The following is a 144179-nucleotide window of genomic DNA, read 5'->3' as shown; positions in this document are numbered from 1 at the left end:
AATAACATCCGCGTCCTGGGCCTTGCGGAAACAACAAACACTGGAAAACTGGAGATCTTCATGGAAAAACTGCTGGTGGAACTGTTCGGGAAGGAATCCTTCTCCCCACATCTAATAGTGGAAAGGGCACATAGATCACTTGCTGCGCCTCCTCCTCTCGGGCTGCCCCCGCGCCCTATCATCGGCCGCTTCCTGAACTACAGGGACAGAGATGCAGTTCTTCGTCGCGCAAGAGAGCTGGGCACAGTAACCTATGGCAACGCAACGTTGTCCTTCTTTCCTGATTTTACCCCCTCAGTACAGGATGCAAGACGCAAATTCGCCGCCGTAAAAAAGAAACTACAAACCCACGAAATCCCATATGCCATGCTTTATCCTGCGAAGTTAAAGATCACACACCGTGGCACTCACCACTTCTTTAACAACCCACAACAGGTGGAAGATTTTCTAAAGCAGCAAAGGAAGGAAAGGCTCTGAGAAGAGAGGGAGGAACGACGGTCCAGGTCACAATCTCCGTTATCCCAACAAGACTAATCAAGACAGTCCTGTATTCATCATGGTACCGCTGCCGGTAACAGCCCTCCTCTGGACTAGATGCAACACTTTCTGGTGAGGTAACGCTTCAGATTTTATTTCACACCGATCTACAACATTGACAAGTGCCGGATCACCCGCCTCCGTCCCACGGCCGAAGTCTGGGCCTTGTCCCGGATGCCAGTGGGTGCAAGTAAGGAGGCGGAGGGCAGGTCTGGCGCCCCTTAGACTACGCCTCCAATGGGCGATCCCCATAACACCTCTCCCCCTTCTGGGGTCAGGGTGACTGTAGTTCTTGTATTGATTTTGGTTCTTTTTGGGTTGTGGGAGGGGGGGTGGGCTCTGAATGCCCGGCAAGTTGGGGAAGCCGGAGTGGGTGGGCGGAACACATGCACTGCCTCAGCGATTATCAGTAAACTTGATACACTAGTGGGAGGCGGGCATTTCAGGGTTGCGGGGTGGGTGTTGATCCGGTCAGTTGGGGATGCCGGAGGGAGGATGGGAGTGGGAGGTCGGCTAGTTACTTACACTGTTTTTGACCTATTGGAGGTGTGTCCCGGGGGGGTGGCCCCAGGGTGGAGGGCTGGGTAATGTCCTAATTTGTCATTCTGCTGATGCTTATTCGTTGCTCGTTGCTACACCTACATGTTCAGTTTATTTGTCATTGCGGGGATGGGAGACGTAACGAATTCACCACCAGGGCTCCAACTCCAGGTGTTGTCATGGAATGCGCGTGGGCTTAATAACCCTAGAAAGAAAAGACAAATTTTGGGATACCTGGACAGACATGGAGTGGCTATAGCTCTTCTACAGGAGACTCATCTACTGCCAAATGGGTCCCCTCTTTTCGCATCCAAATGGGCCTCGTGCAAGGTCTTTTCATCTTACTCCAGTTATGCTAGAGGGGTCACGATCCTCGTGCGTAGAGGGGTGGGTTTTACCCCAGCGGGCACGGACATGGACAGTGGGGGGAGATACTGCATGGTCTGGGGGAAATTGTACTCTCACACAGTGCTTATTGCATGCTACTACGGCCCGAACACGGATGACCCATCTGCACTTCTCACGATGTGGGGCAAAATTCAGACGCTGGGCATAGGTCATGTAATACTTGGGGGAGACTTCAATACAGCCGTACAAGCTGTTCTTGACAGATCGCACCCGCAATCGACACATTACACAAACACCCAACGCTCCCTACTGGGCATTATGGAAGACCACCATTTAGTTGACGCCTGGAGACATTCGCACCCCACCATGCGCCAAGGTACTCACTATTCAGCAGTTCACTCTACCTGGGCTCGCATAGACTACATCTTCCTCACGGCAGGCCTCACACCCTGGGTAGTTAACACCATTCACCTGGCTCGTACTTTTTCGGACCACTCACCTGTCCTCCTTACTCTGCGCGTCCCCCATGAAGTCTCCCCTTATTTAAGCTGGCGCCTCAACCCCGCGCATCTTGCAGATTCAGCCTTTAAGTCGGAACTGGAGCTGGACATACATGACTTCTTTGATCGTAATATTAACTCTGTTGGCAGCCTTACTACTGTTTGGGAGGCTTTCAAAGTCACCGTTAGGGGCTGGTGTATTTCCAAGGGAGGAGGAGTACTCAAATCCCTGCGGGGGGAGCTACGCAAGTTAGAGTCCGAGATACGCACACTTGAGAGGGATGTAGCTCGCGGCACGGTGGAATATGAGAAACGTGCTCAGCTCAGGGAGAAGATCAATGAGTATTCGGAAGCGGCGGAAAAAGAAGGTCAATTCCTAGGTAAACCCTACATGGCGCGCATATATGGCGAGGGAGACAGGCCGGGAAGAGCCCTGGCCACGGCTGTAAAACCCCCTAGACATTGCAATTACGTAACTTCTCTGTGCGATGACCAACAGGTGCCTCAGAGAGACCTACCGGGACAGCTCCGTGTACTCACGAACTACTACAAGGCGCTGTACTCCTCACAGAGATGAGTGCCGCTGGAGCTTAATACATACCTTGATGACACGGCTATTGCATGGTTGGGCCCGACGCAACAGAATTTCTTACACCTCGAACTTGAACTAGATGAAATAAAGGACGCCATTATGTCTATGAAATCTGGCAAATCTCCAGGATCGGATGGGCTGCCGATAGATTTCTATAAAACCTACATCCACCTACTTGCCCCCATCCTGAAGCAGGTGTATTACTCAGCTCTCGAGGAAGGAGCATTGCCTGACAGTATGAGAGAGGCACTGATAGCGTCACTGCTTAAGCCAGGTAAACCTCCGGAGCTTTGTGACTCCTACCGACCCCTGTCACTATTAAATACTGACGTTAAAATACTGGCAAAAGTACTCGCGACGCACCTGAATCTTCTTATGGAGAGGCTGGTCCTCCCAGATCAGGCGGGGTTTGTCCCGAATCGTGCGACTTCGCACAGTCTTCGCACCCTGCAGGCGGTCATGCAAGATATAGATCCCAAATGTGAAGCAGCTGCAATATTTCTAGATGCTACCAAAGCATTCGATTCCCTGGAATGGGACTACCTCTTGGAGTTACTGGAACGGATGGGTACTCCATTCAGCTTTTTGGATTGGATCAAACTTTTGTACACCAAACCACGGGCTTCGGTACTCCTAAACGGGTCCCGATCCGCACCCTTCGAGATACATAGAGGAACCCGACAGGATTGCCCATTATCCCCAGTATTATTTGCGATAGCAATCGAACCCCTGGCAGCCAAGCTTCGCCAACATCATAACCATAGGTCCCTGATTTACCCGGAACGTCAGCTGCTCATCTCCTTATACGCGGATGATATGACTTTATACGTCCATAAACCGCGAGATAATCTCAATCCCCTACTGCGCGAGATTACCAAATTTGGAGCGATAGCGGGGGTACAAATCAACTGGTCCAAATCAGCCTTGTTCCCCCTCACTGACAACACTCCCCAGTTCCCCCTTGACTACCCGCTAGTATGGGCACAAGACGAGATAAAGTACTTAGGAGTCATCGTGACCAGGAACCGAGAAGCTCTGATCAGGGCGAACTACGGTACGGTCCTGGACAAATTAACGGACAGCATAACGAAATGGATTCATCTTCCGTTGTCCATGGCGGGGCGCGTATCCATGATCAAAATGGTCATTCTCCCTAAACTGCTGTACCTTTTCACCAATATTCCCTATAGTCCAGGCCCGCATTTCTTTAAGGCGCTGGAGTCCCAGCTCTCCCGACTTATATGGGGGGGGGAACAGGCTCGGCTAAAACTGGCGACGCTCATGTTACCTTACCAGCAAGGCGGGTTTGATGTACCGAACTTACGACTGCGCACAGGGCCACTTTGCTTCCTACTGGCTTCACCCCCCGCCCTTCATCGCGCACCTTGCTGTGGAAGATGGATATATGAGACCAGAAAAACTGTTGGGGTACCTTTACAAGGAGGTTAGTGTAACGGATCGGGACCCATCCACGGTAGATTGTACAGTACGAGCTTGGCATAGAATTACGGAATGTATGGGGGTGACCCTTATGTATTCCCCAAGCATGATTCTGGCTAATGACCCTAGAGTGAGTATTGCCCGAGAGGAAATAGGCCGTAAACTACTCTCCAAACTGGCCCTTTACAAATGGGGAGATTTATATGTGAATGGCCAGTTTCGTACAAAGGCTCATTTTTTGGGGGAACAAACGCCTTCTATTATGGACACATTTCTATACACGCGGCTCCGACAGAATATCAAATCTGTAACACTGGAGTTCCCGGATGAGCCGGAGACCTTTGCGCCCCTACATGCACTGCTTCAACAGGACACCCCGAAACACGTTGTTTCCATGCTCTACAACCACACGTATGCGTCCTCCGCTCACCCAGAACTGCGTGCCAGACGTGACTGGGCCGCGGACCTAGATCCTCCCCTTTCAGACGAACAATGGGAGGACAGCTGCTCCCATACAGTATCGGTGACGGGAAATGCTCGCCTTAGACTGATCCACTATAAATTCCTACACCGCCTCTATTACACTCCCGCCAAGCTATGCCGTTTTGGTCTTCGAGAGGATGACCGTTGCGCCAGATGCAGACAAGCAGGAGCTGACTTTATGCACTTGGCGTGGTCATGCCCAGCAGTCGCACTGTACTGGACGCAGGTGACCGAGGCCATGTCCACAATGATAGGGATGGAATTGGAAGCCTGTCCCAAGGTTGCATTATTGGGGCTCCCCACCGCAGCAAATAACAGATTCCGGAAATTCACCGCAATGGGCTTCCTACTTGCAAAACGCCATGTGGCGTGCAGATGGGGCCGGGGCCGTGCCCCCAAATTCAAATTATGGCTGGCATCAATGTCAACCTGGCAAGACCAACTACACAATTATGCCGACTCGCTACCACGTAAATCGCGACCCAAAGATCTATGGGGACCGCTCTCCGCCTATCTGCTCCGCGCCCAATCTACTGCTGAAGCTGGTACTGAAGACCAGGAGGAAGCGGGGCTGGTTGAGCAACCCTGTGGACTGCACGGCGCCTCCTCTCAGTTGTGAGGACGAGACAAGGCACGCCTACCACCCGCCTGCTAGAGGGCACCTAGCTGGGATTTATTGCCTGCAATGCTCCTCCACGCGCGATTCCTAGAGCCAACGTGGGGGTGTATGGGGATGCCCTCAGATCATTCCTGGTGCGCACGAGAGACGGAGCTATGAACCACTAACGGTGTGGTTTGGCCCAGCTAATCTCCTCCCCGCCCCCCCACCTTCCTTCCTCTTCCCCCATTTCCCCCCCCCTACCTTCACTCGCGCATTGTACATGTCTTGGCATTTCAGGGTGGAACATCGCCCCCATACCCGGAGACAGGCATAGACTATACACATAGCCCCTCCCACGCCCCCCTCCCCCAGTGAGAAGTACATGACTGACCGTACACCAAGGTATGCAACCACACGCACACTCAATCTACTGCTCAGAGTCACACCTCGCCGGACTTGGAATCCGGAGACCCTGACTACCACACCCCCCGCCGGGGAACTCACATGGGAATTGGACTGACCTCCTTGGTTCTGTAACGTGTTGTTGTTAATGTTTAGAGTGCGACAAAAAGTAAAAAATTAGACCTCAAGGGTGTACGAATTGCTATTGACTGATAGGTTGCTTGCGGTAATACGCTTCATTCTACAGCTTTAAATAACAGTTATCGCGGCCGGCCCACATGGGTTGTAGGCGACATGCTGTGTACGTAATTGGCGCTGTGCCCAAGGTCGGGGAATATGCTCGATCTATGTACTATCGCTGCCGGCCTGACACATTGGGTTGTAGGCACAAAGCAGTGGTTTACCTCTGTAACAACAATAAAGGTCTTCAAAAATAAAAAATAAATAAAAATAAAAACATTTGACTCCAAAAAAGTCATGATCCACCAAAATTGCAGTAGCCCCCCACCTGTATCAGGCAGGAAACAACAATAGAATGGGATCTTTTAAAAATAGAGTGTTACAACAAATGAGGTAAGCATATTGGTTTCAAAATGTGCACCATATTAAAGAGTACACAGACTACATGTTAAACATCATCAATCTTTCACTGAGTAATTAATTGTCTGTAAATACAAACCTTAATGTCAATAAAACATTGTCAACAGCATGTTTTTAAATTGATCAAAATCATTGTGGGCAGAACCGGTTAATAAAAAAGTGAAAAGATTTCTGTGTCTTTTTTATATCCCTTCAGACCACAGCTGCACTCCCAGCTGAAGAGCAAAAGCTCCCACCTTGTGAGTGCTTGAAATATTGAAGAAAAATTCTGGAGGTCATAAATTTCAGGCTTCCACAAACATAGGGTTAGTCTCCTAATTTGCCTTAGGGGGCTGCTGCAACTCCTACAGCCCACAACACTACTTTCCCTCATTGGTGGTCCCCCTGCTGTACTGGGGCCACCAGAAGACAAAATGACTATCAAAATTACAGCCCGCAGGTCATTATAGGAAGCTCCTCCTGCCAGGGCATGGCTATTTGATGAGTCTTTTTCTTGCTGTTCGGAAGACCCACTTCTGAGCAGCTTCTTTTTCTCTGTTTTTCTTTAAGGTGGGGGTACCAAGGCATAACCAGAACCCCCCCATTCTCTGCTTTGTTGGGACTGCATTGGGAACCAACCCCTGCATGGCCTGGCTGGCTCCCAGTGAAACTGGCTCTGTCCATGCTGGTGTGGGTGCCTGCCTTCTCAATCTCCCTACCTGCTTTATGTGGGCTGGGTTACTGGATTTCAGAGGTGGACCGCACTCCCACACACAGGGTGCAGGAGTGTGCCCACTGCCACTGGTGGGGCGCAGTGGTGCTCCCTCTCACCAGTTGTCAGTTGGGGCCCGGAGTTTTGGTCCCAGGCCCCTTCTCCTTGTTTCTGGGGAGATGCAGCGGTGCTCCTCCTGTGCCTTCCTTCACTGGGCCCTGGCTAGATGGGAATCCCCCAGAGGCAACTTAACATGTGTGGAGGCGGTCTCATGTACACCCCCTTCCCAGGATACATTTCAAACAATCTTTTGCCTACCCCTGAGTCCTGGTACACCCAGGTGTAAATTTTCGAAGATGTACTGGAGTCCCACGCACACAATACTCATTAGGGTCAACGGTCACCAACCTCAAAATGGCTATAACTCAGTCCCATTGTGCAGATTTGTTTGATTTGGGCTCATTTTATTCCTGATAGGGAAGAGATGAAATAGCCATCAGGAGCTGTTTCAGCATGCCTCCTGGTCTCAAATGCAATATCATTTGGAGGGAGCTTGTTTTACTGTCTCCCTGTGGCAACTGTTCTCCTTTCTTCTGTCTCTTGTTCACCTTTCCTCCTTCTGGGGTGCTGGCATCCATACCTTCCCCGACTGGTCTTCAGGGAGTGTAAGGGGGCCAACCGCACTGGCCCATGGAGAGACCCACAGGTCCAAGGGTCAGTTGTGGGCAGAAGCCTCTGGGCCAGATGTACTAACATTAGGAATACCGATTTCCTAATTGTGAACCTCTTTGAATTGCAACTTAGAAATCGGTATTCCCAATGTATGAAGCTCTTTTGAGTTTCATTACTGATTCCTAGTGGGCCACAAATAGACCTCCCTCATGCATATTAATGAGATAGGTCACAATTTGTGAACCGTTAGTAATTGCAGCCATCACATTGTCCTACCCCAGGTTAATATCCAACCCTGCAGAGTCCCCTCTGCGCCGAGAAGTTGCTCACTGGTAGCCCGGCTACCAGTGCGCAATTTCTCAGCTGTACGCGATGTTAATTTTACCCGCACAACCCACACATGTGTGCACGTGTAACCAGCCAAGTGTCCCTTATACTTGGTACATCACAGTGGTGTTATTTTAAAAGGTGGACACTAGTGGGAAACATATTCATTCCAGTTACTATGTGATTACCGTGGGTGAGACACATGTAGTGAGATTCACCCACAGTAAAAAGTCCAAAACCAGGTGATCAAAAAAAGCTAAGAATATTTGCGTACTAATAGGGCAGAACTCAATTGCAACATAAGCTATTCTCAAACTTTCAGTGCTAACCACCAATAGGGTCCCATTTCCCTCCCCTTAAGTAGAATTTACTCCTAAGGACTTTCTGTACATGTGCAAGAAATTCTGCAGTAGTAATCCATGTACATATGCCAGTAATGCTTTTGAGAATTTCAAGAAAGTATCAAAAATAATTAATTATAGTTGTGAACATAAATTAGGATCCAATTTGCCTTGGGGAATAGGGACCTATGAATTACTGATATGACTTCATTCTTTTCAGGATTTGTACACAGTTGGACTTTACAACACGAATCACGAAAACTGTAGTAGCATTTAGTATAGTATGAAAAACATTGGTATGATGAATTAAGATATGTAATCCCTGCTAAAGCATGATTGCATTTGCAAATATTTCAATGTTCAAAAGTCAGAAATATTAAAAAATCTGTTTACAGTAGCAGAGCAAACAAAAAGAGGGACACGGTTCAAGTAAAGTTCTTGTAAATGCAGCAAACAGCCAGGGATCTACAGCAATTTCCTACCAAGCTTTAAGGTGCTCAGCAAAGTGCTGGTGTATATAAGAGGGTCACATGGATAACTTGGTCTTTTCTAATTCTTCATTAAAATGCGATCTTTGATGTGTCTTTGGCTTTTCTTATCCTGATGCCCTGGCCCAAGCAGGGCACTAGAAAAGATGCTTGTGTGTGCCAGTGCGAGAGTGGACTCTCCTCACTATCCTGCCTGCCTCTTTGTGGACAGAGATTGTGATGCAGTGTGTTCCCTCTTTTCTCAGCCATATGGAGCCAGTTGGCAAAACTCAATGTGCCTTATTTATGAGAAGTGACGCATCGCTGCGTGAAAGCAGCGATGCATCACTTGATGCGTCATCTTTACTGTATGAAGCATCATGGCGCAAGGAGTTACAGATACGTCAAATTTTCGGACGTATCTGTATGGCACAAAAGTGATGCATTGCTGGAGTGTGTCACAAAAGTGACGCAACACCAAGAATGTGTCCTTTTGAAAGGGCCTGCATCAGTCTTACGCCTGCTGTGAGGCAGGCATAAGATATTGACGCATTTGTGTCCTAGAAGTGGTGCAGTGAAATCCTATAGATTTCACTGCGTCACTTCTATGACCCCTTCTTGCGTCAGAACGCCCCCCTGCATACATTACACCTGGTGCAGGTGTAATGTGGTGGAGGTATTTAAAAAGTGACGCATCTACCTAGATGTGTCACTTTGTAAATATGGTGCAACAAGGCACATTTTGTACGCTGCTGGTATGTAACAACAAAAGTGATGCACCGGGGGCGTAAAAGTAACGCACTGCCTCATAAATAAGGCCCCGTGTCTCTACGGCTCCAGCCTAATTACAGGGGGCCTCATTTATGAGAAGTTCTTCTCAGTGCGCCCTCCTTGTGACATGATTGATGCATCATATTTACTGTATGACACATCTTGTCGCAAGGAGTTACAGATACATCAGTATTTCTGACGTATCTGTATGACGCATTGTTGTAGTGTGTCACAAAAGTGATGAAACTCCAGCAATGTGTCCTTTCACATGGGGCAAGCCCCCCCCGCACACATTATACCTGGCGTAGGTATAATGTGGTGCAGGGATTTACAAAGTGCCGCACCGGTGACGTAAAAGTGACGCACAGCCTCATAAATAAGGCCCAGGGAGCGCAGTGTTGCAACATGGTATTGTCAGGTCCCCAGACCGGATCACTGAAATATTATCGACGGTCACATTATCGACTAGCAATAATATCGTTGAATAATTATCGACTACTAAAATATTGACTTTGTATACTTATTACACAAAATACAAAAATATCGACTACAAAATATTGAGTACTTTTAATATCGAGTACATAAATATCGTCTTATTAAATATCGACTACTAATATATCGTTGTTCATGAAATTACACCTAACAATACCAAAATATCGACTACTAAAATATAGAGTACAAAAATATTGTTTCTAAACAAATATCGAGTTATTTTTTGTACCCTTATATGTCTAAAATAACATATTACTCGTCTATAAAAGTCATTGCTCTATACAAAAAACATTTTACATATAATACCTGTTACTTTTATAACATTACTATTTATCATCATTTCCTATACATTATATTAAAATCGTTATATCATTAGAAAAAGAATCTTTACATGTAACTAAAATTTTCATAATATTTTTATACTTACACATCTATTTTATTTAACAACTAACCTGCTTTAATGCGGAAACCACTACATACCACCATTCTCACATCAACAAACACACCAATTAACTTAAAAAAATTCAAACTAGCCTATACAATTCTTCCTTTCATCCTACAGCCAATCAAATCAAAGCACACAAAATACACATACTATAAAAGGGATAAATCCATTCTACCATTTGCTGCTGCTAACTCTATGGAAAGAAGATGCCAACAGTATGAAGATTTTGTTCCTGAACAAACATCTTTAAAGATCCAGCTCACTAGCTAATCATTCAAGTAAGTTACATTGCATTATTTAAAAATCTAAATTAGTAGTCTACTTTTTTACTTATATCTCCTAACTCTTCCACTTATTTAATTTGTATCTCCTCCTACTTTTCTGATAGAAACTACTACAAACAAAATCCTAATACCTGCTCCTATTTCTTCCCCTGCAAAATAAGATAGTAAGTATATATTAATGCTCTGTTCTACAACAACAGCTGTTTTAAACACTATTTCACTAGATTCATACTTTACTTAAAATATTTTATTCACAGATATTCATCGAATTTCCGATTTCAACACTACAAATTTATAGAACTACACTAATTAAACATGTAAGTATATATGTTTTTGTTATTAAACAACCAAAATTTAAAATGCTAGTTTCTAAACAACATACCTTGCATATTACATCTTCCCTACAGATCCAATATAAACATCCAACATCAACTATACCAAAAGACAAGACTACCCTTGTAAAAAATGTAAGTATACATCAATTAGTCTAAAACTTCAAAAAAAACAAGAACTATGTTCTTAACACCATGTTATGTATTTTATATTTCCTCTACAGATATTGTGAATACATCATACATCTATTCTACCTACAGCAAAGAAAAGTACATATTTAGAAGTTAGTATACTTTTAAATATTTCCAATTTCCCAACGGTTAAAAATAAATGTTATAATATGTGACATGTATTTATTCTATCTTCTCTACAGATCTAAACTTGACTACCTTGATGTACTCCACCAAATACTACAGCTCAACTATTTAAACAAGTAAGTATATGTAATGTTCACATCAAATGTAGTACTAAGCAATTTAAAAACTGCTTTCTCCTAGTAAAAACGTGTGTTATGTATAAACATTAACTTAGCATTTCTATATTTTCATACCAACAGTAAATAAAGAAATACATACAAGAAAGTCCTTCAAAATACAGTTCTGCATTTGTGATTACTACTTTTATTAAACGTAAGTATAAATTCAACATTAATTATGTTTGCGCCACTAAGTGAAATATATGTTATTTGATTTTGTTTCTTTCTACTCTTTCCTAGAACAAGTAAAACAAAATGACAGAAGGTGCAGAATTTGTAATGTCACAGAAAAATAAATTACTGTTATGTTATATGGGTTATGTTTATAGTCAGGAAAGACAAAGTGGTAGAAAAGTTTTCTGGAAATGTACAAAATATTACTCTAACAAATGTTATGGAAGGGCTACTACAGAGGAAACTAATGTGCTATTTACCAGGGAACACAATCATCCCCCCAATGTCACAGAAATTGAAATAAGAGATGCTTTAGAAAGTATAAAGACTGCTAGCACACAAAGTGATAGACCAACAACACAAATCCTTAAAGAGGAGCTGTTAAAAGTCCCAGCCCATGCTTCAGGTCAACTACCCTCTATTGACTCACTAAAACGCACAATTGCATACACTAAAAGACGCACTTCCACAACCCCACCCAACCCTACTACTTTTGAGGAAATTATTATTTCACCAGAAATGTCCATCACACACAATAAAGACACATTTATCCTTTTTGACAATGAAAGCAGTACAAGCAGAATCATAATGTTTGCAACTGCAAGTAATTTAAGAAAAATCCAACAGTGTCCCCAATGGATGATGGATGGCACATTTAAACCATGCCCAAAACCTTTTTATCAACTATATTCCATCCACGGGTTATACCATAACTATAACATCCCTTTCATTTACTGTTTGCTACCAAACAAACAGCAAAACACTTACACAGAAATATTAAATGTTCTCAAAAATGAAATCAATAATAATTTTCCAGAAAAAATAATTATTGATTTCGAATTAGCTATGATTAATAGCATTTTGAAAATATTTCCCCACACAGCAATACAGGGTTGTAACTATCATTTCAATCAGAGCATATGGAGACATCTCCAAAAATCTACTTTAAGTATTTTGTACTCAACAGATAGCACCTTTGCCTATCAAATTAAAAAATTGATAGCACTGGCCTACGTTCCTGTTACCGATGTAGCAGAACACTATAATTTATTAATTGACAGCACATATTACAAGAGAAATGAAGAGAAACTAACCCCATTACTGGATTATTTCGAAGATACTTGGGTGGGAAGATTGCACAGATCTGGACATCGACGCCAACCCAAATTCCAAATCCCTTGGTGGAATGTCTATCTTAGTACTTTAAACCAAGAGGCAAAAACCAACAACAGTGTAGAAGGGTGGCATAATGCTTTCCAAGCTACCACAAGCAGAACCAGACCCACATTCCATAACCTACTACAAGCTTTGATAAAAGAACAAAGCTATCAAGAACTAAGAATGGAACAATCATTGACCCAAATTGGTCCAAAACTAAGTAAACAAACTAAATAAATGTTCCGACTACTGCAAAGTCAAGTCACACTATACCCTACAACTAGAGGATTAGAATATCTGTCAATAATAGCTAAAACCCTACTATAAAAATGTCTACAAAATATACTAATATCTTCTTACAATAATGGTACATATAACAATCATAAACATTTCTAAACAATTATAAATAATACATATTTGTTTTACAAACTTATCAAAAAATTGAACATTATTTCAGAACAAATATGCAATATTTATAATTACATCACACATACACATTACATAAAGATGGACATTTCCCACCCAATAAATAGAAATATAAAATTACTTACAATTGTTGTAGATGACAGAGACGTAATGAAGCAAAATACAATCCATACAATCCATTACAAAGTAAGAGAAATCCAATATGGGAAACCATCAAAAACCCGAAAATAATGTTAAAATAAAATAAACGCGCCAGGAAATCCCGAAAACAGTAGTGTGGACACTTTATGATTTAAAGTGATATACACACAACTTTAAAAAAAACGTTGACGCATACCAATGTAACAATCCAATACGAAACCCTCAAAAAACCCGAAAAAAGGTAAAAATGATTAAAATCCGCTCCTGGCAAACACGAAAAATAGGAGATACACGTAAAAATATAACCATAATAAGTCATACACTAGTATCTCAGAAAAAAAACACGCTTCCTTCCATGTAGTTTTCATGCGAGGAACCGGAACCTGTAAGAAAACATACATAACGAAACCCACCTACAAATAGCACATAAAATTTGTAAATACACTCACAATTAACATTAACCATTTAAGAAGACATTTCCTAACAATTCAAATAACACTAGAACTAAAACATACACGACGCATCTATAACGACGACATTACACCTAAACGCTACATAAACAATTCATACATACACTCAAAAACACAACAGAGTTCGAATATACCCTCAAACATTACCACTCAGTCATAAATAGTATATAAAATTTACCTTACCTCCACGCGAAGCAACACCCAACCGCGAGCTTCTCCAGTCCTGAATGAAGCTCAATAACCGTACGCGGTAAAAAAGTAGTCCTCTTAAACCAATTTTGAGAAGGTATCATTGAAAATACAATGTTATAGTCAAAAAATATAATACATACACATTGTTATTGAAACAAAATAATACAGTAGACTCATTATAATTTAAACAGTTAAAAAAATATATATTTAATATTAATTAATATATAGTAATTAATATATATTAATAATATTAAATAAGTATGTAACACTTGAAATAATATATGTAAAAAAATTATTTTTGTGTACATTTATATGAAAAAATGTGTGTTTCTTTATAACTAAACATGATTAATTGTTTTGTTAATTATTATTAATAATAAATAATATAACCTATTTATTATTATTAATATAAAATTTATAACCATTTACTATATAAATAATTGCCTTAAATAAAATATTTTTATTTCTCTGAATGTATGTATTTCTGAAAAGAAAAGATAAATGTTTAAGTGGACTAATTAATAATAATAATAATAATAAATATATTTGTTATTATTTTTATTAATTAATTATAAATTTGTAATAATAATGTCAAAGTATTATAAAAGTATATAATTGCATAAATAATCTTTTACCAATACCAGATATTAGTATTATACATATTATTCCCCTTTACAGTTATAAAGTTGACAACATAATATATTTATATGTATAATTTAAAAACAACATTGTCAGAAATATGTGTAAAAAAAATCATTCTTAATTAGTATTTCCATATCTTGAGCAAATATAATAATTGTCATGTTACTTTATACAAATGTAAATATTAAACTTAAATATTTAATAATATTAATATATAATATTAACATTATTAAATATAAATGGAAGAAACAGAAAAATAACTGGTATTTTATTTATTTCAATATAAATACTTGTAACAGAAAGTGATTGATAAGAAGGTTTTGTTTTGACATAAAAAATGTTGTGAAAAAGTTTTGTGTCACAAATTAAAACATTTACATAAATGATAATGTGTTATTCTACAAATACAACATTTCCAAAAATGTTAATGTTATATTTAATAGTGATTGTATTGTATTACACATGGAAAAAAAAAATTTAATAAAGTTTTGTGAAAACATCCATTTTGCATTGTCTTGTAATATAATAACACACTAAACAAATTTATATGCAAATGTGCTGGACACTGACCAATTAATAATTGCTATTCCTACTCCAGTCAAAGTATTATCAGAGAAGTTGCTGGACACTGACCAATTATTATTTCATATTCCTACTCAAGTAAAAATAATATTTGGAAAGGTGCTGAAGACTGACCATGTATAAATTAGAATAGCTACTTTAGTATAATGTTAATGTGTAAAAATTGTCAAATATTTATATATATTGTATAAATATTATAAACATTATTTGTTAGTATATTTTTTGCTGAGTAGTACAAAAAAGTTATTATTAGCATAAAAAATAGCAACTAATTGTCACTCAAAAATTTCAAATATTTGTAATATTTAGAAAAAATTTCCTCACACTTCATATGCCCAAACAGACCCTGAACCCTAAAAATACCCCTTTACCCTAAAACTAAAAAGTGTCCATGAACTCAAAAATATACTCCTATACCCAAGAACTGGAAACTGACCCTGAACCCTAAAAATACCCCTTTACCCAAAAACTAAAAACTGACCCTGAACCCAAAAAATTCTCCTTTAGCCAAAAACTGAAAACTGACCCTGAACCCTAAATAATACACCTTTACCCAAAAACTTAAAACTGACCCTGAACCAAAAAAATTCTCCTTAACCCAAAAACAGAAAACTGACCCAGAACCCTAAAAAATACCCCTTTATCCAAAAACCCAAAACTGACCCTGAACCCTAAAAATTCCCCTTTAGCCAAAAACTAAAAACTGACCCTGAACCCAAAAAAGACCCCTTTACCCAAGAACTAAAAACTGACCCTGAACCCAAAAAATACCCCTTTACCCAAGAACTGAAAACTGACCCTGAACCCAAAAATATAGCCCTTTACCCAAAAACTGAAAACTGACCCTGAACCCTAAAAATAAACTTTTACCCACAAACTGAAAACTGACCCTGAACCTTAAATATACCCCTTTGCCCACAAACTGAAAACTGACCCTAAACTCTTAAAATACCCCTTTACCCAAAAACTGAAAACTGACCCTGAACCTAAAAATATAGCCCTTTACCCAAAAACTGAAAACTGACCCTGAAGCGTAAATAAACCCCTTTCCCCAAAAACTGAAAACTAACCCTAAACCTTAAATATACCCCTTTACCCACAAACTGAAAACTGACTCTGAACCCTAAAAATACCCCTTTACCCAAAAACTGCAAACTGACCCATAACCTTAAATATACCCCTTTACCCACAAACTGAAAACTTACCCTGAACACTAAAAATACCCCTTTACCCAAAAACTGAAAACTGACACTGAACATTAATTATACCCCTTTCCCCAAAAACTGAAAACTGACCCTGAACCTTACATATACCCCTTTACCCACAAACTGAAAACTGACCCTGAACCCTAAAAATACCCCATTACCCAAAAACTGCAAACTGACCCAGAACCTTAAATATACCCCTTTACCCACAAACTGAAAACTTACCCTGAACACTAAAAATACCCCTTTACCCAAAAACTGAAAACTGACCCTGAACATTAATTATACCCCTTTCCCCAAAAACTGAAAACTGACCCTGAACCTTACATATACCCCTTTACCCACAAACTGAAAACTGACCCTGAACTCTTAAAATCCCCCTTTACCCTAAAACTGAAAACTGAGCCTGAAACAAAAAAATACCCCTTTACCTAAAGAGAGAAAACTGACCCTGAACACAAAAATTTCCTCCTGTACCCAAATGTAATTGATATCATTTAATTAACTATTAATGAATTATTAACTATAAATAATAAGTTAATATATTAGCAAAGTAGCTGTAATTAATTGAATGTAATTATTTATAATATTTATTCCCAAACTAATATTTAATAATAACAAATTATTAAATAAAACAGTTGTATAAATAATAATTGAATTAACTAATTAATATTAATTAATTACTAATTATTTACTAATGATAAATATGTACAAAATTATATGAATTATTTTAAAAAAGTAATATTTAATCGTTACCAATTAATTGATAATATAAATTTATAAGAAACATATCATAATTATTTATTTATTTTAAATTACTCCCCAACCTTATCCCCTATTAACCCAACATCCCGCTCCTAAACATTAAGTACAATTTATACCAATAACAACGATGAAAATATTTTAGCACATTAACTGTAATTATTTTCATTTAATTATGAATGAATTTTTCCCCAATTATATAACAAACTATAACAACTTTAATATATATAACAATTACTCTAAATAATGTAATTAACTAATTAATATTAATTATTTACCAATTAATTAGTAATACAAAATTAAAACAAATGTATACTTATTAATTAACTAATTAAGAATATTTATTTTCCAATTAACTAATTAATAATAATTATTTACCAATTAATTACTACTTAAAATGTTATTACCAATTATATTAATAAAATAACTAATTAATATTATTCAATTTCCAATTAACTAATTAATAATACTTAATTACCAATTAATGACTACTTAAAATTTTATTACCAATTATATTAATTAATTAACTAATTAATAATATTCTATTTCCAATTAACTAATTAATATTAATTAATTACCAATTAATTACTACTTAAAATTATATTTCCAATTATATTAATTAATTAACTAATTAATATTATTTATTTGCCAATTAACTAATTAATATTATTTAATTACCAATTAATTACTAATTAAAATTTTATAGAAATTTATATAAATTAATTAAGTAATTATTATTAATTATTTCCCAATTAATTAAATAATAAAAATATTTACAAACATATATAAATTAATTATTTATTTTAAATTACTCCCCACCCTTATCCCCTATTAACCCAACATCCCGCTCCTAAACATTAACTACAATTTATATTACTATTAAAAATTATTTATATTTTTTACCTTTTTTCAACATAATATCGATATTTTTTCCTTTCACTCTTAATCGATATTTTGTCATGTCGATATTTTTGAGTCGATATTTTTGTACTCGATATTTTATTATCATTATTGTAATCGATATTTTAAACAACGATATTTTTGTTTTCGATATTTTATCATATTCGATATTTTTAACTCGATATTTTGTCCATTCGATATTGTGGAGTCGATATTATGTCTGTGCACCCCCCAGACCTCCTCCAAAGGATATTGAAGGGTTGATAATTGTGGTCATGAGAAATGCAGTGGTGGGTTGACACATTGATCTCTGGCCCCCAGAGGGATATTATGATTTGGGAAGTGGACACTATGTGCTCAACTTCCCTAGTTGGTTCTGTGGCATGCTGGCCTGCCCCATGGGCTAAGAAAAAACCACAACATGTGGTAGATGAATTTTCAGCCCAGCTGCCTTGGGGATCCACCAGACTAGCTGCACTCAAGCAAGCAGAACTATTCAAGGTCCCATCAGTAACATGCTACCTGTGTGCTGATACCAGGCTGTTAGAAAGTTTTCTTGCTCCCTCAATTCTCTAAATGTGCACATGCATGTGCATGTTTGCAGTCAGTCTGAGCCTCCCACAGCAGCAGATCTTATTTACAAAAGCAGGCACTGAAAATCACCATTTAAAGCCAGTTTGCTACAGCTTACAGTGAGTGAGACTCAGTTAATTTGACTCACTCAAAGTTGAGATTACAAAAATGGGAGTCCAAAACAAATAAAAGGGGTCGAAATGAGTCAAACCCCCATTAATCAGACAATTCATCAGTACAGCCGGAAGGGTGCATGATATTGGTAGAGTGGCATACCGTGACAACTTTAGCTACAACTACCATTGATGAAGGGGGATACAAACCAAACTAACCCCAATGCCATCTGTGGATCTCAAACCAGGAGATCAGGTACTTTGAAGAGACAACACAATCCACTTATCTTAGGCAACCAGCTAGGGCTATCACAAGATCGCATCATCTGTTTTAATCTTCTCCTATCCCGTTACGAATCAGCAAATCCAATTTGCCATGAGGTTTTAAAAAACACTTAACATTTGTAGTACTTAAAGAGACCTCTTACCTCTTGACAATGTCACCAGGTGGCTTTATAGAGATAAAAATGTCACTTCAACTGCCCAGCACAATCATGTCATGCAGAAAATTTAAGAGTACTATGATAAAGGCACCACAGTTGGAAACGCTAAGTGAATCTACATAGCAAAAATTGCACATGGAATTTTGGAGTGGAGGCTTTGTGCATGTTGATGTATAAAATATATCTTCTATAGGTGAAGAGAGTCTGCTGGCAATAGAACACGATTGTAAGTATTGTATTTCACTCTACAATCCAAAGGTGGTTTTAGAAGGAAGTGTCAATATGTTTTAACAAACAGAGTGATCCTGAACATGATGTTTTAAGTACAATTAGAGACTATTGTGATGTTGTAAGAGATACCCAATGCCGCGTGTCATCAGCATGTCAGGTTTTCACAACTACCCTAGATTAGAGAACCTCAAGATTGCATTCTAACATACAGTGGCAGCTGGTGATCCACAAAAATTGTGGGTCGACATAAATACATCTAAAAAAACATACAAATAAACATAAACATTAAAAAATGAGAACAATTGTTGACTTACACCAAACCAGTAGCATGCCCTTAGTGTTCTTCAGTCTCTGGCTCCAAACTCCTCTGAGCACCAGGTCCCACAGCTGCCACAGATCCTTATCCATTCCAGACACTGCTCTCATGCAGCATGGGTAAAGCGTCTGAATTGGCTGGAGCAGGCTGCCTCAGTGCTCCAAAGACGATACAGAAAAGGGGGTGGTGATGAACAGAGTGTCTGAATTAAGCAGACCACTCTTACCCAGTCCAAAGATCAGGGCTTGATCCATCACCGTTATTTATCTCACTGCCCCATCCCAGCTCAGAACCTGGCTATATGCAAATTAGTCTGTCCCTGGCCCAGTGCATCATGGGAACAGGGCAGACCAAACTACCAAGCCAATTCTTCACCAGAAAGGAGACAAGCTACCGGGGACCGGTTTCTGGCATTTCAGCCTCTTCGGCCCGGCTTGCTTGAATCCTGATGGAGCAGTGAGAAAGGGACTCATGTCTGAGTATACCCTGCCACACCTATAGTGGCCAAAAACGATACAGAAAAGGGGGTGGTGATGAACAGAGTGTCTGAATTAAGCAGACCACTCTTACCCAGTCCAAAGATCAGGGCTTGATCCATCACCGTTATTTATCTCACTGCCCCATCCCAGCTCAGAACCTGGCTATATGCAAATTAGTCTGTCCCTGGCCCAGTGCATCATGGGAACAGGGCAGACCAAACTACCAAGCCAATTCTTCACCAGAAAGGAGACAAGCTACCGGGGACCGGTTTCTGGCATTTCAGCCTCTTCGGCCCGGCTTGCTTGAATCCTGATGGAGCAGTGAGAAAGGGACTCATGTCTGAGTATACCCTGCCACACCTATAGTGGCCAAAAACGATACAGAAAAGGGGGTGGTGATGAACAGAGTGTCTGAATTAAGCAGACCACTCTTACCCAGTCCAAAGATCAGGGCTTGATCCATCACCGTTATTTATCTCACTGCCCCATCCCAGCTCAGAACCTGGCTATATGCAAATTAGTCTGTCCCTGGCCCAGTGCATCATGGGAACAGGGCAGACCAAACTACCAAGCCAATTCTTCACCAGAAAGGAGACAAGCTACCGGGGACCGGTTTCTGGCATTTCAGCCTCTTCGGCCCGGCTTGCTTGAATCCTGATGGAGCAGTGAGAAAGGGACTCATGTCTGAGTATACCCTGCCACACCTATAGTGGCCAAAAACGATACAGAAAAGGGGGTGGTGATGAACAGAGTGTCTGAATTAAGCAGACCACTCTTACCCAGTCCAAAGATCAGGGCTTGATCCATCACCGTTATTTATCTCACTGCCCCATCCCAGCTCAGAACCTGGCTATATGCAAATTAGTCTGTCCCTGGCCCAGTGCATCATGGGAACAGGGCAGACCAAACTACCAAGCCAATTCTTCACCAGAAAGGAGACAAGCTACCGGGGACCGGTTTCTGGCATTTCAGCCTCTTCGGCCCGGCTTGCTTGAATCCTGATGGAGCAGTGAGAAAGGGACTCATGTCTGAGTATACCCTGCCACACCTATAGTGGCCAAAAACGATACAGAAAAGGGGGTGGTGATGAACAGAGTGTCTGAATTAAGCAGACCACTCTTACCCAGTCCAAAGATCAGGGCTTGATCCATCACCGTTATTTATCTCACTGCCCCATCCCAGCTCAGAACCTGGCTATATGCAAATTAGTCTGTCCCTGGCCCAGTGCATCATGGGAACAGGGCAGACCAAACTACCAAGCCAATTCTTCACCAGAAAGGAGACAAGCTACCGGGGACCGGTTTCTGGCATTTCAGCCTCTTCGGCCCGGCTTGCTTGAATCCTGATGGAGCAGTGAGAAAGGGACTCATGTCTGAGTATACCCTGCCACACCTATAGTGGCCAAAAACGATACAGAAAAGGGGGTGGTGATGAACAGAGTGTCTGAATTAAGCAGACCACTCTTACCCAGTCCAAAGATCAGGGCTTGATCCATCACCGTTATTTATCTCACTGCCCCATCCCAGCTCAGAACCTGGCTATATGCAAATTAGTCTGTCCCTGGCCCAGTGCATCATGGGAACAGGGCAGACCAAACTACCAAGCCAATTCTTCACCAGAAAGGAGACAAGCTACCGGGGACCGGTTTCTGGCATTTCAGCCTCTTCGGCCCGGCTTGCTTGAATCCTGATGGAGCAGTGAGAAAGGGACTCATGTCTGAGTATACCCTGCCACACCTATAGTGGCCAAAAACGATACAGAAAAGGGGGTGGTGATGAACAGAGTGTCTGAATTAAGCAGACCACTCTTACCCAGTCCAAAGATCAGGGCTTGATCCATCACCGTTATTTATCTCACTGCCCCATCCCAGCTCAGAACCTGGCTATATGCAAATTAGTCTGTCCCTGGCCCAGTGCATCATGGGAACAGGGCAGACCAAACTACCAAGCCAATTCTTCACCAGAAAGGAGACAAGCTACCGGGGACCGGTTTCTGGCATTTCAGCCTCTTCGGCCCGGCTTGCTTGAATCCTGATGGAGCAGTGAGAAAGGGACTCATGTCTGAGTATACCCTGCCACACCTATAGTGGCCAAAAACGATACAGAAAAGGGGGTGGTGATGAGCAGAGTGTCTGAATTAAGCAGACCACTCTTACCCAGTCCAAAGATCAGGGCTTGATCCATCACCGTTATTTATCTCACTGCCCCATCCCAGCTCAGAACCTGGCTATATTCAAATTAGTCTGTCCCTGGCCCAGTGCATCATGGGAACAGGGCAGACCAAACTACCAAGCCAATTCTTCACCAGAAAGGAGACAAGCTACCGGGGACCGGTTTCTGGCATTTCAGCCTCTTCGGCCCGGCTTGCTTGAATCCTGATGGAGCAGTGAGAAAGGGACTCATGTCTGAGTATACCCTGCCACACCTATAGTGGCCAAAAACGATACAGAAAAGGGGGTGGTGATGAACAGAGTGTCTGAATTAAGCAGACCACTCTTACCCAGTCCAAAGATCAGGGCTTGATCCATCACCGTTATTTATCTCACTGCCCCATCCCCGGAAGCTTGTTTCCTTCCCAGTGTAAGAATTGGCTTTTGTAGTCTGGTCTGCCCTGTTCCCATGATGCACTGGGCCAGGGACAGACTAATTTGCATACAGCCAGGTTCTGAAACTGGGATGGTGCAATGAGCTAAAAAACGGTGTTGGATCTAGCCCTGATCTCTTGACTGGGTGAGAGTACTCTGCTTAATTCAGAGACTCTGTCCATCACCACCCCTTGTTGTAAATAATTTCACAAGATCGCATCATCTGTTTTAATCTTCTCCTATCCCGTTACGAATCAGCAAATCCAATTTGCCATGAGGTTTTAAAAAACACTTAACATTTGTAGTACTTAAAGAGACCTCTTACCTCTTGACAATGTCACCAGGTGGCTTTATAGAGATAAAAATGTCACTTCAACTGCCCAGCACAATCATGTCATGCAGAAAATTTAAGAGTACTATGATAAAGGCACCACAGTTGGAAACGCTAAGTGAATCTACATAGCAAAAATTGCACATGGAATTTTGGAGTGGAGGCTTTGTGCATGTTGATGTATAAAATATATCTTCTATAGGTGAAGAGAGTCTGCTGGCAATAGAACACGATTGTAAGTATTGTATTTCACTCTACAATCCAAAGGTGGTTTTAGAAGGAAGTGTCAATATGTTTTAACAAACAGAGTGATCCTGAACATGATGTTTTAAGTACAATTAGAGACTATTGTGATGTTGTAAGAGATACCCAATGCCGCGTGTCATCAGCATGTCAGGTTTTCACAACTACCCTAGATTAGAGAACCTCAAGATTGCATTCTAACATACAGTGGCAGCTGGTGATCCACAAAAATTGTGGGTCGACATAAATACATCTAAAAAAACATACAAATAAACATAAACATTAAAAAATGAGAACAATTGTTGACTTACACCAAACCAGTAGCATGCCCTTAGTGTTCTTCAGTCTCTGGCTCCAAACTCCTCTGAGCACCAGGTCCCACAGCTGCCACAGATCCTTATCCATTCCAGACACTGCTCTCATGCAGCATGGGTAAAGCGTCTGAATTGGCTGGAGCAGGCTGCCTCAGTGCTCCAAAGAGCACTGAAGGCCTGTGCCTGCTCTCCAACTCTGCTGGCTAGGACAGCCGGGTTAGAGAGTTCGAAATATGCATATTGGTTTGACCATAGCAAGGTAGCCGGTCAAACTGACATGCGTAATTCATACTGAAGGGGCCACTCATCATTGCTGCAAATCAGCAGCAATGACGAATTGGCCTGCCCTGCCCTCTCCATTTGGCCAAAAGCTGGCAAAATAAAATGGGATTAAAATCTTTTTATTACCACTTTATGTTTCCAGCTTTCTGCGCAGCAGTGTGGAGGGGCAGCGCCCCTCCGTTCCCATGGAGGAACCGCCACTGCTAACAACCCAATGACAATTGCGGTATCAAAATAGTCCACCAGTTTCAAAGGAACTTCAATTCCTTAATCTGTATCCCCCTTAAGGATTCAAACTCTGCTGAGTACTAACTGACTCATGGAATTGCCTTATGCAGCTCTTGTTCTGATGAGATTCATATACTTCTTTGAATGTAAGATTCAATTACTCTGTTAAACAAGATTTTCCCTGGACACTGACTTGCACTGTAATATACACTCACTTACGCAGGGTTTTTTGTGCACTATGCTGTCAGCTTTACACCATTTAGAAAAGAATTGCCCATGGACTATGGATGCATATATTTAAGTGGAATCTGATGCCATATTTTCCAATGAGTTATGTTTGATGCACCTTAATATAAATAGTAACCCTGTGCAAAAAAAATATTGGTTATCGCTACATGTAGCATGCCTATAAAATGTGAGTTATTTCCTTAGCATAACTATAATGCCTGTAGCCATGTTTTCTAACTCATGCAAACCATGGCTAAAGGGAGTGGAATTGCTCACCTCTGATGTTTAGAACCTCTTTTTCACATCTTTGCTCTCACGTTGAGAAAGTATTCATTAGCTTGCTAAGCTGAACAAAATGTATATTCTTGTTACAACTGTTGGTCTCCTTCTTCCTTTCTTATGTCCCCCAAACTCAGACACGTGTATATTTCCTTTGTTTAAAAAGTCATATGGTCTCTACTGAGTCTTTATGCAAACTCTTCTAAACTTGTGTTTGTCTTTGCTTACTTAGATTGCTCCAACACAGCAAGAATTGCTCCACCTGGCCGACTGAATCTGTGATTCAAGTATGACTGCTTTATCTTTTGAGAGAAAACCTCAAATTTGTTTTCTTTAACAGAAATAAATGACTCACTATCAGTACCTTTCATGGAATCAGAATTCAGATTTAAACTGTCGATCAATACATGTTGGATATGACACTGCAATACCTATATTGGATGTGTGAAATAATGATTCCCTAGGAACCACTGTCATCAACCTGCCAGCATTTCTAAAATAAATGACCACCCAGATCCCATCTATTTCTAAGTTACAGTCTCTGCAGGAATGCATGTGCTTCCAAGAGGGCTATTACTTTAAAGAATCCCTTCTGATATGTCCACGCTTGCTTTCACGACCATGGTTGTGAACTTGATGGGCTAAGATTTCGAATAGAATGCTGTTATCATTTTATCTAAAAAAAAAAGTTCACCCGTGGAAATAGTGTGTGCCTTTGGGCAATATTGTGTATCTGTTGGAGGAATAGAAATCATAATGCACAATCTTTAATGAGTGTTGCCAAGCGGCCAGGGGTAACAATTACGTGCTTTCCCACCATAAGAAGCGCTGTATTCTCTTTTGGATTAATTTTAGTGTGAGATTTCCTTCATCCGATGGTTTTTTGGCAAGGCATCCTATTATGTTTACGTCGTACCTTTGCATTACACAGCATCTTTGAAGTTTCTCCTTCCTCATTTGGTTCACATTAGCCTTTACCCAATTTTGTTTTCAGGGCGCAATATACATAGTCACTCAATCACAAGAAATATTGCCCCTTAAAAAAAAAAAGAGAGAAATATATTAAGAGGGATCTGGAAGCAGAAGATGAGAAGCAAAGTATAAAAGCGGGTAACTGCCACTCCCTTTTTAAAGTGGCCCAAAAAACGGCAAAGCTACTTGAGCAGCAATTAGTGACTCTCAAGACATTACTAAAAATAACTACTAGTTCGTCTTTACTTGTATGATTAATTTGTTCTGAATTGGTTAGCCCTCCATCCAAAAGGCCTAAAGATAACCGAAAAGTGAGCTATAAGTCGAATGACAATTATACTCCTATTCGGCCGAGTAATATTGGGCTGAGCACGTAGCTGAATAGATGCAAACTCAATTTCAATTCAAGACCTAAGAACACCACGCATTTCGAAAGGTCCTTCCTTAATCTGGGGGAACGTGAGCTAAGAAGTTATAGCATGTTGTTTTAGAACGAAATCGAGTAAAGTTTCTGTAAAAAAAAAACATTGCCAGAAACTAACATGGTTAGTAACGTGCATCGTGGAATGCTACCATAGGCATCTGTAAATCTAAAGCCAGTCTCAATTAAACCACGCACATTAATGCAAAAATGAATCGTGCTCTCATTTCAGTAACGCAGACTGAAGCAACCCTTAGACTGATGGTAAAGGAGTACATGCATGCTTAAAAAATAAGAGCTATATTTATCACGGGTTATGTCGCTTTTGCACCACGCAAGAGGGTGCAAAAGCGATGCACCCCTTGAGATGCGATTTATCAAGCCACGCAGCGTACATCACTGTGTAGCGTTTCTCTGCCTCAGGGAGGCATTCCATGGGTGGTGTGTGGGTGTTCCCACGTAAAACCCATGGATTTTCATGCATTCCCAGATTTACCATAAGAGGTAGGCCTGGGGATGCATCAAAACTGCAGCACCTCCCCAGATGAGGTGTAACGCGGAGAAATATGTTTCTTTCTCCTCGTTTTTCCCTCTTTCATATAGGAGGAGCACAATTCCTCACAGGTTTGGTTTTGTGTAGGAAGGTGACGCTTCCTACACAAAAACAACCCTGAAAAAATGCAGGCACTCTTACACAATGTTGGAGGAATGCATCCATTAGCACTAGGCAGCACATTGTTCTCCAGCGCTGGAAAAAGGTAGGAATGCGCGTACAATGTTAAGTTTGGTGCATTCCTGCCCTTTCTCTATCACAAAGTGCAACAAGCTGACTTGCTGCACTGCAATGCATGATAAAAGGATAAATATGCCCCTCAATAACTGGAGGGTGGGGGGGCGTATCGGGATCTGTAAGCAAAATCAAAAGTGCAAATGTTAAAAATCCAGTTATCACCCAAAATCTATAACGTGTGTGAACCGAGTATTTCATAAGATAGAACACTTACCCAGTGTACTGGACTTTTACAGAAAACTGAGCAACATCTGCGTGTAATAAACAGCTAGTGTGTTGTACTTTGGTGCATCTACTAAGCGTTAATAGCCAACACGTGGAGAGTCACGCGGCTCAGCTGGAAAACACAGCCGCTGTCTTAGGCCTTATACCAAAATCAAAACATGCTTACCCAAAATGACCCTAGAACTCAATGGGAAAATATGGGACACACAAAATGAGGTATCATGTGAAACCTGAGATTAGTATCTGTTAGTGAGGGTCACTAAGAAACACAAATTAGAAATCATTAGTGCTTGACCTTACCAAATAACTTCAAATAAATCAAAATTGAAGTACCTCAAATTGACAAAAGTCTAGTGAACAATTCAAATCTGAGGAATCCTTTAATGACAATAAAGAATGAAAAATATAACTCATGCATCTTAACCATCCAAAAACAGGACATTTCAATCCGGTCATCCCACCCTTTTGGTTGCATTGTATCAAGTCTTTGGATCCAATATAGTTCCCTCTGTCACAATATTTAGTTATTTTCTAGATTACTTCCAATTTTTCATAAGCATCTGAAACTTCAGTGGTGAAATGTCGTGTTAAATAGAAATTAAATGTGTGGCAACTGTGTATTCATCACATTTGTTGTGAATATTTTTTCATGTTCAGAAACTCTTAGTTTAACAAAAATGGCAAAAATGGCGATTGCAATCTGGAATTGAATACGCTTGCAGGTGTATGTTAGATGAAGGAAAAGAGCTGGCTCTGCATAGGGATATTCCTTGAAAGGTGATACCTTGAAATTTTTTTAACAAGTTGCCACATGCACATTCTATGTTGAATTTACAAACATCCAGTGTAGTCATTATCAACACAAATTGCTTGAGTACTAAACAGGCTTTGACACCTGCATCTTATCTCTACAGAAATGTTGTGCTTGGAATTGTTATGAGTGATGTGGCAGGTGCAGATTCCAACACAGCTCTCATGCTTTTGGCATTCCAAGGCATGTGGCAGGCACAAATAACCATGCACCCTAATTCTGAGAGAGATGGGCCTGTCACTCTTCCGCTTCCCTTATTGGCTATCCTGACCTATCATGACTGCTACAATGGAAAGCTCTTTGATGTAAGGAAACAGGCTTTTTGCAAGTTTACCCTCCACTTTTCTCCCTCATTTGGACTACTAGCTGCTGTTATTTTACTTTGAAAATGCGCTATGGCCTGATAACCAGACCTCAGTGCCAGTGTTCTAACCCATTACAAAGTATATGTCGAATTGGCTATGACCAATTGGCAAGGACTGACTTACTTATAGGTCTCTAGTATATGGTACCCAGCGTACCTATGGCATGTGATGCATAGTATGTATGACAAAGAGAGAGGTAGGGAGAGTACTCTGACACTCTTGTTCCCCGGTCAATATTCAATAAACAAAAGAAGAGTGTCCATGGAGAAAGGACTAAGCCGTTCACGGGAGCACCAGAACAACCACACTGGGATGTTAAGGAAGGCCCTCACTCACCACCTAGTGATGACATGCTTCATCATCGGGCCCCACCAAAGAGACCGAGTGTCTCTTTGGTGTGCTGCAACGCCAGAATTACTGCGGAGCGGGATGGTGAGTAGAGGGCGTGTTGCGCGCAAATGAAAATTAGTGAGTGATGGAGGTTTAAAAAAAGTCAGTAGTGTATCTGAGATAATACTTTATTAAATGATCACTAAAGACAATGGATTTAAAAAATGTGAGGGACCAGTCCACTTTAATTGAGTGGTGGGTTCCTACAGAGTGGTCGACATGTTTCTTGCCATTGAAACGGTGTTAATTTACCCGGCAATTCATCAGGACTGGGTGTAAAAAAACCCCGGCGGTATGGGCACGCTAAGGCCCACCCTTACCTAGGGACGTGAGTGTGAAAAATTTAAAAAGGTGAAAAAGTGCAAAAAAATTAGGAATAGAAACTTATTCCTAATTACTCCTGGTTTAGGAGGCTTCTACTGATCGTTTCTGCACCTGGAAGGAAGGGGACAGAGACATACAAGTAGAACAAGACAAACATTTAGAATTATTATTGGTTGTCAAAGGTTCTGTAGTAACTAACGTGCTCCAAAGGTGAAAGGCATTCTAGCTGTGGCAGAATAGCGCTATGGTTAACACCACCTGATAGCCCCGGGTTCGCATGAGCTAGGAGAGGTGTAGTGTACTATTCGTGGTACAAACTAGAAGTGACTAAGGGATAAAAACAGTGAAAATCTTCATAGAAGATCGTCAGCCTTGCGATCAATTTCAAAATATGTCAAGATCGCCATCAAGTTAAAATTGTCTCACTTTTTGGGTGTTGTGAATAAACGCCATGGGTCTCAGGAGGGGGGTGGAAGCGTATTCGGCACACCCTGTAATATGGCAGAGCAAAGGAAAACAAAAACGATATTATAATAGTGTATAGCCCCTTGGAAAACGGAGCGCGATCTGCAAAACAAGGAAGAAAGCGAAGTAACAGGGGCAATCGTAACAATCGTGGCCAACAGGGCTATTATAGCCAACCGCCTAGATGGCCAGGGCCACCACAAATACCAGCGATGGGCCCCCAATTCCCCTTTCACCAACCACCATATCCCATGTTGGGCTGGAACCCAGGATTTTTTCCCCCTCCCAACTACCAACCCAATTACCGCCAGCCTTTTTTAGGCCAGGGCAGGAGAGGAAGGGGAAAGAGAAGAGGCACGGGCCAGCCAATGAACCATGTATCATGGGAAACCGATGATGCAGTGAGCAACCACACCCGCAACAGGGAACAACAACAACCAGGCACGAGCGGAATATGAGTCTCATAAACAATTTATCTGATAAGGTGTTAACCCCAACTGAAACCTCAGTTCTAGAGAGAGGTCTGGGCTTTGTTCCGACTGCCCGCCCAGACAAATTTAAACTCCACTGTGAGCTCGCAGCATTTTTTAGGAAATTAAAACTCAAAGCGTTTTTTGAAGGAAAAGAAGACCCAAATGAAGCACAAGGAAAAGGTGATACCGGTTTGAGATTGAACTCTACTTTCAACCCTCCTATTCAGACAGTGCCTGCAGCTATCCCGGCTTTTGAGCAAGCAGTATTTATGGACCTTGAGACCTACCAAGCCAGCCTACTGCAATTTCAGCACAGAGGAATACCAAGCACTGAGATCTCTACAAAATGACCCCAAGATCACTATAAAACCAGCAATCAAGGGGGGTGGACTGGTCATTCAAAACACAACAAATTATGAGAAAGCATGTGAAGTTCTCCTGGCAGACAGGAGGAACTACACCCCCTTATTACAAGACCCCACACACGAACTGAGTGCTCGTATCACCAACTTGGTCAATAGGGCTGAAGAAAACGGAGAGATTTCCAAGAATGAGGCGGATTTCCTGAGTACGAGTGAGGGCAGAACACCTTACTTCTACACTCTCCCGAAGACACACAAAAACCAGTTACCACCTCCGGGGAGACCGATTGTCTCAGGTATCGGCTCCCTGTTAGAACCACTCTCGCGGTTTTGTGACTACTATCTCAAACCCTTAGTACAAAATACACCATCCTACTTGAAGGATACCAAAAGTCTACTTCAATTGCTTCAAAATATTGATCTCCCAGAGAACACAGTCACACTCGTGACGTTAGACATTGAGAGTCTGTACACCAGCATTCCCCAGGACGACACCATCAGGGTCCTGGGGACGGCCTTAGACTCCATCAACTGGGATTACCAGGCTTCGAAAACCTTCATCCTAGACTGCGCCACCATAGCTCTAAAGGAGAACTTCTTTGCCTACAAGGACAACCTCTATCTACAAACTACTGGGACCTCGATGGGTAGTACCTTTGCTCCCAGCGTGGCTGGGCTGTACGTCGCGAATTTTGAAGCAAGACATATCACGCAACCCAATAGCCCCTATACGTCATCCATAAAGATATGGAGACGTTACATTGACGATGTCCTGATTATATGGACAGGCGATGATGAACAACTACAGGCTTTTCTAGGTTGGATTAACACACTAGACGTAAACCTGAAGTTCACTTCTGAAATGAGCAAGACAGAAATCACATTTCTGGATGTAAGGATCCAGATCTGTGGCACTAAGCTGATGACCAAGACCTACCAAAAGCCAACAGCTCGCAATAACCTACTACAATTCACAAGCTTTCACCCCAGACCCTTAAAAGAAAACCTTCCTTACGGGCAGTATTTGCGAATCAGACGCAATTGCTCTGAGCTCCATGATTTCAAGATCCAATCCGCTGATCTAACAGAGAAACTGAAGTCTCGAGGCTACCCCAGCCAAATACTGAACAAGGGTTACAAGAGGGCTCGCAATCAACCACGTGAGTCTCTCCTCGAAGACAGGTCTACCAACAATCAAACCATACCACTGACCTGTGTAACTACATATAATACAATGTCCAACTACCTGAAAAAATCCATCAACAAAAATTGGCGCATTGTGTCCAGTATCAAAACAGACTGGGAAAAACCTTTGTTCTCCTTTAAGAAAGGGCGCATCCTCAAAGATACCCTTGTCCACACTCGACCCAAAACTGAGGCAACAACCGCAGAAAGATCAATCACGGAAATGTGGGGTCTACCACAAATCACTGGACACTTCCCCTGTGCTAACTGTAGTGTTTGTCATTTGACGACACACACAAAAACTCTGGAACTTGAACCGGGGAAGGTATGGACACAGAAATGCCACACCAATTGCAACACGCAAAATGTTGTCTACCTGATCACCTGTGCCTGCGACCTACGATACGTGGGAATGACGACCCGCAAAGTGAAGCAAAGGATAGGGGAACACCGTTCCAATATCAGGTGCAAGAAACTGACCACCAAAATGAGCCGCCACTTCTTGGAGCACAATCACACTCCCAACGACCTGCGTTGGACTGTCATTGAGCATGTGACTGGCACCCTGAACCTTCCCAATCTCCTTTTCGAAAAGGAACAAAGGTGGGTGTACAGATTGGGTACCCCCCTTGTAGGGCTTAATGACGATATTCCGTGGAATTCTGTAATCAAGTGAACCGATTTAGAGTCAGTAGAGTCAAGACAATATAGCACTACCAACGGGCTCTTTAAAGTATAACCTTAACCCCCTTTCATTGAATATGACGGGAGCTGGTTGCAATATTCACGACCTTTTTACTAAGTTTACCTGTGTGTCGAACTGTTTACCAATAGCTGTCTGCATATATCAAACACTCACGGGTTAGCTTTGATTAAAATGGTATCTATCTTACTACCGACAGTCAGAGCCAGCACGGCGTACATCCGCCAATCAGAGACAGACTCCTTTCTGTTCAACCAGGTCACCAGGTAACGCATAAACATGTGACCGATTACGCTCCCTGCACAATCCCTTCCGTGTTTACACGGGGCAGCTAGCAACGAGTAACCTTGTGACCGCTATTTTGAACCAATCGGACGCTCTGTCCGGCAACACGTCATTTGGCCACGCCCACCCGGAAGCAATTGCCACTTTGCCGTTTTGCTTTTAAGCACGGAACCGATCCCGCGCTAACATCGTCGGGGTCCAGTTCGAGGGTGACGTAGGTGGACTACGGGTGCCGAGCGTCAAGGGCGTAAGTGGGAGTCCTCTGCTGAAAACAGAGCTAAGTACCGACCGCGCTCCGTTTTCCAAGGGGCTTACACTATTATAATATCGTTTTTGTTTTCCTTTGCTCTGCCATATTACAGGGTGTGCCGAATACGCTTCCACCCCCCTCCTGAGACCCATGGTGTTTATTCACAACACCCAAAAAGTGAGACAATTTTAACTTGATGGCGATCTTGACATATTTTGAAATTGATCGCAAGGCTGACGATCTTCTATGAAGATTTTCACTGTTTTTATCCCTTAGTCACTTCTAGTTTGTACCACGAATAGTACACTACACCTCTCCTAGCTCATGCGAACCCGGGGCTATCAGGTGGTGTTAACCATAGCGCTATTCTGACACAGCTAGAATGCCTGTTACTACAGAACCTTTGACAACCAATAATAATTCTAAATGTTTGTCTTGTTCTACTTGTATGTCTCTGTCCCCTTCCTTCCAGGTGCAGAAACGATCAGTAGAAGCCTCCTAAACCAGGAGTAATTAGGAATAAGTTTCTATTCCTAATTTTTTTGCACTTTTTCACCTTTTTAAATTTTTCACACTCACGTCCCTAGGTAAGGGTGGGCCTTAGCGTGCCCATACCGCCGGGGTTTTTTCACACCCAGTCCTGATGAATTGCCGGGTAAATTAACACCGTTTCAATGGCAAGAAACATGTCGACCACTCTGTAGGAACCCACCACTCAATTAAAGTGGACTGGTCCCTCACATTTTTTAAATCCATTGTCTTTAGTGATCATTTAATAAAGTATTATCTCAGATACACTACTGACTTTTTTTAAACCTCCATCACTCACTAATTTTCATTTACACGTTACACGCCCTGTACTCACCATCCCGCTCCGCAGTAATTCTGGCGTTGCAGCACACCAAAGAGACACTCGGTCTCTTTGGTGGGGCCCGATGATGAAGCATGTCATCACTAGGTGGTGAGTGAGGGCCTTCCTTAACATCCCAGTGTGGTTGTTCTGGTGCTCCCGTGAACGGCTTAGTCCTTTCTCCATGTGATGCATAGTGCCTACCCAGGGCCGCAGCACTGTTTATGCCACCCTGTGTGTGACAATGTACAAAATGGCTCCCAGCCTGCCGCTGCAGACTGGAAGGGCAGCGCTAACACTGCTACTTTGACTTTACCATTTCCATTAATGTCAAAGCCCCCACTTCTCTCAGCAAAATATGTACATCTTGCCTAAGGAAAGCCTATTTAGCTCTAAGGCAAGGTGCTGTATATTAAAAAGTAGAACATATATTTTATATATGTCTTAATAGCAACACTTCTAAATTGTCGTATTGCTGTGGAAATTCTAACAACCAAATTGGCTAACACAGGGTTGCTGGCTGACCCCTCACCCTGGATAACTTATGAATGGGCCTACCTAGCAGGGTACTGTAAGGTATCACATTAATCGTGGCATTGAACCTGGCCTGATGCCCAGGTCGAATGCAAAGTCAGCAATACACAAATGCACTTTTTAGATAGTTGACACTCTTTGACCCAGTTGCCCAATAGCCTCACACTGGGCATAAAGACAGCATTCTGCCCATGAATGACTCCAGGCTTAGCAACAAAAGCAGCTTTGCTACTGGGCCAGATGTTACCTTCCTTTCACAGGAATCCACACACAGACAAATAGGGCACCCCTGGCCCCCTCCACCTCAGATCATTTTGGAACTTGAACAAGGACCCATGATGGACTGTCTGGCTGCCCTCGGGGCCGTATTACAATAAGTTCCTTGGGGCGCAATGGGCGTTTGCTCCTGCTTTGCACGACCCCGGGGCTTTTTGGTATTATAGAAGGGGGCGCAGATGCTTGTACGTCTCCTTCTATAATAGCACTGGCTATGGGGCATGCCCTATGCAAATGAGGGAATTCCTTCAACTCTGCGCCCTTGCCATATTACAGACACAGGCGCAGAGGCAAAGAAGCCCTCAGGAGACGCACTTCCTGACAGCAGCCCTCTACAGGTGGTAAAGGGAGTCCCATGGACCCCCAGACAACCCCTTGCAGAACAGTGCAGTCACTGACTGCACCTGCCTGCAAGAGGATCTCTATTACCCTGTAAAAGTGCAGGCGGATGCCGCCTGCACTGTGAAAACATGGAGCAGTTGCTCTGTGCTTTCACATGAATGCGCTGCCCTGGGTGCCGCACAAGCTTATGGCTGCCCTCGGGCAGCACATACATCATAATAGGGTGTGCCCAGCGCGCCTTTTAAAAGGTGTGCCGGGCGCCGGGGCACAATACGGCCTCTGGACTGCAGAAAGAGATGCTGCACTGTCTGCTGGACTGCACCTTCTTCACCTTGGGCTAATGAAGATAGGACTGTATTTGTGGCTCCTAGCTCGGAGAAATGTTCTGCCTCAGCCACAGACCAAAGAAGTGACTCAAAGTTACCGTGGAATGACCCTCTGTAACCTACACCAGAGTAATCACAGCTCAAGTATCCCACTCTGGCAAGCTGCTAGCCACCGTAGAATATTTGCTGCCAGCTGCTACTGGCAGCCCCAAGAGACAGATCTTCAAAATCCATATGTTGCACCTGAGTCAGCTGGATCCAGGAGTGCCGTCTGAGTTCATATTGGTCACCGAAAAGGGACACCATCCCTCTCCAAAGGATTGCACTGAGACTGCTGTACTCAAAGACCGGTGGCCCAGCCTCATTTGGACTTCTACAGTCTCAAAGAAGACTTTAAGGGACTCCTAAATCCCCCCATCTGACCTGTGGACTGAGGCATAACCACTAAGACAATCTTGCCGAACGCGTAGCTCCTGAAGCATCCTTGTGCATCTTTATCTGCTGTGTCCTCAGCATCAGGACCACTTCATTGATGTCTATGGCAGTTGTGCTATAAAGTTTGGAGCTGGAGTAGAAAATGCTCTGAGCCTATTGGCCCATTGGCCCCTCAGATCTTCTTCCTGTCAAATGTGGTCACCCAAGCTGGGCTGGAGTAGTCAAAATAACTTGTTAAAGTTTCCAAACTTTACCGTCGCCAAGACTTCATTTTGCTTGGATTAAATTAGATTTGTTTAAAAAGCTGTATTCACGTAACCCTTCAGTGGATTTTGCTCATCTAGCACTATAGTATTTTTTTTTATTTGGTGTTGTATTTCTTTCATGTTGCTTGGCTCTCTTATGTCATTGTTTGGTACCTTTAAATGCTTCACACTAGTTCCTTTGTTCAAGCCTTGCTGCTAGAAGCCATAGCTACCCAGGTTTGAGCTTAAGGTTATACAAATGAATCTAACTGGACCTAAGACAGTTTTTGCAAGTGTTTTCCAAGGTAAAACCCCACAGCCGTATTATATAATACACCCAAATCCTAAAAATTGACCACAAGTTTATGAGGGCATAAACCTTCTTTAGTCAGTAAACTATTGTAAATGTGCCTGCCTATCTCATGGAATCTAGTGTGTAACAGTACTGTGACTGCTTCTTTGTTACACATACATGGCTATGCTTGCAAGAACCTGTGTACATTGCTCAACACTCCTGTTTTTCCCACAGTTAAGGTTCTTGTTTATGGATCTAAAACAGTAGACGCACATTTGAGAAATGCATAAATCCCTTTGGGAAGTGTGGATCAGGGTATCCCCCATTATACTCTGCTCACATTAGGCAGGTCAAAACCAGAAGGTCAGGCCGATGTCCCATTCTGGAGTTTTACCTTCTTTGGGCCTAATCACAAAGATAAACTGCACTTTTTTGTATGTTAAGGGACTACTAGCCAAATATGTTTGTGAATAGCAAACAGTAATAAACTTACACAAAAGTGTAACTTCATCTTTGTAAATCAGGCCCACTAATACCAAGTCAACTAGGGGAGCTGCAAGTGAGCTTTGCATTGATGAATGGCGCCAGAAGACGGTAGTTGGCATGAAGAGCAGATCGGGTGTCTCGAGACGGTCACTGTTTGGAAGGAAGAGCTGGTACTCGCTGGAGCTTTGCGCGTGCAGTTGGTGAAGACTGTTGCTGTTCAAGATGCTTCTCAAAGTGGATGAGAAGAGCAGATAACTGATGGAAATTCCTGCCAATGGGCATCATGGATGATCGTCAAGCGATGCAAGGAGTCTGTTTATGTGGTTGCGTAGGACCCAAAAAACTCTTATCTCCACCTGGATCTCAGGACCTTTAGATTTTGGGCAGGAGGAGTATACTCTGATGTCTGCTCTGGGTCCAATACCAGGAGGGGCATGTCTTGAGGATCAGGACTCACTCCAGCAGAGGCCAGCAGCACGGCTCTAACTGGTCCCATTGGTTCTGGTCAGCTGGGCAGTTGCAGGAGAGGCCTCTGAAAACTTGTTGTGTCCCAGCAGCTTAAACAGGAGGCGGTCAACTGACCCTTGGAGTCACTTCTCAAGAGCCTAGGATCAAGGCAAGTAGGTCCAGTCTTTCTTCTTCAGAGAGCAGGGCAGTTCTTCTTCTGAATCTTCAACAGATCTAGGAGGTTTCCAAAGGGAGGGTCTGAAGATTCTATTTGTAAATTCAGTGCCAGCTTGTGGGTAGGGCATACCAAGATTGCCTAACCATCCCTCTTTCTTTGGTTTGCCTCCAAACTGTCCATGGTAATAAAGGACCGCCAGGCTTAGGCTTAAGCTTTTTTTGTCAGTGGCAGGGCAGGCATCCCTTCAAGTCAGGAAGTGGGTGGGCATAGCCCTTAGGCTACCGCTTGAAGCTCAACCAAGCTGAGTACAGCCCCCAAGACATCCTGCTCAGAAGGGGAACAACCTGCCCCGCAATAAAGGCCATTTTGTCCCCATGTCTGGAAAGAATGCACAACACATCACAGGAGAGACACTCACAATCCAGTGACCCTGGACAGTGGCAAAAAGGCACATTTGGTTTAGACAGAAAATGCCAACTTTCTAAACATGGCATTTGAAGAAAAGTAACTTAAATCCTCCTTTACTATTACCAATGATTTTAATTACACTTGAATTTAGTAGAAGTTTTTTTCTATCTGTTCCCAAACTGCAGTTATCACTTTTTAAGTTTAATAAGGTAAACCAGTGATAATATTTCGGCGAGATAGCCATTCCACAGTGAAAAAGAGCTGTATGAGTTTTTTCACCGTCGGGACACATACAACTTAATAAATTATATCCTTCTTTTAAATATAATGCACACTGTCCTATGAGTCATAAGGGCCTACGATAGGGATGACTTATAAGTATTAAAAGCACTGTATCGGCCTGGTAAAGGGTTTATTTTGCCACATTGAAATGGCAGTATAAAAATGCTCTACAGGCAACAGCGGTAGGCCTGACAAGTGTTTTGCAATGCCACTTTTTATGGTGTTACAATGAGTGCTGTAGCCCGCTCCCAGCATTTAGTTTACTGGCCCTGGGTGCATGTAGGAATTTTGACTAGGGATGTGTGTAGATATGTATGTCATTTGGGATGTCATCAGTGATGTCATGAGTGATGTCACTGACCATGTCATGAGTGATGTAATATGTGACGTCTTCAGCAGTGCATTGCGGGCGCGCATGTTATAGTTAGCTGAACTAACTATAACGGGGAAATTTCAATGGTTTTGTATGAGTGAAATATCAAGCTAACTATAACATGTGTGAAACCTATGTATTTTTCAGTGAATTTCTAAGGTTTTTTAAATGCTAATTCCTAACAATAACATGTGTGACACCTATGGTTTTTCCAGTAAATTTCAAAGGTTTGGTAAATGATAATTTTTAAATGTATTAATTATTATATTTCCCTCTTTTTATACGAATTTCCTACATTTTTATTATAAATGCTTATATTTATTTTATTTTTTAAGTTATATTTCATATTCTTAATGTAAAATAATAACAAAACTAAATAAAAAAATATTTTGTTTATTAATTACATTATTTTGTCAATATATTCAAATTAAATTCTATATAATTCCTTTTTCGTTGTTCTTTTTTTGGGGATAATCGTACCGTACGCGTACGGCGACCGCACTGTCCTTTTTACTGCTAATCGTACTCTGGGCATACCCACGCACACGTCATGAATACGCTTAAGCCCCCCCCCCCCCCGAAATTTTGGATGAAAAGAGTTCTGCAAGCAGTGTCAAGCTGAATGTGTAACTGCTTCACTTTTAGAACATTGTATAGATAAGCACATACTGCGGTATGGTTCACTACAATACTGAAACAGTAGTGTGAGAGTGTTTGGTGAAAGTGTAACAGTATAGACAGGGACATTGAAGGTATATAAGGTAAGTTTGCAGGTACATAGAAGACTACAAGCATAGTATATAGGGGTTTAAAGAAGTCCATGGCCTAAGGCCCACTTTGCTCCATGAGTATTTAGGTACTGTCTAAATGATTACAATTCACCAAGAAGAGTGTCTGGCTGAATGTATAGCAGCTTCACTTTTAGAACAGTGTACAGATAAACACATACTGCTGTATGGCTCACTACAATACTAAAATAGCATTAGCAGAATGTTTGGAGGAAGTGTAAAGATACAGACTGGGCAATTGAAAGTTTAAAAGCCAAGTTTGCTGGTGCATAGAAAAGGGCATTTATTATTTATGAATCTTCCCAACACCCCAAGCGCCAGCACACCTTTCCGAGGTTAGGTTTACGATTTCCAAATACTAGCATTTTTTTTTAATTAAGAAGCATAATATTAACAAATATGAATCCTTTTTTTTTCTTCTAATTATAACGATATTTCTTTTTTATGTCTTCTATTTAGATGTTTTTAATCATGAAAATGCAAAGAACACAGTTTACCGAGTAACACTTTTTAAACTCTCGAACGTATGTAGATAATAATACCTTATACGTGTTACGATCGAAATTGAAACCTTTACAGCTTCACAGTTTGTAACTTTTCTGAACACGTGCAGAAGAAAAACTGTTAAAATGTGAGCACGTGTAAACTGAAAAACGTGCCATCTAAATAGGCGGACCCACAGCTTCCTTCCGTAGACTATTAAACAACCAAAAACAATATAAACATCACCTACTGTGAAATTAGTTTAGTTTTCGCAAATTATTTCTGAGTCGCCAATCTATGTTGCAGGTTCCGTTTTCTAGCATCAGATTCTCTTTTTTGCGTCAACAAACATATTCCGGAGTTGTAAGTTGTTTCAATATGGCATAGGCATAGCACTTAGTTATAATTTGTGGCTATTTGTCAATATTGAAACATTTCTATCTAGAAATAAATGTTATTGCATGTTTTTCACTTTTTCTCTGTAACGTCAGCAGCTTGTTTTTAGAAACAGATGGATTATAACAAACATTGCTCCTTTTCTGGCTCCTTTCACCTTATATATAGTGACTTTTTATATTATAATATTGACACTGTACTTGGCTTGAGAGGTGGTGGTGACCAGTCGCGCAAACCCTAAACATTTACAATCAATGTCACCATCTTCCACTTATTATTGTGTTTTCCCCTAGAGATCACATACTTTTAATATGTATATTATAACATTAACAGTCTTGGTGATCTTAGTGGAGTTCACGATCCGTCGTCACAAGAGTAACGATAAGTAGGCAACGATACCGGCTTGCGTTTTTCAGTCTATTTTCCCCTTGGCATCATGTGCTGTGAAAATATATAAATATTATTATTCTCACCATCATGTTCTCAGAGGAGTATATGACCCGTCACCACAAAAATCAAACTTTTTCACCTCCTTGAGAACAGAAGTTCAGTAAATAATTACTGCTCGAAAGTATTTCATTATGGATGTTCTGTTAAATACATAACTTTATTTTCCTTTTATTTTTACTGTAACAATGGTATCAATTGTTATATTATAATTCATTGTCCTATTGCTACAGAAGAGGAATGAGAGATTTTTCAGTGCCATTTATAATATAACTTTCAAATATTAAAATGTACTTGATCACATAATTTTCTCAAGAAACATATTTTACGATTAGCAGAACAAAAAAATATAGCTATCATGCATACTTTGTTACTTTAAATATTTAATAAACCCTACATTTCTGAATGTTATTTTATAATTTCTATTCTTATTTGTGGTTCCTATTCACCTTCTCCCTAAAGAATATATAGGACCTGTACTTTATATTATAAGAGTACCATCCTATATATTCTTTAGAGAGTATGTGATTTATTACCGGAACAGTCTGCAACCTCTAAGCACTATGACAGCACGTTCCTGAACTGTACAGAATAAAAATTTGAAAAATAATAATGCATGCATTTCTATGTAAGATGAAATCATTTGTATTTAACAGTTTTTTTTACTTGTTCTCTTGATCTGAGATAATGTAGTGCCGGAGTGTTTGTTGTAGCACTTCTATTCTACTTTATCTAAAAGCAACTGATGCCCTCTTACATCATCAAGAATGTGGGGCAACACTTTAACAAACTGTAGCACAAAAAAGAAGTATACAGCCACGCTTAACTGATATTTTATGAAATTCCATTTTTAATTGTCACCCCTTTCATATATACAGCGACAGTTTCTGAAGAAAGTTCATTTGTATTTGCTTAATAAAAACTGTTACAAACCTAGACTGAATTTTTTTCTGCGCAACCACACCTCCCCATCAGGAAAGTAAACACCACATTATAAGTAAATAGTACTCCTAAGAAATATGTCATCTACAAACTTGATTAAAAAAAAGCGCAAGACTGTCATTTTTTTCGCCGTGATTTATACACCACACGTCAATTATATAAATGGCCCTTGAAACATATAACAAACATTGTTTCCCTCATAATCCCTCTCCACCACCTTATGGGCACTGTACAGATTTAATAGTGTTCCTAACCTGCCCTCTACTACTTTCTTTCCCCATACTCCTTTGGAAAATGCATCACAATATCACTGAAAACAGTGAACCGTTCCCACCCAATAAGGAGCAAACTTGTGCTCGGAACACTTTAGCCAATAAAATGTCCATGTTGTTCCACAGACAAGCAAGGAATGACTGCCAAACCTTCTACTTTTAATACTTCACAGCCAATGAACATTAAACTTCGTAAAGTCCCGCTTGGAGCACGTTACCCTAATACTCCCCGAACAGGAAGGAATCCCTAACAAAACTTTTCCACTGACTTCTTGTATGACTAACGGTTCCTACGAAAAAAATATAAATCTCCAGCACAGTTACTATTTCAATTAGCAACATATTGTGGTGAACTTCTAACCTCTGTGCTCACGCAAGTCTTCCGTGAACTGTTACTATGGTAACAGGCAGAAAGCTACTGGCTGTACAAAAACCGTTATATTTACCCTGGATCCTATACCAGGCAGAAAGGAAAGCAAAGGAAAACAAAACACTGTACCACATTTACAACCCCCTTGCGCCACTTGCACATCCATGGCCCCCCACCCTAAAAAATTAAAAGTGTGTGAACCTCAAACCCCGGGAACAACCACCCCCCGGAGATTTCTGGATTGTGTCACACGGGCTCGGTGGCCCTCCGCCTGGTGCCCTCGAGAGCCCTGGAGACCGCCACACCCAGAACCGGTTCCTGCAGTGTCCCGGGGTGCCTACCTCTGGGATACTGCTGTTTGCTATGAGAAGGCGAAAGTCTTGTGGCTCCCGCCCTCCCACAGCAAACTGAGGGCCAGATTACGATTGTGGTGAATCTGCATCCTCCGGGCCGGCGGAAGCCACCGCCGGCCCGGAGGATGTGGAGTCACCGCTGCGGTGAGAGGAATGACCCCCCGCCAGATTAGGATGGTGGGTGGGTCATCTGCGGACAGCAAGACCGTCCGCCGCTTTTCCACCGCGAGACCGCGGCGGAAAAGCTCTAATATGGTGGCGGTGTCTATCAGACACCGCCAGCCATATTAGGATGCATGGGGAAACATGCTTTTCCACGGCGGGTTTTCCGTCGTGGAAAAGCATGTGGACTTTGGCATTTTGGGGGCCCGTTGCGGGCCCCCAGGGTGTTGGGGGGTGTGGGTGCACATGGGGGGTACCTATGGTACCCCCCAGCATTTACATGCACAAAGCGGCAGGCACCACGCGGCTTTGTGCGCGTACCGGGCGCTCCCCCCCCGTGAAAATCGAAAAAAATATATATATTTTTTGCCCCGCGGGGCCCTTTTATGGCCCCCACATCAAACCTAGGGGGCCAAGGGGGGTCTACCCTGCCCCCTTTTGGTCATTTCCCCCTTTGTTTTTGCCACCTCTTGTGTCTCGATCCTACCGAGACACAAGATGGTGGCCGCTCCGGACTGTTTGGAATGTTGACAGACACCCGAGAGCCAATCAGCTTTCCGCTCGCGAACTCGCGTAGTGCACTGGTGCGCGCCCCTGTGCGCGTACCGGGGCGCGCTTATAGATATATATATATTTTTGAACCTACATTACTCAAAATCCACTGGAGCACATATCTTGAGACTTAGCAAAGGCACATCGGGCTACCAGTCCCTACAATTTTGCCAAGTTTGGTGGAAATCCATTCAGCCGTTCGGGCAAAAAGTGAGTCCAACCGCCCTATGGAAATTAACATGGGGAAAACACGTTTTGGGACCCCCTTTTGTCTCGGCCCCCGCTTGACGAATCCCCCCCAAACTTTTAGGGAAGGAGCAGAGCGGAGCTGGCCATTTTCTTGGAGAAATTCAGCCAATTCCGTCCATCAACGCCAAAGTTATTCCCAATGGAATGTTGCGGATTTCCTATGGAAACTAGGTCCTAACTATAACTACCTACTGGCGACCGCCAGTAGGTTGTTAGTCATATATATAGGTAGGTAGTCATATATATATATGACAGCAACTCCTCTTTCATTCTGATATGTCGCAGACAAAAGGAGCTCAGACCACAACAGATTTCAAGCCCATAGGCCCTTGATCACATGATGCGAGACACAATTAGTGTTGGGCTTTTGAACTATTTTTTGGTGTCATTCTTTTTCTCTTTTTAAAGTGACCCGTGCAAAACAGTGTAAATGCAAACAACCTAGGAATGGACATGGTATAAAGACTATTGTCGACTGGGCAAATATTTCAAACTACATTCACAAATCGATGTTAGTTGAAGTATGTTATAAATACACTGTAGATAAAAACACAATCAATTTAAATATGATAAATACATAAATAAATGCATAAAATGCTATATCAGAATAAAATCATTGAGTTAATAACATGTAAAAAAGCCATATATAAAATTAATCGCTAATAGAGTATAAGCACATATCCGCTCTTAAATGTTTGGATAGTGTATGTGGTTGTATAGACTATACCATTTCATCTGTTAATTAGGTTTATATTAACCAGTGGTTGTAATAACGTTGACACCCCAGTCTCAAACTCCTATTTCTAATGTTTGCAGTAATTTATAAGTGCATGTGCCCTTTGATTCTAACTGTTTTCCAATGTGCAAATGTGTTAGTATAAAATCCATAAAACCCAACTGTGATAAAAGAAAGGGGAAGGTTGTTTCTAGCGACAACAATATTACTGTAAATTACTTATATGCTGATAGTTATATATATTTATAGTTTGTTACTCCTGTGTTTAAAGGCATGTGTAGAGGTCCCATTAAGACCTGTTGGATGTTTGCTATCCAGTTCCAAGATATAACTGGTTTCTAGTTTTCTAAGGGCTTTTTCTCTATTACCACATCTTTTGTTTTGTGGCACGCAATCGATTAAAAGTATTTGAGATCTTCTGAGTCTCCATTGTGAGAGTCCTCAAAATGACGGATAGGTCTGATCCTTGTTTTTTATGGCTCTTATGTGCTGGAGTATCCTTTTGTGACTTTGGGGAACAGTACTCTCAACATACCATAGGCCACATTGACACTCCAGCACGTATATTACATAATCTGTTTTGCATGTCAAATTTCTGTATATGGGTTTTTCTTTATTACTGAAAGATATTTTGTAAAAAGATCCATTTACCCCATGTTGACACGCTTTACATGATGTACATTTGTAAAAGCCCTTTCTTTGATTTAACCAGGTAGTTTTTACGCAATCCCATGGATCATTGTGGACAGGTTCATCTCTCATAGCAGGGGCTTTACTATATGTAATTGCTGGTCTGCTTGGTAATAAGTGGCCTATAGCGGTATCGCTTAATACAAGGGGCCAGTTTTTCCTTATGATGATATTAATAGTTTTAGCTTTTTTGATGTAGCCAATTATAAACCTAAATGTTTCAAGGTTTTGTGTAGGTTCTTGTGGGTTGTTTATTGTATTTGTTGTGTTAGCCCTCATCTGTGTATTACGAAGGCTATCTCTGCTAATTGCATCACTTCTTTTTATGTCATTCGCAATTGTGTTTTTGAAACCTTTTGAAACCCTTTTTGACTGGCTATTTGCGCCATCTGTAAATCATCAGTGTTGCTAGTTATACGTTTTATCCTGAGCATCTCCCCATACGGTATACTACGTATAAGATGTTGAGGGGAAGCGCTCGTAGCATGTAGGACAGCATTTCCAGCAGTTTTTTTGTGATGTAATCTAGGCACGATTTGTCCCTCCCTAATGTAGACCTGTGCATCTAGAAATTGAACCACTTGATCACTTATATTTGCCATAAACTCTAGATTAAGGTTGTTGGTGTTTAGGTCTTTGATGAATCTTAATGCATGTGGCCAGGTCGCCTGCCAGATAAATAAATGCCAGCATTTGTAAAGCACACAGCTACCTCTAACAGAGGTGTCCCAGCGCTGGGGGCCGTTAGGAAGATTAAGCATGCTATTGCCCAGAGTCACATGGTGCTGGGCTAACCTGCTGCTGGAGCCAGGGATCGAACCGTGAACCCTGTGTTCCAGAGTCAGGCAGCCTGGCCTCTGCACCACACTTCCTCCAGATGATGAACAGAACATCAATATATCTAACCAAACTTTGATGTTATTGTTGACTACGTTGGCCAACTTCTCACACCAACCCATATGGAGACATGTGTAGCTAGGAAAGATGCTGGCCCCCATAGCTACACCTCATAATTGTTGCTACAACATATTCCGGCACATAAAGATATTATTGTTCAAACAGAATTCAGTCATATCCCTAAGCATTTTGCTGTGGTGTATAAACTCCGGTGATCACTGACCGAGATAGTGTTTTAGTACCCTCATACCATCATTGTGATTGATTGAAGTATATAATGAGGAGACATCCAATGTGACCAGGAGGTAATCTTTGTTCCATTTACAGTTGTTGATTTGGGACAGAAAGTCTCCTGTGTCACATATGTATGTTGGTAGATGCTGCACAAAGTCTTGAAGGAAATAGTCTACATATCTTGATATTTGTTCAAAGAGACTGTGCTCTAAATTCTGGTTCCTGGCACATTTTGTCTTTTAGAATTGTTGCTTAGAAATTTAATAATAAGAACAGGAAGCCTATACATACGATATTTGTTTTTCTCCCATTTTGCATACAATGTATTTTGTCTCTTTCTCTCCGAATTTCCTTTTCGAACAGAAACACTTATATGTACTGTTCTATGCCACAATTCTGATCCTGGTACATTAGGCTTTCTAGAATTGTTATTTGAGATGACTAATTATCAGATCAAGATACCTATGCTCACAATATATGTACATTTCTCCTTTGCACGCTTATACCAAAACATTTACAAATGGTCTTGCCTCTGTCTGATATCACACGACAAAGTCTGCCTTCTTGACCTACATATTCAAACCGCTCTTGAGCCACTTTTCCGTGTTATTTCTTCAGAATGATTCTGTCACCATGTTTGTTCAAACCTTACACTATGATCTTCCCATCGTATATGCGTATATTTGTCCACTTTTAGGAGTGGCCGCAGCCAATACCACAGATTTCGGTCAATCCATTATTTACTTAAGAATGACTCTGTCACCATGTTTGTTCAACCCTTACACTATGATCGCTCCATCGTGCATGCATATATTTGTCTTCTCTTAGGAACGGCGCAGCCAACACCACAGATTTCTGTCAATCTGTATATTACTTTAACTTCGCCATGTATTTCATTTTTCAATGCACTATGTCACCACACGTTTTTGGTCTGTGAGTACTCATTAAAGTGTCACATCATCATGTTTTTCTTTCACACTGTAGGGTTTCCACCACCTAGGGGTGCTTTCAAATTCTCGAGAATCATCAACGTTAGGTTTTAATTTCCGATCATTCGGCCTACTCCCAATTTCTTTTATATGCCATGTATTTTTTCATTTGATTTGCCCATTATTGCTTATTGTTTTTCAAACGTTATGTCCTTCTCAGCCCTGAAGAATCACATCCTTCACACGATGTGAAGAAACACGTGTTGGGTAGTTTTACTTTCACATGTACTGATCAAGACTGAATTATAAATCACTCTTCATGCATCGCTGTATCTTGACTTTTTATTTGGCTCTTCCAATGAACTGCACCTACATTTTTGGTTCTTACATAAGAACATACCACTCTGATACGTGTGCACAGGACCTATATTAATATGTTTTAGATGAGCATACTAATATATAAGCTGTACACCTTCAGCGAAGGAGAGTTAGTACTTCTGACAAATTGCAAGTGTACAACAAGAAAAGGAGACATTTTGGAGCATAAGTTTAGTGGACCATACCGCATTGCCGATATGCAAAAAAAGCTTGTAAAATTAGTCAATAATGCTAGCCAGATGCCTTTACGTACAACTTATAATCTCGACATTTTGAGGCCTTATAATTCGAGAGTCATAGGTAATCTATTAAAGGGTACCTTTTTTTAAGTAAGGGTACATAATTTGTATGTGTGTTGTAATGACGTTTCATCGGCTAGTGTAAATGTCTCCTTGATAGGTGAGAAGTAATTAGGTTTTTTGAAAGTTATTATTGTTTTTGTTGAAAAATATGAGTGGTTGTAATAGTTTAAAGTGACCAAGACTTTTTACTAAATTGGAGGTAACATTTTCCTATGAAATTTTCCAATATCTCTTTATTATTTCTTATATTGCAAAAAAAATGTCATTATAATTTCTCATTATGAAATGAATCAAAGCAAAATATGTAACATAACCATTCGTATGTTTCTAAAAGGTTTTCCTACAGATATTGAAGCGTCCCGAATATGACCAATGGCAGTTAGTGATAGAATCTAACCAAAAACAACAGGACAGCTACAATTGTGTTTTTTTTTGCATGCTGGTAATGATTCTTCCATTATGTTTTTTTAAACATTAATTTGTTGAGAATACATTACTTTATGTTATTTTATGGTAATAACTTTTTTCGTTAGAATACTTGTTAATAGGAAAGAGGGCTTTTAGGGATGACACTTGTGAACGTCTACCGAGTGCGTCCATAGTGCCCATCGGAAGCATATTGGTGTTCCCATATGATTTTGTCTAACCACTAGTGTGGTCCTAACGCGGTTGGTTTGAAACATCTGATGGTTGCTTTTCAACTCCAATCCTTTTGAGAACAATTGTTTTTATGTACATTAAAATTAAGCTTGGACAATTGTACAACATATACATTTTTTACTCTTTTCAGTTTGCAGAATGTTACATAAGTCAGCAGCCAATTGCCGAGATTGTAGAAAGTATATCCCCCTGTTCTAGCTCATTATACAGATGTCTCAACCAAGGGACGTACTGCTCGCCACAAGCTAAATGAAAATTGCAATGGACCTAACTGAGTCATCAGGTTTGACTTTAACATTTCATGATAGAAAATGTATAATTCCCTAGTGGTGTCATAAACTTCAGATTTCTTGGAACTTTGTTTTGTCTTTGAATTTTTTTTATAAAAAGGCACAGTAAGATATTTCCATTATGTTTGTGAATTTAAAATTATGTTTGTTATCCTGCCATTACAAATTGTTTTGAACAGTTTTCACTGTCCTATGTACTCGATCGCTAAACTCCTGGAAACATGTAGTAAATATTGCAAATTAAGTTTACAATTTTTACCATTGCTGTTATGATGTGCTAATGTACATCTTTGTTACATTTAGAGTCTGTTGAAACTTTCTCTACTGTATGCAGCCAAAAAGATTCACACATTTTTACGGATAACTTTAAGGTAAATAGTCTCAATATGACTAGTCGACGAAGTTAAAAAGTAACTGATTTAAGTACTTGAGGGGTTTTTGGTGGCAGATAATCTCCAATTCACACTTGTGCGGATGGGTCTGATACAGGGTGGATCTCAGTATAACTAACATATTTGCAAGGGTCTTTTCTGAGTTGCATCCGCCATGTTGGTTCACTGGCTATACACCCTTTCTAGTAATGGATTCATTAGGGAATTTAAGTTAGCAAAACAAAAAACTATTGACCTGTATACAATCCGAACAGAATAACAAATCAATTTTCACGTTTTCCCAACAGGCACTATGTCAAGAATGCTGCAGATGGGTGCACATTCAATGCATAGAAACAAATGCAATATACTAGTTACCTTATTCAGATTACAAATGTACCAAATGTATGTATTAATAAAAGTTTATTTCCATGGTAAAGATGTGTTCAAATGCTAGTTGTAGATTTACATACTCTGCGTACTTATGCCATCTAGTGTTCTGTCCAGATTATCATAAGTAGTATTTCTTTGAAGAAGTCTTTCAAGTTGGGAGTAAAGTTTAATTAGTCAGCTTGGGCATCAACTCCATTGTTACATTCTATTCACACATGAGGTTGATAATGGACTAAGTAAGGGTAACAGACTTCTCAATGCGTATGTAAAATAAATATTAACATGAAACAACCACAGGTGTTGGTGGGTAGGTAGGAGGGCACATGTGAATCAATATTTAACATTCCAAGTCCTGGTTTGTTTAAGTTAAAAATGACATTTCAGGACGAGTACATTTTTTAACTTCTTTAAAATCGGTGGAGGCTTTAAAATGTTAACTGGGGGGTTTAGAGGCCTCACCAGCCCCGGGAACCACCACTCCCCGGGGCTCGATTTTATTGTATGCAGAGGTGCTCACAGGGGCCCCCCCGCAGCCCCAGGGACCACCAACTCCCCGGGGCTTCAAACAAATGGGTGGAGGGGCTCTCAGGCCCCCAGGGACTGCCACCACCTGGGGCTTCTAAAAAATGTGGGAGGGGGCCATGCGGCCCCCCTCCTGGAGCCCTCGATGGCCCTGGGGATCGCCTCCTTCCAGGGCTGGTGTTCTATCCATCTGTGGACCCTTATGTATCTGTGTACCCCCATGTCACAGGGGAGGTGATATAGACAGGTTCTGTCTGGCTGCTGCTGCTCCCGTGTCTGCTTATGACGACTAGTATATTCCATAGTTGAGATTTAAAAATGAAAAATATATATATACTTTTTTGCCCTAGAGGTTCTTGTGCGATCCCCTGAGCAGGCCTAGGGGGTCAGGGTGTGTCTACCCTGCCCCCTTTTCACGTTTTGCACACATATTTCACAGACTTCTTCACACTCGCTTCTACCGAGGCACAAAATGGCAACCAACAGTTCCTGGTTTTGAATGTTTACAACCACTAGACAGCCAATTAGCATTGAACGCGTGATTGGGACGTTGCTCTTATGCTACGATGCCAATCCTCGCACAATCTGAGGATCCACCGCGCCCATAGATATATAAATTACTTTAACCATAATTTTCTCAGGAACTACAGAACAGATTGACACCATATAAGCAAAAGGCACAAGTCGGAACTGAGGACTACCTCTCTGCCAAATTAGGTGTAATTCCTTTCAGCCGTTCGGGCTGTAGCCATGAGTAAAAGTCCTATGGGAAATTGCATGGGGAAAACACGTTTTGGGACCCCCTTTTTTCTATGCCCCTCTTGACCAATCACCCCCGAACTTTGAGGGAAGGAGCGTAACTGAGCTGGCCAAAAGCTAGGAAAATGTCAAGAAGATTCATCAATCGATGCCAAAGTTATTGCCAATAGAATGTTTTCCTATGGATAATAGGTCCTAACTATAACTACCAACTGGCAAACATTTTTTGTCAAGACAGGAGGATATCATTATGCATATTTAAAGTCTTTTATAACAAAGGGCCTGATTACTAAGCATGGGCGTAAAATCCGTTCTGTTGGCGGAATTTGCGGATTTTCTGCAATTTGCGGTCCGCGAATCTCGCGAAATTGCAGAAAACTACGCGAAATAGCACGTGGGACGGATTTTCAAAAACTGAAGTACATGAAGCACTTACAGGGTTACAGCAGGTGCCAAAGTTGCAGCTAATTTCTTTGTAACCATTTACAAAATGGTTACAAAGAAATTAACTTCAACTTGGGCACCTGTTGTAAACCTGTAAGTGTTTCCTGAGCGGCGCCTCCAGATTTGTTGCCTACTTGCAACTATTCTCTGATCCTGCTCTTTCCCTTGAAGCAGGGTCAGAGAATAGTTACAAGTATGGCACAATGCTCCAGGCTGTCACAAACATTAAACAACAACAGGGAGCACTTACAGATAAGGAAGCAGGTGCCGGACTTCAAGCTCAAATTCAGTAACACATTAACCAGCCCCCGGTTGAGGCTGGGCAGGTGTGCTTTCTCCCCATAATCTACAGTGGTGAACCAGAGGCTGCTGTGATGAACCAGTAGGTGCAGTTGTGAACCAGAGGGTGCTGTGATGAACCAGAGGGTGGCAGTGGTGAACCAGAGGGTGGCAGTGGTGAACCAGAGGGTGCTGTGATGAACCAGAGGGTGGCAGTGATGAACCAGAGGGTGGCAGTGATGAACCAGAGGGTGACAGTGATGAACCAGAGGGTGGCAGTGGTGAACCAGAGGGTGGCAGTGATGAACCAGAGGTTGGCAGTGGTGTACCAGAGGGTGTCAGTGGTGAACCAGGGGGTGGCAGTGATGAACCAGAGGGTGCTGTGATGAACCACAGGGTGGCAGTGGTGAACCAGAGGGTGGAAGTGGTGAACCAGAGGGTGGCAGTGATGAACCAGAGGGTGGCAATATTGAAACAGAAAAAGAAGGTGCACTCTAAAAAAAGTCAATATCCGAAGTCGCTCTTTTTTGTATTAATTCTTCTTTATTTTAGATTTCGTTCAAACATCAAAGGCACAGCCAACGCGTTTCGTTCCACTCTTTGCCTATTGGAACTTCGTCAGGGCTGTAATAATTATAAACATATATATACACATGAATATTCAATTGGCAAGGCCAACAAAAGAAAAAAGATAGTTTTTTTAAAATACAAACAACAAAATTCTTATACAAAAAAGGAAAAAAGATATAATAATTATACAAAAGTGTTATACGAACAACAAACCCAAGAAGATACAAACTCAAAATAATACAACATATTTAAAAACAAGAGAAGCTAAAATTTATATCATTTCTAAAGTTCGCCATGACATCTTTACAGTGTAGCTTGAATAGATAACAGTCATGATTGTGCTGACTTGATACCTGCAATGCATCCTGTATATTAGCAATATCTATCATGGCATTGTACCTTTCCACTGATATTAAATAGGAGTATATACCGGACCAGTGTCCTAATGACCGTGAATAACACCCTTCTCCTAGTGGGTACCTGTTAAAAAAACATTTACAAAGCCTGTTTTTTCTATCCATATACGACATACACAATATATACAAACTATATACAATAGAAATATCTATCATGGCATTGTACCATTACACTGATATTAAATATACTCCTATTTAATATCAGTGTAATGGTGTAATTTTAGCTTCTCTTGTTTTTAAATATGTTGTATTATTTTGAGTTTGTATCTTCTTGGGTTTGTTGTTCGTATAACACTTTTGTATAATTATTATATCTTTTTTCCTTTTTTGTATAAGAATTTTGTTGTTTGTATTTTAAAAAAACTATCTTTTTTCTTTTGTTGGCCTTGCCAATTGAATATTCATGTGTATATATATGTTTATAATTATTACAGCCCTGACGAAGTTCCAATAGGCAAAGAGTGGAACGAAACGCGTTGGCTGTGCCTTTGATGTTTGAACGAAATCTAAAATAAAGAAGAATTAATACAAAAAAGAGCGACTTCGGATATTGACTTTTTTTAGAGTGCACCTTCTTTTTCTGTTTCAATATTCCTGTAAATTACGCATCCTACGGCAGCGGGTGTTAGAAGTGTTTGCACCACCATTAACTGTGAAACTAATGAATTGTTGTGCATGGCCTGGTCTGCTGCTTTGGTCCTTCTGCTTCAGAGGGTGGCAATGATAAACCAGAGGGTGGCAGGTGTGAACCAGAGGGTGGCAGTGGTGAACCAGAGGGTGGCAGTGATGAACCAGAGGGTGGCCATGATGAACCAGAGGGTGACAGTGGTGAAGCAGAGGGTGAAAGTGGTGTACCAGAGGGTGCTGTGATGAACCAGATGGTGGCAGGGGTGAACCAGAGGGTGGCAGTGGTGAACCAGAGGGTGGCAGAGGTGAACCAGAGGGTGCTGTGATGAACCAGAGGGTGGCAGTGGTGAACCAGAGGGTGGCAATGGTGAACCAGAGGGTGGCAGGGATGAACTAGAGGGTGGCAATGATGAACCAGAGGGTGGCAGTGGTGAAGCAAAAGGTGCTGTGATGAATCAGAGGGTGGCAGCGATGAACCAGAGGGTGGAAGTGGTGAACCAGAGGGAGCTGTGATGAACCAGAGGGTGGCAGTGATGAACCAGAGTGTGGCAGTGGTGAACCAGAGGGTGCTGTGATGAACCAGAGGATGGCAGTGCTCAACTAGAGGGTGGCAGTGGTGAACCAGAGGGTGGCAGTGGTGAACCAGACGGTGCTGTGATGAACCAGAGGGTGGCAGTGATGAACCAGAGGGTGACAGTGATGAACCAGAGGGTGGCAGTGATGATCCAGAGGGTGGCAGTGATGAACCAGAGGTTGGCAGTGGTGTACCAGAGGGTGACAGTGATGAACCAGAGGGTGGCAGTGGTGAACCAGAGGTTGGGAGTGATGAACCAGAGGGTGGCAGCGGTGAACCAGAGGGTGACAGTGATGAACCAAAGGGTGGAACTGATGAACCAGATGGTGGCAGGGGTGAACCAGGGGGTGTAAGTGATGAACCAGAGGGTGCTGTGATGAACCAGAGGGTGGCAGTGGTGAACCAGAGGGTGGCAGTGGTGAACCAGAGGGTGGAAGTGGTGAACCAGAGGGTGGCAGTGATGAACCAGAGGGTGGCAATATTGAAACAGAAAAAGAAGGTGCACTCTAAAAAAAGTCAATATCCGAAGTCGCTCTTTTTTGTATTAATTCTTCTTTATTTTAGATTTCGTTCAAACATCAAAGGCACAGCCAACGCGTTTCGTTCCACTCTTTGCCTATTGGAACTTCGTCAGGGCTGTAATAATTATAAACATATATATACACATGAATATTCAATTGGCAAGGCCAACAAAAGAAAAAAGATAGTTTTTTTAAAATACAAACAACAAAATTCTTATACAAAAAAGGAAAAAAGATATAATAATTATACAAAAGTGTTATACGAACAACAAACCCAAGAAGATACAAACTCAAAATAATACAACATATTTAAAAACAAGAGAAGCTAAAATTTATATCATTTCTAAAGTTCGCCATGACATCTTTACAGTGTAGCTTGAATAGATAACAGTCATGATTGTGCTGACTTGATACCTGCAATGCATCCTTTATATTAGCAATATCTATCATGGCATTGTACCTTTCCACTGATATTAAATAGGAGTATATACCGGACCAGTGTCCTAATGACCGTGAATAACACCCTTCTCCTAGTGGGTACCTGTTAAAAAAACATTTACAAAGCCTGTTTTTTCTATCCATATACGACATACACAATATATACAAACTATATACAATAGAAATATCTATCATGGCATTGTACCATTACACTGATATTAAATATACTCCTATTTAATATCAGTGTAATGGTGTAATTTTAGCTTCTCTTGTTTTTAAATATGTTGTATTATTTTGAGTTTGTATCTTCTTGTGTTTGTTGCTCGTATAACACTTTTGTATAATTATTATATCTTTTTTCCTTTTTTGCATAAGAATTTTGTTGTTTGTATTTTAAAAAAACTATCTTTTTTCTTTTGTTGGCCTTGCCAATTGAATATTCATGTGTATATATATGTTTATAATTATTACAGCCCTGACGAAGTTCCAATAGGCAAAGAGTGGAACGAAACGCGTTGGCTGTGCCTTTGATGTTTGAACGAAATCTAAAATAAAGAAGAATTAATACAAAAAAGAGCGACTTCGGATATTGACTTTTTTTAGAGTGCACCTTCTTTTTCTGTTTCAATATTCCTGTAAATTACGCATCCTACGGCAGCGGGTGTTAGAAGTGTTTGCACCACCATTAACTGTGAAACTAATGAATTGTTGTGCATGACCTGGTCTGCTGCTTTGGTCCTTCTGCTTCAGAGGGTGGCAATGATTAACCAGAGGGTGGCAGGTGTGAACCAGAGGGTGGCAGTGGTGAACCAGAGGGTGGCAGTGATGAACCAGAGGGTGGCCATGATGAACCAGAGGGTGACAGTGGTGAAGCAGAGGGTGAAAGTGGTGTACCAGAGGGTGCTGTGATGAACCAGATGGTGGCAGGGGTGAACCAGAGGGTGGCAGTGGTGAACCAGAGGGTGGCAGAGGTGAACCAGAGGGTGCTGTGATGAACCAGAGGGTGGCAGTGGTGAACCAGAGGGTGGCAATGGTGAACCAGAGGGTGGCAGGGATGAACTAGAGGGTGGCAATGATGAACCAGAGGGTGGCAGTGGTGAAGCAAAGGGTGCTGTGATGAATCAGAGGGTGGCAGCGATGAACCAGAGGGTGGAAGTGGTGAACCAGAGGGAGCTGTGATGAACCAGATGGTGGCAGTGATGAACCAGAGTGTGGCAGTGGTGAACCAGAGGGTGCTGTGATGAACCAGAGGATGGCAGTGCTCAACTAGAGGGTGGCAGTGGTGAACCAGAGGGTGGCAGTGGTGAACCAGAGGGTGCTGTGATGAACCAGAGGGTGGCAGTGTTGAACCAGAGGGTGGCAGTGATGAACCAGAGGGTGACAGTGATGAACCAGAGGGTGGCAGTGGTGAACCAGAGGGTGGCAGTGATGAACCAGAGGTTGGCAGTGGTGTACCAGAGGGTGTCAGTGGTGAACCTAGGGTGGCAGTGGTCAACCAGAGGGTGCTGCGATGAACCAGAGGGTGGCAGTGATGAACCAGAGGGTGACAGTGATGAACCAGAGGGTGGCAGTGGTGAACCAGAGGTTGGCAGTGATGAACCAGAGGGTGGCAGCGGTGAACCAGAGGGTGACAGTGATGAACCAAAGGGTGGAACTCATGAACCAGATGGTGGCAGGGGTGAACCAGGGGGTGTAAGTGATGAACCAGAGGGTGCTGTGATGAACCAGAGGGTGGCAGTGGTGAACCAGAGGGTGGAAGTGGTGAACCAGAGGGTGGCAGTGATGAACCAGAGGGTCGCAATAATGAACCAGAGGGTGGCAGGTGTGAACCAGAGGGTGGCAGTGATGAACCAGAGGGTGGCCATGATGAACCAGAGGGTGACAGTGGTGAAGCAGAGGGTGACAGTGGTGTACCAGAGGGTGCTGTGATGAACCAGATGGTGGCAGGGGTGAACCAGAGGGTGGCAGTGGTGAACCAGAGGGTGGCAGAGGTGAACCAGAGGGTGCTGTGATGAACCAGAGGGTGGCAGTGGTGAACCAGAGGGTGGCAATGGTGAACCAGAGGGTGGCAGTGATGAACTAGAGGGTGGCAATGATGAACCAGAGGGTGGCAGTGGTGAAGCAAAGGGTGCTGTGATGAATCAGAGGGTGGCAGCGGTGAACCAGAGGGTGGCAGTGGTGAACCAGAGGGAGCTGTGATGAACCAGAGGGTGGCAGTGATGAACCAGAGTGTGGCAGTGGTGAACCAGAGGGTGCTGTGATGAACCAGAGGATGGCAGTGCTCAACTAGAGGGTGGCAGTGGTGAACCAGAGGGTGGCAGTGATGAACCAGAGGGTGGCAGTGATGAACCAGAGGGTGGCAGTGATGAACCAGAGGGTGGCAGTGATGAACCAGAGGGTGGCACTGGTGAACCAGAGGGTGCTGTGATGAACCAGAGGGTGGCAGTGATCAACCAGAGGGTGAAAGTGATGATCCAGAGGGTGGCAGTGGCGAACCAGAGGGTGGCTGTGATGAACTAGAGGGTGCTGTGATGAACCAGAGGGTGTCAGTGGTGAACCAGAGGGTGACAGGGGTGAACCAGAGGGTGGCAGTGATGAACCAGAGGGTGGCAGTGATGAACTAGAGGGTGCTGTGATGAACCAGATGGTGGCAGTGGTGAACCAGAGGGTGTTGTAATTAACCGGAGGGTGCAGTGATGAACCAGAGGGTGACAGTGATGAACCAGAGGGTGGCAGTGGTGAACCAGAGGGTGACAGTGATGAACCAGAGGGTGGCAGTGGTGAACCAGAGGGTGGCATTGATGAACCAGAGGGTGACAGTGGTGAACCAGAGGGTGGCAGTGGTGAACCAGAGGGTGGCAGTGATGAACCAGAGGGTGGCAGTGGTGAACCAGAGGCTGGCAGTGATGAACCAGAGGGTCGCAGTGATGAATCAAAGGGTGGCGCTGCTAAACTGCCCAGGAGCACTGTGGGTGTGAGCCCCCGCGCTGCTGAGCTGCCCAGGGGTTGTGAGCCCACACGCTACTGAACTGCCCTGGGGCCCAGTGGGTGTGAGCCCACGTGCTTCTGAACTGCCCCAGAGGCCTCTCAGTGTGAAAATCATTTGTGCTCAATTGTCTGGGAGTCCTCTGGGTGTGAGCACGCATTGTGCTAAGTGCCCCCTGTACAAATATACCCGTACCACACAGCACCATTATGCTATTGCACCATGAAGTCTGGTGCCTGGATGCTCCTGATCTGTGTAGGTGGTACCACCGTCTGGTGCAGTCAAAATGTAAAGTCATAACTTGCTACACAGCACCAATAAACACGTGTCCCCACTGCACCCTACTGCCCAGCGCCAGCATATTTCTGTACGGGGCAGTTTAGTATGAGATGGGACATTGTCCAGCAGCAGCTGCAAGCGCCTGAACCCACTGAGCTGGATCAGAATGGCTTTGTACCAACACGCGCAGCAGAGCTATCTTGGATATCTGAAGGATTTTGGGGTCCTGTGCCAAACGTATTTTTGCATCCATGAGTTTCCCAAACGCCATCCCTGTGTAGCTCCTGTGACCAGGAGGCTGCTTTCTCCTCATCTGCTGCTATGCTCGGTCTCTGACCCTTTATAAACAAGATGCATGTGAACTCACATAGAAGCCCCGCCTGTTTGGCCCCGTCCACCACACGCTAGCGGTATGAAACATCTTCCCGCCTGTCCCCACTATAATGGCCAGCTCACTCAAGGGACCTCGGTGCCTTTTGGAGCGCTAGCATAGTTACAGGCACACGTTGTCACATATTTGTGCAAATAGCACAAAAATCCGTGAGTTCGCGGGAAAATTTGCAAACTCGCGGATTTTTTTGCCATTTCGCACAAATTTGCAGACTGCGAATTCACAAATTTCGCCCATACTTACTGATTACGATGATGGTGAGACTGACAGTGACAGCCCGTCGGTGGCAGTCCCACCGCCATCGTAACCATGTTTTCTGCCCGCCACATTAGGATGGTGGGTGAATGAGTGGCGATTGTAGAGACCGACCACCATGGATCCAAGGGGCTCAAGGATCCCATCGGACCATCGGAGGGACCCTGTATCCCTACAATGGTGCAATGCCTGCCCGGCACCGCCATGGGGTTTATGATGTCTCTCCCTGCCGGCCGTTTCAGGCTGTTTACCCACCATGAAAAGGCTGGCAGAAAGGGACATTGGGGCTGTAGCTCAGTCTTGGGTTCTGGGGGGCATCTTTTGTGCCCCCTACATATGGAGTCTGCTACATGCACAACAATCTTAAAATAGAAATTTCTTAAAACTCTATCATTTGACAAATCTGCTGGTTTTAAAATTGTACTTAAATTACTTCCAGCATTAAATACTTTCAATGCAATTGTCCATGTAAAAAATGTACCTTGAAACTATCCAGAATTACTCCTGATTCCTGAATTGCATTCTTAACCCATCTTGCTATTGTTGTCATAGACACAGCTCCATGCGGCCTCATGTATGCGATTAGTAATTGTTCCACTCCTACACTTCATGCCTCATACTATTTCATGCATCTCTTTACACAAAGCTTTGGATGATCATCAAACCTGGGATAAAACAAATCATCTCTGTCATAGTTTTAGTTGTCTTTCTTACTTCAAATAACACATCCTGTGGTTGAGAAAACTTACCTGTAATCTCCAGAGTTTGTACATTATAGTGTAGTTCATATATCCCTGAAAGGTGTGGAATAATATACACTATAGTTTTGACATAGGACTGAGGTCAGTATGTCTCTATCGCGTACATTAAATGTAATTACCTATGTGTGCCAGCTAACTCAGAGGTCACTAGAAACTTCTCAAATGAACAAAAAGGGATTCATTTCTGACAACCGCATAAACATGACAACTTTGTTTCCCTTAGAGTCGGAACTATCTCAGAATCGTGGAAACAATAGCTAATCGTTTCACGCAGTCAATCGTGCAGGCTTTGTTTCTACAGAGTTGCACAGAAATAGATAGCCTGGCGTTTCAATAAAAAGGGTTTATTGTACAGTCTTATTTCTGATGTAAGAGGCATGAACCGCTACAATCATAAGACAGAATGCGAAGTACAATATATACAGCGTTTGCAGTAAGATAAAACAATACTGTAATAGCACGGTTTGTAGCTATGACATATATTCATAAAAATGCATACATAAATAACACAGGCTAAAATACTCATCTGGTGCTTCTAAAATAATCCTACCCCAGTGTACCTAACCTAAGTGTAGTATGAGGGAAGAAGTAGGTACTGTTTAGTTATAGTCTAGTTAAGCTACAGTTGTCAAGAGTCCCTCTAGGTTCTAGTCTGTTCCATACCTTAGAATGAGAGAGGTTGGAATCTCTTTCCCAGGTCTCGATCTCTAACACCCAGCAAGGAGAGTCAGAAACACTGGAGCTGGATTCACTGCGAGGAGGATGACAGCGTCTGGTCAGTGCGTCAGTTGGGGACTTGACTCCCTTCCAAACTTGCCATGGCGAGCCGCGTAGCGCAAGTAGGCACTCGATCCGTGGACCTAACCATGGTTTGTCATGGCAAGTGAAGGCATATTTATACCTTGAAGGTGTTTAGGAATGCCAGCATTGACGTAAAAGTCTGGCATAAGAACGTCATGAATGAACCCCTAAGGAATAGATGTTCATGCATAATAAATGAGTTCTTGGAGAAATCAATATCCAAGCAAGGGGAAGCCCTAAAGGCTTAGGAGTCTGGTTTTCAAAGAACTCGTTGTGACTCGACTAATGGATGTAGGTGGCCTTGACTGTATTTGGTTAGCATGAGCAATGTCTAAATAAGGGCTGGATTTCTATGCCTAAATAAGGGCAATGTGAATTGTACTTATATGAGGGCATAAATTGGGATATAAATTCATACGGATTCTGAATCGACACACAACACCCACTTCACTTTCGTATGTACGACGTTACTAAATCCTAAACATGTTAAACATATCTAAAACATAGTTTCGCATGATTTGCTAAAACATGTCCAAAAACATATTTTTAAAAAAAAGGCATTTAAAAGTATTGCTGTACGCATTAAAGCAATGCTTCGTTCTAAGCATATGTAGACATTTTAATGCTACATGAATGAATCATAAACATATACACATGATGAAATGGCTCGTAAATACAGAAGAAAACAGGCAGAAACCATTTAATTTCAGATTACATTATCATTTGGTTGGGGATAAGGTCATATATTGTCTATGGAAGTATTCAAAGAATTCTGGTTCTCTATGAATAGTTCTTCTATAAGCAAATTACTTGTGCCAAAAAATGAAAAATACAAATTTGGGGAAAAATAATTAATCATAGGAAAAAGTCCCAAAGTTAGTTCCTTGGTTTTTAAAAATGAAGGTCAAATTCAAAGTCTCTCGGAACACTGTGAACCAAAATCAAAAGTCAGTGTTAGGGCAGGGAGAAAACATGAAATCTTCTATGTCTGTAGACAGAAAGTTGTCTACCATTGTAGGTGAAATTTGGATTACCTCGTTTAGAAGACTAACCGCAAGTAGATGAGTAGCATTGCCTTCATCATTGGTCGCGCCAGCATTGTTCGTATTGAATGTTACCTGCACGCCTGTTGTTTCCTCTCGTATCTCAGCAGTAGCATTTTGCATCTGGGAGATCTCAATTAAGGGCGTCATCAGGATGGATTGAAGCCGCTGAGGACATCACAGAGCATGGGCCGTTAACGGGTCCGGCAGAGTATCAAAATCCATAGGCATGACTGATGGGAGTGTTAGACATATGTCTAGCACACATTCTTCACCGCATAGCAGGCAGCGTAGAACAGGTAAGATGCAATCTTGCCAGATTGATCTGAATGACAGAAACCATGTGATATTTAATTCTCGTAGACGAGGTAAACCTAGGATTTGGACGATGAGCTCACGACACTTCATCTACTATAGAGCTCCCTCTATGGTGCTTGGAGTGGCGTTGGTGATTTGGCTTGCCATATCGTAGCAGTAGGAGCAGAATAAGATCCCTGCAACGAGTCCAAAAAGTAGTGTCAGTCTGCCAAACACAGAGTGCATGAAGTTGGGAAGTATTCTGAGGACTGCTTGAAAAGGTGCTAACAGTCCTGAACATACGTTCTTAAATAGATGTACAATACTGCTCGTATCAGACATGTTTAAGACACGTTCTAACATTTCTGAGAAATGTATTGGGCAGTTTGTATTCAAAAGGGCATGTATCTCGGCAGAAGTCCTTGCGACTTGTAGATCAGAGGTTTCTGTGGCCGAGGTCAGTGGCACAGTTTGTTCCAAAAGAATGGCTTTCATTCTGCTTAAGGAACAAGGGTCCTAAGGATAGTTCAGCAAAATAAACAATTAAATTATAGACCGGAATCAGTACTATAATCAATTTTCTTCACCCAGCCGGGTGAGGAAGTTTTAATATATGATCAGTGAGATATCAATTGACCATGGGGAGGTCATACATACACATTAAGATAGGGCACAATCCTCTACCTACCCCAAAATAAGAAAAACAAACAGTAAAAGAAATAGACAAGTGAAGAAAAAGTCTTTAGCAGGCAAAGAACGTTGGAGCCAATTGTCGCTTGCAAAATGTTAAATAATCTCAGCAAGTTACGACATACAGCATCTACAGGACAATACACAGATAAATGAACTGTAGAACTGTTTAATCGTCAAATGAGACGATTAAACAGTTCTACAGTTCATTTATCTGTGTATTGTCCTGTAGATACTGTATGTCGTAATTTGCTGAGATTATTTAACATTTTGCAAGCGACAATTGGCTCCAACGTTCTTTGCCTGCTAAAGACTTTTTCTTCACTTGTCTATTTCTTTAACTGTTTGTTTTTCTTATTTTGGGTTAGGTACAGGATTGTGCCCTATCTTAATGTGTATGTATGACCTCCCCTAGGTCAATTGATATCTCACTGATCATATATTAAAACTTCCTCACCCGGCTGGGTGAAGAAAATTGATTATAGTACTGATTCCGGTCTATAATTTCATTGTTTATTTTGCTGAACTATCCTTAGGACCCTTGTTCTTTATAATAATTGATCACCCATGGTCCAAAGGTATCCATCGGGCTCCCTTGTTTACTTAAAAAGAAAAAGTTCATTCTGCTTAAAGTATCAATTCGTATATAGAAGAGATGTTCAGTGAAGGCCATAGAGGCGACTCCCTGGCTGTCTTGGTTAGTGGAAACAATACTTGCATACAGCAAGTGACCCTGGATGAAACAGTCACTAGATATGGGATACCTGGCAACATGCCACAGCAGCTGTGATCATTCAACATGATGTAACTTCCATTAGAAAATAGTCCAAAAATTGGATTAATCACTGCAGCTGGTGACAGGATAAGTTTGTGGTGGAATCATCGCATGCCCAGTGTAAATTAATACCATGAAAAAGGAGAGAGCTGTGCGTTTTCACAGTTGGAACCGCTAAGAAACACTTCACACCCCCACTCCAACATTTGTGTGTGTATAATAAATCCCAGGATGTCTTGATGTATTCTGTACCCAACCTTTCATATTTGCCTGCTGGTATATGTTTTAGGCAATACTGAAAGTGGAAAAAATTGTAACAGGCAGAGTAATTTTACCATGTATGATCCACTCAGTAGCTGGTTTTTCTGCCACTGTGAATGGTAATTTTTCCAGTTTTTCAATGCTCAGCACCGTATAGTCTGCTCCCCTTTGTGAAGGTTTGATCTGTTTATCAGTGAGACTGAATTCTGAAAACAGTGACGTAGTGTTGATTAAATGCCAAGGCACAGAGCCTGGATGCAAGTTTTGTAGCCTCCAGCCTAATAGCATGATAGAACGTAATTGAGACTGGCCATGTTGCAACATGACCAAGTCTTGTTCCATGATGTCTATGGCAGAAAATACAATGTTGTCCAATGAATATATCCTGGGCGACAGGGTCGTTAACCCATTATCTACTACAGAGAGAGATTTATCTAAATGAATGCAATCAATTTCTGGTATTCGTTCAGCAATTTCTGCTTTGGTAATCTTCCATATTTCATTATAAGCAGCATATACAATGGCATATATGTTTTCTTAGTCCTAGCAAGAATTCCCTAAGGTCTGCGCCATCTTTAAGTAAAGATAAGTGTTGTTTTACTTTACTCAAGTGTAGATTTCTGTAGCCAATCAAGGCACAGTTTCCCTACACTATACGTTGTTACTACCCCAGGATGCTGTCTTTGAACAAATGTTCGATCTGGCCTATTGAAACCCTGTGTTTTGTTCAGGAATTGATTTTGACAGATATTTGTGTCTGTGGGCCAGAGCAACCATTTTTTCCATTCTGGATCTGATCTGTTGTGATGCAAAATATTATGTATGTCGACCTCCCCCGGTGTATTGCTATTAATTGTGGGTATAGGTATGGTCGGTGTCTTCATGTCCTTTATCTTGGCTAACCCAAGGCAAGACGTTCATTGGACAGTGTCATTCAAAAACATAATTTGCTCAGGGATGATACAGGCTCTAAACAAAGCTTCTACCCCCTGCAATTGCCAATCTTTTGTATCTCAGACGGTTTTTGTCTCAATGTTATCTTTCCAAATGTTGAAACTTTGTCTAGACAGTTGGGCAATAAAGGCTGCAGAATAAATCTGTTTTGCATTGGTCAACATATTTTTCGTTCCTGACTTATTCACATTTTTAAAGTAAAATGATTCAGCATTTGATAAATTGAACCCTGAAAAAAATGGAAAGTTCATTGTAAAAGTATTTGAGCTACCCTTTGTAGGTGTAGGACAATGTTCCCATTGGTTATACATATATACATTTCTAGGTATTGCAGATTTGTGCAAGAAATGATGATCATAATGGTTATAACAATACATTTGTTCATAGTCTGATGAACCCTCTAAATATTCATGATTTGTGAATACTGCAGACATTTCGAGATCAGACATCATATTAGTAACAGCCTTGTAGTCCCAATCATCACAAAAGGTACTTAATAAAATCTTGAATAAGTGTGGAATCTTCAAAAGCTCCGACGGGCCAAAAATGTCATATTCAGTTCTGTCCCAAACTATACCATCTGGTATAGGTACAGCTGTGATGTTCACTGCTGACAAGTCTCTTTGTTCACGATGGGATGATTTGTGTGGCTGGAGAAGTAAGTTCATTCTTTTACTTGCTGTGTCCATTTGAATATATCTTCCGTTTATCAGCATACCAAGAGTTATTACCAGAGCTAACCAAAGTAGAAAGAAGAATATTCCCAAAACAATCCATAGTTCAATCCATGGTGAAAACAGCTAAGTCTTTTTCAGGAGATGAAAAAAGTATGTTGCTTGTTCTTTGAAAGTTCGTTGTGCTGGCGTCGTTTCAAGTTCGCTGGGATCCTCAGAAAACGTATCGGAGTTAATGAAATAGCCAAAGGCAGTTCTGTCAATGGTTGGAATTGCATCCCGATTCGTTGAAATCGCTGGGACCACTTGATCAGTTGTTACTTCATTGTAGACAGGCGAATCAGGAGGAACTGTTTTTTGGGTCTCAAGAGGAACGAGTTCCATAGCATTGTTGCATAGTCCTTCATTTCTCACTGTAGAATCTTCAAAGGTGAAGAGTCTCTCAGTTTAAACCTCTTGGATTGTATCTAGAGGAGTGCATCTGCTACATTGTCGGAGTCCACTTGACCTACTGCTTAGTATCGGCAACATAGTGTGGTTTTATCATGTCGATGGACACAAATTGTTTTTCCTTTTTACCAGCAAGGGCCGGCAGTAGTACTGTTTTTGATCCATGAATTGCTAGGACAGGTACTGGTTGTCTGTAAGAAGGCCCAAATTCCTTCTTGGCCTCAATCTTTTCTCAGACTAGATCACCAAGCTTTGTGATCCAGACATGCCTTGCTGGGACGGTTGGTTTTTCCCCTGTGGTGGTTGGCTTCAGGAACACGTTGCTTTGTTTCGATCTTAGTTCATTTAAGTCCTGTAAAACAGCCAAATGATCTTTGATATCCAATTTCTTATTTTCCACCACTGTTCCATGACAATCAAGATCCGGAACCAACATTCTTATCCCAAATAGTACCTCAAATGGAGTGACACCCCCTAGAGAACTTCTTGGCAAATTGTTTAAACTACGTTGGACCCCATATAGATGTTTGACCCACCCATTACCTGAACCTAATACCCTAGCTGTTAAAGACTGCTTTATGTCCCAGTTCTTTCTTTCCACAACAGAATTTCCCTCAGGATGGAATGGAGAAGAATACCGCAATTCAATACCCAAACTGGCTATGGCTTCTTTGTAAGCTCGAGATCTAAATGCAGGGCCCTGGTCAGAGTGTAGTGTGCCTATTTGATATGTGCCATAAAGACTCCCAAATCTTTTATAACAGCTCGAGCATCAGCCGAGCGCTGAGGCCACATCCAAAGGAACCTTGAACACGAGTTCACTGGGACCATGATTTATTTATAGTTACCATCTATTGGTAAGGGACCGCAGTGGTTCAGGTAAACACAAGCTAATGGTTGATCTGAAATTAACTGGGGCGTCTGTGTAGGACATTTCATAGTAGAGACCTTCATCTTTTGGCATATTTCACAGTCCAGGACATAGTTTATGGTCTGTTTCCTAATGACAGGCCACCAGTATCGTTATTTTAATAATGACACTGTGCTGGAAACACCTGCATGACCAGAGGCGAGCCCTTCATGTGCTGCTAGGATTAGCCCTAATCTATGTTCCAGGTTCGGAATTACCCTATCCCCCACTCGAGGGATTCGAGCAAATGGAACATTGTTCGCATCAATTATATATGAGTATTTGAGAGGAAACTTTTTAGGTAACGCTGAACTGCTTCCTTTACTTGAAGCATTGACAGCCAGAATTATTTCAATGTCTATTTTTGTTTTTGAAGGAGTGATTGCAGCTACGGAAGCCGTTTGCACAGCCCCTTCGCGGCTTCATCAGCAAATGAATTCCCTTCAACGTGAACGCCATCATGTTGATGACTCAGCATGTGTATCAAGTGAGTGTTTTGTAGTCATTTTGCAACTGAACTACTTGTTTCCAAAGCGTTTTGTGCGTGATTGTGCCATCTTTTGCATCTTTGAAACCGTTTTGAAGCCAATTCTGTAAATAATCATTGTAAGATTGAACACAGTAAAAGGAATTGCACACTATGAGTGTGGGGAATTCGCGATCCGTATTTTCAAGTGCTATTATGAATGCTTGTAGTTCAGCTCGCTGAGCTGTACAATGTCCTAGAGATTGTGTTTTCGTGACCATAGGTCTGAATTTGCCATTGCGCATACGACCTTTAACAATCGCGCATGCAGCACTATAAGCTTGCTTACACTCCGTAGCGGGTTGTGCTGATCCGTCAGTATAAATTATACATTCATACTGGTCAAGAGGTAGAATTTCATCAGGCAGGGGACATTCATGTTCGTATCGCAGGAATGCCAGTGTTTTCAAATAAGGATCAAAAACATATTCAACATCAGTTGCACCAAGAGAATTAACCCATTGTATCCATCCTGGATGTAAAGCTTTTGCATTCGGAATGCTTGCTTTTGTAACTGCCTCTAAGGCTGGTACAGGTGTTACAAGCATAATGCGTTTCGCTTGTGCTAGGGCTCTTTCTTTTGCTACAGCGGTTTGCACTGCTGTCAGAATTTTTTCTGTCAATGTAAATGTCATTTCTGCTTGTGTATACAAATGTGATTTGTATGCAATTGGTACCTTCTCACCTTCATTAAAAGTTAAGTAGCTGAATCCGCATTGTCCCGGAATGATTTGGCTCATTAATTTGTGTACGTTTACACGTGTTTGTAAATGTTTTGTTGCTAACATGTCTGTTTGTAGTGAATGCAATATTTCTGTGTGTTCTTTAGTCCAATTTATTGTTTTAAAACCAGGTTTGGTTAATTCGTAGAGAGGTTTAACCCCTTCTGCGTAGTTTCGAATGTTGGTTCTTCCAAAATTCAGGAAACCTATAATCAACTGTAAGCTTTTCAGCATTTTTGGAGGTTGTAGCAGCGCACACTGTTCTAAAAAGATGGCTGTCATGCTTTTTCCTTCACTTGATAGTTTATATCCTAGAAAAAGGACGTTGAGATGGGCAATTCTTGATTTTGTTTAAATTGAATTTATACCCCTCAGACGTAAAGCCCAGTATAATGGTGTTCACCCTGTTCAAGTGCCTGTTCAGGTCATCGTCTGTCAAATAGATATCATCAACATATGACAATGCCTCGTCATCATAAGTTTGTAGTAACTCTGTTACCTTTGCTGAGAATAACCCCGGACTATTCTTAAATCCTTGAGGGAGACGACAGAATTGAGCCGGGGCCCCCATTATTGAGAAAGCAGTCAAATACCTACTTTCAGGTGCAATGTTTTGACAAAAAGAACAGTTAGAAATATCTAATGTGGTTTTATATTTTTTACGCACAATGTCATTCATTGATGCTGTACTGTGTCCATTTTGCACTGCAAATGTTTTACTACAAGAGTCTCGGGGCCAGATGTAGGTAAATCTCATTTACCGATTCATAAATACCGAATTTTACCGATTCGGTATTTATGAATCTGGAAATGAGATGCAGGTAAAAATTCTGTATTTTTTACCCAATCGGTAAGATTCAGTATTTACCGATTTGGTAAATACCGAATCGGTATTTGCTATTGAATCCTATGGGCCTTGAAGCCCGTAGGATTCAAAAGCAAATACCGATTCGGTATTCACCGAATCGGTAAAAATACCGATTTGCTGGGGGGACAGGGTGTCACTTTGACACCCTGTTGCACCCCTGTAACTGACTTTTGCGCTATGTGGCACGCAGACATGCCCTTAGGGCATGTCTATGTGCCACATGGCACAGGTGTACATGCACAGATGTGCATGTACACAAGAATTCGTAATTTACCATGCAATTGTATTGCATGGTAAATACTGAATTCTAAAGGCCCTGTGGCACTGTTAGAAGTGCTACCTACATCTCAAAATACATATTCTGTATTTTTACCGAATGATAATTTTACTGAATCAGTAAAATTTACAGATTGGGTAAATTTACCGATTCTGTAATTTTACCGATTCGGTAAAATTACCGATTCGGTAAAATTACCGAATATGTGCGTTTTGTGAGCGCCTACATCTCCATAGCCCTTTACCGGTCGGAAACTGCCGAAAATCGGTATTTTCGGCCGTTTCCGACCGGTAAAGGGCTACCTACATCTGGCCCTAGGTGTCTGTAATCCAAAACAAGATGATAAGTATTGTCTGGTTTGGAAACAGGAAACAAAGGATTGTTCATTGATGAGGTGCATGTTTCAATCACCCCTTGGTATTCAAGTTGATATAAGATCTCCCTGACCCGTTTTTTTAGCTTATTGCTTAATTGGATACTGCCTTTGTGCAGTTGGTTTATTTTTTAACTGGATTGTATGGTGAGGTGAGTCCTCATCCCATCCTACATGATTTTTATATAATGCTGGGGCTTGGGCCACTGCCCATTTCCTTGCATAATTATATTTTAAATGTACTGGAACATGGTTGGAGAAGGCTGGCATCATGATGTCCCCTTGTCTACGTTTCATTGTGGTCATTATTTGTGTGTACTCTACTACCCCTTTTGTGTGTACACCTGAATTTCTGTGGGGGTTTGGGGTGGTAGAGGTAGGAGCCCTCACTCCTTCTTTGTGTTCAATAGTTTAAGAGCGGCAGCTTAGCCGCAGGGGACTTTTCTTAAGAGCTCTTGCTTAGGTAGCAAGTGGCATATATAGTAGCTTCACTCCTTTCACACTTACCCCACTAGAACTTTTCTTGAATAGATACTCCATCGCTCTGAAGGAATCCCCTACTGTGACTTACAGGGCAACCATGAAAGATCGCAGTTTAACTCCAGAATTACTCCTCTGAAAGGGAAAATATAGACTTGATCCCGGGTCTCTCATTTGGAGATGACATAGTCTCTGACATTCTGGCAGGGCCATCCCTCCTTGGGGATAGTACAGTGACAGCAGTATTAGCACAAGGAGAGGGGTGGGATACCCTTTTAGAACTTAAAAAAACCCAAGTGAAAACCATTCTACATTGGGCTATCCTTACAGAGTATTTGAGGGTCAATGCCACGCCGAGGGGGCTGTTAGTCACCAATGAACCACTCATCTTTTTGGTAGATGAGGAATTTAGACGGGATTGGGCATTGGTCTCTTGGAAGTGCCTAAGGGACTGGCTTGTGTTAATTATCCGCACGGCTAAAAGATTGGCGGATGCCCTCATGATAAAAATCCAAACTACAGAAGCCGGACTACAGGCGGACATAGTGATGGCGACTTTTGATCACAAGTTGGATCAAATTAACACTGAATTAGCGGAATACAGGGATCATCTGATCCACTCCAAAATCTCGAAACTCCAAAAGGATTTAAAGAACTTTACCAGAGAGAAGGCGTATCCATATACATCGGACGAATATGCCAAACAGAAAATGGCGGAGGGGAACAAGAGCAACCAACAGGGTCATCCTCGCCAGTATACCACCAGCACCTCAAGTGAGGGGAGTGATAACGACACCTTTCCCAAGAGGAGAGGAAAAGGTAGAGGGCGGGGACAATGGCGGGGGCTGAGACAACCATTTTTCCAGCAACCATTTCAACCATATCCTAACACCACCTTTACTTGGCCCATGATGGGCTACCAGCCCCCAGGTCCATATCAAAACCAACAATTTGATAACCAGAGCTTCCCTAACCCGGAATATCAAAACACTCATTTCCAGAATTTCCGGGGGCCTTTTTTAGGGGGAGGCCGTGGGGGGAAGGGTCGGGGCAGACAGAAGACCCAGACACGGGTGAACTGGTCAGACCAGGACGAGGAAATTACTCAGAGGGTAACAAGGAGCATGGCACAGAGCACCATGCCACGGACGGACATAACATCAGGCACAAGCCGGGGTAAACATTAGTAGTGAACCTTTCGTCGTACACCTTATCTGAATTACAGGAACAGGTGCTTAATAAGGGTTTGGGATTCGTCCCAACGTACCAACCAGACCTGTTCAAACTCCGTCAGGATTTGGCAACCTTTTTCCGTAACCTCAGATTGAGAATCTTTTTTGAAGACCGGGATGATCAAAGGGAACAGAGGGGTGATACTCCTTTCCGTCCAAAATCCACCTTCACCCCGCAACTGGCTATACTCCCTCCACAAGTGACCACATTCGAACAGGCAGTAATCCATGACTTGGAGACCTCGGATTTGTCACAATATGGGCATTTTTCCAACTTGTCAAATCGCGAAAAAGAGGCATTGAAAGAATTGAGTAACAACAAAGAGATCATCTTGAAACCGGCAGATAAGGGTGGAGCAACAGTAATCCTGGATCAAGAAACTTACAGACTGGAATGTTTAAGACTGCTGGCAGACCAGAGAAACTATCAAAAACTGAGAGAGGACCCCACCGAGAACATCACGAGAGAAATCATGACTATGGTGGAAGAAGCAAGATCGGAGTATTGGATCACGGAACATGAGGCGGAGTTTTTGGTTAGTAAACAGCCAAGGACTCCGTACTTTTACATTCTTCCAAAGATCCACAAACCAGGGAGACCCCCTCCCAGAAGACCAATTGTCTCCGGGATCGGATCTCTCCTGGAACCCCTATCGCAATTTGGCGATTTCTTCCTTAAGCCAATGGTCCAACAACTACCCACCTATCTAAGGGATACTCTGGATGGGCTGAACCTGTTGAGAGATGTACAATTCGATCCCAACACAGAATTTCTTATAGGGCTTGACATCGAAGCCCTATATACCAACATTCCGCAATTAGAGACTCTGAGAGTATTGGAAACCTTACTCTTCGACAGGGATTGGCCGTACCAAACCCCACAAGCATTCATTTTACATCTAGCGGAGATCGCTTTGACCAGGACCTTTTTTGAATTCGAGGGGGGCTTGTATCTCCAGACCCATGGAACTTCCATGGGGAGTGTATTTGCCCCAAGCCTGGCTGGATTGTATGTGGGGGCTTTTGAGAAAACAACTATCCTGGATACGAACGGATCATGGACAACCCACCTGAAGCTCTGGCGACGTTATATAGACGACGTCCTGGTGATCTGAAGTGGCGACTGATCATCAGTAGACAGTTTTCTGGAGTGGCTAAATATACAAAACCCTTTCCTCCATTTTACCTCCACAATAACAAAAGAGAGCCTACCTTTTCTGGACCTGGGCATTGAACCATGGGGTGGGGCTTTAAAGACAAAAGTATTTCACAAGTCCACTGATAAGAACGCTCTTTTGGCTTTTGAAAGCTTTCATACCCGTTCGCTACGGGAGAACTTGCCGGTGGGCCAGTTTTTTCGACTACGGCGAAATTGTTCGGACAGAACAGACTTTGAAAGGGAATCGGATGATCTCACAGCCAAATTACAACAACGAGGGTACCCAAATAAAATTGTGAAGTGAGCAAGAAAGAGAGCTACCAATGCTATCGGGACCTACTGTTATCCAAAACCATCAGACCCCAGGCGAATAAACCAGTCTTCGTGTCTACTTTCAACACAGCCTCACAACATGTCAAGCGCCTTGTGTTGAAGAATTGGAAAATTCTGAATTCAGGGGGGTTGAGTATTGAGAGACCCTTGTTCTCATTTAGACGAAGTAACAACCTTAAGGACATGTTGATACATACGAGACCTAGGAATGCAGGGACACAAGGGCCCACGACTACAGGGACAGGGTTATCCGCCTACATAGGCCACACACGTTGTAGTTCATGTAGTGTTTGCCACCCCACTAAGAATACTCACACGATAGACCTAGGATTACGCACTGCATGGATGCAGAAGTCCCATACAAACTGCAACTCGCAGGGGGTAATCTATTTGTTAAAGTGCCCCTGCGCAAAGATGTATGTGGGCATGACGAGTAGAAGAGTGAGGATAAGAATAACAGAACATTGCAGCACGATACGATGCGGAAAGTCTAACACAAAACTTACTGCGCATTTCCTGGAGCAGGGCCATAATGTTGAGGACTTAACATGGACTATCATAGAGAAAGTCCAAGTTACTAGGAGTCAAATGGACGAGCAAAGAACCTTATTGCAGTTTGAACAAAGATGGGTGTATCGGCTGAAAAGCCATATATCCGGGCTAAATGATGATATACCATGGAATACTCTGGCAAGATAGGTAACCAGGTTATGTCATTGGTCAGACAAGGGTTCAGAATATCAGGTACAGATGTAGAATGGGATGGTTGAGAGTGGGCAAGGATTAGTGCAACAGAAAAGGTGAGCCCATTAGATGCCATCACTACCAGTAAGGAATACCCTGTAGTACTTGGTGGGACAAGAACATTCATGATTCGAGGCACTATATGAAGTAGATGGAATTTGAACCATATTCCCCCCCCCCAAAAAAAGCTGTAACTGTAACCAAATTATTGGCCCATTTTAAGTAATATATAATTATCATATTTGTAAAGATGGTGACATCATGACGTTATGAAATGATAATCAAGTACAGTACCGCTGCACTCAACCAAAGATGGGCTCAATGGGGGAGACGCTAATTTCATGCGGGGAGTAAAACTGTAAATGATTGTGTGGGATTGTAAAGGTAGGAACCACGAGTTCCAATAGGCAACGCGGTCCTTGACACATGTCAATAGAGGAAGCAGGCCCCCGACGTAGTAGCACAGGGGGCGTGATAACACTCACACAGGAAACGCCCTCTATACATGGTATCCTGGATACCGTGGATTATGGAAGGACGCATTTCCACGTTAGTCACATGGACGCGAGTGAGCGCAAGCAGGGAAACGCCCTCGTAATAGATTTAAAGCCGCGACTTTACCTGAGACACTGACTACGCGGTGTCACGGAAAGCGGCAGGACGCCACCCAAGGAACAGTAAGGAGTACTGAGAGAAGGAGAGAGAGGGGGTTTTTGTGTGATTAGATTACACGTGAGCCACAACTAGGAAGTCAATCAAACGCTAATACGACTCTAAGTGCGTTTTTTGTACTTTCCTCCCCTCATCTTCCCCTGTATATACAGGTTGTGTTCAAAGGGGTAACCTCCCGCAGGACACCAATTCTGGTTCATGAATTTAATGAACTCGGTAAGTAAAGCAAACGGCTATGCTGGATGTGTTACACGATGGGTGATCTATTTGATAACTGAGATGATTGGTGTGAGTGATGGACATACACGGGGGAATGTGATGAGTGGAAGCGAAAGTTTATGAGCCATCCGATCGAGAGGCACGAGGTGGGATAGTACTGTGCTCATGTGCTGGTAAGGATGGGGAAAGAGATCTTACTTCAGCTGAAAGGTCATGAATGAATTATGTGAAAACATGACCAGCCTAACCATAACACAGCATGATAAGAGAGACACGAGTGGTTTGTAAAACAGAGATGGCAAGCTTGAAGATGGGAAAAAGTGATCGTACTACATTACTTTATTTTCTCTTTTACCCACAGTGAGTGTTTTCCCGTATTTTGGGACAAGCCTCCACATGTAACAAGAGAGGGCACGGATCTGTAGAGACCGGCTCAGTTCCAAGGGGGCCAATATACCGAATTGCGGTAGGGCTCAGAGAGAAATAAAAGGCGACTGTCCTGAAGAAGACCGAGGTGACCAGCATTGGCACGTTTATTACGGTTGAAACATGTCGACATAAGCAGTATCAGGAGGGAGGTCTTGTGAGATCCTTATGTCTCGTACAAGACATCTCCCATCTCAATTTGAGTATTTAATCCTGATAGGGGTACCAGGTAATGTCCAATAAAGTACTTATTTTAGTTGGCACCCTTAATCAGTTTTAACACTTCCCATTAACTGCACTTTAGTCGCACTATTATTTCTGACACTTGGTGATTGGCACAAATCACATTTCATTATATGTTACATGTCGTCAGTGATATATGGTTTGTCTTGTTGAGTGGAATTCTTTATTTTTTTCCCCTTCCCTAATGCTCCGCCCTGAGTGTGGCTACACCAGGGCGCATTGCAAGCAGGCCCAATGATGGTAGAATGTCACATACTTCGGTATGTGAGTGAGGGCAACTTTTTCCAATGATTGAATTTCCCCTTGTCTACGTTTCGTTGTGGTCATTATTTGTGTGTACTCTACTACCCCTTTTGAGTGTACACCTGAATTTCTGTGGGGGTTGGGGGTGGTAGAGGTAGGAGCCCTCACCCTTCTTTGTGTTCAATATCATGATGTCTTCGCCATGTGGGCACTCCCTGACAAATTCTGGTGGCCAGTCCATTCTGCTAGAAGTATATCTTATTCCTTTGAAAGTCGCTCCCAAATGAGTGCTTTCACTTTTCTTGGTATGTCTCCCTCCATCCGGAGTGTTATTTCATATAACCTATGTGGAGAACCAACCCTGGTGTCAGCAGTTTCAACTTGAATCTCTTCATTCAGGTCCACTCTCTTCATAAGTCCCTTCAGGTTCTGGCGAGCTATTGATATTTCTGCTGCGCTGTCCAACATTGTCTGAGCCCATTCTCCATTCCTGAGCTGTGTTCTCAGAATCCTTGTCATGTCTGATTTCGATCTGCTACCGTCATTTTGGAGAATTGAGGTTTTTGTTTGTTTTTCTGAACGTGTTGATCATCTTTGGACTTCACGTGTTCTTCTTTTCGATCTGACCGTCCTCATCTTTCGGATGTCTGTGACGATATCTGAAAGGTACGAGAAGAACGTGTATCAGTATTTTGATAAATGTCAGGTTTTCTCAAATTATCTCTATTCCTGAGGTTATACCTCTTTTCAAAGGGCTCCTTTTGAGGAGACCTACCTCGGGATTGAGAATCTTTCTCTTTTGAATGTTGTTTGTTATTTTCCCACTTCTTTTTAGAAGAGGTAGGAGTGTTTCTAGTAAAGGCCTTTTCAGGAGTTTCAGACATTTGTGGTTTAATTGTACAATTATATTAATCTTTGTATATTACTAAGTAATTCATCGTCCGAGATTGCTTCAATGTGAGGGTCAGGTGTAAAGCCGGCTAAAATTGGCCATGTTGCTCCTAGGGGACCATGCCTGGTAATGTGATTTAAATGTTTTAGGGCGCCTTTAAACCAGAGCTCATGCTCCTGGTATGTGAGTGGAATTTCAATGTCCTCGAAATTAATATATTCCCCAGGTGGATCATCTTCTTTGTAGAAGAGAAACACGTGTGTTACTGGATTTGATTCTGGGAATACTATCCATGAATAGAATACCTCTGTCTGGTGATATTCATGTGCCTCTATCACAAAAACTGCTGTACCACCTCTTGGTGTTAGGCCATGTTTTATAAGTTTTAGAGTGATGGCTCTTCTTCAATTTGGAGAAATGATTATTGCATTCCCATCGGTTTCAGTAAAACCTGTAAAGTTTAAAGCTGCTTTGGCTTGGTCAGCCGCAGCTCCACCGGCTTTCGTGTTATTGTCGTTATTAGACATTGTTTAATGAAAATTGCAGAGCAAGTTTCAAGGGAACAAAGATAAGGTTCACAATATTTTGGAACACTGTCTCCTTCAACGTTGAACAAACCAAACAGCTAATACATAGGATTTTCGTCCTACTCAGCTATGACGGATATTATCCCTTACCCACTCCGGACGTCTTATGGAGTTTTATGAGTAAAGGGTCTCTGAGAAAAGCACGACTGAGTTACTTCAGTATCTAGGGTTAAATTAGTGCCTTACCAGACTGTTGGGCGCATTGTAGTGTAGTTCCTATATCCCTGATAGGCTCTGCGCATTGGAATAATATACACTATAGTTTTGACATAGGACTGAGGTCAGGATGTGTCTATCGAGTACATTAAACTTAATTACTTGTGTGTGCCAGCTAACTCAGAGGTCAATAGAAACTTCTCGAATAAACATAACAACTTGGTTTCCCTTAGAGTCGGAACAATCTCAGAATCGTGTCAATAATAGATAACTGTTTCACTCAGTCAATCGTGCATGCTTAGTTTCTACAGAGCTGAACAGAAATAGATAGACAGGCGTTTCATTAAAAAGGATTTATTGAACAGTCTTATATCTCATGCAAGAGATATGTACTGCTAAAATCGTAAGACAGAATGCGAAGTACAATACTTCAGCATTTGCAGTAAGATAAAATAATACTGTAATAGCATGGTTTGTAGCTATGACATATATTCATAAAAATACATACATAAATAACACATGCTAAAATACTCATCTGGTGCTTCTAAAATATTCCTACCCCAGTGTACCTAACCTAAGTGTAGCATGAGGGAAGAAGTAGGTACTGTTTAGTTATAGTCTAGTTTAGCTATAGTTGCCAAGAGTCCCTCTAGGTTCTAGTCTGCTCCATACCTTAGAATGAGAGAGGTTGGAATCTCTTTCCCGGGTCTCGATCTCTAACACCCCGCACCCCTCGATCTCTAGCACCCCGGAGTCTGAAATACTGAAGCTTGATTCATTGCAAGGAGGATGACAGCGTCTGGTCAGTGCGTCGGTTGGGGACTTGACTTCCTTCCGAACTTGCCGTGGCGAGCCGCGTCTTGCAAGTAGGCAGTCAAACCGTGGAACGAACCGTGGTTTGCCATGGCAAGTGAAGGCATATTTATACCTTGACGATGATTAGGAATGCCAGTATTGACGTAAAAGTCAGGCATAAGAACCCCTAGGGAATAGATGTTCATGCAATAGTATGCGTTAGTATGAGCAATGCCTAAATAAGGGCTGGATTTCTATGCCTAAATAAGGGCAATGTAAATTGTACCTATAGAAGAGCATAATTCGGGAAATTCATACGGAATGTAAATCGACACACACCAACATATGAAGCCCTTTTAAGTTAAACCATACACAATAAAGTGTCTAATTCCAAGGCTAAATGCATTGCCATCACATACTTGTTACCTTGCCATTTTTCAAGCAACGTGAATATCAGATTAATATCCCAAAGAGTGCTGTTCTTGCACCTGGTGGATTCTTTAACTGAATGCCCTTCATAGTTCTACAGACTAATTGTTTCCTGCCCATTGACAGTCCGTAAACCAGAGAAAGAGCTGCTCCAATCACCCATCCATAACAATAGACCGTTCTATAAGTCAAACATTTTTATATAAATATGCCAACAAATTTGCAATCATAATCTCATCTGCCACGACGGGATCCAGATTCCTTTCCATGTACCCACATATTCCATACACTTGTATATCTGTTTCTAGTTCGTGGTGCCTATGAGTTGTATAATAACTCCAAAGCTTTTCCAGATAACTGAGCAAATCTATCTGATTTCTTGAAATGCTCCAAACTAGAAGATTGAGCACTCCTGATTCCACCAAAACATTGTCTCTTCCATCCACATTGCAAACGTCCTTTTCATGCCTCTGTCAATATTGGATCCTTCACAGCCAACTGTTGCATACCAGGCTTGCATTGAACAAAACAGAGTCACCCACACAAGCTTGCAATTCTGCCTTCACACCTACATTATAAAGTTCTGAATCATTGAAAAAGATTGGAACAAATGTTTCCTTCAAATCTTGTCACTCAAGACTGAAAGCATCCACTGCCATTGCCCCGGTATCTGGCCTCTAACTCAAATACCTGTCTAATTGACTTGTTAACCCTGACACAAATAAATCTGTCTCCAACAGGTGCATCCTTTTCTGAATCTTCTGAAATGCTTTTGGCATGAGCTTCCAATCACTGTAGTCCTTCAGAAAATGGTAAATTCCAGTCAAATATTGCACACTCATGCTTATCTTCCGCTCAATACAAAAATTCCAAAAATATTTTGCTAATTTTGACCTGTCTCCCAACCTGTTTAAGTGTGTCATTGTCTATTTTCAAAAGTACCATACCACCCTTTATTTTCTCCCTGAAACTGCGAATTGCTAATTCCACAGCTTTCTTTTCCTAAACAATTGATATGTTCCTCCCTTTCCAAAATATTCAATTTTCATTCTGTCTCCAGAGCATCCAATCTTGCTCCTCATCCTAGACTGCTTGCATCCATTTCTATCACATATCTGGTGTTACTCCAAAAATTGCCCGGCTATTCCAAGCCTCCAAATTTTCCAACCGCCAGTTCAACTCCTCCTAAGACTCTGCACTCAACTTCATTCTGTCTCCATACCACAGACCCCTGTTCAAACCTGATTTCCAGAGTCTTTGCAAAGCCGTGTAATGTAAAGGCGCTGAAGCAATTGATAAAGATCAATTCTCAATGGTCAGGCGATTTAGTTGATGTTTCCTAGGTTAAATTTGCCCGGCGTAAAACGCCTCTAATACCATACGAAGTTATCCAATAAAGAGGCAGGCGCTGGAGACAGGAAGACAGGAAACAAGTTTTATTCCGACGGATTGGAACACGTCAGATCGGACAACAAGGTATCGTCTCGAGGTGCTCTCTCAGCCTCTCTGGGGCCTGGTCTTTTATACACTGGTTTAAGACATGTGAACGTTCTTTATTACAACAAAGACATTGTGAAGTATGAGGATGACATCCCCGGCACCCCCCCAGTTCTGGCCCACTCCAACACATGACAACAGTAGAGGCCCTTACCCCTCATACAATGGGAGGGGGCTATCACGTAGCTGAGTGTTCTGCCGATTCCTTTGGAATGTGTGCGCCTGATCGAATCTCAGGGGTTGGGGAGGTCATGATCAATAGTGGCTCCTTTCAAGAGAGGCGAGTGCATACAGTAGTGGGCAATAAACTGTATCCTCGGCCTAAGGGATGACCAGCGGTCCGTGCAAACAATCGGGCTCAGAGGAAGGGGTCATCAAAGGAGAGATATTCATGAAAGGAAGGATCGGTGTGGACAATCGAGCGTGGTGGAAGGGCTTATCCAAAGAGGGGTATTCATGGAAGGAAAGGAGGTGTTGGTCAGGCGCGGGGTGTGATTCATTCATGAAAGCGTCATGCAGAAGGAGTAGGGTTCATGACTTGTGCATGTGAGAGCGGGGGCGGTCAGGGTGCATGGGGGATGCTTGCAGGGTCAGGGAAGTGTGCTGACGGGTGATCGTGAACAGGGAGACCATGGTACCTAAAATGGCTGTCGTGTATGTTCATACGTGAGTCTGCAAGATGGCGTAGATGATGTTCAGTACACAAACTAAAATTCCACAGTCCTCCCTTTTAACATGTCTCGCCAGCTTGTCAGTTCGGATCGATCCCCATGAGACCACGCACCTCTATCTCGTATAGGGGACTCATGTGCTCAGTTTTAAAGTCCAAAGTCTTAGGGCGCATACAGTTGGAAACGAGTGAACACAGAGGTGGCAAACATTGAATACCCAAGCAACACCCACATAGCATCATGATTGGTATCAATATAAACGTAAACAATCTCCATCCCCAGTCCTTCAAAGTGTCCCAGAACCAGCCTCCAAGCGACCATCCTTCCTGCTCCTGGTGAACCTCTGTGGACAGTCTGTAAAGGTGTTCGATTGCCTTATAGACTGAAGGCGAGTTATCTGGCACGTAGGTGCAACAGCTGGAGCCGATGATGCGGCATGCACCTCCACGGTCGGCCAGAACCACATCTAGAACAAGGCGGTTTTGAAGAGCCACCAGGCGGACTGCCTGAAGCTCAGCCGTGTTGTTAGCAAGGATGCCAGCCGTGATGTTAATGGTTGTTTCCACTGCCTGAGTCAGGTGTCGGATAGCGCGGCTATTTGCCATTGGGCCCCACAGAGGAACAAGTCCCTTCGCCGCATCCAGGAACTGTGCTCCGGTGGAGTCGGCTTGTCCAATGTCTCCGGCGCGCTTTTGCCGGTGATGGTAGGCTGGAGCCACATACGTGGGAGGAAGGATGAAGGCGATGTAGCACGTACCCCTCCAGCCTTTCGGGAGCCAAGTGTAAGCTCTGGTGCCACAAACAAAGTACATATTCGAAGAAGCAACAAAGGAAGGAGGATCAACTGAGACCAGTGTTCTGGTGGTGCGGCAGGAACTGTGACCCACCAGCTGTGTTCCCTGGCCTTCAAGACACACAAGTCCTGTGACATTGATGACAGACAGAGCCACGGTCAGGGTGGCAGCTGTTTGCTTCCGTAGGTGGGAGAAGGTGGGTCTGGCTGGATTGTGGAGTACTTGCATTGCGACTCTTTCTTTGGCAGGAATGTTCATAAGGAAGGCGGCACCTTAGACCGCAGGACAAATGGGGGCAGACGTTCTTCCTGTTTTGTTCAGCCAGAACCCATAGTAGAAGTGTGACACTGTCTGACCAGAAGCGGCGTTGTCCTTGTTGCTCTCCTGCAAGAGGATCAACCAGGCGAGGCAGGAGCCGTGAACTGAGAAAGGAGAAGGGATGAAAGGTATAGAGTGTTCAGTGGCATGCGGGAGCAACCCGCAGATCCAGCAGTTCATGGCATTTGTAGCAAGGTTGTGCTGGTGCAGCAGTTGCACGAAGGAATTGTTCCAGAACTCCCTACGCCTCTCTCGGAGCTGAGGCGAAAGGGGGATCAAATGATGCTCTTTCACGGTGATTGGCTGTACAGTGGCCAGCAATGTCTGGTGAGCGGGTGTACTGTCCTCCAAGATCCAGAAGAAGGTCATGAGGAGGAGGCAAAAGAGGAAGAGGATGAAGTAGGCGATTGTCTTTGATTGGTGCAAATTGTCAGTTTTTGGGTTCCTGAAGTGGGTATTTCCGGTTGTTCCGACGTCTTCTTATCTGGCGCTTCCATCATCTTCTTATCTGGTGCTTCCATCATCTTCATCTTCAAGGTGCTCGGTAGTGGGCAGAACCACAGACTTTGTTTAGGTTCTCTCTGGGTAACCCTTGGTTGCTTTGGGTCACCGTTCTGAGATTCTTAACTTAGTCAGTGGCCTACTTAGCCGAAGCTCCCTCCTTTCGACGCAGGAAATACCCTTCTCGGGATGGCACAGTGGGATCAGAGTGTTTTGCAAGTTCAAGTGCCTCGGTATCAGGATAACGGTTCAGTGATGGTCGGTCTTTGTTCAGGAGCTCCTCTTGGGTGCTGACGTTGTCTGTCGTGGCCAGGGTCGAGGAAACCTTCTTGCAGTGGTGTGCGTGCAGCCAGTGCTTCTTCCCCTCCACTCGAAGAGCCGTCCGAGTGGTGATCAGTACTTGCCAGGGGCCCGTCCACCGGGGTTCCAGACTCTTCGCCCATTGAAAATTCCGGACTAGGACGTATTCTCCCGGTTGGATATCGTGACCGGGACCCCTGGAAGCATCGGGGATGGCCTGCTGCACCTGTTGATGAATGACAGACAATGTTTTAGTTAACTTGTATAAATAATCTGACAGCAGGACGTCGGGGACGTCGTGAATGGAGGTCGGTTTGGGGGCAGTCCAGAGGTTCATTGGTCGCCCAAATACAACCTCGTAGGGGGTCAGGTGGTGCTTAGTGGGAGTGGAGCGCATCGATAGTAATGCCAGTGGGAGGGCATCTGGCCACTTAAGTCCTGTGGTGGCCACTATCTTTGACAGTTTCAGTTTCAGTGTAGCGTTGTGTCGCTCAACCAGGCCAGCGGATTGGGGGTGGAAGACTGCATGGAATCTCTGTTTTACCCCCAACCCCTTCAGGATCAGTTGGATAACTTCAGCTATGAAGTGAGGGCCATTGTCGCTCCATAAAATTCGACAAAGGCCGTAGCGAGGGAAAAACTCTTTCAGTAGTACTTTGGCAGTAGTCATGGCAGTGCTATCTCGGGTCGGATAGGCCTCCACCCATTTGCTGAAGGCACATACAATGACTAATACGTACTTCAAGCCTTGGCACCTTTCTAGCTGGATGTAATCCATCTGGAGGACCTCAAAGGGGTGGTCGGGGATCCCAAACCCTCCCCGGGGTACTACAGTTCCTTTCCCGGGGTTGTGTTGTAGGCAAATAAGGCACTGCTGGACCAGGCGTTTGGCTGAGTCGGGGATCTTGTTGTTGTGCCAGACTTTGGAAATGAGTTCAATCATGGGGGCAGAACCTATGTGTGCAGGGGAGTGTGCCATGGTCAGTATGGGGATCAAGTATGCATCAGGCAGCAACCATTTGTTTGTATCTTTTGTCCGCCAGCAGCCCTCATCGTCCCTTAGACCCACCCGTGCCCACTCAGTCAGTTCGTGAGGTGTGCTGGCCGACTGGATGTCCTTAATCGTTTCCCTAGCGTCAGTCCATTTTTCTGCTTGTGACCTAGTCACATACATGCGTGTCGTTGCCCTATTCTCAGCTGTGGTTCGGGCAGTGATGTCGGCCAGTGCGTTTCCCTGTCCAACTAAGTCCGTCACCTTCTTGTGTGCCTGGCATTTGATTACTGCTAATCGTTTGGGGAGGAGAACTGCTTCAATTAGGGCAGAGACTAGATCTCCATGAAGGATGGGCGTGCCGTGGGATGTCAGGAATCCCCTTTCCCTCCACAAGAGCCCAAAATGATGAACCACCCCGAAGGCATACTGGCTGTCCGTGTAAATGTTTGCCGTGGTTCCCGCTGCTATGATACATGCTCGTGTGAGGGCAATTAGCTCTGCTGCCTGTGCGGATCGTTGTGTGGTGCGAGCTGTTTCAACTACTGTTTGAGCTGTCGTCACCGCATAGGCAGCAGAAGTGGTGCCGTTTGGGAGTTTGATACAAGAGCCATCTACCCATAGTTCTCCATCAGGGTCTGTAAAAGCAACGTCTCGGAGGTCAATTCTACTCCTGGTCTGTTCATCCGTGAGGGTCACACAGTCGTGTATAGGGGGCACATCGGGGTCATTTTCAGGCAAGGGCAACAGTGTAGCAGGATTCAATGTCGTGCATCTCTTCAGGGTGATGTGGGGTGCAAGTAGAGTCAATTCGTACCCTGTCAGTCGTGCACTAGTCAGGTGTTGAGTCTTGGTCTGGTTCAAAAGGGTGTCAACTGCATGGGGTACTAATACCGTGAGAGAGTTCGAAAGTACAATTCCCTCACTCTGGCGGATAGAGACAGCAGCAGCGGCTACTGCTCGAAGGCAGGCAGGTAGAGCTCTGGCGACTGGATCAAGAGTGGCAGAAAAATAGGCACAAGGGCGTTGTTTGGCGCCGATGGGTTGAGTTAGAACAGACAATGCGCATCCCTCCCTTTCGTGAGTGAAGAGGGAGAAGGGCTTGGAGTAATCTGGTGTTCCTAGAACGGGTGCCGAGCAAAGGGCATCCCGCAACTCCTTAAAGGATGCTTGGCATTCGGGAGTCCAAGGGAGTGGGAAAGGGACATCTTTGGTCAACAGGGAAAGTAGGGGTTTTATGATGAGACTGAAATTCGGTAACCATTGTCGGCAGAAAGAGGTAAGGCCCACTAATGAACGGACTTGTTTCTGTGTTTTGGGAATGGGGGTGTCTAGGATGGTTTGGATTCGGTCGGGCGTAAGTTTCCTCCCTTCTTTGGACAGGAGATGGCCTAGGTATGTTACTTGGGGCTGGCAGAACTGCAGTTTCTTTTTGGAGACTTTGTGGCCATTCTCCGCAAGAAAGTGCAAGAGTTGGATAGTGGCTGTGATTGCAAGCGGAGTGGTGTCGGCCGCCAAAAGGATATCATCGACATATTGGATCAACACCACTCCATCTGGTAGCTGGACGGTGTCCAGCTGTCTTTTGAGGGCCTGGCTGTAAATGCTGGGACTTTCAGGGTAGCCCTGGGGAGCTCTACAAAATCGGTATGAACGTTTTTTTTAAAGTGAAGCCGAAGAGATAGCGGCTGTCTGGATGGATGGGGAAAGTACAATTCCCTCACTCTGGCGGATAGAGACAGCAGCAGCGGCTACTGCTCGAAGGCAGGCAGGTAGAGCTCTGGCGACTGGATCAAGAGTGGCAGAAAAATAGGCACAAGGGCGTTGTTTGGCGCCGATGGGTTGAGTTAGAACAGACAATGCGCATCCCTCCCTTTCGTGAGTGAAGAGGGAGAAGGGCTTGGAGTAATCTGGTGTTCCTAGAACGGGTGCCGAGCAAAGGGCATCCCGCAACTCCTTAAAGGATGCTTGGCATTCGGGAGTCCAAGGGAGTGGGAAAGGGACATCTTTGGTCAACAGGGAAAGTAGGGGTTTTATGATGAGACTGAAATTCGGTAACCATTGTCGGCAGAAAGAGGTAAGGCCCACTAATGAACGGACTTGTTTCTGTGTTTTGGGAATGGGGGTGTCTAGGATGGTTTGGATTCGGTCGGGCGTAAGTTTCCTCCCTTCTTTGGACAGGAGATGGCCTAGGTATGTTACTTGGGGCTGGCAGAACTGCAGTTTCTTTTTGGAGACTTTGTGGCCATTCTCCGCAAGAAAGTGCAAGAGTTGGATAGTGGCTGTGATTGCAAGCGGAGTGGTGTCGGCCGCCAAAAGGATATTATCGACATATTGGATCAACACCACTCCATCTGGTAGCTGGACGGCGTCCAGCTGTCTTTTGAGGGCCTGGCTGTAAATGCTGGGACTTTCAGGGTAGCCCTGGGGAGCTCTACAAAATCGGTATGAACGGTTTTTTAAAGTGAAGCCGAAGAGATAGCGGCTGTCTGGATGGATGGGGATAGAGAAAAATGCATTTTTAGGATCAATAACGGTGAAGGTGGTGGCGGTGGACGGGATGAGAGTCAGAATGGTGGCGATGTCTGAGACTACGGGGTACTGTGGTACCACCACTTTGTTGACTTCTCGCAGGTCGATGATGAAGCGGTATGCTTTCTCATCTCCCTCACCTTGCTTCTTAACAATGGGTAGGATAGGGCTATTGCAGACATTACTAACCACTTCCTCTACCACTCCTGCATCTACCAAAGACTGAATAATCGCTACCAATGCCTTCTCGCCTTCGGGCGATATCCGGTACTGTGGGAGTTTCGGGAGTATTGCATCTGGTCGAACAGTTATGTGTACAGGGTCGATCATCATTCGTCCTACATCTGAGTCGTTTCTGGCCCATAGGTACAGGGGTAGGGTATCGAGTGAGGATAGGTCAGCATCTGTTATGGTGTACATATGTCTTGCAGGGTAGGGTCTGGGCATGCTCTGGTTGTCATACAGGATGACTCGGATTCCATCCGGGGAACACCTAATAGTGGCTTGGAAATGTTTCAGTAAATCAATACCCATAATGGCGTCAGGGGAGTTGGAGGAGAGCAGAAATGTTGTGTCAGTGGGGTTGTCTCCTAGGTCAAAGGAGATAGGTTCAGACAGGGGGTTGGTGGAGGGCGTTCCATCGAAACCTATCGATGTAATGTGTGAGCCAGACAAGGGTGCCCTTGGAATCAGTCGCTTTGATAATACACTACGTGTCGCTCCAGTGTCTACCAAGAATGGAGACTTTGTACCCAGGACCTTAGCAGTGATGTAAGGACCTTGCTGGTCAACACAGAGCTCGACTGGATCCCTCCCTTGCCCCTGGAAGTCCTATGCAGAGTCGTGAGTTTAGCAGGACCCTTATTCTGGTACCTATCCTCATATGCATTCAGGGTGTGGTAGCTGAACCGTAAAATGAAATGCCGTCTGTGACTACCGGCATGTGAGTTGTGCATATTCGTCGTATATTCTTCGCTCTCCTTCCGTTCTACCAGCGTCTTTGCTATTTTGTCAATTCCATCCCGCTCGTCTTTGCTCAACCTACTTGGTCTGGCTGTTGGCTGTTTGCCAGTCTCGAGTTCATCTGATGTTGTTACTAATGCGGCCGGTGAGAAGGCCGTAAGTGTCGGGGCACTAGCGCTATGGTTACCCTCAACTGCACTCTGAACTGGTGAGTGTTGTGCTAGAGGCTGACAGGGAGCATAAGGAGGGGGCATGTAGATAATTGGAGGACTGAGCAGTAACTCGTTATTTGCCCGCTGTTTGGAGGGCATCTCCGGGTAGAGCGTAGGGGGGGTCCTGACAGGGCATTGGCCTGCCAGTCCTGATTCTTGTGTTTGTTTAACTTCCTCTCTTCTTCTTATTTCTTCATCTATTTCGTTTGCGGCCAGATGGGCTGCTTTTCGTAACTCTTTCACTATTTTTGCTTCTTCTCTTTTCCTTCGCTGTTCTGCTTCTTTGCGCCACATGCCAATACTATCGAGCATAGTGGGCGTTGCCTTATTTATTTTAACAGCTGCTTCTAACGTTTTTATTTTATTTTCATCAAAAGAACCTATCAGTGGCCACTGACTTTCGGGATTCTTTTTTGTATATTTATGCCATAACTTACTATAAGCTATAGCGACTAGTCCTTGCTTAGTAAACATGTCCTTATTAGGGGTGCCTTCCAATGGAGCTGGATGGTCCATCTCTAATAAGCGGTCCGGGTTGACCCAACTACTAACCAATGGGGAGAAGATAGGCATGACGGATTACAATGGGGGGCAAAAGCCTGCACTACCTATCTTTTCACTACTTGCAAAGGCTGGATAGAATATTCTATTCTACGCTGTTTGCAAACAGAGAATACCTCCAGATGGAACCAATTCCAAACAGTCAATGTTTGGATAAACAATCAATCAATGAGGAATGAAGTAGGCACGACGGGTTACAATGGGGGTAAAAGCCTGCGTTACCTACCCTTCACTTTCTACAAAGGGAGAGAGAATATTCCTATTCTTCCCCGTTTGTAAGCAGAGAAGATCCTTAAGAGAACCAACTTCGAACAACTCAATGCTCGATTCAAACAATCAATCAATGGGGAGAAAAATAGGCACGGCAGATTACAATGAGGGACAAAAGTCCGCGTTACCTACCCTTCACTATCTGCAAAGACTAAACAGAGTATGGCGACTCTGTGCTTGTTTGCAAATAGAGAATCTCTCAGAGACAATAAAATGAGTAATACTAGTATTTTCAAACAATCAAACAATCAATTTCGCAATTTGTCGTGTGTCACGACCTTACCCGGACCGCATGGACAGTTTCTCGTCTTCCGCTTCCAGCGCCCGATCGTCCTCTACTCTCTGTTGCTATCGCGGCACTCCTGGTGGTTCCCAGTCAGGACCGTAGATCACTCGGGAGAGGTCTGCTCGGAATCAGTGAAGTCCAGATGATCGGCTGTCAGACGAGGGTCTATCGGACAGGAGCTCTCCCGATCGTTGCAGTCGTTCACTCTGTCGTCGGGACCTCTCCCACTGGATCCACGTGTCGCTGATGGGCCCCACGTGGGGCGCCAATTGATAAAGATCAATTCTCAATGGTCAGGCGATTTAGTTGATGTTTCCTAGGTTAAATTTGCCCGGCGTAAAACGCCTCTAATACCATACGAAGTTATCCAATAAAGAGGCAGGCGCTGGAGACAGGAAGACAGGAAACAAGTTTTATTCCGACGGATTGGAACACGTCAGATCGGACAACAAGGTATCGTCTCGAGGTGCTCTCTCAGCCTCTCTGGGGCCTGGTCTTTTATACACTGGTTTAAGACATGTGAACGTTCTTTATTACAACAAAGACATTGTGAAGTATGAGGATGACATCCCCGGCACCCCCCCAGTTCTGGCCCACTCCAACACATGACAACAGTAGAGGCCCTTACCCCTCATACAATGGGAGGGGGCTATCACGTAGCTGAGTGTTCTGCCGATTCCTTTGGAATGTGTGCGCCTGATCGAATCTCAGGGGTTGGGGAGGTCATGATCAATAGTGGCTCCTTTCAAGAGAGGCGAGTGCATACAGTAGTGGGCAATAAACTGTATCCTCGGGCTAAGGGATGACCAGCGGTCCGTGCAAACAATCGGGCTCAGAGGAAGGGGTCATCAAAGGAGAGATATTCATGAAAGGAAGGATCGGTGTGGACAATCGAGCGTGGTGGAAGGGCTTATCCAAAGAGGGGTATTCATGGAAGGAAAGGAGGTGTTGGTCAGGCGCGGGGTGTGATTCATTCGTGAAAGCGTCATGCAGAAGGAGAAGGGTTCATGACTTGTGCATGTGAGAGCGGGGGCGGTCAGGGTGCATGGGGGATGCTTGCAGGGTCAGGGAAGTGTGCTGATGGGTGATCGTGAACAGGGAGACCATGGTACCTAAAATGGCTGTCGTGCATGTTCATACGTGAGTCTGCAAGATGGCGTAGATGATGTTCAGTACACAAACTAAAATTCCACACAATTGCCTGAATCGATGACAACAGTTGGCCAATTACCCTTGCCAACTGCCACAAGCTCACCTCCAATTTTTTCAGTAAACCTTTCATTTATCACTTTATCAAAGTAATCTTCCTGTCTGATAACTGCAACTGTGCCTTGATTGAGCTCTCCTGATTAATTAGAAATCCTAACCATTCCAAAATCACTCTTCCTCTTTCTATGAGATAACCCATTACCGGCTCAACACCTTTGAAAAACACCAGGGTGCTGATGACAGACCAAAAGGGAGAAATGTGTACTCAAGTCAATTCAATCAAGCTTTCTATCAATATAAATATCATAAAAGCAATTCCAATTTCAATATGGGTCAAAAATGTATAAATAGATAAAAACATACAGCACAATTCTCTCTTGTTCAATAAAAATTATAGCTTATTAAAATATAAATAATCGAATGGATAAAAACATGCAACACAATTCTCACTGATTTAATAAAAGTTAAAGCTTTTGACAAATGTTATAAATAATCAATATGGTTAAGAGAAACGATTTAAAACAAAGAGGACAATTGTATTTAAAATATAAAAAGTTAATTATCTAAATCAAGGAGTAGCATAGCAAGCTTCAATCTTACAATGCAGGTGCTTTTAACCACTATATAAATTTTAGAGGTCCTTCGTATGACCCTATGCCTGATTGACCAGGCTCGACCCAGAAACTTAGCAACGTCACAAACATATAAGCTTCTGGGGTCTGTTCTCAGTATGCGAAGGGCATCCCGATGGTTAGTGATGCCTAGCTGCTTGCAAATAGGCGCAAGCCAACTAGACCTGGTGCTGGCGTAAGCAGGGCAGGCAAACATGAGATGTGCAATGCTCTCATTAGGATTCCCACAAGACGGACATCATGTGGCGGTCTGGTTAAAAGAGCGCCACTTCATAGTAAATTTGGCAACTGGGATTGTGTCAAATCTGAATTGAGTGTATAGAGTCCTGTCTCTTGGGGTCTGAATCACATCTAGATAAGGTTCAAATGCTCTAGATGATTTATGATGAAAAAACTCTGTAAGCCTACCTAGGTTTGGGTTCTTGTGATCTCTAGCACCTATCCATTCCCAATAAATACGTTTAAGCTCAGCTTTTGTCAGGGGGTTTTGGTAGTCCCATGACTCTTTAAGTCCCAAAGTTAGCAGCAGTGCCTTGACATTCAATATCCATTTTATGTTTTTACCAGTGTCCAATGTCATTACCTCAGTAAAAGCATTGGCATAATTTACAAGTTCTGAGGTGCACCTAAGGCGTGCCCAGTACAGCAAAGGGCGGAATTTGGCCAGATCTTTAATATGACGCCTGCCCAAGTCATATAACAAGGGGTTTAAAGGTGTTCCCTGTGGTAGTATAAGGAGGTCCCTGAGGAACTAATTTTCCGATCTACCAAGGTCGTCAAGATTGTTAAAACCCCATAGTTCTGCACCATAAAGGGCCGAACTTACTTCCTTAACTTTGTACACGGCGAGGGCTGGAGCAATAGGTCTGCTATATGACAAACGATGTTCTTTACTTATCACTCCAGTTGTGCGCTTGTGATTCAGAAGCATTTGGTCCAAATCAAATTTCCATTGGGCTTTATCAGAGAGGCATATCCCAAGGTAGTCAAAGGTCTTAACTCTCTCAAGATTTGATTTGATTTGATTTGATTTGGGATTTATAAAGCGCACGAATGCCCATGGGCGTCTTGGCGCTATGTGACAACAAGACCAGCTAGCTTCTGTTGCGATTTAAAAACTTGCAGTGAACAACCAAGTCTTTATCTCTTTTCTGAAAGAGTGAAAGGATGGGCTGTTTCTAATTGATTATGGGAGCAGGTTCCAGATCCGGACTGCATGCAGTCTGAAATTTCTCCCCCCATCGAACCTGATCGAATCTAGGTACCTGAATCATTTTCTGATTGCTAGATCTCAAGGATCTAGAAGGCTCATACCATTTCAAATGATTTTTCAGGAACTGACAGCCAGTTCCATGGAGTGCCTTGTATGTCAGACAGGGGGACTTGAATTTAACTCTTTTGCCTATTGGCAGCCAGTGCAGACAAAATAATCTGTGCGCTACTGGTTCATACTTTGGGATATCTAGCACCAGTCTGGCTGCTGCATTTTGTAGACGTTGTAGTGTTGCCAGTTGCTTGGCCTGAATCCCTGCATAGAGTGCATTTCCAAAATCTAACCTAGACAGCGCTAGTGCAGTGACGACTGTCTTGCGTGAGTCGAGTGGAATGAAAGATAGGAGTTTTCTGATTGTTTTGAGAATGTACCAGATGGAGGATGCTAACTTGTTTGTTTGTGCCTCATAAGTGAGTTCATCGCCCAGAAGGACTCCCATGTTTCTGACTTTATTAAATGGGGTGGGGCAATGGCCCAGGTCATCCGGCCACCATTCTTGTGACCATGCTTGCATGTCAGTCCCCATCAGCAAGACTTCACTTTTGCTCCCGTTTAATTTCAAGCAATTGCCCTGCATCCATTGAGAAATGTGTGCATGCATTTTTTTAATTTCTCTGTCGTCTCCATGATGTTATTTGAGATCGACACCACGATTTGGGTGTCATCGGCGTAAGAGACTGGAGTAAAGCCATAGTTTCTTATTATTGCCGCCAGGGGTGCCACGTAAAGATTGAATAAGGTGGGACTTAGTGACGACCCCTGTGGGACACCGCATGGGGAGCTGAACGGTTTGGATTTTGCCTCTCCCTGTTTCACCGTGAAAGTCCTATTTGACAGGTAGGAGGCTATTACAGTTTGAGCAGACTCATGCACTCCTGCATCTCTGAGGCGGCAGAGTAGGATATCGTGGTTTACCGTGTCAAAAGCCGCCGAGAGATCTAATAAAATCAAGGCGGCCTTACCCCCGGCATCCAGTATATACCTCAGTTCCTCTGTGGCCATCAGCAGGGCTGTTTCAGTTCCATGCCCTTCTCGAAAGCCAAATTGTGAGTGGTCTAGCGAAGTAGTCTCATAAAGAAATTGGGAGAACTGCCTATTCAGAAGCTTCTCCAAAACTTTCGCCGGAAAAGGTATTCTTGCTATGGGCCTGTAGTTGCCCAGTTCTTGTGGGTCTAGAGTGGATGTCTTTAGTATAGGGAGAACTGATGCTGTATTTCCAAGTCTCCGGGAAGTGATTAGTTTTAATTATTTCTTTGAAGTGCAGTGCTAATTGTTCAATCAATAGTTCAGGAAAAAGGTGCATTATCTTGGGTGGACATGGATCGGAGGTGCCTCCTGACTTTGTTTGCCTCACGACCTGAAGAATCTGATCAGTTGAAGGAGGGTCAAATTGGAAGGGGTGTGCAGTTGTCTGTGGTATATGGTGGTCAAGAGAGATTCCATCTAGAGTGATATTGCTCTTAAAAGGTTTATGGGGATTAAAGGTCATAAACTTTGTTTTGGACGTATTTATGACTAGACCCCAAGTACTACAAAAAATCTGGAACCTGTTCAAAAGCTTTTGGAGACCTGCTGGTGTCTTCGAGATCAGTAGTGTGTCGTCAGCAAATAGGAGAGTTGGCACCTTGTTGCCTGCCAGGGTCGGGCATCTGCTGGTGTTTCTTGCAGGAATTTAACCACCCCGTTCACATATAATAAGAACAGGGTGGGTGGCATCACACAACCCTGGCATACTCCCCTGTTTACTGGAATCCTGCCAGTAAGCTGTCCCTGTGACCCCCACCTAATCTGAGCTTAGTTGCCCTCATATAGCCTTATGAGTAGGTTAAGGGTCAATGAAGGGATGCCCATACCTTTCAATACAAGCCATATCTTATCTCTAGGGACCAGGTCGAAGGCAGTCTTCAGATTGATAAAGGCAACATAGAGGCTGCCCCCACCAAGTGCCACCACTTTCCAATAGATCATAAGAAGCATAAAGACCTGGTCCACCGTTCCCATCTTGGTCTGGAAACCCGCCTGAAATTGTGAAAGAATATCTTCTTCCTCTGCCAACAGTTCGATTCTCTGCATATGATCCTGCCAACTAGCTTCTGCATTGCATCTATAAGGCTAATTGGCCTGTAGTTGGAGGGTTCTTCTCTGGCCCCCTTTTTGTAAATTGAGACTACCTCAGCTCCCTTCCATGAATCTGGGACCGGGCATCTTCCAGCACTGGAATTATTGAGGAGGAGAACATACGCAGCCCAATTGTCCCGGTCAGCTAGGAATAAGTACCCTGGTAGGCCATCGGGTCCTGGGGCTTTTGCGGGTATTATCTTACTTATGGCTGACTCTACTTCTTTTAATGTAAATAAGTCGCGTTCGCCCTCAACAGGAGTTAATAAGGATTGAGCGGGATGGGCCTCCGCATTTGGGCTGTTAGGCTCGGAGTATAGATTACAGAAATGGTCATACCAGACCTGGGATGTTATGTGATTAGGGATTTGTCCTAACTCCCCCATGTCTGCCTGTCTAACCAATGACCAAACGCGATTAGTATCTCCTGCTATACTCGCATTTTTTAGGTCAACCCATCGGCGTTCATCCCAGTCTAGCTTCGCTTGGTGCTGTGCCTTTCTATATTCCTGCCTTGCTACTTTAATAGCTGGACTCCTCTTGTCTCTAATCGCGATTATCAGGGCAGTGCGTTTGAGTCTGCACTCCTTTGTGAACCATTTTCTGCCTTTTCCAGTTTGGGCAACAGATTTAGTGGGCCTATTTGGGGCTTGAAAGTAAATACAAATGTGTTCAATAGTACGAGAGTGTACACTAAGATCATTAGTTGGCCCTACTGCTATTCCCTCTTTTAGCTCATTTATGCTTTCACAAATAACTCGCTTGATGGCCTCCATTTTTACTTCGTCAAGGGCAATCTTTGGCAATTTCAGGGCTCTACTAGAGTTTGAGGATATCACCTCCTTGGTCACAGAGTAGGTATGGTTAGGTACTGTGTGGTGAATTAGTGTCCAAGGATACCCCAGTGACATACAAAGAGGATTATGATCACTGTTGGTTGTGTTACCCACCATCATGTCTAGGACAAAACCCCAAGCCTAACATCCACTAATATATAGTCAATTCGGGATGAACTGGTTGCCCTATTATAAGTAGATGCCCCTAGGGTGTCGGATCAAGTCCTACCATTTGCCGCCCTTAAACCGTATTCCAGAGTGAGTGCCTACAGTTGGATAGCCACCTGGGTCCATCGCTTTACAGGAGGTATGGACAGCGGTGGTACACCCCAACCATTGTCTTCCTCTTCTATCCCAACTATATCCTCTCCACTAAGGGGCTTGAAAGTAGTATTAAAAACACCAACTACTTAATATCTGGAATGGGGTGAACAATCTGATAAGCCCTGTTCAAGTACCACAAGAGCAGGTGAGGTTTTGCCTCCTCTTACCCCCTTATATAAACATAAAAAAGTCCAGTACAGTCCCCCCTTACGCTTGATGCTGAGTTTCATGATATTGGGGATCAAGGAATGGCATTTAAGCGTAATACAATTGAGGGCAATGCTAACCCATATGATCAGCCCTCCTGAAGGGCGACCCCTCCCTTTGGTACTGTCAGGTATACAAAAACAGCTATAACCCGATTTGTACAAGGGAACCATGCTCCAAGTTTCTTGGAAAGCGCAAATATCATAACCCCCTACCAAGTCATTCAAATGGGGTAAAGATAACTTATTACTAAGGCCAGCGACATTCCATGATATAATTTTTAGCTGGCGATTAGTAGGCGTATCATAGGTTAGGGCTGTTGGTAGGTGTCTGCTGCAGATCGGGATCATTTAGATGAGCTAAATACATGGGTGGCAGAGGTGTCTGCGGTTGCTACGCTGACTGAGTCCCAATTGGTGGTCAATCATTGGCTCCCAGGGATGAGGATCCACTTGCCAACCCTACCGGATGTCCATCATTAGCTCTTCCTAAAGATGAAGATAGTGGGAACCGCCTAAGCTGTATTAATGATGAGTCGGGGGAGCAGGTGCGAAACTCAAGCGAAACAAGATTCTCTGCCAGCAAAATACTAGCTAGAGTCAGATCGATATGATCTTGTGATTGTGTGCGTGCCGTGTGCCTCCTTGCCCTAACAATATCCTCCCTAATAAGTGAACAACACCCCCTAACATGACGAATCCAGTGTATTGACTTGTTTATCAGTGACTCCTCACTTTTGTAGCCTGCTGCAATACCTAGTTTTGGAACATTCGCCATATAAACGTTGTTCCCTTCTAAATGAGATGTTAGCTGGTGGTAATTACCTGTCAATGTTTCAGGGGTTGTTATATGTATTGATGCTGGTGTGTTATTAGTTACAATGCGAGGTACAGGGATTTGCTGCAAGACTGGGTTCTGGGGACGCGGGGTTAAGAGCATGTGCAGTCTATTGTGTAGGGGGGAAGGTGCTATATCCATCTTTGTAGCTAGAGATACGAATGGGGGTCACATGTTTGGATGCTTTGATCCTGTGCGGAGGGGGGAGGTCGCTGTGAGCGTGTGCTCTCTTGTACTAGAGAGCATGGAGCCTGATTATGAGCTGTTTGGCTGGGGGTCAAGATTTTGATTGAAACAAACAGTTCATCAATCTTTGCTCTCGAGGCCCCTATGTCTTGTCAAAGCAAGACAACAAGCTGGTGCAGCCCCTGGGATGAGCTATCCGCCTCCTTGCTGCTTGTACTTTCAGGTCCAGACAATATTGCAGCAGCCCTGGTCTCCGAAATATCGGAAATATCAGTCAAAGCTGCGAACCTGTTTGTGCAATGTATTAAAGTTTCGGATGGACTAGTTGTAGGTGGGAATTTTGCATGGGGAGATGGTATATCTTTGATCTGGGGTTCTATTATTTGTACCTCCTTGGGTGCATGCGGTGTTTCATTACTATTCTTAGTTGTTTTACCCGTGGTGATTGGGCATTACTAGTTGGCGCAGATATCTCAGTGCCTAAGATATCTTTAAACTCAAGTACAAGGGTATCGATCCTGTCTATTACACAATTATTTTAGCCCGTTTATTTGATTTTTTAGCTTTCTTCCTGCACCCTGCCCCCGACTGCAAGCCACTGTTTGCAGACAACCCCTCCATTGCCTTCTTTTTGCCCATGATACAATCAAGTTGGAATTACTGTAGCTCACAAGGAAACAAGACAAAGTTTGACAGTTCTACTAACTGTGGAGTCCACCGAGAGGGGAAGTTGAATGCCAATTTATATGAGATGTTCCGTAATTAGATAGATCGCAGTGAGTGCCAAGGGGAGATAAAGTAGTAGGGCACAGCACCTTAAGTTCTTTAGGCAGGGCATTCTGGGGCACTGAGTCCTAACCCCCTTGCTGACCCGGCTGCTGCTGCTGACGTGAGTTGACGGGTGTCCTGCGCTGCGGGAGACCGCTTGATGATTTATAGGCGCGCCTCCTGGCATGGCTTTCGACGTGTTGAAGGGCTCGCTGGGCACTCTGGGGCACTGAGTCCTAGCCCTCTTGCTGACCCGGCTGCTGTTACTGAAGTGAGCTGATGGGTGTCCCGCCCTGCGGGAGTCCGCTTGATGATTTATAGGCTGCACCTACTGGCGCGGCTGTCGACGCATTGAAGGACTTGTGGGGCACTCTGGGGCACTGAGTCCTACCCCCCTTGCTGACCCGGCTGCTGCTGCTGAAGTGAGCTGACGGGTGTCCCCTGTGAAATGTCAACTGGTAAGGCCTGACCTTTCCATTTGAACCGAAGATATTGCCAACTTATTTGCACTATTGATACTGAAAAATAAGCGTCCTTTAAATGTATCTTTGCCAGCCAGTCTTTGTCCACTAAAGTGGAGAGGGGTTGGCCTAACGGCTAAGGCGCTCGACCTCGGACCTGGGGATCTGGGTTTGAGTCTCGGTAACGACGCCAAAAACCCCCTGTGATTCTGGGCAAATCACTTAATCTCCCCGTGCCTAAAATGAAAGTGTGTCCTCATGTAACGTAACTGGTGCTATGTAAAGCGCTCTGATAACTGATTCGGTTCGGTTCTAGTTCGCGCTATATAAAACTCTGCAAAAAAAAAAAGTATCTCTCAAAAGATGGATTCCCTCCATCTTCAAATGTCTGTAAACCACAAAATATTTCAACTCCCTTAAATTGTTTAATAGTATCCCTCCACTACAAAAAGAGTACCTACAAACCTTTTTTGTTCCTCCAATATATTTACATTTGCCCCCTTTTACCACCATTGCTTTGATATCTTCTTCCACAATCTCTTGCACCTCTTTCTGGAAAAAATCTCCATGGGTTATTTTTCTCGAATTGGCTCTGTATGTAATACTGCCGTGTTGCCCTTTACCGTTCCCAACACCCGAGAATCTCTTGTTATCTACTCCCATGCTTTGAGATAAAATTTCAATCTCCCTTCTACCTTTCTCTGGATAGAGCCAATTACTGTCTTCATACTCCCCTTGTCTTGTTTGAAATCCTGTCTGGAACCCTTTGTGCTCTCCCATGGCTAGTTCCGTTCCTTTGTTCTCTTATCTCGTTAAGGAGAGAAACTTACTGAATATGAGCTTCCTCTACTTCGTTCTCTTTCTCCTCCTTTTGAATATGGGACTCAGTAATAAGTGCAGCTGAAAGTCTAACTCCGCCTTCTGGCCCTGCCATGTACATTTCTGTCTTTGAAACCGTTTCTCATTGAGACATGTTCCTTGTAAAGAGCTGTGAAAGTCTGGACATGTTCACCTAGAGACTTAACCCACCAATCATCAAAGAAAAATCCTTTGTAATCTTCAGAAGGTTTTTTTTTGCGAAATCCCCTAATTTAGGGTGTATTCTAAGCAGGATCACTCTACGTCTTTCTGCTGTAAGTCCCGCATTGGTGTTGCCAATAAAACAGATTGACGTTGGGCTTCAGTCTTGCAGCAGGTCAATATCCAGATCTGTGCCATTTAAATAGGATTCTTCCACCATGTTGAAGATCCCATCAACAGGCCACAAAACATCAAGAAGTCTATCTTCACGTTGTTTCAATGACTTCTGAAGACCCTTTCTGAGATAAATAGGCTATGAGGTACTGATCTAAATTCGGGTTCATATACTCTTTGACACTTATTATTGGCTGTGAGAATTCAGCTCTCATTAGATTTCTCGCAATCCTTTCCAAAGGACGCCTTATCCAATATTTTATGCATTCAGCAACATGTCCTGAGGGATTGCAGTCTGAGCTTTGTGGGTCTCAAGCGCCAGAGCCATTTCCTCAAGCTCCCGGGACGAGCAGCTCTTATGTGCTGGAGCCATTACTTCCTGCACTCATGCCCGAAAAATTTCAGTAGGCATTAGTTTGAAAAATTCAAATGTTGTCCCCCGCTATTACTGAACACCTCAAATCTAATAAAACTAGTCCATACCAATTTACCAATAGACCTATTATACCAAATAGCAAACTTAGTTACATTTTCTTACTTAAAAATTGGATATTGCATCATGCATACATATTAGCTATCATTACCATCATAAATCTTTTATCAAATACCTTATACATCACATAGTACTGCACACACATTCAATTGGAATTGAAAATATACTAATCTGCTCAGAAGCAGCAAACAAAAGTAGATTTTCTATTGTTCTATGACTTCATGTTGTTCTATTTGAAGCTTTTAATGCTCAGAAGTGGTAAAAATAGGTTATGCATAATGCTAGCCTACTGTCTTGACAGAAAATCTCATAAGCCTCTGAGTAAGCAGTGCGTGCAGCAACAGGGAAAGCCACAATGCATGTCATATACCTAAAATACAATGAATGGCAGGAATTCCAATGGATTCTGCAAATATGGATACTGAAATAGAACCCAATTGTACGTTTTCATTTGCAGTCAAATGTTATTTGAGGCAAAGAGAAGCAGCCCTAAAGCTGCTGGAAATTAACTGGATGAAGTAACAGAGACAATTGTCATGCAAAATGTGTCTTGTAGACAAGCAATGAAAATCTGTGTTTCCCTGAAAAGAAATATGTAAGTAAAGAAAGAGACACAAAAATATATAGGAAGACTGCAAAACAACAAGAACTTCAATAACAAAGTCACAGATAAAGTGTACTAGAGATATAAATCCAAAGACTTCAAACAACAGAAAGAAGTCTATGCAGATGAGAATTTAACCATAAATACACCTGAGACAGTCCAATTAAGCTATAAAAGGAAATTCCAAAATAAAGAGAAGCTAATGACTTGTGTGTTTGTTAGGCTAACTACAAAATGCTTAAGCCATAGACAGGTGTAGAATTAGCCCAAAAGTAAGCTGAAAAGGACATCACTTGACATATTTTACTGACTAATTGTTCAAGAGAAAGTATCCATTACCTCTTGCAACTTCGAGGTTGAAAAAAAAAATAAGAAGACCCTGACTTGTTAAGTTTCCTAGAGTGCTTTTATGTTCCACTACCACAAGGCGATTGGTCTCAAATGTCGCGGATTGTCACAGGGAATGTAGCACATCTAGCCCCCCCTGAGGAATTAGAAATGAAACCACTCCAGCATTAAAGGCGACATCTTTTAATAAAGTGAAATAAGGATTATTGTGCATTACATCCAAGGGACCAACTAAAACAAATAATTAACTGAATGTGGTAAATGTCAACTTACTGACAGAGTGTCTGATGTCTACATAGTGTGCTTTAAGGACCTGAAAGAAAGGTATATCCCTCTTAGAAATGAAAGCTGGTGGAAGTGAAACCCTTTTCTAATAGGAAACATTAATGTAAAAACTGCAGCAGAGTATAGAGAGTGGAAGACTGTGTTGCACCTCCATGTTCTCAAATGTGACTTCCAAGCAGTAGATCGAATGGGGAAAGTCATGTTGAAATGATGAAGAAAACTGATCTGTTCTTGGCATATAACAACTATGGAGAACCACTGCGGTCAATCCTAATGTTCGTGACCAAAATAAGGAGTTGATCACTGACAGCATAAATTAGGTAGGGGCTGCAAACTAAGGATCTAATTATGATGCTGGCTGACCGTTGTGGGGAGGGAACCGCTTGACCATAGGTGGGCGGTTCCGACACCCCAATTAGGATGCGATCTCACGTAGGGGTTGATTAGGATGGCGGAAGGACCACCACCGCAGGGCCGGTGGTGGCAGCTGCCCTTCCACCATCGTACAGCGATTTACCCACTGCCGAATGAGGATGCAGGTGCGAACCGCAGTGGACCCAAAGACCGTCCGCCACGGAACCGCCAAAGGCAATCGTTCTGATTGCCTGATGGACAGTGCAGGGAGCATCAAATTGTGGCGGTGTGTAGCAGGCACCGTCCACCAAATTATGATGCTGTTTTTGAAAGGCCTTCCCATGGCAGTGATGCCGCCATGGAAAGGCTTGTGGAGATTTGTATCAGGTGCATGTTGTGGGCCCCCCTTGTGTAGGGGTTGGTGAGTGTTCACTTAGCCTGTACCCAGGGTACCCCCTTACATTTCACAGCACTCTGTGGCAGGCACCAGGTGGAGCCTGCCACATAGTGCTGTCAAATGTGCAACATGCCATTTGCACTTTGTGGCGGGTGCTGCTTTCACCAGCCACCTGCCACAATGTTAAACATCGGAATGCGTCCGACATGGTGGCAGTCGCATCCTGATTTGTGGTGCAGGACCGCCGCATGTATGGCGGATGGTCCTGATCTACACAGGGATGGTGAACAGACTCCAGTCCGTCCGCCATCCTAATGAGCCCTAATGTGAAAGGCCGACATGGAATGGCTGTTGGAAACCAACATGATCCCGAAAATGCTGTCCTTAAGGGATTATGGTGAGGTTTCGACTGACCAATGGGCTGATTGAGCCCATTAGAAAGCGCCAGTCAGTCCCTCTGACTGCATTCATTATAATGCATAGGTCGGCCGCAGCAGTCGATGGTGGTCAGGCCGCAACTGACGAGTCGTCGGTTGCAGTCCGGCTCCCTTCATAATTAGGCTCCAAGTATTTTAGGAAGTAGGACAATGATTTTAAACCCATTGTTCTAATTAGAGATTCTAAGCTGTTGGATCATGCATTTTTGGGCGAGCAACTGAACAGTCAAATAAGCACATTCAAACAGTGATCCTAAACAGCAGATTACTATGGCCTGAGTACGAGTGCCAGAATTTCACCCAGAGTGTTAAATAAAGGTGGAAATCTGCCATCCTGTGTTCCGAAAGTCTCTTTAGATTTATACACTCCATGGCAAATAGTTTCAGACCTACATACACAGGACTCTGGTAAATACTCTAGGGGCAGAGACTGCAGACAGGTGCACAGCCCTGCACTTGCCAACCCCTCTGCCGCCACACAGGGGAGCAGACAAAGCTGAATCTCGACAGGTTCAAACTTGTCATCCCCGCACTTGACATCCCCTGCAGCAGCACAGAGTTGCAGAACATACTAACTCTTGACTGGTTTAAATCTGCCCTGCCTTGATGCACCACCCCCATCACCGTGTCACAGCGCCCCCTCATCAGTCTTCCCACTGAGGCAGAACTTGGTAAAAGTAAACAAATAAGCACACTGTCTGGAGTGAAATAACGTGGAACGAGATAAAGCAAGAACTGATCGCAGAAAATAGGCAGGGAGCAGGCAGTTTTGAAATCAGGACTTTAAAAGAGTGTTATAAAGAATTGGAAAAGGAAAATGAAGGACACAAATACAAATGCTAGACAACTGTCGATATTGCAGCCTAAGAGAAAGACACAAGGCACACATGTGACGAAATAAAACAGGAATTACCAAGTAAATATAGGAGCAAATATGGAGATAAATAAATATGGAGATAATTATGTTTGACATTTCATGGAAATCTTATCATTACTATTCAAATTAGAAGCAAGGATTTCCAGACAAAGCGAAACAATACTGCTAAAATAGATCAATTTGACAGTGGGTACACCTAGTTTTAAACCTTAATTGCTGGAGTCCACAAAGTGCATGTTAACGCACTTAAAAGAAATTACATTGAAATCAGAAATAGAAGTTTAGTTTTCCCTCCTGAGCTCAGTGTGCTTACAGAATTTCAGTTGTATAGTGCGTAGCAGAGTGAAAGCCACATGTAGACTTTAGGCAGAAGCACCTGCTCAGCCAGTGATCCGCAGTGCTACAGCACTGGCAAGCGCCAGCAGGGGGAGCTCTAGAGGTGGGCATTGTAGTGGCATAGGTATAGGTGCTGCCAAGTTACTATCCCATGCCCAAGTGAGAAACATATGCAGGTGTGTTTAAACAAACGAAACTATTGTAATAGCTTCTATTTTGACTTTGTTTGGGTTGCTATTTATATTTTACTGTAAGAACAGGTGTTGCTATGGCTGAATAGTTCCTCCCAGAATTCACATCTCTCACCAAAGTCCTCTGCAGAGGGATCATTACCCCATGGAAGTTTATCTTACCAGCTTTATATCTACAGGTGAGACTGTAAATGGAATTGCGAAGCTTGTTTTTCTCAACACTCATTGACAAAGTGAATTTCAAACCTGCGATATTATTGATGTGTTTAGAAGCCAAGAGTCTTTTTTTCCTTTCGCGGAAGTACGGTAAAAACACAAAACTGATTGACCTTATTAGCACTGTGGTAAACGGTGCTCAGCGTGCATTCTGTTTTGTGAGCCTTTTCATGACATGAATGCTGAATGCAAAATGACAAGCCACAGTACTTCGTGGAAAAAATGCTGTTAAAGTTCATTAAACTGTCAAGCTCATACTTTTTAACAATTTAAAAAATGGTTCTGGCAGCCAACACATGTTTATGAGGAGAAAGCAGAGCGCGTTCTTTTCGGTGTGCCAAGTTTCCTTGGAAGTAAATAGGTGGGTTGTATTCAAATGCTAAATACCTTCTAGTAGCACGGTGAGAAATGTTTGGGACACACAAAAGAGGGGTGGGTGTCTAGGCACTTTTTGTAGGCTATCATTAAGACTGCAAAACGTGGAACTATTTTGCATCAAATTGAAGGCCTAGCAAATAGGACGAAAAAGCTACATGCTCGGGAGTAGAACATAAAAGTGGGATGGGGGTTATATGTAAGGAAAATTACTTTCACACATGCGTATTTCTAAAACACACATTTTTAAACACTTAAATAATATACACTGAATTAGTGTGGTTCTGTGCATGTCGAAATGCCAATCATTTTGGTGCAGGTAAGAAAGTATGATATATTTAAGCATCAGTCGTGGTTTTAAGGATTCTGACAAAAGACGAAGGTCATAGGTTCATGGATGGGAAAAGCCAAGTTTAACACTCCACAGGCCAGATGTACAAAGTTTTTTTGCATTCGCGCGAAAGGCCTGTTTCAGAGAATACAAGGACTAAGGGTTATCACAAGAACGTGTGATAACTACCGCAAGCCCAATGCAGGAAAATAACCCTGTGTCAACGTGGAATTCACATCAAGGCGGTAGCATGCAATAGACACCAGATAACGCGGCAAATGTCCGCGTGAAAATCAATGCCACGGCACAAAAAATGCAATACGTGAACGCAAAAAAAATGCAATGAGGCAAACCGTGGTACAAAAAGTAGCGAAAACCAGCCACAGGCCTGCAAATCCCACGCGTCTGGTGGGACAATACACCATAAAAACCACAGAAACAATACACTAGAAACAAGTCAAAGCACGAAACAAAATGTATGCACCCTGACCCAGCGCAGAGGCCAACTCGAACCCCAAAACCCCCACAGACGAGCAGCAAGGAACTTCGGGGTTGGGGAAGGCCAAGGAGAAGAGGGAGAGGAAGACGGGGTGCAGACCGCAAGAAAACAAGACTAGCGTCACGGAGGTGACAGAACACTACCAGTAACGAACCCACTAGCAGACCACCTGGATTGCAGTCAGAGTGCCGAGGAGGCCAATCCAGGAGGCCAATAGGCCCGGCATGATGTGACTACCTAAACCAGGCACCAACCCACTGCCAGCAGGAAGGCAGCAAAAAAAACAGGAGGTGGCAGTCCAGTGCCACCGGAGGAGCTGGAGGAAACCCAGGTGTTGGACCTGCACGGGGCAAGCCCAGCACAAAGGGGGTAGCTTGGCTCAAGTGACAAGGCAAGTGAAGGCTTTCGTGTTAAGCCGGCTTTGACCCAATAATAACCCCCTGTACAACCACACTAAAAAGAAGGACACCACACCACTGCTATAGAAAAATACGATTCCTTCATATAAAAATTTGTGAGGGAAAGTTCGATTTTAAAAGCACAAATACATTTCCTTCAGTATCAATTTCGGGGACTCAGTTCAAGATTAAATATCATAAATAATGTCACAAATAAGTAGCATTAATAAATAGGATAGATTTCACAAATAAACATTGGTCAATAAATAGCGTCAATAAATAGTATAAATATCACGAATAAATATTGTTCAATATGTAGAATAAATAGGATAACTATTACATTTGCACACAGAATCAATACTGGTTCGTTTTGGCTTATCAAACACTTGTATGTTCTGGTATCGCTGCCACCAATTAATTACTTCAAAGACATTGCTTTTGCCAAATGTTTCAATAAGGAAAGATTACTCTTACAGTTTGTGCTGATTAGGGCATACAGGTTTTCCTCTGAGTACCAAATTACTTTTGGGACTCTTTTGGGACCAACCAGGGAGTATGCGCGTGAATCTAAAAGGCAAGGAAACACAGTGAACACTTCATTTCGCTTTCGGCTGCCACCGGGGGAAGACCTCTGTTGCCGGTGGAGTCAATGTGCGCTTAGGGGCTTCCAGACACTGTTAGTACTCGGGCCGCACCAGTTCAAAGTCTGTAGACTGACGAACGGGCTGCCGGCAGAGTCGCACAACCTTCGCGCTGTTCTAAGCAATGCCGGTTCACAGTTCCTTCCCAACGCTGCACCCCACCTCACAACGACTGCAATCGGGGAACGATGTAGTCGGGCACAGTTCTCCTCTCGTCAGCAACGGGGTTCCCAGGGGCTCCGTGGACCTCCCTCCGACTTCCTTCTTCGGGGTGGTTCCCGCCCACAGCTACAACTCCCGGGTCACAGAGGAGGGGCAGAGACGCTAGTCCCGCCCAAGGAAGGCCGGCCTTTCCCCGCCCCGGCGCACCACCTCACCTTCAATATGCGCAGGAAGTGCTCTACGCTGATGGGGCTCGGAGACGTCCGAGCTCCTCACTGGAGGCGCCTGTCACGAAGGGGGGCACTTCAGGGATCGCGGTCGCGGCGAACTTGCTCTCGCCTCGCGACTCGTGAAATCAGTCACGATTCACCACCGGGGGGGGGGGCGGGGAGGCACACGACTCGGCCAAAGTCTTTGGGGCAATTGAGGCACTCGCTGGGTAGGCGCTGTAGGCGCTAGGTCGTTACACACGCAGCTGACTGGAACGCCAGTCAGGGTCAACGCTAGGAGCCTTAGCCACTCTACTGCCTGTGCTACCAGCCGCCTCAGGGGTCAAAAGGGCAGGTGTCAATCTGGTGTCAAGTCAGGAATCTCCTTCTTCTGCTGAGGTCAAATCAGGAATCTAATCTAATCTAAAATGGCCGCCAGGGATAGGACCTTATATAGCCAGTGCCCTGGGGTGCTGGCACGAGCCAGAAGGTTCTAGAACCTTCTCTGGCTGTGACAATGACATGGCACTTTTGAGGGGTATTTTGGACACTTAGAGCCACCGTACTGTGGTTCTAGAGCAGCCAGTTTGTGTACCTAAGGGAACTAAAGGAATTCCTGTCAGGAATGCGCGCCAAATAAAAGGGCGCCAAAACCTCAAAAGGCCAGGGTTCACGGAGGCTCCAATGGGAGTCACTCACATGAGGGAAAATGATGTCCACCATCTTAGGTTGCCAACCCCAGTTCATAATGCCACAGGTTTCACCAGACATCTTGTACATAGGTGCAAAACCTGGTGAGCAACCGGGCGTCAAGGAACATCTAGCCCCATGAAACAACACACAAAAAGTCCTGGTAGACAAAGAAAAGCGACAAATTTTGGGAGGTACAGGGGAACAAAAGAAATCATAGTGGTGAGGGGACTCTCAGAAGCAGACGGGTCCAACACCAGGCCACAGTCATTAGTGTGGGGACGGTGCAAGGAGTAGGCAGTATGGACACTGCTCGAGAGGATTTGACACAACATCAAGAGGGAATGCAACGAACAGGGACTGTGGTGACGGGGAGACGGACACAATGGCATACATGTACAGCGAGGTGTAACACACTGCACACCCACAATCACCCAGGATCATGTCCCAGATCCCCTTAGAACACTGCAGCACACACACATAGCATGAACAGCACGCCCACATTGACGACAACGTGGAACAACGCGCTTAGCCGACACTATAGAACAGAGGACACTTCTGGCTCTGCACATGCACAGATACTTGCCTACTACATCAGACAGAGCCGGAAACTGTGAAATGGAAATGTACGCGTACGACTTCACATCCATCATGTAGTCCAAATGTACACTGTCCCGCAGAAGAATCCAGCACCCCCAAACAGTCACAATGTACCTTACCATACAGTCTGCATGCAAACCAGCACAATACACCAACATACATGTCAACACAAAGTCAACATGCACCTCTTCTTCACATCGCAGAGGGGCACACAACACCTTCAGCAGAGCACAGAATACAACACATCAGTGATGCCGGAGAGGACCAGCACACTGTCAACACCGACACTCTACAACAGCCCATGGATATCCCATGCAACCCCCCCACCAGGACCTGGCCAACCAAGCCACTCAGGGGGAACACCGAGCCTGCAACAGGCCACACAGCAGGAAGCACCTGCAAGCACAGATGGCTCACGACACTTCACCCAACCACACATGGCACCCCAATGCCATGTGTCAGCACCCAAAAGGAGGTGGCATGATAGGTGTGAGGGGTCCGAACCCATGGAATGCAAATCAGAACACATACGCAGGTGTCTATCAGCCTCCAGGGCCCACCCACACCCCACTAAGGAGACCCACACTGCCATAGAGACACATGCAGATGCACATCCACAGTACAGAACCACACCCAGGGGTGCTCAAATAGCAGTCACACACCCATGTTGGCTCTGCGTACGAGGCCCTGGCCACTCCCCTTACAAATTGAGTGGGTGACGACAAAGCTACATGTCCAAGCTCCAACCAGCTGCTTGTAGTGACATGTCTGCATCAGATGTACAAAGCACAATGTAATGTCAAAGGGCCCAGGGCCTTCATGCATACAACAAGATCACAGGGGCACACGGAGATATCATGTTGAACTGGCTATGGGCACATGCGCCAGGCCCCTTTATTGGCAGGGCCACATGTACAGTGATGCCTGTGCTGGATGCGTGTGTGGTGAGTGTAAGCCATTCCACTCTGAATGTCTGGTGCTTGCAACCACTTGAACAACAGTGCAACGGAAACAGAAAACACTTGCAGGACAGAGTCAACTGCTAAGCAACATGAAGTGAGCCGGAGGAAGTCCAGAAGACAGCCAAAATGCAAATAGAAGTGCCCGTGAGTTGCAGTGCACTGGGGTTGGGACACTAGAGAGGAGCGCTCTCATGTGAAGAAAACGTCTCGGATTGTGTCCTTTCGATATAATCCCATTGCAGATGCAGTGTGGTGTGTTAGACCTGTATCATCTTCCCCATCAATGTCTCAGGGCCCCCACACGGTTTGAGGTGACATAGCTGCGCAACCGCTCCACAGCACAAAACACAATCAGCAACGGACAATGCCCTTCGGTGCACTGAGTCACTGGCACTTGGAGTGCTGAGCAGGGTATCAGGCCGATTATGGCATTCACAACAGGTCTGAGCAAATCCATAAGCCTGTCAGGACCAGCCTTTCGAGTCTGGCAGATGGCGGTTGGAGGTGGTCCTTGCGGTGGTGGTGTGTGCCTCCTGCGGTGATGTGACACCCGGGCCGGTCTGGACTCACTTTGTTGTGTGAGCCCTGATGGGACGCATTTTGGCCCGGAGGCTGCATACAGCGCAAGGCCACAGAGAAATGGCGGTAATGACCCCAAGACCTACACTCCAGGGGCCATCCAATGTCTCCGGAGAAGGGGTCCCTGCCCGGACCAGCACAGAGTGAGTGGCCCCGGAAGCACTGCGGGTGGCACAGGCCCCCATCCACGGGACGGTGACCTGTGGTGCAGTCAGATGGGCCATGTGCCTGAGCGGGTCACCATCAATGTCTGATGTGTATGTTGCTGAGGGTTGCGGGGGACAGTGGGAGGTGTCCTCCAGGGCATGACGCCGAAAGGTTTGACTAAATTCGGAAGCAGCAAATGGAGGAGGGGAATGTGACAGCCTCGTTGCCACCAACAAATCGGTATCAGCTACATGAGGATGAAAACTGCCCCTTGCCCATAGACTCAGCGCCACCAAAAATTCGACCAGAGAGTGTCCATGAATATCGGGGAACAGAATTGATGGCACTGGGGCTGAGGTTATGCAGTCTGCAATGATGCCGGTACAGTGATATAAACTCTGCTCTTGCTGAATCATGACTCTATGACCTACTGATCCTCAGTGTAGGCCAGAGGCAGCGGTCAGCAGAGGCCATTCACCGAGTGTTGCTGACATTGGTTGGTGGCCCCAACGGCCTGCGTAGTTCAGGTTCAGTGGCACCACGTGTTCAGTCACCTCTGTGACTGTGACCCAGCTTTCGTCTGAACTAATCCGCAACTTCCTCCTCTCCGTGCAACCACTGGTGTGGACTATGCCATTCGTGATTCACAAATAGGTGCCGGATGTGAGACCTACTGGTCTGCAGGGTAGTCCTGGTCCCTCATCCACGTGTCGCCGGCTGGTGTTAAACAGGGTTTGTGGCACCACGGGTTGCCGTCTGGCCTTGAACAGGGTTTGTGGCATCACATGTTGCCGGCTGATGTGGAACCGGGTTTGTGGCACCACGTGTCACCGGCTGGCATTGAACAGGGTTAGTGGCACCACATGTTACTGGCTGGCATGGAACAGGGTTAGTGGCATCACGTGTCGCAAGATGCCCATATGGAACTATGCTTCACTGATTGGGGTGTCTGGTGCTGTGGCCACTGGGCCGTATTTGTGGTCACTGCCATTCAGGAGCCAGGACACAGTTTCACATATGGGACCTACTGAGCCGCAGAGAACGCCAGTTGAATATGTTAATGAGGACGGAGTATTGTCGGCAAGTGTCTGGAGGCCAGCGATGGTCTGAGAGGCTGGCAGGCTTGCGGGCCTCTGGCTTGGAGCTTACACAGGCACGTGGTGGGCCCTCCTTGACACACGCCGGTGTCGAATGGTGATCAGTGTGGCCTGACTGCGCAGGGTCAGGCCTGACGGGTTCGTGGTCCAGCGGGCCAGGGTACATCAGGCGCACAGGATCGCAGGCAACTTCACTAAAGAGGACGGCGTCGAACACGTGGCGGGGTGGGGGTGCCGCCCTGGCAGAGACGTTGGGCTTTCTGGAAGAGGACCACTCCCAGGGCTATGTGCTCTTTATTCACACCCCTACGCTAGCCTGGCGTATGCCCACCCATCCCACTCTGCTCACGCTTACGGGGGCGTAACAGGAAACATTTCCACCAGGACACCCACTGCCTGGGGTGACATGGTTGCATCCACTACACTCCATACATCAGAGGTGTCGCCGTGGATATGGGTGTGTTCTTCATACTGCTGTCTGTCCAGCACATCGCTGCCAATCTTGGCATTGTGTACTTTCCCAATCATGGTTCTACGGCATCCTTCACACATTCCTGGTTGCCACCTCTCCCCACATTGGGCTATTGTGTGGCTGAGGTGCCATGCCATTGATTGGTCATGTTCACGGCTTGCCCAGGTCACCATTGTAAATTGTTCTTTTGTGTCTGGTGGGTGGGCATGTTGTTGTGCATGTTGGTTGTGATTTTGTGACGTGTGCATTGCCAGAGTTGTGTATTGCATGGTTGTGGATTTGAGGTGAGTGGGTTGTTAATTTGGCGCGTGCCAAGGGGCTGTGCATTTTCCTTAGTGCCATCCTGGGATGCTGGTTGCTGATGGACTGTCAGAGGGTGAAGGGATCATGCACACTGGCTGTGTATTTGAAGGTGACATTAGTGAAGGTTCCATGGTGTTCTGTGGTTGCCTGCACATTGATGTGTGATGTGTGCTTCCTGTTGCACTGATTGTGTGCTGTGTCACCAGGGGGCAAAGTTGGGACATGCGTGCAGTGGATTTCCCCAACACGTGTGTGCATCTGCTTATGGCGTATGGTCCTTGCTTGGTCTCCAGCAGTTCTTGCACATTGTGTTGGATGTATGGGGTCTGGGGTGTGAGGGTGATGATGATGTCTAGGACAGTTGTGGGGGACTTGGATGTGGCTGGATGTGAGACTCCGACGACTCTGGTGGGTGTTGGTTGGGGTGTGCCAGGGGCCAACAGGTGCAGCTCAGCCAGCAGCTTGGTGTGGGGTGGGATGTTGGTTGTCCGCTGTGTTGGTGCCATAGGCCTGTTAGGTGATGATGGCCAGGATGCGTAGGATGGTTGTCCCTTTCACCCTGTAGTGGACTGTGACATTGCCATATGTTGAGCCTGTGTAGCAGATGCGTTTCCTGGAGGGCCGCTGTATTTGTCTGCGCTGCCTCTGTGGTGGTCGGGGGGGATGCCGGGTGGGTGTTGTGGCCCTCTTGTGTGTCCGGGATGCAAGAGAGGCTCCATGGCATCTGTTGCCCTTCTGATGATGCCCTGGGTTGGGCTCCCTTTTGTGCTGCATTCTGCCATCCGACTTTACACCAGGTCAGAGCAGGTGTTAATTTCCTGCTGCTAACGCACCTTAGTGGGTGTTTTGTGTTCTTATCGCAGATCTGGCTGGTCGTTGTGAATGTTTGGGTGTGGTGTTTTCGTGGCTTTCTGCACGGGAACTACTACTCTGCATCTCATTAGCGATAGTTGCGGGGGTCATCGGTGGCAATATTTTTTGCGGCGGCTATCGTGAGGAAACTGGTGCTGTGGGCTCTTTGCACCAGCTTGTAAATTGGGGGTTATATTTATCATGACTTTGGCTGCGATAAAGTGCAGGTAATTCGGCGATAGATCCTTGTGAATATGCTCCTAAGTCTCCTTCTAGCCAACGGAATGCTGGCGGTGAAACGGAACACATGTTGCTCCCTCCTGGAGCGACTAGACATAAGTAGATGCTCCATTAGGTGGTCACAATGACAGTTTCTGCACCATGCAAAGAGCCGGTTGGGACAGCGGGGAACATTGGGAGAGGATGTAGCCTAGCTAGAGCGGTCGACCTCAAAGCTGGGGAACCCGGTTCGAGTCTCGGCAACAACGCTCAACATCCTGTGATTCGGGGCAAATCACTTAATCTCCCTGTGCCTAACAAAAATGAATGTTCCCTTCTGTAATGAAACTGGTGCCCATTTAAAGCGCTCTGATACCCGATTTCTTGGGTATAGTTAGCGCTATATATAACTCTAAACAAAAAAATGTGGCTCCCCTGCAACCCTCAATGTGGTGGTTCGTGGGTGCCCCCGATGAGCACTCGTATCGTTAGTGGAGACTCACGGGATTGGCTTCCTGGTGCCAAAATAGGATTGGGAGGAGGCCAAGTGGCCCCCTCACATGTTAGATATACAACAGGGGAAATTGGTCCCCAGATTTTGTGAACGCTCAGGGAAGGGGGCCGTGTGACTCCGCTCCTCTCTAGTGGTAAATTTGTCCCCTCCCCTTTTTTTATTACATTTGGCACCAGGAAGGGTTCAAGAGACCTATTAAGGCCCACGGATAGGGATTGCATGCCCCCTCCCCTTAGACTTCAGACCTGGGAGACTGGGTCCTAGGGGGCTAATAAGGACTGGGGTGGGGGGATGTATGACGTTACAACGCATACTTTTACAACGCCTACCTTTACATCGTAAGTTTTACAACGCATACCATTACAACGCATAATGCTTTTGGGAGCTGGATAGTGAATAGTTTAATTTACTATTCCAACTCCAGTCCCCGTGGATAGTAGGGAAGGTGTTGGATAGTACATTAAACCTATTCCCTATCCTAGAGCGCCCCCCAGCGCTATGCGTTGTAATGGTTTGCGTTGTAAAAGTTGCGTTGTAATGGTAGTTCGTTGTAAAAGTTTCGTTGTAAAGGCTGTATACTGGGGTGGGGGCATCATGGCCCACCTCCTCCTTTTTGTTGAATTTGAACCTATACCCGGGGCCTATTAAGGTTGATGAGGGGAACTGCACATCTTCCTCACCTTAATATATATGATTTGGCCCCAGGGGTGCAGTCCCCGTACCCAAATGCCATGAAGGGTGTAGGCAGCCTGCTTTGAGTTAGCTGTCTTTGGGTGGGTTGGCCACAGGGCTTCGCCACAGTACAGGCCCTGTAGCCAACCACCTACTCTGCACGGCCAAAGGTGAATATTCCAGTTACAACATTAACGTTTTGAACAAAAAACAAATCACAGAAATGCCTCAATTATAGTACACAGAGCTAACTATAACTTGCAGCCTCTCATGCACTGATTATGACCTCACGTATTACATCAGTCATGACACGTTCTATGACATCCTTTATGACATCACTGATGGCATCTAAATGACATCATTGATGACATTACTGATGATATCACTGATGACATCATTCAACCTTCTTTTGCACCCATTGGTCTATAAATGGGTATGGCATTAGAGCTATGAACGTAAGTGCAAAATAGCTCAGAGTGGTCTGTTCTCATGGATTGTTGTGTGTACGGTACAATGCCGCTTGAAAGGGGATCTTCTTACAACTGGTAACCAATGCAACACCCTTAAAATAGGAGAGATGTGTGCTTGTGGCGTTACATGTAGTAAATGTCTAGTGGCAATGTTCTGAATTCTTTGCAGTCTTCTCATAGTCGACAAAGGTGAGCCATGATGCAGACTATTAAAGTAGGCCAGTTTTGAAAGGACACGAGAGATGGTAGCTTGAGCTTTGAGTGGGAATCCAAGGTACAGGAAGATGTGTTGCAGCGTTTTCATTGTGAGAAAGCTTGATTTGGCTACCATCTCTACTTGTGTATTCATTAACAGTTTGGTGTCCATGGTAATTCCAAGTTTATTACCTCTTTGCATATTTTAGGAGGTGTTCCTAGATCATCAGGCTTAGAAGCAGTGAGGTCAGTTTTGCAGGCATTCAATTTGAGGTGGCCCCATGTTATCCATTGGTCAATAGCCCTGAGGCAATCGAATAATTTTGTTCCTTCATAACACAACTCTTACATTAACCAGATACTTGTGTTTTGTCATTCCACTGCATGACAAAATTCTTCATTATCATTTGCATTCGATTGATATGAAGCACAGCCACCATAACACAAAATCACACCAAATACCAATATACCACTCTTTTAAAAGTTGATTTTATCGTTACAGAGATTCCTCTCCTTTTCTCCATTGCCAATGAGAATATGTTTCACCCCTGCATGAAATTCTTGCCAATGTATAACCTGGGTACCACCCTCTGACACAACCTTCACACTCAGTTGTATGCCTTAATATAATCAGCAAATGCATTGGATGTGCACTGTTCTCTGTTATATTTAAAATCTGCTGCACTGAATCAGAGAGTCCTATGAGTGTACATACACACACACACACAAACATACACATACACAGAACACACACCCACACGTTCACTAAAGTCACACAGAATTACTTATTACATGATTCCACATGTCCACACAAACATAATGCATATAGAATCATTAGCACAATAAGTCACTGTCATCCCTCATCTATGGTTTGCAACATACACTAATCTGCATGATTCCAAGAGCTATACTGCAGTACACACGGTGTACAATCAAGAAATCCTTAGACAAGTCTCAACACTCAATCCAGTGGCAAAACACTAGGGCCCAGATGTAGGTAAAACTTATTTACCGATTCTTAATTACCGAATTTTACCGATTCGGTAATTAAGAATCGGTAAATAAGAAGTGGGGGTATGTAGGAACATCCAGATGTTCCATTTACCGAATCGTTAAGAATCGGTATTTACCGATTCGGTAAATACCGACCGGTAATGCCCCATTCATTCCTATGGGCTTTGAAGCCCATAGGAATGAATGGGGCATTACCGGTCGGTATTTACCGATCGGTAAATACCGATTTTTGGCAAGGGTGCAGGGGGTGTCACTTTGACACCCTCTAGCACCCCCAAAAAAGGTTTGGGGGCCATATGGCAGGCATACCTGCCCTAAGGGCAGGTCTGCCTGTCATATGGCACAGGTGTGCATGCACACATGTGCATGCACACCTGAATCGGTATTTCACCATCAAATTGAATTTGATGGTAAAATACCGATTTCTTAGGCCTTGTGGGACTCATAAGAGTCCCACCTACATATCGATTTTACAGATTCTGTAAATATACCGGTCGGTAAATTTACCGAACGGTAAATTTACCGAATCTGCCCCCTACATCTCAAATTTCTTTTACCGGTCGGTAACGGCCGAATTCGGCCGTTACCGACCGGTAAAACCCTACCTACATCTGGCCCTAGATGTCATGTGACACACAAATTCTAACACCTTGATATATGATGTGAATTCCTGACATATGGTAGAATATCCTAATTCGACATCCACTGGGTTTATCTGCCATGTATGTCACTAGGCATTTGATGCCAATACTTGGCAACCAGAAGCAATACCTACCCAGGCAGAACACCTCTAAACCATATGATAATCTTCACTCTTGCTGACACTCTTAACAGCCCACTGCAATGTACTCACTTGGGGCCTACTTTGTGAATCCCCTGGCTTATTGAGGAGACCCAGGATATTTTAGCAAGTTTACTGAGATGCTGCACATTTCAGACAGTCATTAGGAGACCCTCTGGTACATTTCAAGGCCTAGGCAGATATGAGCTCATTGGGCTTGTACATTGAATATAACCCAGACACACTGAGCATTGCTTTGCACATTCTTACAGCAAACTGATATAATTCAGCAGTATTTTGATTTATTTGAGGCACGCACCAGGATATGTGTTCCACTGATCATCAACACACTAGTTCTAGGGATTTTTTATTTTCTGCTACAATAATGTTGATTGATTCTTAACTGGTATCCAACAATGTTGACTATTACACCTCACTGCACACATATTTCAAAAGGTCACCATTTCTCCTGGCTCATGGTTTGTTAATGATGGATTATGGTATTCTTTCGAATGGACACCTAGACTGTTGTATCAGATAGGAAATATTTCTTATAGTGCTTCTAACAAAACAAAATCAAGTTTGGATTGGCACAAACATAATCAGCTGCTGAGAGGAATTATGCTACTGGCAACTGTAACAGATTCTGAAATACTGAAATATTTAATGACTCCACAATCAGTTCATTCACTCTGCTGATCCTAAAAACAGCACGTCAAATGTAGGATTACCAAGGTGTTAAATGCTAATGTTACCCTCCTTAAATTAACTCATGTCAGACTAGGTAAGCCTCATTCATCCTAAAATATTTGCAATGTTTTGGCCCACATTAAGGCATGTGAAAGAGGCTCCAAGTGAGGCATATTCACAATGAAACATTGTCATGATTCAGTAATGGATTAAAGATTATGGGGATTATTTGGAGATGGGTAACTTCATAACTAAGACTTCTGGACTTAAAAATTAAGGGGGATATGTAAAAGGAAGCAGAGGAGAGAGGCATTAGCCTTCCTGGCTTAACGCTTCTCTCCACTTCTGAAACGCATGGCTGCACCATATTTATATTTATTTTATATTAAAATGTATTAATACATATTTTATTGTGTTTTCCCCTGTGATGGCGTCATGTTTAGCAACTTAGCACCAACGCCGGCACCCTTGCAACAGAGTGCAAGGGTGTCTGCTTGCAGGGGAGGATTGTTTATTTACAGGTAAGTGTCCCTTCCTGCACATAAACAATCCTAGAAATGCCATTCTGTCACTTTAATGTGTGCTGCTTCATGCAGCACACATGAAAGTGACAAAATGGAATTTTTTTAAAAGCTTGTTTATGTACAGGAAGGGACACCTCCCTGTACATAAACAAACAATGGCATTTTGCTTTTTCCATGAGTGTTGCAAAAGGCAGCATGCATGGAAAAAACAAAAACAATTAGAAATAATGCATTTCTCCTTGTTTCGCCATCTTAAGACCAGTTTTTACCTGGTCTTAATTCTGATTAGCCACCCTTGTACATGGGGGCAGCATCATAATGAATGGGTGTTGCAGTGGAACACCGACTGCCCACCCCTTTCACGCTAACCATAGCGTGAAAGGGGGCCTTATGTACTGTCTTGTACATAAGGCGCAGCCCCTATCGCCACCAACACTTAACTATAGGTGACGTTGTGGTTGTGATAGGGGCTTGTACATATGCCCCTAAATTTAGTTAGTCTGTCTCCTTATGCATCCTGTGCCTGGTGCAATAATGTCTAGTAGGGAGCTTGAGAGAATGTGAGAGGCTGACTTGAGTCTTTCAAGACTGCCATTCAAAAGTCCCAGATCCAGGTCATTTTGCCAATGAGATATATGCTTAGTCAGCCTACTACTAAAATCATAAGTCTGGGATAGGATTTGGGTGGAAATTGAAAATCCTTTTGTGTGTTGGAGGAAGTGCTTAATTTACTGTTGGAACAAAAGAGACAACACAGTAAAACAGAGATAAGACATCGGGCAGGTTCAGCATGGGAGTAGAATCTTGCACAGATCCATTTAGCACTTATGCTGTAAAGCACGAATTTCGTCCCCAACCACCTCTAAAACAGATCCTGTGATTTTAGAGACCATAAATGAGTCTTTTCTCCATTTTCTTCATTCTAAATTATTACGTTGGCCCTATTATATGTGCGATGGGAGTAAAAATAGGACCCTTTTCACTTTCCGAAATGTAGAAATCGTGGTTAGGTGCAAAGCTATATCTGCCCTAGCACAGCAAGAAAAATGTGTGAAAAGACGTTAAATTAAATACTAATGCTAAAGAGCTATGCTTTGCTGACATAATCCAACTTGACACATTACTTATTGAATTTTTGAAGATTCACACACAGTAGGATGATATCCATGCAGATAAAATATTGTATTTACCGTAGGGTCCGCGGGGAGGAATGCAATGCTCAATACGCTGTAGCACGTCACTTCCAAAACCACAAGCACTACATCACAGGAGAAACTAAAATACACCGCAAACTAATATATAGCCAGCACAGATAGGCTTGTCATGCCTAAAGCGTCCTAACATTTCTTGTGGGCTGACTGCTTTGAAAACCTTAATGGTTCTCTGGATTATTTTACGAAATGCAAAGTCAGTAAACAGACCCATCACTATCTGCACTGCATTGTTGTGGAATAAATGAGCAAAGCCATTTGTACGAGAAAAGCACAAAAGAGCTTAACCCTATCGTTCGCCGATAGAAAGTCAGCCTGCTGTTGGACTGCTCTGTAATAGAAGATTTGCCCTGGCAAAATGGCGAATACACCAACACAGTTCTTTTAATAGCAGAATGTAAACAGTGGTAAAAAGATAAAAGCCTCCATGGGCACATCATCATCTTCATTGCAATACCGCAGCGCGCATCTCCCCTGAAGAACAAATCAACCCACCATCGCTGCCTCCTCAAGATTAGGGGTGTGCAGAAACGCGAAATAATCAGCTGCAGAACCTAACAATTTTTTAACAAAAAAAAAATGTCCTTTGTTATCAGTGAAGATTGCAAGATTTTTTTTTAGGGACAGTTGCAATGGACCTTGGTAGCAGATGTATGAATTTACAGCACATGATTGTACCAAGCATGCCTTTACCATGCGTCCTTTACCACGCAATTCCTTTTCCACACATGGCCTTTACCATGTAAGGCTTTACCACGCATATGCCTTTACCACACATGCCATTACAAGAAAAATGCAAGTATTCATCAGGCAAGTAAAACCTATGTATAGCCATTGGTCCGCATATTGTCCTTTTTGTGATTTGGTGTAAATCCTTTCAGTGGCTTTTAGGAAATCAAGGGTAAACAATAATTGTATATTTTGGCAGTTGGGCTCACAAGTAAACTGATCTTCTTATATTTTTTGTATATATTGACCTGAACATATATGATGAGGATAAAATATAATTACAGGGATATATATCCAAATATACATACACATTTTATTTTTTGGGGAGTTTTATATAGCGCAAACTAGACCCCAAGGTATCAGAGTGCTTTACATGAGCACCAGTTTGTTGCAGACTGACACATTCAGTTTTGTTAGGCACGAGCAGATTAATGATTTGCCCAGAATCACAGAATGTTTAGCATCCCTGCTGAGACTCGAAGAAGGTTCGCCACCTCCACTGTCGACCACTCTAGCTGTTAGGCCATATTCCCACCCCCTTAAAGTACACAAGCACATAAACGTATACACACACATACACACACACACACACACACACACACACACGTATATATATATATATAGAGAGAGAGATTTATAATAATTATTATTTACAACATTAAATGAAAAAGTGCTTCTTCAAACGAGTAAGGCAGAAAAGATAGACAAAGTAACATTTTGAGACAACAATCTACACAGAAGCAATATTGACTAATATCATTTTTCCTCCAATGTGTTTCTGAACTCTTTTAATTCTTTCGCTTCCCTAGTGAGTGAACGTTTTCATCCCATAATCTGGAAGGCAAGGTAACATTGATACAGTCTTTATGGGTGAAAGGTGAAGGATAGATAAAATGCATAAAACACAAAATTTAATACATTCCTTTTGACTTTCTTTAAAAACAATGTGTGCAGAGTTCTCGGAGTAATCAGAAAGGGTTGGTATGTGCACAGATTGTCTATAAACACGATCATTGTAATGTACAACTACCCCTAAAATAAAATGACTTGGTCTTTCCTTAGGCATACCCAACCAATTTCTGATCCCCAAGGAAGATCTCATTAAGCATGGTTCCTCACAGAGTTCAAAACCTGTTGTCTTAATGTTGGAAAGCCTTAAATATAAAAGACTCAAGGTCTTATCTACAAGCCTCTTGCGCCCACGGTGCATCACTTTTAATATAAAAAAATTGGAGGCATCCTACACGGGGTTTACAGTTTATAGGTTGTTCCAGAGTCCTTGAAACCAGAATAAAGAAATCATGGCATTATATGTGCACTAATGTGCTGTTGATTGTGCTGTATGTGATGTTTAAGAACTGTTTGTGCTAATCTTTGTGTTTTTTTGTGATATACCCCTAGCCAACTAGCCACTTTTTTTCACGATGAAATTGTGACTATTCAGGACTCTTTCTCTAGGGTCTGACGAGGACCATGAGCCTGCTGACCGTTTAGCCCTGGTGGGTCAACCTGCTTAATTGGCTGTCCGACTCTAGCCCACATTCCTCTGCTTCAACCAGACGTATCCCTGGATTTCATCAAGAGTTTGAAGTCAGGGTCCCCTTCTGACCCCTGCACAGCTAAACTGCTGGCATCAGTGGCCCGTCAGTTAACCCTGTGGCTAATAAAGTACTTCATTCTTCCCTTATGGCCGGTCACGTGCCTGGTATTTGGAAATGTACTAAAATTCTGCTGCTGCTTAAGAAGCCCTCGGCTGCCCTTTAGTGTCAGCAAATTACAGCCCTATCTCACTACTGTGGTTTTTTTTCAAAAAGCTTGGAGAAACACATCAATTCAGTGATCTCTTACTACGCTGAAAAAAAGAATCTCCTACACCAGAGCCATTTGGGCTTTAAAACCAACTATAGTACAGAGACTGCCCTACTAGAGGTCTCTGAACATATCAAGGAGAAGCTGGACCAGGTGGGAAAAGCAATGCTGATTTTATTGGACCTTTCTGTGGCTTTTGATATTGTTCCACACAATAGACTCATAAATAGGTTACAGGACTGCGGAGTAGGTGGCATTGTTTTGAAATGGTTTACCTCCTTCCTAGAGGACAGAAGCCAGGAAGCCTTGACGCCTCTCTTCACGCCCTCATTCCCAGCCTGAATGTGGGAGTCACGCAGGGCTCTATACTGAGCGCCACTCTTTTCGACCTATATATGTTCACCTTGGCACCACTGGCAGAGGTGTGTGGCGTGAATATTATTTCTTACTCAGACAACACGCAGCTCCTTTTGACTTGCGACAAGGGAACTGACTTTGAGGGTGAGAAGATCAGTACCTGTCTCTCAAAGGTTTTCTCGTGGTTGAGGAAGAATCAGTTAAAATGTAATCTAGAGAAATCTGAAGTTATCTTTTTTGGCTCCCCACCTGTGGACGAGTGGAAACTCTGGTGACCCTTGGATATGTCACCTCCTCTCTCTGCTCAAAGCTCTGTCAAGAATCTGGGCGTCTTGATGGACAGCTCCCTCTCAATGAGATCTCATGTCCAGTGTGTAGTTGGCTCCTGGTTTGGGATCCTTCAGATGCTTAGAAAATGCCTCCCCATCTTGCCTCTTGACCACAGGAAGGCCGGAGTCCATGCACTGGTCATCTACAAACTGGACTATGTCAACGTCCTGTCCCTAGGCCTCCCTGAATATCTACTTAACCTGCAACAGGTGCACCAGAATGCAGCCTCCAGAGCAGTCCTTTTGCTAAAGCCTAGGACCCATATCTCCCCACACCTCATGGCTTTACACTGGCTCCCTGTAAAAATGAGGATACGTTTTAAGGCTCTGGTACTGGTAGGCTCTGGTACTATTCTTCAAGGCCTTGCATCGAAATGGTGCAGAATATCTCAGAAGGAGAGTCACACTCTACGTGCCGCCAAGAACCCTGAGGTCCTCCACCCTGAGTTTGGCTTCCGTCCCCAGGATATGCCGCACCCGTTCTGGCGGCCGTTCCTTTCGGTTCCATGGTGCTCACGCCTGGAACCTTCTCCAACTGACTCTTATGAAAGTGATCAACATTGCCGTTTTTAGGAAGATGCCTTAAAACCTATAATCCGTAATTAATTTCCTGTTCTCTAGCTCCTAGGGCCAGCAGACGTTTGCTAGAGTCTTTTCAGTGCTGTACACTCTTTCTAAGTAGCTGCATGCTGTATAAATGCTCTATCATTCATTCATTCAGTTATATATAGAGGAAAGGTGTCACATATATGGTCTGTGATAAATGCTGTAAATTTCATTTGACAAAGAACTAATTGCTAATTTAGTTTGACCTTTTCCTGGCTTGTACATATGATAAGTCTTAAGGAGTTTTCAAAGCAATTAATAATGACATAATGAAAAAGGTCTGCATCTAAAGATATTAAATAAATACTGATAATTTATGGTGGATGAGGGACATTTATAGTGGTAATATCTCCGTGTGAAGCTTTCCTTTCACTCTTTGGGAGCTGTGCTGCATTCTGTGACATATTTCTAAATCTGGACTACAGTTCTAAATGGCGGGAATCAGCAGTTAAAATTAGCCATCCGAATATACCTGTACCTTTATGTGAGCACACAAGGCACTAGGGGGCATAATATCAAGCCCCAGCGATAATTATCGCTTAGCGCGCTTTTAATTATCGCTGGCTTTTGCTGGAATATATCACCAAGATAGCGCTGTATTATCAACGCTTAGCACTATGGCGATAAATATTCCAGCGATAGCGGTGTTTTCCTGTTTTCCCAGTGATGTTACATGGAAAATGGCGATAAGCTTGATAAAAAGCCCTGTGGCCTTAACCCCACAATCCACCTCCCATGTTAGGTATGCCTTAGTCCGGAATTTAACAGACGTTAAACTCCTGAGTTAAGGTAGAGTTAGTGCGATTTAAATTATTGCTATGCCTCGTTGTTACTATTACGAAGCTGCCTTCGCGATATTTTCCCATGTTGTTTTCAGCCACGCCTACTTTGCACCTCATTATCGATGCGAGGCGTGTGAAAAACGGGAGATAAGTCAAGGATACACATGCTAGCGTGTCCTTGTAAATGACGCAATATGATTATCGCCGCTTTGCACCCGAAAAACGGATGCTAAAGCAGCGATAATTGTATCGCTGGCCCTTGATAATAAGCCCCTAAGGCCGAGATTTATTAGGATGTCACAGCTCCCTTGTCTCAGCCACCTATATTATAGTTAGTTTTTTCTGATCATATAGTTCAATAGTAGCAATATTATTCTCTAGTCACCTCACTTACCCTTGCTCTTTCTTGAAAAAACAGACTTTTTAATTGTCAAGGTAACAATGTACAGGAAAGTATCAGATTTTTAGGTCGGAATATGCTGTTTAGGGAAGTCTTTTCTGTTTCCTTAAGATTCAGCTGTTTGAAAACTATTGAAAATAATTAAACATTTCCGGATGCTAAATTCAATATCTTGTCTTAAATATTCGTAAAGAAAGACAGATAAACAAAGTACCAAATACATTATTATAGCACAGCATTATTTTTAAAATTGTGAGTACTGATGTCACAACTAAACAAAAGAGCTAGAAACAGACTACCACACAGTTATTGCAGGCCTCTAACAACGTTATTGAAGAGAACATAAACATTAGATTCCTTCATCCCACATTAACCAATGCAGCTAGGATTTGAGATGCTCGACTTAGGACCTAATGCCATTAGATAATGGGAAGAAGACAGAATTGATGTGTTTTGCTTCTCTAACTGTAGAGCCACAGCTATCTTTGTTCAATTCAGCTTTATTTGGGACTTATGGTGAAAATGATACAGGCGAGAAAGGCTTGAAAAATTACTTTCCTAAAAAATTCTATTAACCCAAATGAGATTAAATAATATGTTGTTTCTACTCAGGACCTGCCATACCTCGTTTAAAGTTGCAATCATAATTTACTTTTGCCGTTGTCAGTCAGCCACTTAATTTCAGTCTGAGAAAGCTATTTTAAATAAATTGACATAACAGCAGCAGTATCTTTAAAAAACACATTAGATTTTAAAAAGATAATTACATAGGAAAATAGTAATGAAATGAAATTGGAATACATAAAAGAGAGCTCTTATCCTTGTTAATGAACATCTTAAACATATCCATTCAAAAGAAATGTCAGAGTCCACTCCCCAATTTTGTGCAGCACCGTCAAATTATACATTTTCTTCTCAAAGAATTAGCTTAACTTGTGGATATTAATTCCTTCATAGGGATTCTCTTTTACTAAGTGACAGCAGTCACTGGCCATAGAAATACATATTTAAAAATTGCTTATTTTCAACTTTGAACAGGCAGACGTGGATAAGGCTACTAATTTCCTCTGGGTCCAAACAACACTCCTGCAAATTCTAATTTCCAATGAGAACATAACCTATTTTCAAACCAATAATGTAGCTTCCCCTTTCAAATGTGTGCCACTGGGCAAATGGGCACCAATGTATCCTTCTTCATTGTCATTTATGGCTTTTCAATGATATATACTAGGACTCTTCTGATTGTACTTGTAAAGTCATGAAATTGAAGACTCCGTCATGAAATTGAAGACTCCAAGAGTTCTCAAAGAAATTTCTCTGGGCTTTTCTATGATCAAGCAAGCACTGTGGGGGATATTTACAAGGATGTGGCAGAGATAGGTGTTAGCCTTCCTGGCTTAACGCCTCTCTCCGCCACTTTTGAAATACAAGGCTGCACCATATTTACAACGATATGGTGCAGACTTGCGCTTCCCGCTGTGATGGCGCCACACTTAGCAGTGTAGCGCCAACGCAGGCACCCTTGCACCATAGTGCAAAGGTGTCTGCGATCAAGGGAGGATTGTTTATTTACAGGAAGGTCCCCATTCCTGCACATAAACAATCTTGAAAAGCCATTTTGTCACTTTCATGTGTGCTGCTTAAGGTAGCACACATAAAAGTTTAAGCTATTGGCATTATAAATGACAATGCCTTGCAGTGATGTTTTAAAAACCAACATGTAAATTAAAGGCATTACCATTTACAATGCTAATAGCTCAAACTCTTACAACTGTGAGACCTATTGCATTGCAAATGCTTGTTCTTCCCAGCATCACCTGGGCCGTCAGGCGCGTGCCCTGGCAGCGGGGGGTACAGCTTGTCCGGCAGCTCCTCCTCTGACGCCTAGAGATGCGGAGCGCGCGCCACTGCATGGGCTGGCACGGGCTGCAGTGTGCCTCTGGGCAGCCGGCTCTTAGTGCCTTACCTGTAAAGTGCCAAAGAAAGCCGGGCTACAGAGGAGACAGGCAGGGGAAAAGAGAGGCAGGAGAGATGGCGCCTCATAAAGAGACTGAGGAGAGGGAGGTGGGATTCAGCAGCGAGCGAGAAGGGAGAGGAAAAGCAAGGGGAGATAGAGGGAGAAGAAGTTACAGAGAGATAGCGAGAGGAGAAAGGAGACAGAGCGCTAAAGAGAGAGCGCGCAAGAGAGGGGTGAGAGAGATAGGGAGGAAGGAGCCAGCGAGAGGGAGGGGAAAGAAGGCAGAGAAAAAAACAAAAGATAACAGGCAGGTTAAAGAGGCAGCTAGAGGATGGAAAGGGAGGGGTGAAAAGTGGAAAGAGAAGAAAATAGAGAAAGAGGGAGGAGAGATCGGTAGGAGAGAAAGAGGGATATGGAAATAGAGAGATAAAGGAGAATGTTGATGTAGAACAATGAGGAAAAGGGACAGTATAGACAATAGTATATAGAGGGGCAAGGAGAGAAGCAAAAAGAAAGAGTAGGAAAAGGAAAAAGGAAAAATAAGAAAAAGAAAGTGAGTCGTTCACAGCTAAGGAAGAGGCAGAAAGAGGGGCAGCAAAGTAGCAGAGGAGGGGGTAGGGGTGAAGAGAAGGAGAATGGAGGGAGAGAGAAGGAACAGAAGGAGAGGTGGCTTAGCAGCAAGCACCCGACAGGAATGAGAAGTGGGTGGAATGGAGATGGCCTGTGGACTTTATTTCCCGGATGGCACCCAGAACTAATATCTTCAGCATATGCAAGATCATTCTGATGTGGGCCATCAAAGTACACAGGTCTCTCCCAATCATGTACCAGGCAAGGCACAAGTGAGACCTTCAAATTCATACCAGTACTCCATGCATTATGGCCCCCTTAATCTTCCAGGGCCATGGATGTGTCCTTCATCAGGAACTGGGAGCCAGGAGTAATACTGCAACTGCCCGCAGTTTACGAACCACTTACACTCAACTGGGGTGGACTTTAAAGATTGTCACCCCTGATCTAAAGAAGTGGCCGCGGCACACTCCAGCCGAAGTAACTCAACTACCTGCAATCTATAGCTATATTTACTTGCCACACTATACAAGAAGCATGGCATTATTTCTAGCTCTGTACCGCCAACTGACAATACTACTAAATAAACACAGCCCTAATCCCCCCTAACTTGGAGACAGAGTTTACCGATGCCAGCCATGTTTTGAATTTGCAACACGCCAGACACTGAGGTAATTTATAAAAATAGTTCTGCAATCACTCCATTGTACTGTGAATTTCTTCAGAGAAACCCACAAGTTTCTGGCACATATTTGCTCACCTTCTGCTGCAATGTTTCTTTTCTGACTTTCATCATAATAACTCCGCTGAATACTTTAGTTTATTAGCTGTACCTCGGCGGCAAATGAAATACGAACCAGAGTGCAGTTGTGTGTGTGGAAAGTGCAACAGTGAAAAACAAAACAAACCCTGCATATATAAGTTTCTTCTAATAAAACCACATTGGAAACACAGCTCCGTGAGCTGTCAAATGCCCGTTTACCTAAGTGACTTAGAAACAGTTAACCAAGAAAAGACAGCCCATGCCCAGAAGAACAAGCGCTCGTGATCGCTATTGTAAAGAAGCTGGCTCTGTGGAGCCGATGGGGGAGGAACCTGAAAGCACGCGATGGGCGTATTCACAGGAAGCAGGAGGCACAACAGCTACTCGTGCACACACACATTTCTTACGTACTGAGCATGCGTGCTGGCAACCTTGTCTGGGACGTGGGTGGGGCATGGAGCATGCAGCAGTGTCCGGGGCTCCTGTGAGCTGAGGGATCCCCCCGTGTTGCAGCCCGCATGAAGGAGCCCACCCCGCAGAGAGAAGTCCGACGGGAGCCCACCCAGCCTTTGTGAATGCCGCTTCAGGATTTCAGTCGGGGTTCCTGTGAACATGACGGTGCCCTGCGTGTTTCTGCGCCAGTGACCGGGTGAAGAGGCCCCCCTGCCACGAGGAGACTAGCCGGGGAGCAGTGCAGAGTCACCAACAAGAGCATGTAAGTGGGGCATGCTGTACGTGTGGAGCACGCATGAGCATTAAAAAAATGCAATTACAGGAGGCTGACTTGCCTCGGAAGCGGGACAGGACATATGCACACCACTTGACTGTACGTGCAGGTGCACCAGCTCCAATCACCAATCGCCCTGTGCGTGCCCATCTCCTGTCCCGCTTCTGAGGCAAGTCAGCAACAATAGATGTCGCTGGCGACAGCGCTTTCGCGCTGAGTCCACCAGGTTTGACCTAACAAGGAGCATACAGATCATTAATCCTTCACAAGCAAGGTGTAGTAGGAGTCCATTTGACATTCCCATTCAAAGAAAGTCCATAGGGAGTCTTTATGTTTTTTAAGTCTTTGTTTATTTTGTTAATCCATTAATTCATCCAGAAAACTTCACAAAAATCTATCCTGCCAACGCGTTTCGTCCAATGTGGACATCATCAGGGCTGTAAATCAGAAAACCAGCGTGTCAATGAACATTCTTCCACAGCTCCTCATTTCTATACAGAACAAACATAATTTCAATCCTTCCCTTAACAAATCAAAATGACTCCCTGCTAGGAAGTCCCTGTGGAAGTATGTTCATTGAAGCGCTTGTTTTCTAATTAACAGCCCTGATGATGTCCACATTGGACAAAATGCGTTGGATGGATTGATTTTTGTGATATTTTCTAGATGAATTAATGGATTAACTAAATAAACAAAGACTTGAAAATACATAAAGACTCCCTACAGACTTCCTTTGAATGGGAAGGTGAAATGGACTACTACTAAGCACCTTGCTTGTGAAGGATTAATGACCTGTGCGCTCCTTTTTGGATAGGTTGTATTGGAAATGGCAACATGCACAATATTTTACCGCAATCATTGAAAAGTGAAACAGGGGGCACTGTATCGCTTGTCAATGATTGCACATTCCAGCGGTGTCGTAAGTGAAATTATGAACAACTTCATGACATATGGGCATATTTACAAGGAAATGCTGGAGCATGGAGCTGCACCAAATTTGGCAGTTTCACACTTTTACAGCTCCAAAACGCAGGAATGTGCCATAATTAGAATACTACAGAGCACCTCTGTGTTTTCTTTAGTGCTAACTCTAAAATTAGCTGCCTAGCACCAATGCAGGAACCCTTGCACCATATTGAAGGGAATGATTGTTAAGGTGCAGGAAGGTGTTCCTTCCTGCACATAACCATTCCAAAATGGCGATTTGTTAGTTTGGTGTGTGATGCAGAGAGCAGCACACATAGAAGTAGCAAATCATCATTATTTAATGATTGTTGATGTGACGGAAGGGACACCTATCTGCACATAATCAATCATTAATGGCATTTTGCTATTTCTATGTGTGCCTCAGAATGCAAAAATTCTGAATGCCTACTATTGCATGGCATTAGTTTTTGGCACTGCCTCAGATTTTCACATCCTTGTAAATCTACGGAGGTGTTGAAAAATATGGTTGTGTTGCCAAAAGCGGTACAAAAGGGGGTGGTGATGGACGCAGCATTTGTACCGCTTTTGGCCACCATAAGTGTGGCAGGGTATGCTCAGACATGAGTCCCTTGCTCACTTTGCCACTGGATTCAAGCAAGCCGGGCTGAAGACAACTGGAATGCCAGAAACCGGTCCTCGGAAGCTTGTTTCCGGTCCAGGGAAGGCATGGCTTGGCAGTTCGGGCCACCCTCTTTTGTACCGCTCCCACCCATTACACGCCCCTTTAACGCCGGTTTGTAAATTTGGAAAGGTCATAGTGCCACCAGAACCTTGCTGAAAGTGACGTTCTGGTGGCGCTGTTATAGGAAGGACATATAGTGAAAGCCATTGAAAACTTACACTAATACGTTGATAAAACTCTGTTCCCCATGAGATTGTTTGCACTTTCAGAAGATAGCATGGCCATAAATATATATTATATAATAGTGATATCGGATTCTTGTTTATGGCAACATTCTGGTTCATTGTACATTTTCCCTTTTTTTTCAAGGATATGATGACCTCACAATATGGCATTACATTGGCAAACTGACCCATGACAATGGCTGTTGTTTGGATTGTATCACTAACATATTTTAGATTGAAGCAGCTTAAGTCGGGCCAACAGGTTTGGATCATGTGCACCGAAATCAGCAAACTGAGACCCCCAACAATGCTAACACTCATAGTATGGAGTAGTTAGATTATTCCCTAGATAGTGCCACATTGCCCCAATGTCAAATTTTTCTGATGAGCGAGGTTATAAGAAAAAGTGTCCTTTCTCCCAGAGCAAGTGGGAGCAATAGTTTTCGCCACATTCAATCAACACACTTTGCTATCTGGAGCTAGCATTCAGAGAGGATGATTTACGAGATGTCTGTAAATAAAATGAAAACTATTGTTCTTTAGATCAAATTTCGCTTACTAGAGGGAGAGCAGAGTTTTTGAGGGTAAAGGAATGTAAAGGGGCAGGTAGACGAACAAGGAATGAAAGTTACAAAATAGGTACCCGAACTTTGGGAAAACTAGCTCTACCAACTCTATGGCAAAATAATGGAAGCAGGGAAAATCTCCTTTCACATCATTGGTTTTTTTTCTACCCCGAGTCGTCATTCCCTACTAATAATGAACGTGGAAATGGAAACTGTGAGGATTTTTTACATGGTCAGTAGAGAGCTTTCTCGTGTAAATAAAAAAATATTGGGATTGCATTCAGGTGTAAGGACATAGAAGAATCAAGGGAAAGACTTATTTATTCTGGTCCTTTCAGGGCACCAAATTATCAAGTGCTTTATGTTTCACCTTCGCATGTGCAGGATGTCAGACTGACAATGGTTTGAGCCCTGACCTGTATTGGGTACAGTAGCAAATGAGGGATTTGCAGCATTGATTACCTGCTCAAACTCTCGCCCTCTTGGTCCTTTCAGGACTAGGTGAACTTTGGTCCTTAAAGGTAGTGTAGATTCTGCTCAGGTTGCCAACGTTATTTGCTCTTTAATTTGCCAACTTTGGTTACACTTCCACTTCCCACATTGCTCATGAGGTGCAAAAGAACAACAGTAGGTATAATGAGCCTCATTTATGCTTAGATGGATAGAATAAATGCAGACAGGGGGGCGGGGCACTTTGCATCCACTATCGTGCCATCGCTCTAACAGCAAAATTTAGAGTTGTCCACCAGCCCTGCAGACATCTCTATACATTGGCTGAAACCGCTGTCATGGCAATACCTACCAATGCAGGAAAAAGATTACAGATATCTCTGTCAAAACTGATGGACGGCTTTTCCAAAATTACTTGTGTTTGAAATTTAAAAAAAACTAACGACCCCCACATATGGAATTTTCTTTCATGGTGTGGGGGTCAGTTTTCTTTTTTCACTGTCCCTCACAATCGGAATATACCTGGCAGTGACAGATAGTAAAACAAAGATATCCTACCACCTACAAGAAATAAGGTGGAAAGTCAGATGGCATACCTCAAATGGCCCTACTCTAATCACTAGTTTTTATTCCAGCACCTATTTTGCCAATTTAGCATAATTTAACTAACCGGGTAATAGTTTTGCTGTTGAGACGGGAATATCCCTTGCAAATTGAGCAGGTGTGAAACCCTGCCCTGAATGCCAGACTTCTTGTGAAACTGGTATCCAGACTTTTTGTTTGACCCTTGGTGTCATGCTAATCTAGCTTGTGCACAGAGTGCAAGACCCAGACTCAGACATTGAAATTATGTAGAATGGAGGCAGGGTTGCACATAGAAATTCAGGGCCTGATTCACAAAGGAACTTGTGTGTGGAAAAGTAACTAATACAAAGTCTCTGCACTCTGGGGCCGATTAGGATGGCGGACGGACTTGCGTCCGTCCGCCACCCTTGAGGAGGAGGGAACGTCCGCAGGGGCTGCGGCGTTCCCTCCGTGCTGATTAGGATGTGACCGCCAGGGTGGCGGTCACATCCTCTATATTTAACATTGCGGCGGGTGCAGCTTCAAGCTGCACCCGCCGCAATGTTAAAAAAGCATGTTTTACATTTACATGCACAAAGCGGCCGGCACCGCACGGTGCCTGCTGCTTTGTGCACGCAAATGCAGGGGGGTACCATAGGTACCCCCCATGTGCACCCCCCACCCCCCATTCACCCAGGGGGCCCGCAACGGGCCCCCAAAGTGAATGTCCGTATGCTTTTCCATGGCGGAAAAGCCGCCGTGGAAAAGCATGTATTCACGAACATCCTAATATGGCGGACGGTGTCTCATAGACACCGCCTGCCATGTTATAGCTTTTCCGCCACGGTCGGAAGCCGACCGCGGCGGAAAAGCGGCGGACGGAATTCCAGACCCACCAGCCATCCTAATTTGGCGGTGGGTCTTTGGAGGCTCCGCAGCGGTTTTTCCGCATCCTCCAGGCCGGCGGACACTTCCGCCGGCCCGGAGGATGCGGAAAAACCGCCATCCTAATTGGCCCCTCTGTGTGGTATCTTAGCACAGCGTACTGCAGAGAGAGAGTGCACTGTGCAGAGATTCTGCCCCAAGTGCAGAGATTCTACCACAAGTAGGGAGACTCCGCACTCATAACTTTACTATACAGAAGCCCCTTTGTGAATCAGTCCTTAATCAGAACCTTTTTAGATGAGGGCTGCTGATTAGCTATTTATTTATTTATTTATTACATTTATATAGCGCAACAGCTACCCTGAGGGTTTCCCGGCGACTTGGATCTGAGTTTGCTTAATAGGATGGAAGTAATAGAAGAGGGAAAGTGGAATATTTATTGGTTAAATAACCAAGCTTTGATGCCTTTCCTATATAGGATGTAGCTAGGTTCAAGTCGTAGATTGAGCGGAAGTGAGTTCCACAGAACCGGGGCCAGGTAGGCTGACTGATGCATTGAGCGAAGGTTTCATGAGGGAATATATTTATGCACTAACTTACATAAATAGGCAGGAGCATCCCCTATATTTATCCTGAACATGTAACAGAGTGCTTTAAATTTGATTCCATTGGCTAACTTCAGCCAATGTAGTTTTTTGAGATGTTCCGCAACACTCGTTCGTCCAGGGAGATGGAGTAGCAGCCTGGCTGCTGCATTTTGAACGACCTGGAGTCGGTGTATAATGTCTTTGTTGGCTCCCATGTATAAGATATTCCCATAATCTAGCCTTGATCCAATTAGGGCCTGTAGTACTGTTCTCTGTGCCCCTTCCGGGAGTTGCCATAGGATTTTCCTCAACCATTTGAGGATGGCAAAGCAGGTTGAGGCAATTTTTGCTGTTTGCACACACATAGACAGCTCGTCATCAATTATCACCCCAAGATTGCGTGCGGACGATACCGCAACCGGGGCCATACCCATTTCCGTCGGCCAATGAGTTGGTCCCCAAAGGTCCTTATGTTCTCCAAAGATGATGAGCTCTGTTTTTTCCCCGTTCAGTTTTAGTTTCTTGGTATGCAACCAGTCTGCCATTCTCAATAGTCCAGAACGGAGAGAGGATGTGTTGGATTTGTCAATTGTTTATAGGGAGAACACTTATTGTGTATCATCCGCATAGGAGTAAATTGTGAGGCCCAGTTCTTCAGCTATTTTTGCTAGTGGGGCAATATAAATATTGAAGAGTAGTGTACTCAATATTGAGCCCTGGGGTACCCCGTAGAGGGAGTTGAGGATGTTGGAGGTATTGTTTTTCTAAAAGACCTGGAAAGTCCGGTGTGAGAGGAATTGTTCCAACCACTCCAGAGCTTTCTCTCTTATCCCTATGTCCTCAAGAGTCTGAATCAAGGTTTTATGGGAAATGGTGTCAAAAGCAGCACTCAAATCTAAAAGAATGAGTGCCACCGTGCCACCACTGTCCAGTTCCTGTTGGATGGTTTCTGTTACCTCAAGCAGGGTTGACTCGGTAGAATGACCCTTTCTAAAACCCGACTGGGAGGGGTGTAATATCTTATTTATAGCAACAAAATCCGCTAACTGTTTATTCACATGCTTCTCCAGAATTTTCGAGAAAATTGGCAAAAGAGATATTGGGCTGTAATTTGAGAAGTCCTCATGGTCTCTATTAGCCTTTTTTTGCAGCGGTACTACAATTGCCCGCTTTCAGTCTTCAGGAACTACTGCTTAAGTTAGAGAAGCATTTAACAGTGTTCTAATAACATCTAAAATTTACGGGTCGAGCTGTTTAAAGATGTGTGCTGGCATTGGATTCTGAGGAGAGCCTGATTTGATGCTGTTTAGTATTTTCAGAAAAGTAGTGGTGTCTAATGGTTGCCACGAAATAAGTAGGTTCTCAGGAGTTTTACCGCTCTTGCCAGACCAACTAAGAGTAGGAGTCGACGGCGGTATAGCTGTAGAATTGCATCCTTCGTGGAAATTTGAGTAGATTTTAGATATTTTCTCATTGAAATAATTAGCAATGAAATTACGTTGAGTGGTAGATAATGTAGGGGTTCTGGTTGGAGTGCAGCTCCTGCTAAGTCCTTTAAAAGTTTAAAAAGAGTGCTGGAGTTACTTTGTGCTTCTAAAATTGTGTTTTTTGTATAGTCTCCCTTAGCTATTTTACAAGACAGGTGGTAGGCATTCAGTGCTTGTTTATATACTTCGTTACTAGTTGTGTCATAATTTCTCCTCCATTGTCTCTCTAGCTTCTTGCAATTGCTTTCTTTAGTTTCACGGAAAACCGCGGGACCGGGGGATTACATGACTTTCGTTTACTCAACGTGAGTGGAATGATAGTCTGTTCGGCCAAAGATAGCCAGGTGTTGACCTCTTTGTGATCTCTAACTATAAGCTCACTGAGATCGATATCCGGTCTTGAACATATTATCTGGGAGTTAAGATCATTCATATTTAGTTTTTTCCAGTTTCTGCAACAGACCTCAGTTCTATTCAAATCTTTTTTAATAGGTACCCAGATTTCTAAATTGATTAGATAGTGGTCAGACCATGGAATGGGAGATGCGGGCTCACATCTTAAGTTGTTAAAATTAGCAAAAATGGGGTCTAGTAAATGACCTGCTCTGTGTGTGGGGCCTTTGTTCCATAATTGGACATTAAGTGCTTCTAAATAGGTGAGAAGGTTGAGTTATGATCCTCCAAGTACATGTTCAGATCCCCAATGATAGAAAACATGGATGCTTCCATCAGGAGTGGGGTGAGGAACTCTGGAAGAGCCGCCACCCAGTCCCCTGCCGCACCTGGTGGTCTATAAATCATAATACCAGTAAATGTAATTTGCGACGTGAGAGTGAGTTTAAAAAGACCTGCTTTGCAGTTGGCCATTTTCAGATCCTCCCATTTACATTTATATTTTTCCTAAAAATGATCGCTATGCCTCCCCCACTTTGGTTCAATCGATCATTCCTAGCTATAATGTAGTTTGGGGGTAGGGCCGTGGTGATATCCAGGCCTGGGCTGTCATTGAGCCAGGTTTATGTTAAGAACAGCGCATCAGGCTTCTGATCATTTAATAGATTTAAAATATCCTCTTTATGTTTGGAGAGTGATCTGCAATTGGTACTAATAAAGTTGAATTGTTTGACATCAACTCTATTTGTCCCAGTTTCCGCATTCATGCAAGCTCCATTTTCCCCTGTTATTCCTAACTGTAAATGGGAAAAGGAGAAATTACATTCGGGACAGAAGGCAGGTGAATCTTCTGAAAGCATTAACCTACAGTTAGTGTTACATTTGGACCTGAGGCTGAGTAAATGATGGCGAGAGTAGGTATGTGCTTTGGAAAATTAGACTGGGGGGGTGGCCCCTGGTCCCAGCCGGTTGCGGACGGGCGCAGACGGGCTTGCCTTTGGCGTGCCTTCGGCGCGCCACCGACGCGCCTGCTGCGCGACATGCACATAGCCGACTAAATATTGCTCCAGCAGTGTTCTTCCCGCCCCCCGACCTCAACCCGTGACTATGTCCCTGTCCCGCCTTCACTCCCTCCACATCAAGCGCAAAAACCCGTGGTGGACCGGGGAGCCGGCGGACAGGGCAGCGGGTGCAATGAGGGTGAGGCAGTAAGTGGGCTTTCAATTTTTAAAAACAATTAAAAAGCAACGCTATTTAAAAATTATATTCCACAGTTATTAAAAGGTTCAGCGCGAGCCCAGTGTGCAAAATAGCAAAATATCGTGAGCCATACCCGCTATTCGCGACACTTGGTCAACAACAGATCCAGAAAGTGTTTCCAATGAAGCCAACTAAATAATGCACCAGCAGTGTTGTTCCCGCCCCCCGACCTCAACCCGTGACTATGTCCCTGTCCCGCCTGCACTCCCTCCACATCAAGCGGGAAAACCCGTGGTGGACCGGGGACCCGGCGGACAGGACAGTGGGTGCAATGAGGGTGAGGCAGTAAGTGAGCTTTCAATTTTTAAAAACAATTAAAAAGCAAGGCTATTTAAAAATTATATTCCACAGTTATTAAAAGGTTCAGCGCGAGCCCGGTGTGCAAAATAGCAAAATATCGTGAGTCATACCCGCTATTCGCAACACTTGATCAACAACAGATGACCAAACTGAGTACTTTCTATTTGGTACCAGGTAGGGAGGAGGTGAAAAGCGGGACTGCAGATTCTAGGCAGGGCCTGTCTGCTTTTTGCCCCAGATTACTATTTCAGGACAGCGAATGACAACCAGGTGCAGAGATCTCACATTTCATTGTGCCCTTGTCTTGGTTGCTCCTGGTTAGATCAAGCATCTCTGATACATGCTGAAAGAACATCACCTCCCACAAAGGCTGTGTCTGAGATAAAGCCAAGGAATGAAATTTGAAAAAGAATAGACACAAACCGAATCTGAAATCTTAGACACTAGACTTATACCCCAATCTTGATCATTTTTATAAAAGTTTAATGCAAACTTCTACATTTAGTTCCAGATTCAAATTCTTTCTCAACATGAAAGCAAGTGGTCTTCAGTGTACTCAACAGAGGTGAGGGGACATCATCTGAAAACTGAAATTCTGCTGGAGAGGATAAAGGTCTGCCTAAAGCCCAGAAGTCATCCTGAGTGTTGAGAGAGAGAAAAAAAGTGCCTGGCCCTGCAGGAGGAGAGACTTTCAAGTGGGAAATCTGTCAAGTAACTGGCATGGGATCAGCCAGAATAAGTGAACAACTACAAAGGTGTGAAGTCAGGGGAGACCTCAGTGTGACAAGGCTACCTTGGTGTCCGTATATAGTTCTCTTCATCAACCACAGCAAGACTTCTACAAATATAAAGCATAGTGTGTTTTGCGGTCAGCCGTGACTGAGAAACTGTTGCCACTGCAGTTGATGTTGGACAGCTCTGCCACTACCAATGTGGGAGCCCTAATTGGCTGTGTCGCCACAGCTCCTGAAGACATCCACAAGGTCAAGATTGGTTCTATGACTTTACCTGCCATGCTAGCAACCTTCCTGCAGTCAGTCTAAAGAGACTATTACTGCTGGAGATGAGATATGTCATGTGAGCTGGTAAGCTGAAATCTCCCAGCAATCAACAAGGCTGAAGCACTACAAAGAGCTGCTACTGCAGACATAGGACCACTATAGATATCCATGTCACTCTAGCCTGAACTACAGCAGTACACTGCTTAAAAACTGAGTGGATCAAGATACTGAGTAGAAGACTCACGTTTGCAGAACAAACTTAAGAACGTTGAATAAATGCAAACTGTTGAATGCATCTACACCTTGGGGATAATTTGGGTGAATGAGCCAGTGTTAGAAATTGGGTTTTTGGTTGGCTAGGGTAGGCAGCTAAGCCAGGCAGGACCAACCATTCTAGTCAGGGCACCCTATGGTAGCTCGGAGTAGAGCAGTCAGGCTCCTCATCAGATGCAATGTGTAAAGCAAGAAATACAATGCACACACTACAAGAGAAACTACACACAAGATGATATAAAAATATACAGTATATTATAAATGCAGATCAACACAACATGAATCATAAATACTGTGCATACTAGGAAAATACTTAGATGGTACTTGTCATCCTGTACAAGGCTAAAACAACATACAGCCTAACAGTAGTGCAGGAAAGGTAGCAGTACCCAAAGAGGGTACTTGTTAGCTCATAAAAACAAGGGCCAGAACGGCAGACATCATGAACTACTTAGCATGTGAGGCACAGAAAAACTCATTAGTAATTGTTTTGCAAATGTTGCAGAATGTTTAGGGTAAATCACATACAATTTAAATGAACATATGGGTATGGTGCATCTGCACTCTTTCGGCTAGTTACATGGTGTTTTCAGTGCACCCTCATACATCAAAAACACAACGTGAGGGGCCCAGAAGCACCTGGGCACCTACTACCGGTTATACAGTAATTCCATGGGGCACTTCTTCCACAGCCAACCAATTCCTACTTGGGGGTCTCTGTTCAGGAATCACCCCATTGTGCCGCCTGAAAAGGTGAAGATGCCCCCAACATGCATCCTTCTGGGTAGGGGGACACAAACTGCCTGAATTAGTGGGGTGACCTTGCTGGGTCCCCCACGTTCAGGAGTACCATGTGCAGGTGATCATGATCTTGCATCGCAGCTGCTAAACTCCTAGTGATTGCGGTGAAGTTGGATTAATCCGATGCTCCCAGCTCGAAGAGAAGGCAAAAGTGCAGCTCCTGCACTCCAGAGTGCTTTCTCTAGGGCTATATGAGCCCAAGCTGTCAACGGAGAGAGTCTCTGGTATAGACTCCATAAGCAGTACCTTCCTCTCTTGGGGTCCAGGCAATGCTGCAGTGGTCTCTTGATGAGAGAAAACGGGGCATGCAGTTTGACCAACAATACCTCTGGGACAGACAGCAGTGAGAGTTGCATTGGTATTGCTGCGAACTCCACCACTTGGGACCCTTGAAAGCAGAACCCTTTTGGAGAAAGAGAAATGAAGCGCTGAGCCTGCTTGGCGATCTGGCAGCTCTAGCCTTCTCACACTGGTAGTGCCTGTTTGTCGTGGAGTGGGTTGCATGGACTGGTTCCCATTGGCGCTGTGGTGCTCTTTCAACTATTTGGGGTGCTCAGTTCTTTCTGGAAGGGTTCTCATCTCATGGCTCCTCAAAAGCACACTAAAACCCTGGTAGCATGAAGTGCAATGCTTTAACAAGATAAAGTGCTAGTTGGTTGTAATGGAATCCTTGTAGATCCCAAAAGAACAGAGAGGAGACAAGTCAACCAGTCCCTGGTGAGCACTGGGGGCACAAAAGCAGAGAGCAAGCAGCAGGACAGCACATAAAGCAGTTTGCCAAGTGGCAGTCTCTCCAGTAGCCTAGTCGGCAGGCAGGCCAGCATGACAAAGAAAGTAGTCCCACTGGCAGTTCCTCCTGGCATCACATTAGTCTACTGGTAACGTGCAGCATATAGAGTCAGCAGAATCTGTTTACAAGTCCCAATCAGTGTCTAAAATCATGGGGTTAGAGCCCCTGTATGTATACTCAAATATGCCTTTGTTCAAGGGGGATCATCAAAGGGAAACTTTAGAAGTGCGCAACAATCCAATTCAACCCAGCCCTGGCTCCAGAAATCATTAGGAGGTAAATCCGTCCTTTGTGCGAGGGCAGGACACAAGCTATACACATAAAGTTTCAATGTCTCTTCCAGCTCAGGAAGACCATCAGTATGCAGATAAATGCAGATATAATGCCTGTCACACCCAAACCTTCCTGTGCTGTGGCTGTCTGGAAAATATGCACCAAGTATTGGTGTCACCCAGCCCTAGACACGGATTTGAGTCAGGCTGAAAAGCACAAAGATTCCTAAGCACAGGTAAATGCCCACTTTCTAAAACTGGAATTTCTAAAACAGTAATGTAAAATCCAGCTGCTTGAGTAAGCAGGATTTATCACTACCTTTCTAGATATACCAAACATGGTAATGCTACCCATTTCAGATGAGTGAGTAATTACCAATTAAAGGTATATAGAGGAATTCCCAATGCTAGCCATGAGAGGAGTAGGCCTCATAGCTGTGAGAAACACAATAGGATGTTTGTCACTACCAGGATATGCCACACATACAGGCACATGCCATACCTTTTACTTACACAGCCTCGTACTAATAGGGACACCTAGGTAGAGCCTGGCTTAGGGGTAACCTATGTGTAATAAAAGGGGAGTTTAAGGCTTGGCAAGTAGTTTTAAATACCATGTTGACCTGGCAGTAAACTGCACACACAGGCCTTGCAGTGGCCGGCCTGAGACAGGTTTGAAAGGCTACTTCTGTGGGTGGTATTCTGCAAATCACTACCAGTGGCTTTTTGTTCTCTTTTTTGTTGTCCATGCTAATAATAAGTTGTAAATATTTATTTATTTATTTATTTATTGCATCATTTGTGTTTGATTTCTTTGTAATTGTTCGAAATGCATGGAAATGTATGAAAACTAACATCATGTGAAATAGATGTACCGAATTGGTTATATGTAAGTTCACATCAGCAAGGTGAACATAGATATTTTGTATATTGTGTATATTTTTTTGTATTGGACAAAATAATCAGATAATAATCAAAATGAATTATATTTTCTTAATTTCATGATTATAGTGTTCATTCAGCTAAGAAGAATCTATGGTTAACGCACATACTTTATACATCATTAGCACAAGGCCCGGTGCTACATTTTCTTTCTAATATACTTCTGTGGGTGGCAAAGGCAGTACGCCCGGCATACTAGTATTATTTAATGTACAAGCCTGGGCATATGGGATTCCACTTTACAAGGGACTTACAAGTAAATCAAAAATGCCAAACAGATGTAAACCAATCATACCATACTTTAGAGGAAAGAGTATGTGTACATTAGCACTGATTAGCAGTGGTAAAGTTCCCAGAGTCCTAAATTCAACAAAAAGACGGTCAGAAAAATAGATGGAGAAAGGCAAAATATTTGGGATTACCCTGCAAAAAGGGCCAAGTCCAGCAGCCAGTGTCTGATCAGTGTTTTGTTCTGAGATATATGCCAGAAATTGTAGATGTTGGAAAAATTAATTAGTGGGATGATGGCACATAATGGTGTGGTGCCTAAAGGAAGATTGCAAACTAAATTAACACCCTTTCTCTGACTCCTCTAGTTGCACAGGGTCATATTCTGTTATGCTCTGTGATTAAAATAGTCCTTTTCATTCGTTTTGTTTAAAATCTTAGTTTGATCTGTTTACAAATAGATCATGAAAGCACAATTTTATCATATCAAACAAATATTGTAAAAGCCATAAAAAACAGTTTAAAAACATGCATGAATTTAAATGGCCCTTACAATACTTTAAGACAACACATCCATCGACCTTCTTTTTCTCATGCAGGCCCATAGAAATGATGCAACTGAGAAGTAGACATAGGGATTAGGTAATGACTTTAAAAAATACAGTGCCACACTGCATTGGTTAAAATTATGCGCCTTAAAATAGGGAGGATAAGCGCTTCTCTTTCACTTTGACACACAATTGAAGGCGCCTGACGACTCCATAAAGGCCATGTATAACTTCCCACCTTTAGCCTTCTTGTATTTATCTATGCAAAGCAAAAGGTTGAGACATTGGTCCACTATCCCCTTCCATTTCTGGAAGCCATACTGCGCCTGCATTAAGATGTTTCATTCCAGTGCCCAATCCTCCATCCTGGCTAGTAGCAGCCGGACCATTAATTTGGCAGTTGTGTCCAAAAGGGAGATGGGTCTGTAGTTCTTCGGACTGCCCCTGTCTGCCTTCCTGAAGAATGGGCTATGACCCTGCGTTTCCAGGATGGGCGGGGGGCCTCTACTGCTATGCTGTTGAAGACATTTATTAATAGGGAAACCCACATATCACAATAGGCCTGAAAAAGGTCAATAGGAATCCCATCAGGTCCCGGGGCCTTTCCCTGGATACAGGCTTCCAACCCTATTCTGACTTCATGTAACGTGAATGTCAGGGTTCTATGGGAGGGGGTGATAAAACGGATTGAGGGGGATCGAAAATGGATTTTCGCCTGAAAAAAGTGCTCTATCCATGACTCTTCCTCTACATGCATGTCCAGGGATGGGTCTTTTGTATCTTTAAAATAAGGGGCCTTTATAACTTACCAAAACTCTACTACTATTACCTGAGCTGGCGGCTTGTTCTAGGTCATCCCAGGCCTTCTCCCTAATATCTTTTACTTGTTTGTTTCTGCCCTGCTTGTACTCCTTTCTCAGTGATCTTACCAAAGCTGCTTCTCTGGGCTTGGATTTTAGAGCACAAACAAGGGAGCTCTTTGCTATGGAGCATGATGTGTCAAACCAGCGGCTCGGTTGCAAATCAGTTACTGGCTTATGTCGAGTAAGTGCAGCTTTTATTTTTGTTAGTAGGGTTCTAAACTGGTGACTGGTAGAGGGAGAGAGGACTCCTCAGCCAGACAGTATAGGATGTTATCCATTACTTGGGCTGTGATTGCTGGAGTCAAGTTCTGCTTCACGACCTGTGCCCACTTTAGTTGGTATCCGTTGTTCCTGGATAACACAATATCGTTCACTACCTGTTGGGATCCTACCATTTTTTGAGGGAGACTTAGGTGGATATATAGGATTGCATGATCGCTGTGGCATGTGAACAGGTTGGCTGAGTGGTCCACTCTATCTCATATTGCAGAGGGACTAAGAAAAAGTAAACTGTGGACTCACAGTTATTCCTCCTAAATGTTTTCTCTATCGGGCCAGTCTTCGAATTGTTAGTTACACTCAGGCACCTCGAATAAAGCAATCTGTTGAGGGTCTCACCATATTCATTGTGTGTAAAATGGAGGAGGGGATTGCCCTGGGAGTCATCCAGCCCACACACCCTAGCCTCATTATCCTTACACAAGTGTGTATTAAAGTCCCCCATCCAGATTAGGCTAAGTGGGCCCTTGTGTGAACGTGAATTGTTTGAACCAAACTTATTGTTTAAGTCATCTGCCCCTCGTGTCATGTATCCCCTAAATTCATTATAATAAAAATTAATTGAAATCTAGGGGTCGTCATTTATGGGCTCCAATTGAAAACGTTGAAAGTGGTTATTCTGGGCACCTACCTGTTTTACTTGAACAGGTAAGGTACTAGAGATTAGGGTTAATAGTCTCCCTTTGGCCCTGTCTGACACTGAGGGTGTTCCTGGTGTATGAAATGTACGGTACCATGCAAAAAACGTTAGGTCCTTAGCCCATGTTAATTGGAGGCAACAAATATTCAACCTTAACCAGTAGTTCTGCCACTCAGCATATTCTGCCTTGGAAGCAATCCCTGCCACATTTTATGATGCCAGACTGATCTTGTTTCTGACTGCTAATCCCTGAGTTTGGGGGGATATGGGGGATACCTGCGAGCTGGGTGCAAAGTTGGCTGGTAAAGTAACTAGAGAGGAGGAGGATATTGATGGTCAATCACAAGCTTCCAGTTTTGAGAGGGGAGTAAATCTATTAGATATACTACACAGAACGGATGGCTGGGTGTCACTTGCACAGAGTTCTGAGATAGTCAAACGATTTAAAGTTTAGGTAGCTCCAAGGATATGGCAACGGCCATCAACCAAATACCAGATGATATTGAAATTCTACACCATTTATACAGGAAAAGAAAGATATATCCTGAGCTTATTTCAAAATCAATCAAAGTCCTTCATAAGTCAACATCGAAAGGTCTTCCTAATCTTCTTTTATTTCTTAAAACTTCTCCAAGAACAGTTCCAGCCGCCAACTCGTGTTTAGTCTCTTTGTGGTGTGAGACACTGACTTCCTCAGGGCTAATACTACACAGTGTTCCAAAATGACCAGCAACGTTCAAATAAAGTAGCAGCTATTATGAATATATCAAATTTCCAAGGATTTATTGAGCTCCTGTTCCAAGAGACAATATATATAGTCTCTCCAGTTATCGTAAAAGGCAGCGTTGCATGTAACGAGGTGTGGAAAGCGGCGTCTCTTGGAACAGGACCTCAATATATCCTTGGAAATTTGATTTAGCACGAGTAGCCCGGGGTTTAGTTGCTCGAGTGGTTTTTACTTGTCAGCACCAGCGCCCCTGCTTCGCTTTTCTGGGGGGTCAATTGCAAAGTCGGTGAGGGATGGTAAAGCAGCATTTCTCCTACTGAAAATGAGAGACAGTTGAGTTGTAGGTGGGGGCTCCCATTGTCCGGCTTAGAGGTCATAAGATGAGGCCATTTGTAGTAGTGGAGTATGTGGGGCATTTGCTAAAGTTCTCCCTAGTGGTGACCTAATAGAAAGAAAAGTGGTTCCATGGATAAACGTAATCTCTTTCAGCTCGACTTTCTGTGAGAGAACTCTCCCTTCTCCTGACAGAAACGGTTCAAGTGTTGCTACCTTCCTGCCCCCTGTTTTCTCCAACTGGACCTTCTGTATACCCATAGTGTAAAATTACCAGTGCAAAATTACTGAAGGAAAGCAAAGTACCTTAGGTCCAAGGCAAGATGTTAGAGGGGGGCCCACCCCAGCCTCTTCTGGGCTCAGACGGGCATGGATGGGCCTGCCCTTGACCCGGGCTTTGCCCGGGTGCAGCCCCGCATGCCACGGGCCGGCGACCTGCTTTAGTAGCGCTTCCCTGTGCTAAGTATCCTGGGTGCTGTAGTCGTCCAGGGTCAGATAGCGGGAAAGCGTGGGCAAGGTACTACAAACCCCGCACTGAAGAGCTGCTTCAGGCACCATGAGCCGGCAACCTGCTTTAGTAGTGCTTCCGTGCGCTAAGCCTCCTGGGTGCTGTAGTCCTCAAGGGCCGAACTGAAGGAAAGCGTGAGTGAGATACAACAACCCCTGCAGTGAAGACCACTGGACTGAACAATATGTTATCGAATCTATTGGGTGACTGTTAAATTCCAACTGCTTTGCTCCACTGGCTCCATTGGAAGGTGTGGACTGACTCAGTGAAAGCTTAGAGATGGGTGATTCAGTTGATAACAGTACGGTCCCTGGAGATGGGTTATTATTATCGCCCTGTGAGGGTCCCCTAAAAGCATCAGGATTTCAAACACCCTTTCACTTGGCTGCAATGGATAAGTCTTCCTCCCCCAATTGAGAGCTAGAGGCCCTGTCGAGACATGCGGAACCTGACTGCCACTCCCATTGACGTATCTTATTTTGCAATTGTGGGTGGGGGTGGTGGGGAGGTTTAATTCCATTGTTATTTGCTGTTTTTCTTCCTAACAGGTAGACACAGGCTCCATATTTCAAGGCGCACTTTCTCACTATTTCCACAGAGCATACCGTGAAAGAATTAGGTAAAAATGTCATGTCAAGCCACGCTGAGGGCCTACAACTGAATCTAATCACATGGAATGTCAGGGGGCTTCGTTATCCCCGGAAATGCAGGCAAGTCCTTACATATTTAGATAGACATCAAATCCACATTGTGGTGTTGCAGGAGACTCACCTAGCCCCAGCTCGTACTCCTACGTTTGCCAGTAAGGCTGCAATTTGAGTATTCTCCTCTTACTCTACCTACTCCAGAGGTGCTGTGATCCTTGTAAAACTGAATATTCCCTTTATTTTTGGAGGCACACAACAGGATTATCTTGGGTGAAGTTGTATGATATGGGGCACACTAGGTACCCAGTCAGTCACAATAGTATGCTGCTTCAGGCCCAATATTGATGATCCTGATTTTTACACTACACTATGGGGCTCCATACTCCAAATAGGCTTCACTATTTGGGGGTGTGATTTCAACACCGCATTCAATCCTGTTGCAGACAGATCTAATCCATCACCCCTGCACTATAATAAAACACAAGAGGCACTGACGGGCATACTCACAGCTCACGGAGTCATAGATGCATGGCAACATGTCCACCCGGATGGAAGGGAGAGTACTCATTGCAAAGCAAAGGGAAGCGATGTGTCAAAACCCGAAGATGGTTCTGGTCTGTGGTGCGCTGTGTTGGAAACTTGATACACAGGTCCAATGTGTGCAAATCCAGACGTGCTGGGTCAATGCGGCGGTGGCGAAACAGGCGCTGTGTCGATTCTTCCAGCCACTGTCCAGGGATGCGTTGATTCTTTCAGACGCACAGAAGGGCTTGCGTCGGAGTGCGCGCGGGAGCCTCAGACTTCAGAGACACAGTGCTCTGGACTTGGGCTGCGGCGGTTCTTCTGGCAGTAATCAGGCGCTGAATAGATTTTTCAGCCACATTCCTATTCACAAACTGCATTTTTAAAGTTACTAAACCCAAAATGACCCAAAACAGTTGTAAATGTACTCTAACACAAAGCTGGTAAAATCACGACACATGGCCACCCTGGCACAGAAATACTCTCAAATAGTAAATAAAGTAAGGGGGACTTATAATAAAGACTCATGGGAATAATTATACATTAAATGAAGCTATTTATACAATTTAAACATATAATTTAATGTAATTTAATGTTAACAAATCTTAAAATAAAACATAATCTTTATTTTAAATGAACATATTGAAATAACATTGTTTAATTGAAAAATAATGTAACATTCATTTAAAATAAAATATAATGTCATTACTTTTATATATTCCTTTAATAATGTATAATATAGAACAACAAGATAGTTTTCTTTTGCTTTAGCTGGAGTTTTTTAATAAGTATATTGCAGAAAAATAATGTTACTTTAATTTTACATTCTTCAAATTATTCCATTTTAAATTTAAATGATTAAAGATATAGAAATGTTTCATTTTTTTCTACATTTCAAATAAATATAGTAAGATGGGCAGTGGCGGGCCGTGGTCACCAGCGCGGTATTGCAGCCGTGAGAGTGGAGGAGTGCTAAGGAGAGGGGTCCCAGCAATCATACAAAGTAATTTGCAAACAATACACAATCAAATACAGAAAAACTTAGATGGGCCTGCATTGTTATTTATTCACAATGTAGGTATCAATTAATTGTTGTTCATTCATAATAGAAAGTCACACAATAATTCATAGTGCCCCTGAAAGGGCAGGAAGTGGTAGTGCAGGGTAGTGTAGGTAGTAATAGTGACAATAAAAAACAGCCATGAAGGGCCTCAATGTGCTATGCATCCGAATTCAAAACATAGACAGAATACAAGACCATCGGTTCAACACGTCATATAATG

The sequence above is a fragment of the Lissotriton helveticus genome, chromosome 2_1 (assembly GCF_964261635.1).
Source record: "Lissotriton helveticus chromosome 2_1, aLisHel1.1, whole genome shotgun sequence".
Classification (NCBI taxonomy): Eukaryota; Metazoa; Chordata; class Amphibia; order Caudata; family Salamandridae; genus Lissotriton; species Lissotriton helveticus.
Note: the sequence above shows the minus strand (reverse complement) of the source record.